This window comes from Mustela nigripes, chromosome 5 (genome assembly GCF_022355385.1).
Source record: "Mustela nigripes isolate SB6536 chromosome 5, MUSNIG.SB6536, whole genome shotgun sequence".
Lineage (NCBI taxonomy): Eukaryota > Metazoa > Chordata > Mammalia > Carnivora > Mustelidae > Mustela > Mustela nigripes.
In genome coordinates this window covers 65,833,789-65,976,103 of record NC_081561.1, presented here as the reverse complement: position 1 = coordinate 65,976,103, position 142,315 = coordinate 65,833,789, and the positions used below count along the sequence as shown (strand labels likewise).

Sequence of the window (142,315 nt, the reverse complement as noted above, 5' to 3'; positions counted from 1 at the left end):
CAGATTTTTTTTAAAAGATTTAATTTATTTATTTGACAGACAGAGATGAGTAGGCAAAGATACAGGCAGAGAGAGAGTGGGAAGCAGGCTCCCTGCTGAGCAGAGAGCCCAATGTGGGGCTCGATCCCTGGACCTTGGGATCATGACCTGAGCCAAAGGCAGAGGCTTTAACTCACTGAGCCACCCAGGCGTCCCTCCACGTTTTAAAAGAAAGGATTTGAGAGAGGAGAATTAAAGTGCAAGCTATATGTAAGCATGAGGGTGCTCAGAAATTTTCATAGAGGTAGAATCTCTTGACATTCAGTGTAGGCAGTTAGTCACAGTGATTGAGCTGTTAGCTCTTGAGTGTGCCAGCTTCCAGAAGACACGGACAGGGTTCAGCCAGCACTGCCTTACAAGCACGTAGTATGTGATTTGTAGAATAAATAGGTTAAAGGGCTTTTTTATTTTCAACGAAAATGATAATCTAGAAATTCCAGTTCTCTCTAATTCTTAAAAGCCCCTCCCAGTGCTGGATAGCCTCTGATTACTTTATCAGCTCTTGAACACTGGTTCTCAGAATCACTTGGGTGGCTTTTTTAAAAAAAATGCACATTCCTGGGCCCCCAGCCAAACCTACAGAATCAGACTCTCTGGAAGGCAGTTTAAATTCTTTAGTTGATTTGGATGGCCATTGAGGTTGGGTTACTCCCAGAGGGATTAATGGATTTGAAGACCTCCCTCCCTACCTGCCCCCTTCCCTGAAGAAGACCAGCAGGTAAGTGGGCTGTCCTGAAGGAACAAAGGCGTTCTTAAAATTGCTAAAAAATTGATACCTTGAACCAAAGCTACTGATGGAGAGAGCAGGCTCATGTGTGGCTAAAAGGAAAGTTGCAGTGTAAGCTCATCTTGATCGTGTATCTGCTGTGTTTCTGCAGCATCGGGCTCTAATGGAAGAACTAAATCGCAGCAAGAAGGACTTTGAAGCAATCATTCAAGCCAAGAACAAAGAATTGGAACAGACCAAGGTACTAGAAAGAAGATGAAGGTTTAGAATTTGGTTAGTACGTGCAACTCAGCATTTTCAACAGTGCAAGGTTGCTCTGGTGAATGAAGAGAGAGATTATGGTGGTTCCTTGCCTCAGGGGAAATAATCCGTAAAATTATTCAGGCCTGTGGAAGGGTCTGCCTGATGTTTTTTTCCTTCCCTCATTTAGAAGCGAAACACTGGGAATGAGACTCATTCTGCAGTCTCGTCCTTTGGCTGTGGTGGTAGATGCTCCTTCAGAATGTTTCGTTGACACAGGCTAAGGGGTGATACAGTCAAGAAACAGTTCGTCCTGATGCCTGTAGGTCATTATTTCCCACATCACATCAGTGGGATTCTTAAATTAGGGGGTTTTGTTTGTTTGTTTGTTTTTATAAGATTTTATTTGTTTATTTGACAGAGATCACAAGTAGGCAGAGAAGCAGGCAGAGAGAAAAGGGGAAGCAGGCTCCCTGCCAAGCAGAGCGCCTGATGTGGAGCTCAATCTCAGGACCCTGGGATCATGACCCGAGCCAAAGGCAGAGGCTTTAACCCACTGAGCCAACCAGGCGCCCCTAAATTAGGGGTTCTAAACTCAGGTGCTCACCAGGGAAGACTGAAAGTAGAAGTGAGTGAAGTGACCTATGTGCAGGCTCCGCAGTAGGGAGTTGTGAGGACAGAGGCACACCAGCAAGGGGCACTCTCCACCCTTCTTGCCCACTTCTGTCCCCAAGAGGCAGCTCTTCTCTGCTGCAGCCAGTTGTTGCCATCCAGAAACGCAGGCCCACTGTTGTCAGAGCTTCTGACTTCACAAAAGATGGAAATCCAAATGTTTATGTGAATTGTTTCAATTTTAAATATTAGCAACAAATTCAAGGCTTTTTTGTTGTATTTTTTAATACCATGAGGGCCAAACTAAACAAATCTGCCCCCTAGATCCAGTCCACAGGCCAGCAGTTTGGAGCCTTTGACCTGAACTTAATGTCTGAGGTTTACTGCATCTCTCAGCCCACCACCCTTCCCCACAGACAGACCTGGAGCAGAGTACGGAAAAGAGGAGACTAAACTTTCATTTGGTTTGAGATCCTTATCCTCTGTTTAAATCACATGGTACCTTCTTTCATAATTTCCAAAAACCACATCTTTTAAACCTAGCAATTTTTAAGTTTTCAGGGAACTTGACTCTAGTTAAAATGAGTCTAGATCCTTCTCTGCCCTAGGCAGTGTAACAGTCTTTGCTTTGATTAGAAGTGACAGTAAAAGATGAAAGACTAATCAGTTACTCAGATATACCCTAAATGGCCTTACCTTTCTCTTCAGGGGCTCTTGACACTTCCAGCTTAGGGGATAAGGAGCTGACTTAAATAAATGTTTGCTTTAAGAGAACATACCTAGGATCCTTCCCAAAAAGTGTGTCCACAGCGGGGTCTGACCTCTTGGTGAAAACAGAAGGAAATTGGACTGCAGACCTTTGTAGGAGGAGGGGTGACAAGCATCATAAAGCTTGGATCCCGAAGATCCAGGAAGAGGCCCTCTTTCAGCCTCTTGCGTCCATGGAGTATAAGTATTATCCTCATTTTGTAGAAGAGGCAGCTGCAAGGAACACAGGGGACCTTATAAACTAATTTAGGCTTCCTGCCTCTATGGACTGTTTTTCATGTCTGTTTTTGTGTCCAATGAATTCTTGGATGCTTGGGATGATTTTATATCACCCCTAAACTGCTGTTAGTTATAGGATACTTAATGCCTCATTCTAATCTTGGGTGGTCAGTGGGGTGAGTATGCTATCTTCTGTTAGTTCTGGGAAAGGAGACAGAACCTACAATGCAAATACACAAAAAGTGGAGAGAGGAAAGAAAGGCAGACAGTGCCCTTTATTAGAGAGCAGTAGTGAGAAACCGTAACTCCCAGGGAAAGGGTTTCATTCTCCTATTGCTGCACCAGGTTGAATATTTTACTTGGATTCCCAAATCCTATTCCAGATAGTTAACACTCCTCCCTGTCCTGTTGTGCATTCTTGTTGGTTCCCCCAAGTGACAGGTGGGGTTGGGGTTGTGTGTCTTTGCAGGAAGAGAAGGAGAAGGTGCAGGCACAGAAGGAAGAAGTGCTTAGCCACGTGAATGACGTGCTAGAGAATGAGCTCCAGTGTATTATTTGCTCCGAATACTTCATTGAGGTAATGACAAGCAGTGGCTCGTGTCTTCTTGTTCCTCTCAACCCTGAACAGAGCGTCAGCTGCACAGGTTCTGCTACAGGGAAACATTCTGAAGAGATTTTTATTCTAGGAATCTATTGTAGTTATTTGACCTGAAAGTGACCTCGAGAGGTGGCCATATCTCGTTTGTTTTTTGTGGTCTTCTTTACCTTTACTGATCTTTTTATTTCGTCCGTTGTTGAGTGTTTATTTGGTACAATCGCTATTTTTAGCTGCAATAAAGCCTTTATTTCTTTGTTGTTGGAAGAAAATGGGGCCACATGGCATTAGATTTTTGCTCAACAAAGCTTCTCTTTACTCTGAATGGGTGCAGAGCTGAGAGTGGGTGGGTAGTGCAGCCTTCAACAGGGTGGTAAATGTCACTGACGTGTGGTCACTTTGGGAATTCAGCAGCCAAGTGGAACATATTTCAGGGATACTCTGAGGCTCCCTATGAAAACAAAAACATCTAGGTTTCCATTTGTTATTATGTCGTATTTTTGCATTGACTTTATTTGTCACAAATTCTATCATTTGTGACCAGTTCATCTTACACCACTCATCTTAAAGTCAAGTTGTTAAAGGACAGTGCTTTCCAGACTTCTTTAGAAAGGAGAGTGTAGGCACACGCTCCTTCCTTCTCTCTGGTAGTCTATAGGGAGGGTGAGCGTATTAGCCTCCTGGGAAGGGCGGGTCTGTTTCTTTTGCTTGGATCCAGTTTGACTTGGGGTCATCGTTTCCACCATAGTTTCTAGTCATTTGATTGCCTACTTTGGAGAGACTCAGTGTGGCTTTGACAGGGCTCTTCTAGAGGAAGGCAAGGGAAGGGGCGTTGGGCTGGGTGATGAGTTACCCCACCCGGGACATCTGCACAGACGTAGAAGAGACAAACAACCTGACCCAGCCCTTGTTTACCATAGACTGCCTGACCTTTTCACAGTCACCTCGTAAAGTCAGTGTTGAAAAGAGGTTTTATGTTAATCAGACAGGTTTTGAAGCCTGTTTGCGAGGATTTATCTCATATAGTTAAAAAAATATCTCCTAGTTGGCTTTCTGTGCTAGATTTGGCATTTGAAAAATGCGTGATTTCTGGTTATTTTCTATCCTAAAAGCAGGAATGAAGACTTTAGAGCCTCAGAAAAACTTGTATTTTAAGAGATGTATATAAACAAGTGTAATGAAGAGGACGGTTTATATTTTCAGAAGTGAAAAGGGCCCTGGCAGAAATCTGACCATTGGAGTGACTTGGAGGAGTTCCTCAGCTTTAGACTCCCTTCTGCTTTTCCTCCTCTCACAGACTTATTTACTTAAGGGTTCATTTTCAGTCACTGTCCGTGAACCCATTACATTTTTTCCATTTTTTTAGTTTCTTTTTCCCCCCAGCCTTTTTAATTGTCTTTATACGTATGTTTTCTTTTTGTTTCTCTCTCTCTCTCTTTTTTTTTAAGATTTTATTTATTTATTTGACAGACAGAGACTACAAGTAGGTAGAGAGGCAGGCAGAGAGAGAGAGGAGGAGGTAGGCTCCCCACCGAGCAGAGAGCCCAATACAGGGCTCCATGTGGGGCTCTATCCCAGGACCCTGGGATCATAACCTGAGCTGAAGGCAGAGGCTTTAACCCACTGAGCCACCTAGGCACCCTGTCTTTTTTGTTTCTTTTGAGTATAGATGATGCTCCTACTGTTCTATATACTGAGTATTCAGAATGTGCTCCCCATTGTCTATTAAAATTGAAGCTCTGATTCACCATCAGCAGGTTATACATCTGTTTTCCATGAGAGAATTAGTGATGTATGTAGACCAAACATTCACACGCGTTCTAGTCCTACTTGTGTCCAGTGACGTTTGTTTTCAAGGTAGCTAAGCCGCGTTAGCAGTGTCATCTGAGTTGGTGGAACAAGACAGACCAATCAGCCTATATCTATGAACTTACCTTTGAGAAAGAAGCTGAACAATCTGACTTAAAATTTCCCATCCTCAAGAACAAGTCTAATACCATCTGTAAGCCCTCTAGATGGAATTAGGGTTAAATTTCCATTTGGCCTTGGAAATGAACGCCTGTGCTAGATTTGTGATCACAACAGCCCTGGAAAAGTAAGCATGATGGTTCTGATGTGTGTGTTTGCATTCCCTTTATAGGCTGTCACCTTGAACTGTGCCCACAGTTTCTGCTCTTACTGTATCAATGAGTGGATGAAGCGGAAGGTAGAATGCCCCATTTGTCGGAAGGACATCAAGTCCAAAACCCACTCCCTGGTTCTGGATAATTGCATTAATAAGATGGTAGATAATCTGAGCTCAGAAGTGAAAGAACGACGAATTGTCCTCATTAGGGAACGAAAAGGTAAGTGGGTATGAATAAGAAGGTGAGTTCCCTCAACAGAAGACTGACAAACTTAAGCAGGTTTTTTTGGTTTGGGAAGAGAGATAAATGATTCTTAAGCTAAAGAAGAGGAGGGAGAAATGGGAAAAAAGAGAGTTAAAGGTAATGAACATTGTAGAAAGAGTTGAGGGAGAATGGACTTGCCTATTTGAGTAGTAAGAAAGGGGGAGACTTAATTGTATGTACCTTGGTTATGGGTGTGGATGGAAAACACAAGGTCAGAAGGCTTATTGTACTGATCACTAGATGGTGCTGTTGTCCAAGACAGTTCAGTTGCTGTCTAAGTGTTGGCAAAAATTTTGGATTGGGTACACAGTTATCAACAGGAGATGAACAAGTCTGATTGGCAAATTGGAGAATGCTTGGTGAGAATACATGTTTTATAGTAAATCATAGCTTAATTACACAAATTGGATATGATGTCAGATTAGATAAATTTAATCTTTGGGAATTCTAATATGTTTACCAGCTCGTTTCCCAGTTGGAGAGAATTTGGATAAAGAGATTGGGGAAATGGGTGGGTGAATTCCCCTAATGAGCCATACTTCCTTGGTGAATATCCACTTATTCAACTAAGTGATCCCATCTCCCTTGGAGCTTGCTGTGTTGTGGGTTGCAGAGCCCCTCCACCTGAGACTTAAATGTTTTTGTGGCAAAAGATGCACCCTGGGGCAAGGCACAAGGAAGCTAATGGAGAGGAAAAAGGATTGGTTATTAGCCAGGGGTGAGAGCTCACAGAAGCAGGGTGGATCCAGTCTCTCTAATAATCCAGCACAGCACTACCTTGTGGGAGAGCATCAGAGCCAAGGTGCTGTGATGTCAGTCGGCTGCACATAAAGGCCAAGCAGAGAAGAAGACCCAGAAGCTCACTGCCCTTACAGGAGCTCCCCACCACCACCCGGCCATTGGTAACCCAGACTCATATGTGTCTCTGAATGTACCTGTCTCTAAGTCCAGAGAAACTTAAGCCCTAAAAGCCATGCTGCTAAGAGCAGGATCTGTCTGCTACTTCCTTCCTGCTAGCCCTTCAGTGGATGTCAGCCACTTTGAGTAAGGCCAGGAATCTGCCACTAAAATACAGGCATTTGTTCTGTGACCCTGGCACTTGGCTGGTCAGCCAAAGCCGAGGCAGCAAGCCTATGCAGAGCCAGGTGAAGTAGCTGCTGAGCGGGAAGTGGCCTTGAGCCTCTTCTACCAAGGAAGGCATTCTGACCTGTGGAAGGCTGGGACAGCCCTCAGGTGGTTCTTTGGAACCCAAGTGTTTTCCATTGACAGCTATGTGCTCATAGATTTTGTCAGTTTGGGCCCTCCCAGATCTTTTACCTCACAGGAGCCATTAGATTCTGGAAGAATCCCGTTGCTTTTCCCCTCACTTCTCACTCTGTCAACAGTTATAGGAACAGTACACACTACACGGGACTAAAAAGATACAGCATTGTTGCAGCTCCCACAGCACTCAGTCCGTGGAGAAGGGAGAAAGGCAGGGAGGCAGTGGGACGAGTTCCAGGCCAGGGTGCTGAGACACTGCAGAGGAGCAGGCGGTCAGTTTGGCCTGGGCAGGTGGAGGTACAGTAGGAAGCTTCATGGAAGTACCATTTGAACAGAGTCTCAAGGTTCCCAAGGCTGGTGCTTCCCAAGCAGAGGCTGCAGTGCAAATGAAGGGTCGAGGCAAGAGAAGCATTGCAGTGTTCCTAGCAGTGCCTCCTTGTGGCCCATAGGTAACAGAATGGCCACGTGGTGCCAGAGCAACGTGAGGACAGCCACCGACTTGGGAAGTGTTCCGCTGAGGTGTGGTAAATGCCTTCTGCGAGGGGCAATGACCCGGGACCCAGATTTAACTGTCAGCCTTCCAGCTGGAGTGTGCTGGAGCAGGGCATGAGGAACATGCACGTACTTTCTTCTCTGAGCCCACTAACTGGGTTTCTTCTCATGTGCACAAGTGCCATAGATAGCTTCATGCAGCACTGGAAAGGGAAGGAAGAGCCCCGTGTCCTAAGTTCACCTCTGGCTCTCCTCACACAGAGTTACAACTGCAGAAGAAATCACATCAGACCCCCCCCCTTCTCCCTCCAGAGGCTACAGAGGGTGCCTCTATGCCTTTTTGGTAACCCTCGGAGCCTATTCATGAGCTGAAGCGGACTCCCCGCCATGCTTCCTAGTGGGAGGGGCGCTGACACTGGTCTCTATTTCTGTGGTTATCGCAGCAATTGCAGTTCTGAGGAGTTCTCCACAGAGACAGAAGGTTCTGAGTCCTGATTTAGGGAAACATGTGCCAGAGCCATCAAGAGCTCCACTGGTCTACAGTATGAGGTTTAGAGGAAATTCCCAGTTCAAATACCGACTTTCCTTGCCAATTGAAAGCTGCTTTAATCCCCAGTGCATGGGAATTTTTAAAAAGGACCTGACTTAGAATCTGGGAACCAGGATTGGCAGGCCTTAATTGTCAGAGTTCGGATACCACCAAAGGGCTGTTTGCCTCCCGGGCAGGGGTTGCTCTTACCACAGATTCGGGGAGGAGAAACCCTTCTGTCTGTGGCAGTGTAGGGTGCTAATTCCACCAGGAGCAGCCCCACTCTAGGCCTTCCTGGCTGGTGGTTGTCTTGTAGTTCCATATCCCCATGGGAGGATTGATGCCACATGACTGATGAGCCACTGACCCTCATAAACTCTGTGAGGCCCGATTATACAGAGGAGAGGAGGAGAAGGCTTGGAGACCAGATCCTGTGTTAGAAAAAGGATGCTCTGGAGGTGGGGCAGATAACAGACATCTAGTAAGTGCTTGTCACATGAATAACTGTGGCTCTCTGGGATTTTGACATGAAATTTTCTGAAGGGAAGACATTTTTTGACATTCCCTGCAGAGGATCTCCCTCCGGAGCTGGTGGGGTGCTGGAGCAGAGTCTTCTGTCAGCTACGCCCCCTCTTCTGTTTGTTCTGTTCTCATTAAATGTTGGTTGGTTGACAGAGTGTTAACATTCTCACTTTTAGCTTTCCCTAGCAGTTTCTTTGGGTTGTACTCAGAAAAGAAGAAAGCAGATTACCTAGAAATAAAATTGTTGGTCCTTTAGAAGAGTGATTTTCAGTCCAGGGGCTTTTTCAAGCTACATTCCCTGGCTCCCTTGATACTACTACATTGAACCAAGGCTGTGGCCTTTAGGTATGCTGAGGTGAGAAGAAAGATTTATGAACCACAGCTTTCCTGAATCTGTGACACAGAGACCCTTGTAGTGGTTGAGGGTCTCTAGGAAGATAGACTCAGGTCAGACCACAGGGCCTGTGTCTCTTGCCAGTTTCCTGTGGGCTCTGAGGAGAGTGATCTAGACATGGGACAGGAGAAACTGGCAGTCATCTAAGAGTATCTGCCTGCCTAGCTGCAAGGTTTTCCTTGATGATGCCCATCACCCTCTGCTGAAAGAGCCTCATAAAGGAGTATGTGGGCATGGCCGCAGTAATGGTATCTGGCAAGCTGAGCTCATCCACAGAGCATACTTATTAGCAAGTACTTTGAATCCACCCAGCCTTGCCCCTAGACAGTCTGAAGGGTCATACGCATCAAGTCAGCATACCTGCCCAGCGCAGGACAGTTCATCTAGGGGAAAATGGCTCTCAGCAAGGTAGCCACGGGCTGGGGTGTCCACAGGCATGCACGCAAATAGTTCGTAACACTTATTTTTGACTTTTTTGACTTTTAAAGATTCTTCCTTTGCAAAATTATCATGGAATAGAAAATTAGTAGACTTGTTCCTAGAAACAGTTTTGTATTTTTCCATCACCACCTCCCATTTTTTCCCCTTATTTTTCCTTTCCTTCTCTTTTTTTGTCTATGGTCCTTCCTTTCCTTCTTCCTTGATGGGCGTCTCCCCCATCACCCTTGTGGCATCTCAGATGCATAGTTGGAAACGACAAGGGCAGCACAGGAACTGTCTCCCCAGTGGGGGAGGGGACCATGATTGGAGTAGAGGTCAGCTGTGGGATTAATTGCCATGTGTGGAGTAGCAGCCCATGATGGCCTAGAACTTCAGATTGCTTGCTGAGACTAGAGTCCTTTAGACTTTTTTTTTTAGATTTTATTTATTTATTTGAGAGAGAATGTACACATGCGCACAAGTGGAGCAAGGGCATTAGGACAGAAACCCAAGCAGACTCCGTGCTGAATGTAGAGCCTGAGGCACAGAGCTTGAGGCAGAGGTCCATCCCACCACCCTGAGATCACAATCTGAGCGGAAATCAAGAGTTGGATGCTGGACCAACTGAGCCTCCCAGGCGCCCCTTTTGTCTTCTTAATGATAAAATAGAGTTATTTTGGTTCTCTAAAAAAATGGATTCTCCCTTCCCGAGCATGTAACTTTATGATTTCCTTTACAGACATACACTTTCAGGAACTTCTTATTATAGAAGACCACCTGTGTAAATACAGAGGAGTGTTATTAACCAAAGCAGATTTTCCTTGAGAGTTTCTTGGTTTCTACACTTAATTCTAGATGAACACAGATCATTTTTAGATCTCCATGAACTAATCTCAGAGAGTGGCTGGGGTCACTGACTATGCTTCTTCCTCCCTCCCCCCATAGAATGTCATAGAATTAGGTGCATCATCGTTGAGGCTTCTCTGCACCAGCTGGATATATATCCTGCCCGACTGCCTGCCACTGTGATTTTTAAGAAATCTGATGAGACCAGACATGCTCCTATTCCTGGCTAAGACATCTGCTTGAATTGCTTTCTGCTTTCCTACTCTGGAGAGTTTGGACCCCTTTTACCCTTGTCCCATGAAACCTGAATCAGAACCAACCACAAAGAGTATCTCTTCCTTGATTCCTATCATCTGGGCCTTTCCTTCTCAGTTCTTACTAAGTGCCAGGTGTTGGGGATAAAAGTAAGCAGGGCATCAGAGGAAAAACTGCCTTTTGGATATAGCAGGAGTGTGGGACATTGATGACTTTATCTGGTACAAGTTTGGGGGGACTGGTGGGGTGAGAAGCTAGTTTGCCATGAATTGGAGAATGAGTGTGAGGTTAGGAAGTAAAGTAAGATAGACAAGTTCCTCAAGAAATTTGGCTACCACTAAGACATAGGGACATCACCAAGAGAAGGCCATAGCTGGAGGAGGAGGTGGGATAAGAGGAAGTTTTTGTTTTGTTTTTTGATTTTGAAGACACCGAGAGATCTGAGTGTGTTTAGTTGCTGAGCCTGTGGAGGAGGAGCTGCTGGGAAGTTGAGATAGTGGGTAGGGCCAGATTCTTTGGAAATCAGGAGAGGGCAGGACAAGGAATGCATAGAACAGATGGGGGGATTAGTGTCTAAAAGTGGGAGGGTACATCCTGTTATCTAGAGAGAAGGGTTTAATGTGGGAGGGTGGGCAAGGCGGTTTGCTTGAGGAGAGTCAAGAGAATTTCTTTCTTGTGGCTTTTTTTATTTTTTGGTGTGCTACTAGGTGAAGCCTTAGCTGCAAGGGAGACTCGCTTAGTTCTCTCAGCTCTCCAAGGCTGCCCATAAGTGGAGAAGGGTAGGATTTTATAATCCTGTCGGTCCTCCTACCAAGTGTTCAGGACCTCAATCTCAGGGAACAGGACAGTCTCTTTGGTAGCTTTATTGTGCTCTTAGGCTGGGATCCCTGCTTCCCCGGATTGAGGAAGCAGAAACAGTACATAGCAGTAAATTATCCCTCCTACTCCTCCCTTTTCTCCTGTCCTTGCCTAGTGCTATGTATATAATTCCTTCGCTATGTATATAATTCCTTCGTCCTTCAACAGTGTGCTTTGAGGGCCAGCTTTGTGCCAAGTGCTGCTATAGTTTCCAGGAATAGAAAGAGAAGCGAAAATCTAGTAAGTTAGATGTGATTAGTGCTACAAGAAAAAGCAAGGGATCAGAGAGCGATCATTGCCATTTTTGGTAGGGTAGTCATGGAAGGTGGCAGAGAGAAGGCAGTACTGGAGTAAGGCCTTGGAGGCAGTGGCCACAGGAAGGGGGAACACTTTTGAGGGGGGGTAGTGGAGGAGCAGCAAGGCAGCCAGTGGAGCACACCATGGTGGCGAGGAGGGTAGCACAGAAGGACCTCAGGGTCCTTCATGGGCCTTGAACTCATAATACTCTGGGAGAGATGAGGAGCAGGCTCTGAACAGCGTGACATGAGGATGGCAGCAGGGAGGCCAGGCCAGGGAAATACAGGCTTCTCCTTTAATTCTCTTTTCTTTCTCTTCCAAGCCAAGAGACTCTCCTGAAGACCACGCTCCAGGGGCGTTCAAGGGATTGCCAGGCAATGGGAGCTTGGGATGGTCTGGAGGATTATCTGTGGCCAGGTCTTGGGCTGCTCTGAGATAGAGCATGGGACGGAGCCACGTGGGACAGAGACTGAGTTAGGAAGTCCTCCTCATGAGCCTCCATGTTGGCCGGCCACACTGCCACCGCTCTCTGAGGCCATGCTGGTACTCCCTGCAAGGGCTGCTTCCGGGTACTTGATAGACTGCTTCACTGTGTGTTGAATGGGTTATGTATTTCTGTTCTGCTTTTTAAATTTATTGTTTTTGTTATCATTTGGGTACCTCAGAAGCACGTCAGTTGACATTTGTTTTGGACAGGTTGGGTGGAACCCCTACGGCTGCCCCTAAAAGCCAAGGCAGCCTCTCTTGGAGAGGATGGCCTACCTCTTTGTAAAAACAAGATGTCATTTCCTGGAAATAAAATGTAAAGCCTATCAGTTGCTCAGCTGGGCTTTGGTGTATTTATCTTCTTCCCTTCCAGCTCCCACATAGTCTCACAAGTAAACACTGACAGCTCATAAATTGCAACCAAGAAAGTGTCGGTATCAGATGATAGACTGAAGTGAATGTCAGCCTAAGAACCAAACTCAAGATCATGGCCATAGCAGAGGGGCTCTGTTACGGCCCTGACTGTTTTTCCTTTTCATTCCAGAGGTAGGTCACTGCTTACTTGGTTTTAAGACCAGGTGGCTTCCCCTTTCTCAGCTGGGATTCAGGAAGTTGTTCCTGAATCTATTTTATTTATTAATTTATTTAGTAAACTCTATACCCAGTGTGGGGCTCAAACTAAAACACTGAGTTCAGAAGTCATACGTTCCACTAATGGAGGCAGCCAAGTGCCCCCAAATCTCTTTTAGCCAGTGTCAGAAATCAAGGGCAATGGTTTTATGATAATGTAATTTTATTTATTTATTTATTCATTCATTTATTTGTTTGTTTATTTGACAGAGACACAGAGAGAGGGAACACATGTAGGGGGAAGGGAGTGGGAGAGGGAGAAGCAGGCTTCCTGCCAAGCAGAGAGCCCAACATGGGGCTTGATCCCAGGATTCTAGGATCATGACATGAGCCAAAGGCAGACGATTAATGACTGAGCCACCAGGCACCCCTGAATATTCTGTTTTTAAAAGACAAACCAAAAACTAGCCCAAACTTTTGCATTATTTTGCTACAGGATGTTCTTTCCCTGGAAAGATATCTGATATTAAACATCATCTGCATTTTGCTTGCCTAGAAAAATACATGGTAACTTTTCTGCCTACAGCACCAAACCACAGTATAGCAGAGCCCCACCACTGTGTAGTCTGACTCTAATTAAAGGCATGTTCTCTACAATGGGGCTCTAAGAAACTGAAGAGCGTTTGTTTCTGATTCTGCTTTATTACATAGATGAATGCAGCCAGCCTGCTTTGTGAAGTGCTTTGCAGTGAGTGGCAGGTGTCCCATATATATCTGATTCTGTTAACCTAGAAGGGGCTTACTCTACCTCTAGGCATGCAATCAGACCGTGCCCAGGCGGGGGACTTTACCCTCTGTGGTTTTGATAGCTGGATACTTGTCATCTGCTTCTCCAATTGGAAGACACTGTTTTTACAGAAAGCCCTAAGACCCCTTGTTATCTATCTCCAGCTCTTCTCTCTCACAACTGTTTTCTCTGAGCGACTATCCAGGTAGTCACCACAGCTGCCAGAGTACCTGGGATGGGCAGTTTTCTCCAGCTTCCTGTTTGCTTTTACATTCTGACTCTGGATAGAAGCTCCCTGCTTCATATCTAAGGGCAACCTAGAAATTAGGGATGCCCTAAATGTTCTCAACAACACATTTTAGGCCTCTGAAGAAGTCTAACAATTAACTATATTTGACACAGAAATTAAGAGAAGGAACATCTAACTTGCACTGTGGTCCTAACCTCAGAACCTACAAAAGTAAAGAGAATCATGTAATCACTTCCCCCCACCAAGAGATGCAGTCTTATTAATGGGTGCAGGACCTCATTTGAGCAGAATGCTGCCACTGGTAACAGTAGGCCAAGGGCTTGTTATTCTGAAGTTAAACTTCCCACTTGGTCGATTCTTTAAGCTTTTTCTATAAATGGGAGCTGAGGCAGTATGAGTAGGGAGCTTCTGGGGAGAAGATGGGCCTTGTATTAGTGATTTCATCAATTTAGAAAAACATACAAATCCCAGGAGAGGGTTGGGTCTGTAGTAGCTGCTCCATATCTACATGCTGTATTTCTCTTGTCTGTACCACCCAGGAGCAGTGTACCCACTAGGGGTTACCAGAGCTCACTACTTTAATCTCCATGCGTATTTCCTGCTTGTGTTTCCTTACCAAATTCTAAAGCAGATCCCCACCTCAGATCCAATTTCCAGACCCACTGTCTCCACTACACATTTCCCTTTGGCTTCTGTGAATGATTTAATCTGGTGTAACTTTTTTGTCAGACAGTGGCCATTTGAATTCTGGATGTTTCCAGTAGATTCAGTAATAGTTATTGAATACCCATTTTTTGACTAGGTCCTGCTCTAGGTGTTTGGGGTATGGCACAAAAAAAGCTGCTGTGAGCCTATAGTCTGTTCTAGGAGGGGTCAAAAGTTTCCCAGAAAGGCTTTACTACATTCCTGTGGGAGGGGTTTAACAGTGCTGCCTATGGAGCTAGCATATGGGATGTGTCTTCACATTCCTCAGATGTCAGACTGGATCCACTCCAAGATATAAAGCTGAAATTTCATACCTTCAGGACCTCGGTCGCCAGAGTGTTTTCCATCTATTTGCCTCCCCTTGAGATGTAACTCTCCCTGCTTTAGCCAGGGGCCGTCAAGGACATCTCTGAGGCAAGTTTGGGCCCTCCCAGCATGGGAGGCAGGCCCAGAAGACCCCCTCAGAACTGTATGAGACCATCATAGCCCTATGTAGGCAGTCACCTAGGTGACCACTGAGGGAGCTTCAAGGTGACAGGACTTCAGCCCAGGTAGGCACACCCAAATGTGTCTGAAGTAAGTATTGACACCACACTGAGCCTGGAGATGGGTGAGACCAGGCAGGTTTCTAGGACATGTGCCTTTGTGAGTTTATGCCTAGCTGTGAGGACTCTCCCGACCTATGACTCTTCTCAGCTCCTTACCTAGGCCTCTCCCAGTGGTGCCCTGACTCACAAGAGCTCAATGTGTGTGTCTCTTCCTAATTCTACCTTCAGTGAGGCCATGTTGGTAGTTTGAAATCAGTCATGGTGAGATTATTTACATCATGGAAATATGGCAAAGTGCCACAAATTGGAGCCCCCTCTGACCCCACAGGGATAGCCAGTTAAACATTTATCAGATGTCAGATATCACTGGCATCTCCCCACACGGTTCCTAAGGCCTTCTCACCCTGGGTCTTCCCAGTTCTCATGAAAAAGCCACTAGTCAGGCCAAGAATGCTCTCTCCTTCCTGGCAGTCTGGAATTGCTCCAGGATGGCAGTGGTGCCCCTGCAGAGGCAGAGCAGCCCTCCCCACAACTCTAGGCCACACTTAGTCACAGTTGGAACCATGGACACTTTCAGAATATCCAGTTTTTCAAGCTTCTTTTGACCATCAGTCCCATAAACACTGGGGCTGGACCTAATCTTGGAAGCCTAGAGAGAAGGCAGATGCCATGCCACACCCTGCATCCCCACTTGATCAGTGACCTGAGTTCTCATAGTCATTAGAAAAAAAAAAAGAAAAAGTAATAGTACTAGGAGTCAAGAGAGCACAGGCACAGACTAAGGGGCATAGAAGTCTTCCTAGAGCATTAGACATCTAAGACCTGAAGGATAACTAGTGGTCACCAGGTTAAGGATGAGGAGAAAGTAGAGTGAGGGAGGGGAGAAGGAAGTATTCTGGGTAGAGATAAGTGGAAAGCCATGAAGGTGAAAGAGAGCATGGCCTCCTTGAAGAAGTGAAAGGCATTCTGTGTGAATGGATTGTAAAGTTTCTAAAAGAAAAGTAATAGTATTAGTTAATGATAGATAAGTAACATTGTTACCAGCACTTTAAAAGAATTAACTCTTGTTAATTCAACCATTATAATTCCATTTTGTTGAGATGAGAAAATGGAGGTCATGAGAGATCAAGTCACTTGCCCAAGGGGACACACATTGGTGGAAGTGAAAATGTAGCTGCCAAAGTGACCAGTCCCTAGTATGGAGTTAGGGCCTTATTCTAAGAACAGCGACCAATCATTGGAGGTTAGAATTGGGGAGTGACATTTTCCTCTGTTTGGGGAAGATCAATCTGGTTGCTGTGTGGTGGGTAGGTTAGATAGAGATGGGAAGACAAAGGATCCAGGGAGGCCACTTAAGCAATTCCAGTAATCCAAGCAAGAGGTTAGATATCCTGAGTTAAGTAAGGCATTAGCAGTGGGGATGGGGAGAAGTGAAGAATTTCACAGATATTTAGCAGGTATGTTGAGCAAGACTTCTGACTGATTGGATATGGGGATGAGGGAGAGGCTAGAGTTAGGGTGGTGACTCAGTTTCTGCCTTGGACAATGATCTCTGTGAGATTATTCACTGAAGTAACTTAGGAAGAGGAAAATGTTTGGGGAAACATTGGTCAAGCATGAATTTCTGTGTGGGGATTGTTGAGTTTGATAATGCCCAAAAGAAAATTGCATGGTGTGAATCCCTATGCGTGCTAATTAGTATGCTCCCCTCCACAGTCCACACACATTTTAGTTTTTCCAGATAGTCTTCTGGACATCATCTTCCATAGCAATGGCTAGAAATAAAGTAGTCCTAGATAGCTGCTTTTAGGAATTCAACTGTTAGCAGGTGGATTTGAGAATTTACCATGATGCCCGAAGGCAATCAGTGTGCCACATGATATCAGACCTACATCCATTCCAACATGCACTAAGTTGGCTGTCAAGATAAATATTCGCAAACTGGGAGAGCATAAGTGCTGGAGCAGAAGAGCTGTTGATTCAAGATCTTTCATGCAAGGGTGGAAAAATCCATGTGTGAAGTGCACTCAAGTAAGCGTTGTGGTTGACACTTGCGATTAAAAGAAGTGCCCTATCAAGCGATTGTATGAAATTGCTATCCACATCAGGCAGGACATGAGACAGCTACTGCTTGGGGATGGAGGAATTGTCTCACAAGGGCTTTGAGACTTCTCCACCTAGAGCTGGGAGCTCAGAGGTGACACCTGGACTGGTGATACAAATGTGTACAGATAGTGCCAGGAATTATAAGGGAGAATAAAATCCCTCAGGGAGAGGAGGCTGAAGGAAAAATGTCCCAAACAGAACACCGAAGACCAGTGATACAGAAGGGGAGCCACCTGCAAAGACCAAGTAAGGGTAGTAGGCAAACAGTAGGAGAAATAAGTGGTGGTATATCTCAGAGGCAAATGTGACAGTTAATTTTATGTGTCAACTTGATTGGGTCATGAGATGCCAGACATTTGGTCAGACACTATTCTGGGTGTCTGTGAGGGTGTTTCCGGATGAATTTAACATTTGAATCTGTCGACTGAGAAAAGCAGATTGCCCTCCCCTATGTGGGAGTCCCCATCAAGTTAGTGAGAGGCCTGAATAGAATAAAAGGCTGACCCTCTGTTAAGTAAGTGGGAGGTTCCTCCTGCTGGACTTCCTTGAGTTGGACGTGGTTTTTTCCCCCCCCATCTTTGGACTCAGACTGAAACATGTACCCTTCCTGGGTCGCTAGCCTGTAGGCCTTCATCTGGAATTACACCATCGGTTCTCCCGAGTCTCCAGTTGCCAACTGCAGATCCTGGAGTTTGTTAGCCTCCATAATCACATGAGCTATTTCCTTATACTAAGTCTTCTTTCTTTCTTCTTTTCTATCTATCTACCTACCTACCTACCTACCTATATCATATTGGTTCTATCACTCTGGAGAACACTGACTCATACAGCAAGGGAACATTTCAGGAATTAGGGAGTGGTTAACAGAGCTGAAGCTTGCTGTTTGATCAAGTAAGACAAGAACTAAAAATATCAATGGGATTAGCATCCGGGATTTCATTGGAAGAGCTGTTTTAGTGACGTGTGGGGGCAAAACAACCATTTGCTCTGTATTAGGAAGGGTGTGAAAAATAAGGACTTGTTATATTTCAGAAGGGGAGAAGAAAAAAATAGAATATAGTTGGAGAGGAAAGTCTGAAAATATGGTAGAGAGAGGTTGAGGGTTTTTCCTACTGATAGTTTGATTTATTCTATGAAGTTGGAAAGGATCTTTTCTGACCCGTGTGAAGGAAGGCAGAGCATTGGGATTGGACAGGGGAAGAAGATCAAGGTTTGAAATAGCTGCTGCAGAGAATAGGAGAGAGACAGAATGATTGCTGGGTTGCATGGGGGCATGGTGACAACGGGGGTCGTGAAAGGTCTTGTGACACCAGTAGGTACTTTTGTGTGGTTCTTCTGGCATGGCTCAGCTCTGTCTGGAGAAAATGGAGCTGCGTGGATCCAGGGTTGGGATTTTGATAAGAGGGTGCAATGGGGATGAAGAGGGGATGACGTAATAACCTTGGATTCAAGGCTGGTTCTAGTGGAAAATGAAGACATCGTGGAGGTGGTAAGTAGGAAGTAGATAAGTTCAGAGCCTGGGGTAGATAATCTGGGGTAGAGTCAACAAATTGGATCTGAAGGAGAGAGCTAGAAGTCAGAGAACTGATGTGTAGATTTAGTATGTAAGGGCAGGAACAGTTCTATAACCAAACATGGTTGTCCTCATTCCAAATAAAATGATGAGCTTTGCCCTATGAGTACTCTCCTTTATGGAAATAATCTTGGATGTTTTTCTTATATATATATTATGTACTTTTATTTATGTAATAAATTAATATTACTATTGTATTTCTATAATAAATTAATAATTTAATTTAACAAATTTATAATTTGTTACATAGAAATTAATAGAAGAGGGGTGCCTGGGTGGCTTAGTCATTAAGCGTCTGCCTTCGGCTCAGGACATGATCACGGGGTCCTGGGATTGAGCCTAGCGTCGGGCTCTGTGGGAAGCCTGCTTCTCCCTCTCCTTCTCCCTGTGCTTGTGTTCCCTCTCTCATTGTGTCTCTCTCTGTGAAACAAATAAATAAAATCTTTAAGAAATTTGTATAAGAACAAATAATTCTAGAATTTGAATGGGACCACAAAAGACCCCAAATAGCCAAAGCAGTCTTGAAGAAGAACAAACCTGGAGGTATCACAATCCCAGATTTCAAGTTATATTATAAAGCTGTAGTAATCAAAGGAGTATGGTACTGGCACAAAAGCAGATGCATAGGTCAAGGAACAGAATAGAGAACCCAAAAATAAACCCCCAATTATATGGTCAGTTAATTTTCGATAAAGGAGGCAAGAATATGCAATGGGAAAAAGTCTCTTCAACAAATGGTTCTGGGAAAACTGGACAGCTACAAGCAAAAGAATGAAATTGGACCACTTTCTTACATCATACACAAAAATAAACTCAAAATGGATTAATGAGCTCAAAATGAGTTAAGGAGCAACAAAATCAAAATGGATCAAATGTGAAACCTGAAACCATAAAAATTCTAGAAAAGAGCACAAGCAGTAATTTCTATGACCTTGGCCACAGCAACATTTTTTTAGGTATGTCTCCTGAGGCAAGAGAAACAAGCAAAAATAAACTAGTGGGAATACATCAAAATAAAAAGTTTCTGCACAACAAAGGAAACAGTCAACAAAACTAAAAGACAACATACTGAATGGGAGAAGTTATTTGCAAATGACATGTCCAATAAAAGGTTAGTACCCAAAATATATTTTTAAAAAGCCTGATACAACTTAACACCAAAAAAACAAGTAATCCAATTAGAACAAAAGCAGAAAACATGAACAGACATTTCTCTAAAGAAGAGATACAGGTGGCCAATAGACACATGAGAAGATTCTCAGTATCCACTCACCATGAGGGAAATGCAGATCAAAACCACAGTGAGATATCATCACACACCTTTTCTTCTTCTGCATGGCTAAAATCAACAACACAAGAAAAAACTAGTGTTGGTGAGGATGTGGGGAGAAGGGAATCCTTGTGCACTATTGGTGGGAATGCAAACTAGTGCAGCCATGGTGGAAAAGAGTATGGAGGTTCCTCAAAAAGATAAAAATAGCATTATCATGTGATCCAATAATTCCACTACTAGGTATTTACCTAGAGAATACGAAAATGCTAATTCAAAAAGATGATATGCATCCTTATGTTTTATAGCAGCATTATTTAGCCAAATTATAGAAGCAGCCCAAGTATCCACTGACAGATGATTAGATAAAGATGTGAGCTAAATATGCAATAGAATATTTCTCAGCCATAAAAAAAGAGTGAAATCTTGCCATTTGCAACAACATGGATGGATCTAGAGGGTTATCATGTTAAGTGAAATAAGTCAGTTAGAGAGAGACAAATACCATTATGATTTCACTCATATTTAGAATTTAAGAAACAAACAAAAGACAAAGAAGAAAAAGGAGACAAACCGAAAAGTGGACTCTTAACTATAGAGAACAAACTGATGGTTACCAGAGAATTGTTGAATCACTTTATTACATACCTGAAACTAACATAACACTGTATGTTAACTGTACTGCAATTACAATGAAAACAAAACAAAGATTAGTAAGTGGGTCTCCTTACTAAATCCTAGGCACTTTCCAACTGGTGTTTAAACTGAGTCCTGAGGTAAGTGAGATTATACAGGCTCCATACACAGGCTTTAAGAGTAAGTTCTTCATTCCCTGTGGTTTTCCTAAATATAATCCCTTTGGTTTTCAAAGCCAGGTATGTTAGGGGCTCATCTCTCCTGTCAGGACCTAGGGCTTAGTGCCTGGTGTAGAGCACAAACCCATTGCTTCTCACAGCAAAGTTTTGTATTTTTGCGATTCCTCCATATTTTGGATTCTCGTGACTGGGGTGGGTTTTTTTCGTTTTGGCAAGAGTGTCTCTGCCTCTCTTACATGTTTTGATGCTGCCCTTTTATCTTTTGTTGTGGAGGCTTGGGTCTTTTTCAGAGGAGATTATTCCACTTGTAGTTGTAATTGTGTTGTGTCCATGGAAGGAGATGGGTTCAGGATCCTCGTAATCTGCCATCTTGAAGCAATCCCCTGACATCATCTTACCATTGCTTTGCAACAAGTTTTGACTTTATTGAATTGGAGGTCCCACTACTTTGGTCTCCTTTTTAAAGACTGACAATTTTAACTCCCTTGAATTTTCCTGTGAATTTAAAATCAATTTTTAAAAAAAATCAAATTTTAAAAATTTGTCAATTTTTAAAAAGGAGCTAGTTAGGGGCACCTGAATGGCTCAGTGAGTTAAAGCCTCTGCCTTCGGCTCAGGTCATGATTCCAGGGTCCTGGGATCAAGGCCCGCCTCGGGCTCTCTGCTGAGAGGAGAGCCTGCTTCCTCCTCTCTCTGCCTGCTTCTCTGCCTACTTGTGGTCTCTGTCTGTCAAATAAATAAATAAAATCTTAAAAAAAAAAAAAAAGGAGCTAGTTAGGTATCCATAGGGATTGTGTTAAGCCTATGAATGAATTTGGAGAACATTGCCATTTAAACAATATTAAGTCTTCTGATCTGTGAACATTTTTCCATTTAGATGTGTTTAAATTTCTTTCAATTATGTTTTGTAGTTTTCAGAGTCCATCTTTTGCACTTCTTTTGTGAAATAGATTATTTTATTCATTTTGGTGCTATTGTAAGTGGAGTTGTTTTCTTAATTTCATTGTTGGATTACTTATTGCAAGTGTATGGAGGGGCAATAAGTGTACTTATTGCTCAGTCATTGAGCATCTGCCTTTGGCTCAGGTCATGATCCCAGGGTCCTGGGATAGAGCCCTGTGTCGGGCTCCCTGCTTGGCGGGAAGCCTGCTTCTCCCTCTCCCTTTTCCACTCCCCCTCCTTGTGTTCCCTCTCTTGCTGTGTCTCTCTCTATCTAAATAAAAAAATAAATAGTTTTTTTTTTAAAGTGTATGGAAATATAACTGATTTTTTTTATATTGGCCTCATATCCTGCGACCTTGCTGAACTTTTTTAATTGTTCTAATAGCTCTTAATTTTCCAGGATTTTCTATGTACAAGACATCTGTGAATAGAAGTAATTTTACTTCTGTTTTTCCCCAATCAGGATGCACTGTATCTCATTTTCTTGCTCTAGAATATCCAGGATAATTTGCTGGAAGATTTTATTTATTTATTTGAAAGAGAGAGAGAAAACACGAGCGCGGGAAGGAATAGAGGGAGAAGCAGACTCCTGGCTGAGCAAGGAGTCTGCCATGGGGCTGGATCCCACCCAGGACCCTGAGATCATGACCTGAGCTGAAGACTTAACCCACTGAGCCACCCAGGGGCCCCTCCAGCACGTTTAATAGAAGTGGTAAGACAGGGGCACTTGGGTGGCTCAATGGGTTAAGCCTCTGCCTTCAGCTCAGGTCATGATCTCGGAGTCCCTGGAATTGAGCCCCGCATTGGGCTCTCTGCTCAGCAGGGAGCCTGCTACCCCTCTCTCTGCCTGCCTCTCGGCCTTCTTGTGATCTCCCTCTGTCAAATAAATAAATAAAATCTTAAAAATAAAAAAAAAAAGAATTGAGAAGAGTAGACATTCTATTTGATCTTAGGAGGAAAAAAACCAGTCTTTCACCATTAAGTAAGATGTTAGCTTAAGGGCTTTCGTAAATGCATTTAATCTGAGGAAATTCCCTTCTGTTAGTAGTTTGTTGAGTTTTTATCATGAGAGGGTGTCTGATTTTATCAAATACTTCTTATCTGTTTATCTGTTGAGAGAAGCAGGTAGCTTTTTCCCCCTATTACATTAATATGGTGTTTTATATTGATTAGCATGGATGTTTAACCAATCTTGCTTTCCTGGAATAAATTTCATTAGGCATGTATGTAACTCTTTATATGTTGCTGGATCCGATTTGCTACTTTTTTAAAAAAGATTTTATTTATTCATTTGACAAAGAGAGACACAGCAAGAGAGGGAACACAAGCAGGAGAAGTGGGAGAGGGAGAAGTAGGTTTCCCGCTGAGCAGGGAGCCCCATGCAGGGCTCCATCCCAAGACCCTGGGATCATGACCTGAATAGAAGGCAGGTGCTTAACGACTGAGCCACCCAGGCACCCCTCTTCCTCCTGTCCCTTCCCTTCCCTTCCCTCTTTCTTTCTTCCTTCTACATTCATAAGAGATATTGGTGTATAGTTTTCTTGTCTTGCAATGTCTTTGTCTGGTTTTGGTATCTGAATAATCCTAGCCTCATAGAGAGGATTCCCTCCTCCATTTGGAAAGGGTTTGTAAAGAATTGTAACTAATTCTTTCAGCGGTTGGTATAATTCACAAATGCAGCATTTTGGAACTGGGCATTTTTGAGGAATAGATTTTGACAATTGAGTCTATCTATCTTCTACCTTGTTATAGGTACATTCACATGGTCTATTTCTTCTTGAGTCAGCATTAGTCTTTGGTGTCTTTCTATGAATTTGTTTTGTCTAAGTAAGTTAACTTTTTGGCATATACTTCTTCATCATGATCTCATATAATTCTCCTTATTTCTTGGTGGTCAGTCATAATATCCCCTCTTTCATTGATGATCCCAGTAATGTGGGACATTTCTCTCACTCTTTTAGTGAGTCAAGTGGGAGATTTGTCAGTTTAGTTGATCTTTCTTTTTTATAATTTTTTAATTGATCTTTCAAATGATCATATTTGATTTGGTCAGTTTTAGATATCATTATTTTATTCTCTTTTCTCTATTTCATTAACTTACACTCTAACCTTTACTTTTTTTCCCTTTCCTTTTGGTTGCTTTTCATTTAGTTTGCTCCCCTTTCTTGACTTAATGTGGAAGTTTAGGTAATCATTTTGAGAAGTTTCTTTTCCATATAGGCATTTACAGCTATATATTTGCCTCTGAGCACTGCTTTAGGAACACCATCTAGGTTTTGGTATGCTCTGTCTTCTACTAATTTCAAAATATTTTCTTATTTCCATTTTGATATCTCTTTGGCCCTTTGCTTATGTAGAAGTGTGTTGTTAAATTCTGCATATTTTTGAGTTTCCCAAATATTCTCGTACTTAAAAATAGAAGAGATTTGGTTTGTGTCACCCTGTTCTGAGGATAGAATCCTAGGTTTGCAGATTTTCAGGGAGGGGATGTTTCTCCTGCTGCTCACATGAAGAAGCTCTGGGCTTTATCTCTTCTCTGTGAAGTTCACAAGCCTGAGAAACCGAACCAAGATTTTTTAGATTTGAAAAATACCCTAAGGATCACAACAACTCTTCTGTCTGGCTTACGGCCCATTTATAAATTTTGGCCTAAATGATTATTCTCTTGATTGTTCTACTGCACTTTTTGGATGATTTGTGTGTTTTTTTCCTATTATTTTTAGTTGTTTTAGGAGAAGAGGCAGCCTTAAACTTAACTTAGTCTACTGTGTTAGTGGAAATGGAATCCTCAGTGAGTATTTTTCATCTCTACTATTTATTAGGCACCAGCGTAGGTGCTAGAGTGTAAGTCACCTAAACCAATGGTGATCTGGGTCTTCCGTGCACCAGCCCGGGTCGGTAAACTGTTACTCAGACCACAGAAAGATACATACAGAAATTGGAAGTGAGCGTGAGCAAGGAAGCTCTCCTTTCTCCTGTCTGAGACTGGTCATTGCCAAGACAAAAATGAGCATGAATATCACATCATTGGATCTGCTAAAACACTGTGATCATTAGCTGTTCATGGACCAGAGATGAAGTGGGACAGTGTCTAAAATAGAGAAGTTTTTTAGACTTTTGTGGAAGCCACTAAAACCTAATAAAATTATGGACACTCTCCTCAGAAATATGTGCACATATAAAGAGATGTAAAATGTCAGCGTGTATATGTGGATCATCTGAAGTGATATAGATCTGGGTTTTTAATCCCAGGAAGAAAAAAGGCTAGGAGAAGATGTGTTGAACAATCACTTTATGACCCAACAGTGCTACTCCACTTACCTGTGAGTAGGAACTGGAGTGCACAAAAGCTGGACCCATAACAACCATCAAGGGAATAAGTTGAAAGGTGCCATTTATGAGTCACTCCTTCATGCAAGAGGACTCGAATGCCTACAGTGTACCCAGTTGAGTTCTAGTCTCAGATCACTCCTCCAAACGTGGAAATTTGTCCTTCTTTTCCACTCCTGCCCTCAATGTCTACTCCCAGAACTTGTACCTCTCTTCCCAAGTAAAGGAATTCCACACTTGAAGAATCTTGATGGGGCAGAGACTACCTCCATCCATAGAGAGGAGAACCCACTTCGCCAGTCCTGCAGTTGGACATGACATGAAGCGTCAATAGTCACATGACCACCGGCCAGACTTTGACTCAGGACACATGACAGACACATAGGGACAGCGTCCATGCACTAGGCACAGGTGGTTTGAGTGATGTCACAGTAGTGTCCTGCAACTGTCAGGGGCAGCAGCGATAGCAGTCCCAGCTTCAGGATCCACTGTCCTCCCTCAGGGGAGTCAGTGGTGTGGACAGTGGCATCAATACCCAGTAACGGGCACTGGCTGTATGTGGGCCCACCTCTAGGGTCCAGTGTGGATTCCGTTCCTGGCTGTGTAGCCTCAAGCCTTTATTGTGGCTTTCCTGGAAATAAAACAAGATCCTGTATACCCTCTCTCTTCCCTAAATCTCTCTGTAACTGTACATATGTATCATAAGGAGTCAGAAACCCATGCAGGGAAGAGTTTCCAAGAGCAAGAATTCAGGCATATTTTTTTCCAGCTTTATAGAGATATGATTGACATACAGCATCGTATAAGTAAGTTTAAGGATAAAAATCTGTTGATTAATATATTTCTATACCACAAAATGATAACAATTACAATCATAGCATTAGCTAATACCTGTATCATGTCATATAGTTACCATTTCCTTTTATGAGGTGTGAACATTTAAGACCTACATTCTTAGTAACCCCAAGATTTTACGTTGAGCTGATAAGCACTTCCTCAATCTGCCTTGCTTTGCCCCAGAGGAGAGAAGATACATTTCTCCCAGCATGTCTTGCATTTTTCTTTCTACAAAAAGAACATTTAAAGATTTTATTTATTTATTTATTTATTTATTTGAGAGAGAGAGAGAGTACATGCCCATATGAGGGAGGGGCAGAGGGAGAGGAAGAGAATTTCAACCAGACTCCATGCTGAGTGGGAAACCTGACTCAGGGCTCAATCTCATGACTCTCAGATCATGACTTGAGCCAAAACCAAGAGTTGGATACCCAACCGGCTGAGCCACCCAAGTATACCCCAAAAAGCATTTAAATGTGTCTATAAGAACTCTTCCCACAATGAGCGCTCTCACCAATGACTTCAGTGCTTCCCTACCTGGAGGAGCCCCAGGATTGCTTGTGGCTTTGTTACAAAATACTCATTCCTTTTCCCAGACCCATCATCTTAGAATGCTTGACAAGGGCCCAGGAATCACTTATGTAATAAGCCCTACAGGAGGGGCTGATGCATGGCCATGTGGGGATCCTGCTCCAATTGCTCGCTACTCCATGTGGGATCTGAAGACCAGCAGCAGCAGCACCAACCTTGTTATCAACCCAGGATCTCACGCTTTACTCCAGCCTGTTTAGATCTTCATAGTCCGGGAAATTCCTGTGCTCACTGAAGGCTGGGTCTCCCTGGTCTACGTGCCTTCTAGACGCACAACCAGCCTGTGCAGTGCACTCTGGGTATGCTCTCTGATCAGCCTGCTTAGCCCTGAGGAGTCCGGGGTTTAGACCTTTTGCTTTCTCTTCTATGGCCCTCGCCCCCCTGGTAACCTCATCTCTGCTGAAGACTCTAAACATCATTTATATGCTATCACCTCCCAAATCTCCCCTGCACTCTATCCGCCCGCCAACCTGGCTTGGATTTCTAATAGACATAGTCAGTTTCACCATTTCTAAAGTGGATGACTGTGATGCTGCTTCCCCAAATGTGCTTCTTTCAGAGTCTTCCCTGTTTCCAAGGAAGGCACTCCACATTTCTACTTGCAGTCTGAACTACTGGATACCCTCCTCGATTCCTTTCTCACCACCCAGAATGACTCCACTAGGAAATGCTGCAAAATCCATCTGTAAATATCTCCAGCAGCCAATCACTTCTTAGTAACTTCCCTCCTCTCAACCATGACATACAGCCCACACCCCCCTCCTGGGACACTGCACTGGTTTCCTACAGTTTCTCTGCTGGTTGCTTACCTTGCCCCTCTCGATTCTGCACAGCAGCAAACAGGTGCTGCTAAAGAAACATCAGTCATGTTGATATGTTCATTCTTGTAACTCCACATTTCACTCAGAGAAAACTCAAAAACCTTCTAATGTCCTCAGACCTCCATGATGAGACTGACCTCTGACCTCATCTCACCTGCTCTCTGCTGCAGCCTCTGGCCTCTTCACCCTTCCTTGAACGCAGGACATGCTCCTGCCCTAGTGTTTGTGCCCCGGAGGCTCCCTACCAGGAAAGAACTCCCCCCAGACCTCTTCTTACACAATTCCTTCATGTCCTTCAAATCTCTCAGAGGTCACCTTCTCAGTGAGACTCCCCTGATCCCTGGAGTAAAGAAGCCATCGTCCCCGTCCCAGCACAGGTGCTCTCTGGGTCACCTTCCTCACAGCTCCTGCCAACTTCCTAATTAAACCCTTCCCTTATGGACTGTGCTTACACAAGACACAGTTCACCTCTCAATGACCCTGGTTTGTACTGGGCACCACCACTTCCATGTGGACTTTTATACGGTAAATACCATCCATGCATTTTTCTTCCTTACTATTTTTTACTATTTTCTCTAGCTTAATTATTAGAAGAATACAGTATATAATATATGTAGCACATAAAATATGTGTTAAGCAACTGTGTATTTTATTATTAAGCCTTCCAGTCAAGAGTAGGCTCTTTGTACTCAAGTTTTTGGGGAGTCAAAATTTTACCTGGATTCCTGACAGTACAAGCAGGCCACTGCCCCAATCCCCACATTGAGAGACAAGTAGGAGAATGCCCCTTACCACTAGAATGTAGTCTTCCCGAGACCAGCACATTTTGCCTCTTCTTCATCTCACTGAGCTGTCCTAGATGTAAACAGAGTGTGTCCTGTATGAGGCACATGACAATTATCAGTGGAATGAATGAGCAGATAGAGGACTCCCTCTTCTAGATGAGTCTCAGGCACAGCTCTTCCAAGGCAGCTCCCGCCCCATGTGCACCCACCTCACCATCCGGGCTGCCTCTCTCTTCTCACAGGGCTGCCCTCCCCTCCCACTCTCTGCTCAGGCCCTCCCCCGCTACACCATCTCTCATGCACAGCACAGCACACAGAGTTCTCTTCAGAAACACCGTACTTAGGCTTTTTGTATTCTTTTCTCCAACCACACAGAAATCTATGTTTGACTCTGCTTTATAAATCTGTGAACTTGGAACTGAGCCAGCACTAGGATCACTAAACTAAGGGTGGGGAGAGAGGCCAGAGTAGCAGGGAAGGCAGAAACTAACTGAAGCTTAATAAGGATGAGAATCTCTCAGATTCTTCTTCTCTCTAGCTCCAGACTCTAAATAGTAATCCAGAAAACAGCCCTAGAGGAAAGAGAAGAGATAGATGAATCTGAAAGTTCATTCCTCCATACCAGAGAGACTCCTGTGTGCAGGGGCTGACCTAGGCCTATGGGAATGACAGCCCAAAGGACACCTGCTGCTATAACTGACAGGGTCACCCAAGGGAGAATGGGACAAGTATACAAGAGCAAGAACAGGCCTGATACTACAGAAACCATGAAACAAACACCCCCAAATGGGAGCTATGTGGTGACCCAGGCCTGAGGTGAGGCTGACCCAGTGACAGCAAGCTCTGGCTGCAGAAGTTCCTGGTGACAGGTGACGTCCAAGTCCCTGTGATCACAGGTCCTGGTGGGACAAGCTTCCACAGAAGGGGCAGGACAGAGAGCAGAGAGATGACTCAGCTGAAGAGTGAGAATGTCATGCCCTTGATGCACTGAGCACAGACTGGGCACAGGCCCCGTCTCTGCTTGACTCCTCACAGCCTACTCCTACCCCCACCTGCCACAGACTCAGCACAAAAAACACATGGATTCTGGAAGGTTCTCAGTGCTTCCATTTATTTGCTGTCTCAACTTTACAAATTTCTTTTATTACCTCATCAGCCACACATACCAAGTGTTAAAAAACATAAACTCTTATCTGGATTCTCATTTTCAATAGGGAAGTCATTTGTACTAGCCCAACACAAAATAAAGACAGAGATGGAGATGGTCCAGCCCAGCCTCTACTGGAATAGGAAAGCACATCAGAGAAGAGAACACAGGTCAGTATGGGAAGGGGCCATGGTGGGCAGGGTTGACCAGCCTCCCCACCTCCTCACATTATACTCATATGAACACAGACACATTCTGACACCTTTTGCATAAAGGGATTGTTGGTGTCACCAAGTGGGAGTGTGAATAAATCTTGCAACGCTCAGTCCCCACAAGGAAGCTGGTCTCATACTGTGATAAACTATCATGTACAAATTTAGGTAAATCACATAAGAGCTGACATTCTCAACAGCCCCCTGCATGCTCAAATTGTTTCTAGTGGCCCAACCTTCCCCACATCAGGCCCTCCGAGGTCTCACCTCCAGTTATCATGAGAGACACACCAGAGCCCTGGCCTCTGTCATCATCTAGGGGAGAACAAAGAGGACATGGTCAGAGTCCATAGGAGATGAGACTAAAGGAGGAGCTATGGAATAGGTGAGCTCCCCATGGGGTCTTGTCTACACTACCCTGGGGTCTCAGGAATCACCCCCTCCATACTTATGTCCAGTATGAGAGTGGTTTCTTCTTTCATCTGTGGGAAGAAAACATCTTGTCAAAAGCCTGGAGAAGGCTGGGCCATGAGATCCTAGTCCAAGCTCCCTAGTCCTGATCCAAAAGGAAGTTTGCAGAATTGTGACTGAAGATCCAGAACAGGATGAGGAAACATGACAAGAAGTGTGGGGTTACTGGACCAAAAGACTTGCTGAAGGTCTATGCTCAGCAGGGACCTTCCTCCCTGCCCTATGACTGCTGGGGATCAGGTCCCAGCACCAAAATTACCAAAATGAAAAATTTGTCCTTCCTTTTCATAAATGTCTTGCTATAGCGTGAATGTTAGTAATCAGCTCCAGACCAGGCAAGTACTTATGTGTGGATGGTACTTGACAGTAACAAGGCAGGACAATCTGCTACCTAAGAAACCCCCAGTGGGAAAGAAAACTCAGATCCCCCCCACTCCATTCCCTACTTGAACACTTCTTCCTCCAGATCACAGCTCCAACCACACAATGACCACAGGGAGTGCCAGACCAGCAATGATCCAGGTGATGGGGATGGTGGGAGGAGGAGGGTCTGGAAAGGGAAAGGAACGTGAGGGGCCAAGACCTGTAGTAGGAGTCCTCACTTTGCCAAAATTCTCCAGAAGGTCTCTGCTTTCCCTGAGAAGAGGCTCTACCCCCAAACCCTCCTTACCCCATCTCAGGGTGATGGGTTCACGCAGCCCCTCATGCTGCATGTGGCACATGTATTTCTGCTCCTCTCCAGAAGGCACCACTATGGCCGCCCACCTCTGGAAGGTCCCATCTCCTGCAGGCCTGGTCTCCACAAGCTCTGTGTTCTGGGTCAGGTCCTCCCCATAACGCTGCCAGGTCGGGGTGATCTCCGCAGGGTAGAAGCCCAAGGCCCAGCACCTCAGGGTGACTTCTTTGTCAAAGATGGGGTGTTGGGTCATCTGTGTGTTGGGTGGTTCTGAGGAAGAAGAATCAGAAAATCCACACTTGGGTTTACCTTTATGGGCCACTGAAATGGCATTCATGTGACCATCCTGAAGTGGACCAGGCAATTAGTTTGGATGGAAGAAGTACAAAGTCCAGTCACCTTTGACTGACCTTTGGGCCAGTCTTTGGGATCTTTTAATCCTGCAAAGTTCTAAAACAGAGGGATGGCCCAGGGTAGGACACTGTAGGTCTAAGTGAGAAAGCACACTATTGGTCCTAACAATGTGTGGCTGGTGATTGAATCAGAAAACCCAGAGTCAGATGTCCAAAGATGTTCTCAGATGGAGAATATCCATCTGAGATATCTGGAATATCTGGAGATATTCTCAGATGGAGGTTGTCATGGTTCCCAAGGTGGCTGCCAGGGTCAAAGGGAACTACTGATGTGTTATTTCAGGAATGGTCTCCACCTGCCTCCCTGGAGAGACTGGATTCCTCAATTGTCCTTTAGAGAAAAGTGATTCTGGGTGAGTCACTCAGTAGGAATATGAACACCAAGGCGGATCTCCCTCACCTCACCCATTGGGTGGTTGGTATTCTGACCTTGAGTCCATTTTCCCTTTCTGTTGGGAAGCCAGCCCCAGTAGTGGGAGATTAGGGAGGCCCCACGGCCCCGGTACCTGTGCGCAGCAGCGTCTCTTTCCCTTTCTCCAGGTACTTGCGGAGCGACTCCACGCACGTGCCTTCCAAGTAGCTTCTGTAGTGCTCTGCAGCACCTGCCGCCTCCCACTTGCGCCGGGTCATTTGCCCCACCGTGTCCGCAGCGGGCCAGGAGCTCAGGTCCTCATTCAGGGCGATGTAATCCACGCCGTCGTAGGCCAACTGCTCATACCCGTGGAGGAGGAGCCCGCCTGGCCCCAGGTCGCAGCCAAACATCCCCTGGAGGGTGTGAGACCCTGGCCCTGCCCCCGCGGTCAGCTCTCAGATTGTCTCCACCCCTGCTGGTGGACGAGCGACTAAGTCCAAACATAAAGTAAAACCTCTTGAAAGTTCGGGGTGCTCTTCTAAGGTCGGGGAACTGGAATTTCCACAGATTTGGCGTGGCGCTCGTACCCGGACACCCGGGGAGACTCCAGCCCGTCCGTGGGGATGGGGGTCGTGACCTGGACCCGGGCCCTGTTGCTCACCGGCCTCGCTCTGGTTGTAGTAGCCCAGGGCGGTATGCAGGTTCACTTGGAAAGTCTGTGCGTGGTGCCTGGCGTTCTGGGTCTGCTGGTCCCAATACTTCGGTCCCTCTTGCTCCATCCATGGCACCAGCGGCTCCATCCTCCCACTGGCAGAGTCGAACCTCACGAACTGCGTGTTGTCCACGTAGCCGACTTCCCAGTACTGGGGCTCCCCGCGTCCGGGCCGAGAAATACCTCAGAGAAGCCTGCGGGAACGGAAGGGCTGAGACCCCGTCCAACGCTCCTCCCGGCGCCTTTCCGGGGGACCAGGTGGAGACTGCCGGGAGGGCAGGGGAAGGGGCACCGAATGGGGCAGAGCAGGGAGGGACAGGGGAGCACAGGCCCGGGCGGGGCCGGGGGCCGCTGGGGGTCTGGGGCGGGGGCTGCGGAGAGGCGCCTTCCCTCCTCCCTCCCCGGGGTCCCTTCGCTCCCGCCTGGCAGAGGCCCTTTCCTCCCGTCCCGCGCTCACCCGGCCAGGTCTCTTCCACGGCCAGTACCCCCTACAGCAGCAGGAGGAGGGCTCGGGGCCCCATGGTCCAGACCTTCAGGATGTGAGGTGGGTGCGTCCCTGTGGGTCTGGTGAGGACTTTAGAACCCAGAACCGCGGTGCCGCTGATTGGCTTCGCCAGATCCCCAACACCCAATGGAACTGCAAACTGCAGTCGCCAGGAGGACCAGACACGTGGTGAGAGGGATAAGTGAAACCCAGGGAGAGGGGAACTCTCCAACACTAGGCTTCCACGCCCTAGACACCAGACTTGAGAGGCAGGCCTTCCCTGGGACCTGCAACTTTGCCCTGACTCCTCTCTTACTGCACAGAGCGCTCTTTATCACCCAGTCTCCCTGAGTCGTGGCTGAGTCAGTGATTCTCAAACATTTTGATCACAGTCTATCTATATTATATGGCCTTACAAATTACTGAGGATCCCAAGGGTAATTTTGCATCTATGGGTTTTATCTATCAATGTTTACCATAGTAGGGATAAAACAGTGTTAAACATTTACTAATTCATTTAGAATCATATTAATGACCCATGACATGAACAAAAATATTGCTTTTATGAAAAATAACTATTTCCCCAAGTAAACAGGGCAGTGAGAAGAATGGATTTCTTTTTCTTTTTTAATTTACTTTTTTTAAATTTTTTATAAACTTATAATATATTTTTATCCCCAGGGGTACAGGTCTGTGAATCGCCAGGTTTATACACTTCACAGCACTCACCATAGCAGATACCCTCCCCAATGTCCATAACCCCACTCCCCTTCTCCCAACCCTCCTCCCCCCAGCAACCCTCAGTTTGTTGGCGTAGAGTTGCTCATAGTAGGTTCTTATAATTGTCTGTATTTCTTTAGTATTAGTTGTGATCTCTCCTCTTTCATTCATGATTTTATTTATTTGGGTCCTTTCTCTTTTCTTTTTGATAAGTCTGGCCAGGGGTTTATCAATCATATTAATTCTTTCAAAGAACCAGCTCCTCGTTTCGTTGATTTGTTCTATTTTTTTTTTTATTTCTATTTCATTGATTTCTGCTCTGATCTTTATGATTTCTCTTCTTCTGCTGGGTTTAGGGTTTCTTTCTTGTTTTTTTTTTTTTTTTTAAGATTTTATTTATTTATTTCACAGAGAGAGATCACAAGTAGGCAGAGAGGCAGACAGAGAGAGAGGGGAGGAAGCAGGCTCCCTGCCCAGCAGAGAGCCTGATGCAGGACTCGATCCCAGGACCCTGAGATCATGACCTGAGCTACAGGCAGAGGCTTATCCCACTGAGCCACCCAGGTGCCCCTCTTTCTTGTTCTTTCTCCAGCTCCTTGAGGTGTAGGGTTAGGTTGTGTACCTGAGACCTTTCTTGTTTCTTGAGAAAGGCTTATACTGCTATGAATTTTCCTCTCAGGACTGCCTTTATTGTGTCCCACAGATTTTGAACCATTGTGTTTTCATTATCATTTGTTTCCTTGAATTTTTTCAATTCTTCTTTAATTTCCTAGTTGACCCATTCATTCGTTAGAAGGATGCTGTTTAGTCTCCATGTATTTGGGTTCTTTCCAAATTTCCTCTTGTGATTGAATTCTAGCTTCAGAGCATTGTGGTCTGAAAATATGCAGGGAATGATCCTAATCTTTTGATACCGGTTGAGACCTGATTTAGGACCAAGAATGTGATCTATTCTGGAGAATGTTCCATGTGCACTAGAGAAGAATGTGTATTCTGTTGCTTTGGGATGAAATGTTCTGAATATATCTGTGATATTCATCTGGTCCAGTGTGTCATTTAAGGCCTTTATTTCCTTGTTGATCTTTTGCTTGTATGATCTGTCCATTTCAGTGAGGGGAGTGTTAAAGTCCCCTACTATTATTGTATTATTGTTGATGTGTTTCTTTGATTTTGTTATTAATATAACAAAATATAGTTGGCTGCTCCCACATTAGGGGCATATTTAAAATTGTTAGATCCTCTTGTTGGACAGAGCCTTTAAGTATGATATAGTGTCCTTCCTCATCTCTTATTATAGTCTTTGGCTTAAAATCTAATTGATCTGATATAAGGATTGCCACTCCTGCTTTCTTCTGATGTCCATTAGCATGGTAAATTGCTATCCACCCCCTCACTTTAAATCTGGAGGTGTCTTTGGGTTTAAAATGAGTTTCTTGTAGGCAACATACAGATGGATTTTGTTTTTTTATCCATTCTGATACCCTGTGTCTTTTGATTGGGGGCATTTAGCCCAAGAATGGATTTCTGTTATATTTTCCAGTTTTGCAAGTCTCTTTCTTGTTCTTGTCTGTCTCATTAGAAGACCCCTGGACATTCAGATTTGCTTCTGTGCTAATTGTGTTGTTTTGGTTGAAGTGTATGAAAATATTTACAGCCTTGCATAAATATGGGAGAATAGTATGTTTCATAATCTTTTCAGATATTTATACATAGTCATGCTTGATACTATAACTACACAAGTTATACTTCCTGTAAGGTTATTTGCAAAGTAGTACCTGAAACAGTATCTCATTAACTATGTCTGTCTCTGTTAGATTAAAATCTATAGGCCCAACTTGTACACCAAATGGATCTTGTACTAATGCTTGATTTGTTTTAAAGTAGTATGTTGTTTCACTAGGTATTATAGGTGTTCCTGTGTTTACTAGGCCGGAATCAAATTATCAAGATGTCACATTTGTTTTAATATTACCACAGATGCCAACAGGAAAGTTTGTCAGTAGTGAGAAGCTATTTTTGGTGGATCAAAAGTTTTCCAAAATTCTGATTTTCTCTCTAGAGTTTACATTTGGTCAAGGCAACAAGAACTGCTGTCATATGTGAGTTGATTTTAATGAAGGGGTAGATTGATGTTCACTTTTAAGAAACTGGTGGCCATGGGGCGCCTGGGTCACTCAGTGGGTTAAGCCGCTGCCTTCGGCTCAGGTCATGATCTCACGGTCCTGGGATCAAGTCCCGCATTGGTCTCTCTGCTCTGCAGGGAGCCTGCTTCCTCCTCTCCCTCTCTCTGCCTGCCTGTCTGCCTGCTTGTGATCTCTGTCTGTCAAATAAATAAATAAAATCTTTAAAAAAAGAAAAAGAAAAAGAAAGAAACTGGTGGCCAAATATTCTAGTCTAAATAATCCAAGGTCTGGAAAGCATGGAGAGCAGTACCGTCCAAGACAACATTCTGTGTGGAAAGAATTGTTCTGTATCTGTGCTGTCCAGTATGGTGGCCACGAGCTTCATGGGGCTCTAGAGATGCAGGTGACACTTGAAATGTGTCTGGTGTGCTGAACAGCTGCATTTTTAATTGTTTCAAATGGAGAGGAATTGAAGTAGCCATATGTGGCTCGTAGCTACCATGCAGACAGTATACATCTAGAACGCTCTTCGTTTTCAGGATTCTGCTCAAAAAAGATATTGTGAGACTCATAGGTATATGTATATTAAATTTATCTTCAAATGGAAATAATGGGTTTGTCTATGTTGGTCTGAGACATATGCTTATAATACAGCATGAAAGTGTAACTAATATGCATTATAACAGCTGAAGTGTACAGACATTAACCAGAACACGATGTATCACATCAAGGTCATCGGGTGTTCAAAAATGCCCATCACTGGAGCTAACTGACATGTCTATTAGTCCAGGTGTCTTGTTGGTGCCTGTGTCCATGTGGAAAATATAGGAGGCACATAAGTCTTCACTGAGCCCAAGTGAGAATATTTATTTAAGATTTTACTTATTTATTTATTTGACAGAGAGATAGAACCAAAGAGCACAAGCAGAGGGAAAGGCAGAGGCAGAGGGAGAAGCAGGCTCTGCACTGAGCAGGGAGCCTGATGCGGAACTCAATCCTTGGACCCTGGGATCATGACCTGAGCTGCAGGCAGATGCTTAACCATCTGAGCCACCCAGGTGCCCCTGAAAACATTTATTGAGCACAACATATATCATATACCTTGGATATTACTTGTTGCAGTGAGGGAGAACTTTGGGATCCATGGGGCATCTTAACGTGAAGGTGTTGGAACCTATAAGGATATGGGCTTTGGATGGGTGTATTTTTGTTTTTGTTTTTGTTTTTTTGACAGTTTATTTTATTTTTTCCATTTTTAAAATTTAAATTCAATTAATTAACCTATAATGTATTATTGGTTTCAGAGGTAGAAGTCAGTGAATCATTAGTCTATTACTTGTTGCAGTGAGGGAGAACTTTGGGATCCATGGGGCATCTTAACTTGAAGGTGTTGGAACCTATAAGGATATGGGCTTTGGATGGGTGTATTTTTGTTTTTGTTTTGTTTTTTTTTTTTGACAGTTTATTTTATTTTTTCCATTTTTTAAATTTAAATTCAATTAATTAGCCTATAATGTATTATTGGTTTCAGAGGTAGAAGTCAGTGAATCATTAGTCTCCTATAATACCCATTGCTTATTACATCACGTGTCCACCTTAATGTCTAACACCCAGTTATCCCATCCCTCCACCCCCCTCCCTTCCAGCAACCCTCAGTTTGTTTCCTATGATTAAGAGTCGCTTATGCTTTGTCTTCCTCTCTGATTTCGTCATTTTATTTTTTACTCTCTTGCCCTATGATCCTCTGTTTTGTTTCTTAAATTCCACATATCGGTGAGATCATATGATAATTGTCTTTCTCCGATTGACTTATTTTGCTTAGCATAATACCCTCTAGTTCCATTTTGGGTGGGTGTTTTTGAAGATCTGTGGAAGCTGGGACTCACTCCTGATTGCATGTTGTCAGGATGTGTGGGCAATTCCATGGTTGAGTTTCTCAAGCGGTCATGGTAAAGAAGCAGCAATTGCTCACATTCGCCAACAGAGGGAGATATTTGGTATTTTGTGTGTTCAGTGCCTTGTTTTGTCTCTAATGACACAAAGCGATGTCATGGTTTCAGAGTGTCCTTGTCTGATGCCGATGTTCTGTGAGATGACTGGCTTATGTTCCACAGGAGAAGAATATGGCCAAGTGGTGGGCATTAGCCAGCTTCTGACCACATTGAGGGCCAGATGTCAGTGTCAGACCAGTTCTTGATGTTCGAGGCTGCTGTTTCTTCTCCTTTAAATTCCATATTTTAAAGATTTTATTCATTTATTTATTTGAAAGAGATAGAGCAGGAGGAAGGGCAGAGGGACAGGGAGAGGTTCTCGAGCAGCTTCCATGCGAGTGAAGAGTCTAACAGAGGGCTCGATCTCTGACCCTAAGATCAGGTCCCAACCTGAAATCAAGAATCAGATGCTTAACCTACTGATCCACCTAGACACGCTTTAAATTCCATATTTTAAAATAGCTACATCTTAGCTATAATTTTTAAAAAATAATTTAAAAATTAGTGTTTTCATTTTCTTTGGGTAAATACCCAAGACTGGAATTATTGGCTTACACGGCGATTCACTATTTTGTACACCTGAAAAAATAGTATTTTTTTTTTGTTATTGCATCTTTGACTTTTAAAAAATTATTTTATTTTATTTCAACTAATTAACATAGAGTGTGATATTACTTTCAGAGATAGACTTAGTGATTCATCAGTTGTATATAACACCAAGTGCTCAGTATATCAAGTGTCCTCCTTAATGCCCATCACCCAGTTACCCCATTCCCCTACCCACCTCCCCTCCAGCAGCCCTCAGTTTGTTTCCTGTAGTTAAGACTCCCTTGTGATTTCCTCTCTCTCTGATTTTGACTTATTTGTCACTCCTTTCCCCATGATCCCGTTTTGTTTCTTAAATTCCACATATGAGTGAAATCATATGATAATTGTCTTTCTCTGATTGACTTATCTTGCTTAGCCCAATATTCTTTAGTTCCATCCACATCATTACAAATGGTAAGATTTCATTTTTTTTGATGGCTGAGTAATATTCCATCATATATATATATATATATATATACCACATCTTCTTTATCCATTCATCTGTTGATGGACATCTGGGCTTTTCCATAGTTTGGCTATTGTGGACACTGCCGCTATGGACATTGGGGTACAGGTTCCTATTTGGGTCCCAATGTTTGTATCCTTTGGGTAAATACTTAGTAGTGCAATTGCTGGGTGGTAAGGTAGCTGATTTTTAACTTTTTGAGGAATCTCCATACTGTTTTCCAGAGTGACTGTATCATCCTCTATTCCCACCAACAGTGTAAGAGGGTTCCCCTTTCTCCATATCCTCAACATCTGTTGTTTCCTGAGTTGTTAATTTTAGCATTATGACTGCAGTGAGAATGTAAGGTTATAAATCACTGTGGTTTTGATTTGTATTTCCATGATGCCTACTGCTGTTTAGCATTTTTTCATGTGTGCATTGGCATTTGTACATCTTCTTTGGAGAAATGTCTGTTCACGTCTTCTGCCCATTTCTTGACTGAATTATTTCGTTTTTTGGGTATCGAGTTTGATAAGTTTTCTATAGGTCTCAGATACTAGCCCTTTATCTGATAAGACATTTGCAAATACCTTCTTGGGATAGTAGCCCTGTATCTGATAAGACATTTGCAAATACCTTTTCCCATTCAGTAAGTTGTCTTGTGGTTTTTCAACTGTTTCCTTTGTTGTGCAGAAGTTTTTATCTTGATTAAGTCTCAATAGTTTATTTTTTAAAAGATTTTATTTATTTGAGAGAGAGGGTGTGCAAGCACCAGCAGAAGGGAGGGGCAGAGGGAAGAGGGAGAAGCAGACTCTTCGCTGAGAAGGGAGCCTGATGCGGGACCTAATGCGGGACCCAATGCGGGACCTGATCCCAGGACCCTGAGATCCACAGCTTGAGCTGAAGGCAGACTCTTAACCAACTGCACCACCTGAGCGCCCAACCAAAAGTTCATTTTCACCTTTGTTTCCTTTGTCTTTGGCAGCGTGTCCAATAAAAAGTTGCTGGGGCCAAGGTCAAAGAGGTTGCTGCCTGTGTCCTCTAGGTTTTTGATGGATTCTTGTCTCACATTTATATATATCATTCACCTATTTTGAGTTTACTTTTGTGTGTGGTATAAGAAAGTGGTCCAGTTTCATTCTTCTGCATGTGGCTGTCTAATTTTCCCAACACCATTTGTTGAAGAGATTGTCTTTTTTCTACTGGATATTCTTTCCTGCTTTGTCAAAGATTAGTTGACCATACAGTTGAGGGTCCATTTCTGGGCTGTCTGTTCTATTCCACTGATCTGTGTGTCTGTTTTGTGCCAGTACCATATTTTCTTGATGACTGCAGTTTTGTAATATCACTTGGAAGTCCGGAATTGTGATGCCACCAGCTTTGGTTTTCCTTTTCAACATTCCTTTGACTATTCAGAGTCTTTTCTGGTTCCATACAAATTTTAGGATTATTTGTTCTAGCTCTGTGAAAAATGTAGATGGTATTTTGGTAGGGACTACATTAAATGTATAGATTGCTCTGGTAGCATAGACATTTTAACAATATTTGTTCTTCCAAGCCATTAGCATGGAGTGTTTTTCCATTTCTTTGTCTTTTCCTCAATTTCTTTTATAAGTGTTCCATAGTTTTCAGAATATAGATGCTTTGCCTATTTGGTTAGGTTTATTCCTAGGTGTTTTATGATTTTTTGGTGCAGTTGTAAATGGATTGATTCCTTGCTTATCTTTCTTCTATCTCATTGTTAATGTATAGTTATGCAACTGATTTCTGTGGATTGATTTTATATCCTGCCACTTTGCTGAATTCCTGTATGAATTCTAACAATTTTTGGATGGAGACTTTTGGGTTATCCTTGAAAAGTATCATGTAATCTGTGAAGAGTGAGAGTTTCACCTCTTCTTTGCCAATGTGGAAGCCATTTATTTCTTTTTTATTTCTTTCTGTGTTGAACATAGAGACTGGACATTCCTGTCATATTCCTGACCTTTTGGAGCATTTATTTATTTTTTAAAAGATTTTATTTATTTATTTGAGAGTGAGAGAGCTAATGAGAGAGCCCAAGCAGGGGGAACTGCAGAGGGAAAGGGAGAAGCAGGCTCTCCACTAAGCAGGGAGCCTGACATAGGCCTCAGTTCCAGCACTCTGGGATTATGATCTGGCTGAAGGCAGATGCATAACCAACAGAGCCATCCAGGTGCCCCTTATTGGAGCATATAGTCCATTTACATTCACAGTAATTATTGAAAGATACAACTTTAGTGCCATTGCATTAACTGTAAAATCACTGTTTCTGTTTATTGTCTCTGCTACTTTCTGGTCTTTGTACTTTGGGACTCTCTCTTTAATCAAAGGATCCTGTTGATATTTCTTGCAGGGCTGATATGGTGATCACAAATTCTTTTAGTTTCTGTTTGTCCTGGAAGCTCTTTATCTCTTCTTCTATTCTGAATGAAAGGCTTGCTGGACAAAGCATTCTTGGCTGCACATTTTTCTCATTTAGGACCCTGAATATATCATGCAAGTCCTTTCTGGCTTGCCACATCTCTGTGGACAGGTCTGTTGCCAGCCTTATGTTTCTACCCTTATAGGCTAAGAACCTTTAGTACCAAGCTGCTTTAAGGATTTTCTCTTTATCCCTGAAGTTTGCAGGCTTCAGCATTATATGTCAAGTTGTTGACCTATTTTTATTGATTTTGAGGGGGGTTCTCTGTGCCTCCTGGACTTGAATCCCTATTTCCTTCCCCAGATTAGGGAAGTTCTCTGCTATAATTTGTTCAAATAAATCTTCTACCCCTCTCTGTCTTTTCTCTTCCCATAGGACCCCAATTATTCTATTATTGTTTTGCTTTATGGTATTGCTGATCTCTCGAATCCTCTCCTTATGATCCGTAGTTAATCTCTCTTTTTCTCAGCTTCCTTATTCTCCATCATTTTGTCTTCTATATCACTGATTCTCTCTTCTGCCTTGTTTATTCTAGTGGTTAGAGCCTTCATTTTTTATTGTATATCAGAAATAGGCTTTCTGATTTTGACCTGATTAGATTTTAGTTATTTTATTTCTCCAGAAAGGGATTTTCTAGTGTCTTCTATGCTTTTTTCAAGTCCAGCTATTATCTTTATAATTGCTGTTTTGAATTCTAGTTCCAACATCTTACTTATATTCATATTGATTAAATCCCTCCAGTGAATACTGCCTCTTGTTCCCTTTTTTGAGATAAGTTCTTCCATCTTTTCACTATATCCAGAAAAGAATTGATGAATGAGAGGGAGGGGTGCCTGGGTGGTTCAGTCAGTTTAGCATCTGCCTTTGGCTCAGGTCATGATCTCAGGATCCTGGGATCAAGCCCTGTGTCAGCCTCCCTGCTCAGTGGGGAACCTGCTTCTCCCTCTCCCTCTGGTGCTCCCTCTGCTTGTGCTTGTGTGCTCTCTCTCTGTCCAATAAATAAATAAATTCTTTAAAAAGAGAGGGGGGGGGCGCCTGGGTGGATCAGTGGGTTAAAGCCTCTGCCTTTGGCTAAGGTCATTATCCCAGGGTCCTGGGATTGAGCCCTGAGTCGGGCTCTCTGCTTAATGGTGAGACTACTTCCCCCTCTCTCTCTCTGCCTGCCTCTCTGCCTATTTGTGATCTCTTTCTGTCAAATAAATAAATAAAATCTTTAAAAGAGAGAGAGAGAGAAATACAAAAATAGGAAAAATGACACCCAAAAAATATACACTACACAAATCAGAAGAGAACAGAAAACAAAAGAAAAGAAAAATGAGAATAACATCAAACAAGAAGTTGAACAGAACAATAAACTAGATTCTGGGTGTATTTTGGTCTGTTTTTTAGAAGAAACTAGATCCCAAAATAGGAAAGAAAGAAAAACTTATATATATATATATATATATATACAAAAATGAAGTTGAATATAATGAAAGGAAGCCAAAATGAAAAATAAAACCATAAGTGTAAAAATGAAAATTAAAAAAGACTTAAAAAAAAAGAACAGATAGAGTAAGAAAATAGCTGAAAAGGAAAATAAAATATAAAATTGAAGAACTAAAGAATAATAAAAAATAAAAAGACCATGAATGCTATATACTTCTTTCTGCAAGATCTGGAGTTTTACAGTTCTCTTTGATCAGGAAACTTGATATTCACTGGAATTTCCAGCTGGTCTTCTGGGAGAGGGGACCGTTGCACTGATTCTCAGGTGTTTTTGCCTGGGTGGAGTTGTGCCACCCCTTGTAGGGGTCAGACTCAGGTTAAACTGCTCCAGAGCCCATGTGAGGCATGAAATCCCGCAGCGCCCAATCTCTAGCCTCAGAACTGAAAGTTCACACCCCAACACCCTTCAGTGTGTCCTCACAGAAAGGCAGTCAATCACTCTTATCTCCTTAGTTTCTGTCTAGACTCTATTTAGCCAGCCCATGATACAGCAGTTTTGTTTTTGTTTGTTTGTTTTTGTTTTTTTAATGATTTTATTTATTTGACAGTGGAGAGACAGTGAGAGAGGGAATACAATCTGGGGTAGTGGGAGAGGCCTCCTGCCCGGCAGGGAGCCCAATGCAGGGCTCAATCCCAGAACCCCGGGATCATGACCTGAGCTGAAGGCAGATGACCAATCAACTGAGCCACCCAGGCATCCCATGATCGAGCGTTTTTATCTCAGGCCTGTAACTCCGAACTTTATGGACTCCTGAGGTGTGCACCTGTGCCACTCCTCCCAGGGGAGGGAAGGGGGTCTCACTGTGCTTCTGCCTCTCGCTGCACCCCTGCTTGGAGACTGGTCACCCAGTGGGTCGCCACTTTGCAATATAATATATTCATAAGAACTCTTCATATTTGAGAATATAATCTTATGTAATCCTTAATCTCCCACTCTCTTTTCTCCCTTAATCTCCAGCTGCAAGAGTGGGAACAAAGTAAGCATTATTTTAAAAGGCTCTTACAAAAATCTTTGGTTCCTGTCTTTTACCTGCAACTGTTCCACCTACATTTGTCCTTCTTTTTGATTGTCCAGCACCTGAACTACTTAATTTTATTTGTTTATTTATCTATGTATTTATCTATCTATCTATCTATCTATCTATCTACCTATCTATCTAGGTAGGCTCCACACCCAGCATGGAGTCCAGCACAGGCCTTGAACTCACAATCCTGAGATGAAGGCCCGAGCTGAGATCAAAAGTTGGACGCTTAACCGACAGAGTCACGCAGATGCCCAAGTTCTTTCTTATTTTTAACTAGTTTCCTTCCTTATGAAGCAAGGCCCACCTCTCCATGAAGAAGCTGAAAATACCAAATACTCACTTTTCCAGAACTCCTTGCTGCTAGAGCTATGTACACAACAGGGATCCACTAATTGAACACACTCAAAGTGTGAATGGGAAATGTGATGCAAAAAACCCAGGCCCAGCAGAAGTGTGGTTCTGGAAGATGGTGGCTCGTGAGTTCAGTTTCTAGAAACAGTTGTGGTAATCGTGCTCAGCACTGTCCACGTTCAAGGGTATTTGCTGTGCAAGCTTTGGTGTGTGTGCCCAGATGCTAGGGGCAGTGGTGAGTTCAACAGACTGGTTCTGTGGCATGAATTTGGGGTATTATTCCTGGTTGCATAACTTCCAAGCCTCTTCTGAAATATCCTTTCAACCCCGTCAACGTATTCCTTCTCTAAGTAGTGTGCCTGAGTCAGAAAGCCGACACTGCCTGCCTGGTTAGCCTCGGCTTAGTTCTGTGAGCTTGCCTATATCCTTCCAAAACATTTTATTTTGATTTGAGTTAACATCAGGTTCCATTATTTGTCTAGGTAGCAAATGTGATGGTGAAAAGAGTATGAGCTGAGACACCTGGTGGCTCAGTTGGTTAAATGTCTGCCTTCGACTCAGGTCATCACCCCAGTGTCCTGGGGTTGAGTCCCCCATCAGGCTCCTTGCTTAGTGGGAAGTCCAATTCCCCCTTTATGCCTCTATTCTGCTCATGATCGTTCTCTCTCTTTCAAATAAATAAAATCTTTAAAAAAGAAAAAAAAATATGAGTTTCCAGTCTTTTTTTTACTTTGTGAGCTTTAGCCTGTTACCCTACCTCTTCTAACAGATAAGAGGGCACTTCCCACTCTGAGTGCTCTGGTTAAAGAATTCAGATGGCCCCTCAAAGGCCTGTACTGAGTAATGAACAACAGGTTGAACTGCTGATTGATGGTACCACTCCTTTCCCTTCCTTTCCCCCCACCCACTGGGGGTTCTCTTTTAAGTTTATAACATTCTAAAGCAAATAAGTTTATCATCTCTTCCCTTCTACCATTTTCTTCCTCACAAACTTTGGGTGAGACTGGGAGAGAAGGCATTCCAGAAGCTAAAGGAGATGAGAGATATGAGGGAATAGAAGGAACTCCCTAAAAGCTCAGGGAGGGGCACCTGGCTGATTCATGAGACTCTTGATCTTGGGGTTGTCAGTTTGAGCCCCACATTGGGCATAGAGATTACTTAAAAAAATAAATAAAGCTCAGGGATCAAAGAAACAGACATGTCCTTAGCCTTACCCTCTTACAGATGTTTTCTTATAAGGAGCTTCCTGAGAACATACATACCACACATCTTAGAAGTTGGGACACGGGACAGAATACACAGGTGCTCAGTTTTCCTCCCCTGTTTTCAAAGTCTTTTGACAGCTTTCTAAGTAAGCTCCTGGTGATGCTATTTCCCTCTCCAATCCATCTTCCACTCCTTATCCCAAGGTGGTTTTCTAAAGTACACATGAGATCTTGTCTTGGCCACCTATGTTTCTGCTTGAGTCATGGGCAAATGACTTAAAATTTCCAGGTCTCAGTTTCCTCCATCTGTAAAGTGGGGATGATAATACCTACCTTGTGGGGGGTGTTATGAAGATTAAGTGAAATGGTAAGTATGTAGCCTGTAGCATAATGCCTGGTGTGAGCCCTTGCTATTATTGTCATTTATTGTTACTGTAAAGGACTTATATTGCCCGTGTTGCAAAACAACCACGTGCTCTGGAGGTTATGAGCCCTTGCTAAGGAGTCAGACACACCTGGGTTTTAATTCCAACTCTAACACCTTTACCACCCAGATGAACTCAGGTAAGTAAATCTATCTTCTGATTTTCTTTCCATAAAATGAGCATAATAAAATATTTCCTCCCAGGGTTTTTGTGAGGGTGAAGTGAGATTACATAAGCCTATCAGAATTAGGTTAGGCTACTCCAGGGCCCTAAATGAGCCATTTGCCCTCGATAGAAAGGGAGCTAAAGGGAAACTCTATTGTTATTAAGGAATCAGGCTCTTTCTTTTTCCTTTACTGTCTTTAGTGGTTGCTTGATAGTCCAGGACAGCAACTACCTGGGAAGTTTTGAGACTTCTCAGAGGTTCCACTCAACAACTTCTACTTACACATCTTTGGTTAGAACCTAGTCATAGTCATACCTAGCTGCCTAGGAAGCTAGCATTATAATTTTTTTTCACTGGACAGATTGCCACCCAGAATGACATAGTGTTCTAGGGGAAGTGAGGCTTTGACCAACAGCTACATGAGTGAGCTTGGACATGGATCTTTCAGCCCAGTCAAGCCTTTATATGGCTGTAATCCTGGCCAGTTGCTCGATTTCAACCTCATGAGAAACTCTAAGCCATACCCACTGAGCTAAACTGCTCCCAGATTCCTAACCCCTAGACACAGTTTGAGGTAATCAGTGTTGTTTTAAGCTACTAAATTTGGGGGGCAATTTGTTATGCAGCAGTAGGGAAACTAATGCAATAGGTAACAAACCTATTAATAATAGCGTAATAGCTTAATAGCGATTATCTAGGACTTTATCACCAATAGAAACCACAACTATTTTCCTTTTTTTGGTTTTTGCTTTCTTTTTGTTTCTTTGTTTAAGTTTTTATTTTAAAAGTAGTTAGTTAACATATAGTGTAATTTTGTTTCACATGTACAGCATAGTGATTCAACAGGTCCACCCATCACCCAGTGCTCCTTAATCCCCATTGTCTGTTTCTCCCATCCCCTCACCCTACTCCCCTCTGGTAGCCATCTGTTTGTCCTCTGTAGTTAAGAATCTGCTACTTAGGGTCGCCTGGGTGGCTCATTCATTGGGCATCTGCCTTCGGCTTGAGTTATAATCCCAGGGTCCTGGGATCGAGCCTCAGATTGGACTCCTTGCTCAGTGGAAGGCCTGCTTCTCCCTCACCCACTCCTTTGGCTTATGTTCTCAATCTCACTGTCTCTCTCTCTGTCAAGTAAATAAACAAAACTCTTAAAAAAAAAAAAAGAATCTGTTCCTTAAAAACAAAGAAGTCTGTTTCTTGAAACCATAACTATTTTCATTTCACATCAAAGTTGCTGTAGACATTTCAAAATATTATTTCTACTTCTCTCAACTTCAGAAGTGCAGTATCATTAGATCTGCCACTAGATAATACATGATTACAGTCTTCCATCTACTTACATTTGTGTGCTGGTGCTGGCCAGCCATTGTGCAACTCTGCCTCTAGAATACAGTCTAGAAATGTGGATGAGCCACTTGAACACATGTCTAATAGTTTAGCTAACAGTTACAGAATATTCTTTGAGATTATTATTGTGAACACATGATACAGGTGTATACAGTAACAAATTCTGAGGTAGCAGAGGTTTTTTTCTTTTCCTTTTCCCTTTAAACTCCCTTTTTGTATATTGTTTATGTTTTGAAATAAAGGCATGAACACACAGTATGTTGTACAGGTGGTATTTGTATACTGTTTCTCCTTAGAAGATACTGAACATTTAAAATAAGAAAACTGGAGGGTACCTGTGTGGCTCAGTCAGTTAAGCTCCTGCCTTTGGTTATGCATCTGCTTTCTGCTCAGGTCATGATCTCAGGATCCTGGGATTGAGTGCCATGTTGGGTTCCCTGCTGTGGGGATTCTGCTTCTCCCTCTCCCTCAGTCCCTCCACCAGCTTGTGCTCTCTCTCTCTCTCTCTCTCTCAAGGAAAAAAATAAAATCTTTTTTAAAAATGACCTAATCTGAAGATTGGAAAAAAATTGAAGAAAAAAAATAAATAGTGCTCTGAGACCTGTGGGGCAACATCAAGATTGCCAACATATACCTGATGTTTGTATCCAAAGAAGGAAAGGAGGGGAGAGAGCTAAAAGGGAAGGCTTTTTATTTATTTTTAAATTTTATTTATTTTTAAGATTTTTATTTATTTATTTGACAGAGAGAGAGACATAGTGAGAGAGGGAACACAAGCAGGGGGAGCTGCAGAGAGAGGGAAAAGCAGACTTCTCACCGAGCAGGGAGCCCTACGGGGCCCGATCCCAGGACCCTGGGATCATAACCCAAGCTAAAGGCAGACACTTAATGACTGAGCCACCCAGGTCCCCCAAGGGAAGACTTTTTAAAAGAAATACTTGTCAAAAACTTTTCAAATCTGATGAAAACATGAATCTATATATGCAAGAATGTAGCAAACCTCAAGTAAGATTAATGCAAAGAGATCCATTCTGAGACACATCATAGTCTAACTGTTGAAATACAAAGGAAAAAATCTGAAAGCAGAAAGGGAAAAATTATCACATACAGAGAGCATCAATACCACTGTTGGCTGACTTCTCTTCCAAAACAATGGGGGCCAGAAGACTGCGGGATGACATATTCAATGGGCTGAATGAAAAATTCTCTACCCGGCAAAACTCCCCTTCAAAAAGGAAAGTCACCTAAAGACATTTCTAGATAAAGACAGAAAATTTATTGCTAGCAAAGCTGCCTTTAAGTTACACTAAGGGAATTTGTTCAGACCGAAAAGAAATGACACCAAAAATGACTCGAATCCACAAGAAGAAATTAGGAGCACCAGAAATGGTTAGTATGTGGGTTAATATAAAAGATGAGAAACAGATTTTCCTCATTTCCTATCATAAAAAACAGATGATAAAAAACAATTATTAAAACACTGTATTACTGTTGATGTGACATATATGATAATAAAAATCTTGTAAAAAGCTGAATGATATAAAAAACAAGAACCATTATTTCTAGGAAGTCACAGAGAGCTATTCAACACCATGTGGAACAAAAACCAGATTCTTGGGAGGATAGAATTCTTGACCTTTGTTGCTATAATCCATATGCCTCTCTAAGCATTAGAAGTCCATAAAGGTGATAAAACCAGATCAAGTAGAAAATGTGCCTTGTTTTATAACTTATACATATCTCTTGAACATCATTTTACCTAACATACAAGTTACTTATTTCTCCCTAGTTCATGAAAGACAATTTACTTAAAAATCATACAAAAACTGAGTTTCAAAAATGTCACTTGGAGCCTTAAAATAAATAATAGTAGTGCATAATAACTGAATTCAATTATAACCACATGCATACATACATACATACATACATACAGAAGGAAAACTTCTTACAATAGAATACCAGCCATTAAAGTCAGAAGGAAAGACGTAGTTAGAAAGTCACCATTTAGGGGTGCCTGGGTGGCTTAGTCTGTTAAGCACCTGCCTTCGGCTCAGGTCTTGATCTCAGGGTCCTGGAATTGAGCCCTGCATCTGGCTCCTTGCTTAGTAGGGAGTCTGCTTCTCCCTCTCCCTTCACCCCTCTTTCTGCTCATGCTCTCTCTCTCTCTCTCTCTGTCTCAAATAAATAAATAAAATTGTAAAAAAAAAAAAAGGAAAGTTACCATTTAGTAGCTATCACAGTAAAAGTTGATTTAACCGAGTCATCATCAGATGCTAGAACTAGTTAGTAAAAGTTTGATGAGGAATAGAACACGGATATAGTTTCCAAATACTTGTTAATTGTAAAGGGAAAAATAGTAACTTTACAGTGGGAGAAACTTGACAGACACCCTCTTAAACAGGCTATCAAAGTTACCATCACTAGTAATGATACAAATTGACGTCATGTTCCCCACCATTCCATACCATTCCATACCATTTCTACGGTATTCTTGTCGGAAGTATATAACTCCAATTCTGTCATAAGGAAACATTAGACAAATTCCAACTGAGAAGTATTCCACAAAATAACTTTTTAAAAATGTCAAGATTATGAATGACAAAGATTTAGGAACTGTTCCAGATTAAAGAGGACTAATGTGACTTCATATAATTTGACAAATGATCCTGGATAGGACAAGAAAGGTTTTTTTCCCCAACTTTCCTGAGGTATGATTGACAAATAAAATCATAAGATATTTAAAGTATATGATGTGATGATTTGATATAAATATACATTGTGAATGGATTCCCCCATAATTAACATATCCATGACCTCACATATTTACCTTTTATTTTGTGAGAACATTTAAGTTCTATTCCTTTAGTAATTCCAATTATACAATACAATATTATCCAGTATAGTCACCATGCTGTACATTAGATCATCAGAACTTATCCATCTTATAACTGACAATTTCTATCATTTTAGCAACCTCTCCCTCTTGCTCCCACCTCCCAGGCCCTGACAATCACTTTTCTACTCCCCGTTTTTATGAGCTTTTTTTTTTTCCCTTTCTTTTAGAGTTCCCACATAAGTGATAACTGTAGTATTTGTCTTTCTCTGCCTGGCTTCTTTCTTTCTTTCTTTTTTTCCCTAAGATTTTATTCATTTATTTGAGAGAGGGAGGAAAAAAGAGAGAGAGCATGAGAAGGGTGACTCAATCCCGGGACTCCAGGATCATGTCGGAGTGGGAGGTAGTTGCTTAAACAACTGAGCCACCCAGGCACCCCCCTGGCTTATTTCATTTAGCATAATGCCCTCTAAGTTCATCCATGTTGTTGCAAATGACAGGATTTCCTCATTCCATCGTGTGTGTGTGTGTGTGTGTGTGTGTGTATGTAGAGTGCATTTTTTTATTCACCCCCCAAAATTATTATTTACTATAAAGGATTATGGGACAATTGGTGAAATATAAATAAGGTCTGTAGATTAAAATAGCATATCAATGGTAACTTACTGATTTTGATCATTATACTCCAGTTAAGTAAAAGATTACCCGCCCGTATTCTTTTTTTTTTAAGATTTTATTTATTTATTTGACAGACAGAGATCACAAGCAGGCAGAGAGGCAGGCAGAGAGAGAGAGAGGAGGAAGCAGGCTCCCTGCGGAGCAGAGAGCCCGATGTGGGGTTCAATCCCAGGACCCCAGGATCATGACCTGAGCTGAAGGCAGAGGCTTTAACCCACTGAGCCACCCAGGTGCCCCCAGATTACCCGTATTCTTATGAAATAAATACTTCAATATTTAGGGATAAAGAGGTATGGTGTCTGCAACTTACTTTCAAATGGTTCAAAAAAAATACATATTTCCATAGATATAAATGTGTATGTATTTTTGTATGAAATGATGAAAGAGAAAACTACGTATGTATAAAGAGAAGTATAGATGTCAAATATATAGAGAGAGAATGATAAACTAAACATGGTAAAATGTGAACAATTGGGGGATATAGTCCAAGGTCTATGGCAATTCTTTGTATCATTCTTGAAAGTTTCCTATAAGTCTTAAATTATTTCAAAATTTAAAAAGAGGAAGCAAAGTAGATCAAATTTTTTATTTTAGCTTTATTTTTGTTATTTTTGACAAACCCAATTTAAAATGAAATGTCAAAGAAAAGGACAGATGATGAAGACCATGTATTATATTTCTTACTTGTATTTTGAATGTGTTGGAACACAAAGGCCAGAGTGGGGCATGTATATGCATACAAGTTAATGTGAATTGAGGTAGAATGTCAGCAAAATTCAAAGAGCATCTCACATGCGTCCAGCCTGGAAGGGCATATAAATGAGTTGGTGTCTCTCCACAGATATTTCTCAGTACAGCCAGCTCCCTCTCTGTTTACTGTACACATGTGGGTACCATCAAGGAAGAATTCTTATTTTGTGAGTCCTTCTGGAAGCTCTGAAGGCTTTGGACATTTTGAGAATGGTAAAAATATTTTTTGCCAAATAAAACTTGGGAAAGAAAACCTTCACTTTCTGCACAGATGGAGGCCCTGAGATGCTTGGTAATGCATCTAATTTTGCTACTCTCAGGAGAAAGGAAACTTTTCACATCTCTCATTGTCTTTTTTATGCAGACATACACTGACAACAAGATTTTTCTCACAACCCTGAAAAAGAAGGTTTATCCATAGCCCTAAATGTCACCAACTTGGTCAGAGGCAGATCTTTGAGTCAAATGCATTTTAAAATTTGCTATAAAGATGAGAGCGAAAGATGAATTCTTTCTCTAACAGAGAGAAATTCACTGGCCTTCATGAGACTATGCCGCTCAAGTGCTTTGTTGAACTAAGAGCAGAAGTTTTTTGTTTTTGGTTTAAATTTTGATTTAAATTTTAGTTAGTTAACATACAGTGCAATATTGGTTTCAGTAGAATTTGGTGATTCGTCATTTACATATAATACCCAGAGCCCATCACAAGTGCCCTCTTTAATACCCATCCCCCATCTAGCCCATCCCCCACCCACCTTCCTCCATCAACCCTGTTTGTTCTGGATCCTTAAGAGTCTCTTATGGTTTCTTTCCCTCTCTCCTTTTTCTTTCCCCCCTTCTAAGGGCAGAAGTTTTAATTTAACTGAAATTTTAAAAAGAGAGGGAAAAAAAATCTACCCTTGGAACTCGAGAAAAGGAATTTTATCTATGTATTGGCTTACCTGGCATCTACTTTCAACCGCGTGAATGAAACCGTTCAATTCAATGCTATGAAGTCAACAATACAGATGCTTCCTAAAAAATTTAAAACACACCTGGTTAAGTAATTGCTAAAGAAGAAACTAGAGGACGTGCTTGTCTAAGATGGAGTTGTGATACAAAATTCTGGCAATTTCTTTGGAAAGAGAAATCTGCAAATTTCTGGAACACTTCAGAAGTCCTTCAGAAGTTATTTCTACCTTGATGGCTCCTAAATTGAACCATAGATATGCAATCCATTTCTTTCTTATATAAGCTGAATCAAAGATGTTAAGATGTTGACCTAACTGAAGATGAATTCATTGATCTTAGACCAAAAAAATAATTGAAATTTAACTCAAACACACTTGAAGAACTCTAGTATTCCTTGAGATAGGATTATTCTTGCCTTGATTTTAAAAAACACTCTAGAAGCTTTAATTCCATTTGTAGCAATACATCTTTATGAATCTGCAAGTGGGGATTTTCAACACTTCTGACTATCAAAAACAAAAATTAAAAATTGATTGAATGTTCAACAAAACATGAGTGTAAAGACTGGCTCGCAATTCAGTTTTCTTATTTAAGCTGGATAACAGCTTTCTCACTGACTTACATATATATGTTGTGTATGATATATATGGTAATTTTTTATGGAGATAAATTTTATATCCAGTTAAATCACAGCACTAAGTGTGAACAGTTTACGAATTTTGACAATGTATGTCCCTGTGTGACCACCAGTTCAATCAAAATGTAAAATATTTCTAGCACCTTAGAAAGTTCCTTCACACCCCTTTTCAGTCAGTTCTGTTCCAGAGCCAATCACTGTTCTGATATCACCATTGATTAGTTTCAACTGCTCTTGAACTTCAACTGCTTGGCTTCTTTTGCATAGTATTTTATGTTTGAGGTGATTACCAATACAGCTGCTATGCACATTCATATAAAAGTCTTTTCATGTGCATATCTTTTTATTTCTCTTGTAATACCTAGAGGTGAAATGGTTGGGTCATAGAATAAGTTATGTCTAACTTCATGAGAAATTGCCACAGTGATTTCCAAGCAATGTACAAGAGTCCTGATTTTATTTATTTGTCAGAGAGAGAGAGAGTGAGCACAAACAGGGGGAGTGGCAGGCAGAGGGAGAAGTAGCAACCACGGCGAGCAAGGAACCCAAAGGGGGACTCAGTCTCAGGATCCTGGGATCATGACCTGAACCAAAGACTGACATTTAACCAACCAAGCCACCCAGACATCTCATTTTTTGTTTTGTTTTTGCTTTTTTAGAGAGGGAGAGGCAGAAGGCGAGGGAGAGAGAGAATCTTTTTTTTTTTTTAAGATTGTATGTATTTGAGAGAGTTCACGAGTGGGGGAGGGGCAGAGGGTGAGAGAGAGGGGAAGCAGACTCCCTGCTGAGTGTGGAGCCCATCAGGAGCTCTATCTGACGATCCTGAAATCATGACCTCGCCAAAACCAAAAGTCAGATACCCAACTGACTGATCCACCCAGGCACCCCTCATTATGGTTTGAATTTGTGTGTTCTTGATAACTAACAACATATAGTCAAATTGGGTCTTTGGTGTATGGTCCTCTTAAGTTTTAACCCATGTAGATCTGCATAACCACCACCACAATCAGCATATAAAATAGTTTCATCATCCTAAATAGTCCCTCATGGATCCCATTTTGTTTTATGATCAAACCTTGCTCCCCATCCCCTTCCATTCCTAACTCCTAACAATCACCTATCTATTCTTTATCCCTATAGTTTTGTCTTTTCCAGAAGTTTATGTAGATGGAATCATACAGTATGTAATCACTGGAGTCTGGGTTCTTTTACTCAGCATTTAAAATTCTTTCATGTTGTTCCCTATGCAATAGTTCTTTTTTATTGCTTGCATGGCATTCTATTATATTGGTATATCATAGATTGTTTACCCATCCTCCTTGAAGAACACCTCATTTCTTTCCAGATTTTAACAATCATGAATAGAGCTACTCACTATATAAACATTGGTATTTGGTTTTTGTGTGAACATAAGATTCCTTTATACAGGGGTGCCTTGCTGGCTCAGTCGGAAGAGTATGTGACTCTTGATCCTGGGGTTGTGAGCTCAGGTCCCATGTAGGATGTAGAGGTTACTTAAACATAAAGTCTTACAAAGGAAGATTCATTTAAATAGGGTAAATAGATCTAAGTGTGACTGCTGGGTAATAAGGTGTGTATATATATTAAATTTATAAGATTCTGCCAAACTGCCAAATGAAACTTATTGAGATTGCTTGTGCCATTTTATACACCCACCAGCAACATATAAGAGTTTCAGCTGCTTTGTATCTTCACCACACTTAGTATTATGAGATTTAAAAAAAAAAAAAAATTGTAGGCATTCTAATAGGTGTGGATCTAACTGTGGTTTTAATCTGCATTTCCCTAATGGCTAATGATGTTGAGTATCTTTTCAGGTGTTTATTTGTGATCCATTTTTTTTTATTAACATATAATGTATTATTAGGCCCAGAGGTGCAGGTCTGTGAATCAACAGGCTTACACACTTCACAGCACTCACCATAGGACATACCCTCCCCAATGCCCATAACCCAACCACCCTCTCCCTCCCCCCCTCCCCCCAGCAAACCTCAGTTTGTTTTGTGAGATTGAGTCCTTTATGGTTTGTCTCCCTCCTGATCCCATCTTGTTTCATTTTTTCCTTCACTACCCCCCAAGCCCCCCACTTTGCCTTTCAAATTCCTCATATCAGGGAAATCATATGATAATTGTCTTTCTCTGATTGACTTATTTCGCTCAGCATAATACCCTCTAGTTCCATCCACGTTGTTACAAATGACAAGATTTCACTTCTTTTGATGGCTGCATAGTATTCCAGTGTGTGTGTGTGTGTGTGTGTGTGTGTGTGTGTATCATATCTTCTTTATCCATTCATCTGGTGATGGACATCCAGGTTCTTTCCATCGTTTGACTATTGTGGACACTGCTGCTATAAACATTCAGATGCATGTGCCCCTTCTATGGATCATCATGATTTGGTGCCATTAACTATGAACTCATTGCCTAAACTAACATTATGAAGATTTCCTCCTATTTTTTTTCTAAACGTTTTATAGCATTAGAGTTTATGTTTATATCAGTGATCTGTTTGAGTTTAATTTTTTTTTTTTAAAGATTTTATTCAGGGGCGCCTGGGTGGCTCGGTGGGTTAAAGCCTTTGCCTTCGGCTCAGTTCATGATCTCGGGGTCCTGGGATTGAGCCCCGCATTGGGCTCTCTGCTCAGCAGGGAGCCTGCTTCCCCACCCCCTCTTTCTCTGCCTGCCTCTCTACCTACTTGTGATCTCTGTCAAATAGATAAATAAAATCTTAAAAAAAAGATTTTATTCATTCGTTTGATAGACAGAGATCTCTGTCAAATAAATAAATAAAATCTTAAAAAAAAGATTTTATTCATTCCTTTGATAGAGATCTCTGTCTATTTATTTATTTATTTGATTTTAAATAAATAAAATCTTTTTTAAAAAAAAGATTTTATTCATTCGTTTGATAGACAGAGATCACAAGTAGGCAGAGAGGCAGGCAGAGAAAGAGGGGGTGGGGAAGCAGGCTCCCTGCTGAGCAGAGAGCCCAATGCGGGGCTTGATCCCAGGACCCCGAGATCATGACCTGAGCAGAAGGCAAAGGCTTTAACCCACCGAGCCACCCAGGTGCCCCGAGTTTAATTTTTGTATTAAGTTGAAGTTTAGTTCAAGATGATGATAATGATGATTCTACATATGGTATTTAATTGGTGTTCTAACACCATCTCTTGAAAAGACAACCTTCTCTCCATTGAGCTGCCTTTGTCAAAAATCAATTGGCTATGTTTGTATGAGTTCATTTATTATCTTTATATTCTGTTCCATTGATTATGTGTCTATTTCTATAACATTGTCACCCTGCCTTGATCACTAAAGCTTTTTAGTAAGTCTTAAAATCATGGAGTATGAACTCTCCACCTTCTTCTTTTTGAGATTGTTTTTGTCTACCCAATTTCTTTGCTTTTACACATAAATTTAAAAATCAATGTGTCTATATCTATAAATTTTTCTGCTGGAATTTTTATCAGAATTGTTCTATATTGATAGATCATTTAAGGATAATTGATATCTTAATTACACAGAATCATCCAGCTCATGAATGTGGCATTTCTCTCTACATAAATTCTTTGATTTATTGCATCAGTACCTAATATTTGTTTGTTTTTGTTTTTGTTTTAGTAGACATACCTTGAACAAGGTTTGTTAGAATATTTCATTTTCTTGAAACTTTTGTAGATGGTGTTTTTAAAAATCTGATGTCCAGTTGTTAATTGCTGGTACCTAGGAATGCCAAATTATATCTGTTGACACTGAATTCTGCAAACTTACAAAACTCATTTATTAATTTAGGAAGTGTATTGTAGATCCCTTGGAATTATCTGTGTAGATATTGTGTTGTGTGTGATTAAGATCCTCTCATTCCTTCCTTTCCAATTCTGTCTTTTTTCTCTTGCCTTATTATACTGGCTAGGACTTCGAGTATGATTTGAATATGTGTGTTTTCCTTGTCTTGTTTTTGACCTTAGGTAAAAAGCATTCAGACTTTTAAATTGTTAATTAGGATACTTAATATACATAATAAGTAATATGTAATAATATATCACATTATATTATGATAATTGATATATGGTATATATTTACATATATATGTATATCATTTTAAAATTAGATTTTAGTAATAAATGAGTGCTGAATTTTGTTAAATACTTTTTGCACCAATTATTATCATGTGGTTTGATTTTTAAGTCTGTTAATATGATGGATTACATTGACTTTTTTTTTTTTTAAGATTTTATTTGTTTAATTGACAGACAGAGATCACAAGTAGATAGAGAGGCAGACAGAGAGAGAGAGAGAGGGAAGCAGGCTTCCTGCTGAGCAGAGAGCCTGATGCAGGACTTGATCCCAGGACCCTGAGATCATGACCTGAGCCGAAGGCAGCAGCTTAACCCACTGAGCCACCCAGGCGCCCTACCTTGACCTTTTTAATATTTAATTATTGTTGCATTCTTGGAATAAACCCTACTTGCCATGGTGTAGGATTTTTTTTTAATACATTGGTAGGGGTACAATAAAATGCAATAAAATTTACCTAGATGCATGGTTTAACTGCATCTTGGAAATTATTTTATGTTGCATTTTTATTTTGTTATTTTGTTCAAAATATTCTAATTCCACTTGAGATTTATTTTTGATCCATAGGTCACTTGGAATAATTAAAATAACTACCAAGTATTTGGAGATTTTTAAGTTACCTTTCTGTTACTGATTTCTACTTTAATATTACATAGAGAACTTACTTTGTATGATTTCAATTATTTTAAATTTATTAAGGTTTGTTTAATGATCCAGAATATGGTCTATCTTGGTGCACATGTGTACTTGAAATGTATTCTGCTGTCGTTGGATGAAGTGTTCTCTAAGCGTTTGTTAGATCCAGTTGGTTGATGAGGCTGTTCAGTTTTTCTATATCTTTGCTGATTTCTGTCTCCTGTCCCACTGATTACTGAGAAATGAAGTCACCAACCATAATTGTGGAGCTGTCCATTTTCCCTTTCATTTCCATCTGTCTTCACTTTTATTTTGAAGCTCTGGTACATACATACATGTTTAAGATTGTTATGTTTTCTTGATGAATTTACCCCTTTATCATTATACAAAGTCTTTATTTATTTATTTAGATAGTGTGTGTGTGTGTGTGTGTGTGTGTGTGTGAGCATGGGGAGGGGCAGAGGGAGAGACAGAGAATCTCAAGCACTCCATGCTCAGCACAGGGCATGATGTGGGTCTCAGTCTCAGGACCCTGAAGTCATGACCTGAGCAGAAACCAAGAGTCAGATCCTTAACCAACTGAGCTATCCAGGTCCCCCATCCAATGTCTTTCCTTATTCCTGATAATTTTCCTCACTCGGAAGTCTACTTTGACAGATATTATTCTAGATCTTTCAGCTTTCTTTTGGTCAGTGTTTGCTTGGTATATTATTTCTTGATTCTTTTAATTTTAACTGACTCTTATATTTAGTGAATTTTTATAGATAGTGTCTAGGTTGGTTCTTGATTATTTTATCCTCTATAATTGATGTATTTAGACCATTGAGACTAAATACAATTATGATATGTTTAGCTATAGGTCTGCCATTTTGTTATTTATATTCTGTTTGTTCTATTTTCCATCCCTCTGTCTCCCCTCTCCTGACTTTTTGGATGAGATTATTTGAAATTTTGAAAGATTCCATTTTGTGAGAATAATAAGTCAATCAGAGAAAGACAATAATCATATGGTTTCACTTATATGTGGAATTTAAGAAATAAAACGGATGATCATAGAGGAAGGGAAGGAAAAATAAAATAACACAAAATCAGAGAAGGAGACAAATAATAAGAGACTTTTAACTCTAGGAAACAAGCAGGATTGTTGGAGGGGAGGTGGGTGGGGAATGGTGTATTGGGTGATAGGCATTATGGAAGGCACTGGGTGTTATGTAATGGATAAATAACTGAACTCTTCATCTGAAACTAATGATACACCATGTTAATAAATTGAATTTAAATTAAAAATTTGAATTTATTTTAATTAAATTTGAATTAAATTATAAAATTGAATTTAAATTATAAAAATTTTAAAAGTTTCCATTGTAATTGATACAGTGACTTTTTAAACTTTATCTCTGTGTATACTTTAAAAATTCATATAATATTTTTTTTAGTAAGAAATAAAAGTACATCCTCTCAAGTTACTTCTGACTTTGTTTTCTGATTAAATGACAGTTATAAATACAGTAGGAAATATAAGACAGAGAACTCTGAATGTAATTTATTTACTGTTTTTCATTTGTCTACTCCCAAAATGGATTTGAGGTAAACTTTACTGGTGTTATACATTTCTTTGCATGCATTCAACTTACTATTTAGTGTCCTTTCTTTCAGCTTAAAGAATTCATTTCAGTATTTCTTGTAAGGCAGGTCTGATAATAATAAAGTCTGCTTTTGTTTATCTGGGAATGTCTACATTTCTTCTTTATGACCCCCAACCCCCCAGTTTGTTTTTTTTTGCTTTTTTTTTTTTTTAAGTTTTGCTGGGTATAGAATTCTTGGTTGACCGTCTTTTTCTTTAAGCATTTTGAATATGTCATCCTACTGCCTTCTGGCCTCCATGATTTCTGATGCAAAGTCAGCTGTTAATCTTATTGAGGCTCCCTTATGATCCCAGTTAACCTTAGTTACCTCCTAAAAGCCCTATTTCCAGATGCAGTCACATTGGGGGTTAGAGCTTCAACATATAAATTTTATAGGAGACACAATTCAGTCCATATTATTATGGCAACAGTGAAATTGTCATGTCAGTTATTGTACTTTTCAACGCTGGAATTTCTACTTTATTCTTTATTGATGTTCTCTATTTGGTGAGACACTTCCCTCATAGTTTCATTTAATTCTTTGGACATAATTTCCTTTAATTCTTTGAACATATTAGAATAGATGATTTAAAGTCATTGTCTACTGGGTTCACTTCTCGGGCACTCACTGGTATAGTTTCTACTAGCTGCTTCTCCTCCCCCTTGAATGAGTCATATTTTACCATTTCTTTGTGTGTTGAAAACTGAATTTTGAAAATAATGTGACATCCCACCCAACTAGTTTGGTTTTGTTGCTATTTTTTGGCGGTTTCCCTGGATTAATTCTGTAAAGTTTGCACTCTTTGTCATGGCCACTAAAGTCTCTGCATGGTTAGTTTAATTGTCAGCTAATGATTGGACAGATTTCTTTAAATGCCTTGAACCAATAAATCTCCTAGCCTTTGTTGAGATCTGTGTGTGCATGGCTTCAGTGCTCTAACAGGCAGTTTACAACTAACTTTCCCTTTATCTTCACTTCCTGCTGTGAAGAACCTCAACAGTAGGTCAGAGGTGAGAGACTAGGGCTTTCTCAGGTCTTTCCTAGGCAAGTGAACAGGCCTGCATATCCCTGTTAGCCTTCTAGATACCTAGGAATATTCTAGGGCTTTTTATTTATCTTATATATTTTTATTTTTATTTTTATTTTTTAAATATTTTACCTCATTATTTGACAGAGAGCTAGAGAGCACAAGTAGGCAGAGCAGCAGACAGAGGGAGAGGGAGAAGCAGGCTCTCTGCTGAGCAGGGAGCCCAATGTGGGGCCAGATCCCAGGACCCTGGGATCATGACCTGAGCTGAAGGCAGCCTCTCAACCAACTGAGCCACTCAGGTGCCCCATTTTAGGGCTTTTTAGAGATCCCTTTGGGTAACTCATTCCCAGATATTTTATTTTTAGATTTTGTTAGCTCCAACTGGTAATGCTGCCTCAGGTAATGGTTGTTGCTTATTATTTTTGATAATGCTTTGCAAATAGAATTGTTTGCACAGAGTAACCTCTGGATCAGATAAAATAAATACATGCTCTGAGAAAGGAATTTTTCGGCAAACTGTCAGACAGTTAAAATAGAGATAATTTTCTGGGGGGTGGGGCTTTGAAGGAGTTCCAAACCTGTTTTGTACTGCTACTTGCTGTTAGATTTGTGGTTTTCATAGCTACCATAGTTGTGATGTTGTTGGTTTTCAAGTCTACCATGGAGTTGGTGATAGGGGAGTAGGAATGGGGCAAGTTAAAATGTCACAAATCTCATTGTTCTTACTGAAACCTTTTTTTCCTGAGGAAAGCCTCCTTCCATTGTTCTAAGACTTTGGTTAATTTCCAGAGTTCTGAAAAAATTGATTTTGACAAATCTGCCTGTGTTTTCTTTGCATTTATGAAGACTGTATTTTTAGAAGTCCTTATTATGCCATTCCAGAAATTGGAATTCCTAAATCTTTTTGAAGGGGTTGTTCTAGGGATTACAATATGTGTACTTAACTTTTCATAGTCTATTTATAATTAATATATTACAACTTTCAGTGAAATACAGAAACCTTATAGGTAACATTGCCCTCCCCCATTTATGTTATAATTGTGATACATAGAGTACACCTACATCCCTTGAAAACTCCACCAGACAATGTCATATATTTTGCTTTCAACTCTCATGTGAATTTTTTTTTAAAGATTTTATTTATTTATCAGAGAGAGAGAGAGGGGGAGAGAGCGAGCACAGACAGACAGAATGGCAGGCAGAGGCAGAGGGAGAAGCAGGCTCCCTGCTGAGCAAGGAGCCCGATGTGGGACTCGATCCCAGGACGCCGGGATCATGACCTGAGCCGAAGGCAGCTGCTTAACCAACTCAGCCACCCAGGCGTCCCTCTCATGTGAATTTTAAAGGACTTAAAAGAAAAAGAGAGTTTCTATTATTTATCTAAATATTTGCCATTTTTATCATTCTTCCTTCATTCCTGACATTTCTGATGTGAAATTCAGTTACTCTAATTGTCCTTTTTCTATGTGTGATACTCAGTTTTTCTCTGACTGTTTTCAATGCCTTTGGTTTTCAGCAGTTTGATTATGATGCGTTTGGGAATAGATTTCTTTGGGTTTTTCTTGTTTGGAGGGTGAGCTTCTGGAATCTGTAAGTTTATGGGTTTTCCCCCATCTCTTGGAAGTTTTCAGCCATTATTTCTTCAAATATCTTTTCAGCACCAAATATTTTTTTGAAGATTTTATTTAATTGTTTGAGAGAGAGTGTGCGTGAGCGTGTGAGCATGTACGAGTGATGCAGAGGTAGAAGGAGAAGACGACTCCCCACTGAGCAGGGAGCCTGTGGTGGGGTTTGGTCATAGAGCCCCAGGATCATGACTTCATCTGGAGGCAGATGCTTACCTGACTAAGCCACCCAGGTGCCCCTGTTTTTCTTTTATTATTGAGTATTATATATTTTTTGAGTGTAAGTCATTTGTCAGATGTACATATTGTGAATGTTTTTCTCTCAGTCTGTGGCTTGCCTATTCAATTTCTTAATGGTGTCTCCTGATGAGTAAAGCCTTTTATTTTGGTGAAGCCTATTTTAACAATTTTCCCTTCTGATTAATGCTCTTTGGGTCTTTTGTGAAAAAATCTTTGTCTACTCCAAGTCTGCAAGGATATTCTCCTATGTTTTCTTTTTTAAACTTCCTTTTCCCCCTGTTAGTGGAGATATAATTGACATACAGTATCAGTTTAAAGTGTATAACATAATGAACTTAATATATGTATATACTGTGAAATGATTACCATAAATATGTTAATATCTATCACCTCACACCTCTATAATTTTTTCTTGTGATGAGAACTTTTAAGATTTACCTGTAACTCTCAAATATACAATATATTATTGTTCACTATAGTTGCCTAATTTTTTATTATAAGCTTTATCATTTTTGCTCTTATGTTTAGGTTTAATCTATTTGATTTAATTTTGCATATGATGTAAGGTAGAAATCAAGGGTCACCTTTTCTCTATAAATTTATCTAGTTGTTCCAGCACTATTCATTGATTTTACTCTTATGTATTAAAAACTAGTTTTATTTTTAATTTTTCTATTTTTAAATGCATTATTTAATGCTTTACATTAAAATTACCAAAAAAATCACAAAATTTGCTAAATAATTCTTTTTCAATATAATTGATTTCCTTTGTAATTCTATATGTTGTATTTTATGCCCTTCAAATTATTACTTTGAGAATGGGGCCATAAGCTTTAAGATTACCAAAGTTTTCCAAAAGATACATATTTTAAGAGCCCCTAGTGAGGTAGAAAAACGTTTAGCTTTAGAATCAAAGAGACCTAGGTTTAAATGCTCATTTGCTGCTTCCTAGTTCTGTGACCTTGGGCACATCATTTAGCCTTAATTCACTTTCCATACTTCCACAGATTCCATAAAGATTCCATAAATGTCTATTGAATACCTACTACTAGCCACTGTATTAAATCTTGTGAATCTTATGGATTTAGTACAGACAGATAGAGATAACCTTTCTTGTATAAAGTTTACAACTGATGGGGCACCTGGGTGGTTTAGTGGTTTAAGCCTCTGCCTTCGGCTGGGGTCATGATCCCATGGTCCTGGGATGGAGCCCTGCACTGGGCTCTCTGCTCAGCGAGGGGCTGCTCCCCCCCCCCCCACTTGTGATCTCTCTGTCACATAAATAAATAAAATCTTTAAAAAAATAAAGTTTACAACTGAGTGGGGGAAACAAATGAGTCAAGGGGTCATTACACAACACTGAGATAAGTACTTTGATAGCAGAAGGACAAAACTATGGGAACTCAGGCATGGGATTCCCAACTCAGACTTACAGAGTCAGGAAAGATTTCCAGATAAGGTTGCTAAACACATTTCACAGTTAAGTGGGGATTAGCTAAGCAAAAGGGAAGAAGAGCTATCCAGGTTGGGGGTGGGAGAGGGTGAACCCTTAAGAGACATGGGGATGGGGAGAAAGTACCAGTAACACAAGGCAAGGACTGCAGACCTTGTCCCCATCTTAAAGACAACCTAAGAGAAATGGGAAGTCATTGATGGGTTTTAATCATTGACAGGTTGTGAAAGAATCAGAATAAATTTTTAAAAATTTTACACTACAGGCATCACCACTGGAGACAGGAACAATGATTTGGAGATTATTGGGGAAATCCTGTCGAGAGAAGGCGAGTGCATGGGTTGTGGCAATGGGGATGGAAAAGAATGTATACATTTGACAGACAATTAGGCGGTAAACTCAATGAAGTGTATATTGGAGGCTCTAGGAAATGAGGGAGATGGGGCCATCTCAGATTTCCGGTTGGACCAACGGATTAACGGTGGTGCCATTCACTGCAAAAAGAGCAGGCTTACAGGAAAACATAAAATCAGATTTTAATTTATCGGTGTGAGTGACTAAGTGAGGATGTTCAGCAGACTTTTGGCCATATTGGCCAGAAAATCGGGAGAGGGGTTTGGGATGGGAAGCCATCTGTTTCCATATGGTAAGATGGCATAGGCAGCATTCCTTCTCTCCTCCCGACCTTCGTTCAACATCTGTTGAGGATGTATTATACGCAGGATGTTGGGGATACAGCAGTGAACAAGGGGACTGGGTTTCTGACCTTAACCAGTTCACCAGTTACCTCTCTCAACTTGCTCTTAATCTGTAAAATGAAAATAATAATGAGATCAGGTGAAATGTGCCGACACCCGCTTTTTAAATTTTTTTATATTTGTTTCTCGTGCCTAGCGCGGGAAAGAAGATAACTCGGTTACTTTTGCTTTTGTACCCTTCCCCCTAGGCTCTTGCGCGCAGGCGCCCTGGACGGCCCTGGCTGGGGGTGGGGCGGGCCCGAACCCGTGTCTTCTTCCCCGGGGCCGGGACCCGGCCGCGCAGAGGGTGCGGGCTGCCCGTGACGTCATCAAGCTGCGCAGGCCGCAGGGCGGGACCCGAGCGCGACAGCGCGGCCGGCGGACCGGGCTAGCGGTGGGGAAACGAAACTGAGGGAGTAGGCGGCGGCTCTGGCAGCGGCAGGGCCAGGCCTGGTGGCGGCGGCGGCAACGGCAGGCTGAGCCCCCCCCCTCTCCGCTCCCAGGCAGCTCACCCTCTCCCCTCAGCGTGAGTGCCGGCGCGCGGCCTGGGGGGAGCGAGTGGGAGGGCGGGCGCGCGGGCGAAGCATCCTCTCCCCTCCACCGCCGCCTCGGCCGCGCACTGGCGGTGGTGACCCTCGCCGCCCCTACTCTCTCCCCGACTTCCTTCAACCCTCCTCCGCCCCCGACCTGCTCCTCCAGCTCCTAGCAGCTCGAGTTGCCGCTGACAAACGTCTCTGCGCACACATTCACACACTCACGTTGTTTTCAAATGAAAAGACTGGCGGGGAGAGAGAGGTGCTCATCTCCCTCAGTGAATAAGGGTGGCGAAACCGACACCTTGGGAGAGAAGACTGGAAGAGGGGATTTGAACCCTTTCCTTGGGGAGCAGCAGGTACAACCAGGCCTTTTGCCTTACATGTAGAAGTTCCCTGCCTGGGCGCATTCTTCTGGCCTGTGTTGCTCACTTGAGCGGGGCACTGGTTAAGGTGTGCGGCCTTCCCTCTCGGGCGTCGGTTCTATCCAGTGGAAAATGAGAGTGTTGGAGTAGATGATTCGGAAGGCCTGAATCTAAGGTGGTTTGGGGAGGAGCATCAGTATCTCCTGCCTTTCACACAACTATTCACTCTCCTTCTTTTGCATCCACCCCAATGCAGTCCACATTGAGTTTCCCGTGCTTGCAGTCTCCCAGAGTCGCTAAGAATCAGAAGGCCCTTTTTGCTTCTGTTATGGGCATTTTGGGGGGGCATTTAAGAAGGTGGTTTAAAGTGAAACGTGGTTTTGCTTTCTCTTTGTTCAAGGTTCTCCGTTCTAACTTCCCCAGGATAGCCCCCGCCTGTGGCTAGTAAGAGGCTGGCTGCCTCCTTAGGATAAGATAATGCATTGGGTTGACAGGCTCAACCTTGAGCTGCAGAGAAGTGAAACATGTGATTCAGGGTTTTGTGAGGTTGAGGGGATCAGTGGTATCGGTGCATTCATTGCTCTTGCAGCTGTGATCCAGTTAAAAGTGTCTTGTACCTCTGCACCTCCCCTTCCTCAGGGAATTGCAGCTCAGCTGGCCACCCACCTGTTTGCTTCTATGTTTTGAGTTCTCTTTTCTGAGTCTTCTTATAGCCCATCAGTTGTTTGTAAACCACACTGTATTCACTACTACTCTCTCTTGTTCTTTAACTGGATCATTTCTTAAGGTTTCAGGATGGCATAATCACTTCATTCCATCTCATTTCCCGCTGGCCCCAATCATGCTTACCTCTCCTATACCTACCAGTGGGCATGGATGATGATGACATGGTGCCTAATCATCTCCATTCTTTTTTCATGGAGATGTATTGGTGTTGTTAAAATTATTTTTACACCAGAGTTCATGATGTGGCTATCTCCAGTTTGAATAATTTTCCCAATCTTCTATTTCCTTAGTCCTGAGTCAACCACTGCTTCCATTCCTTATTCTCATTAAAAATTTTCCCAGTTCTTTCATGGTTTCAAACATCCTGAAATAAACCAAAACCAGCATTTGTATCACATTATGTAATTTCCGAATTGGTAAAATAATGATGGTGATGGAGCTATCATTCTGGGCTGGCCCCCTCACCTTGCAAATATTGGTTGATATTCACTAGATTTCATAATGTCCAGTGTACATTGTTGTCACACAGGGCCAGTGTTGCATGAAAATTATAGAATAATAAGTACCTAAGGCTTTTTCTCCCCTGTGGCTTGTAGAGTTGATCCATGATGTTTTGGTATGTGAAATCAAGGCCCTGAGGTCTCTGGGTCTGTGAGCACCACACATTTTCCAGTAAAACTAACAGCTATTATTGAAGACTAGAGGCTGGCTAGCATCCTTCCTGGACCTCAATTTGAGAAAAAGGCTATTCAAGTGCTGGCATTTGAAGCTGTTTGTAATTGCCAAATCCCATCCCATTGATGATTTATATTTTGGAATCCCTGCTCTGATCCGAGTGGCTCTAACAGGGGCAGCTGACTATCTGGATTTATGGTTGCAGTAACAATGAAGAGGAGAAATGATCCAGAATGCACTGCCCCTATCAAGAAACAGAAGAAAAGAGTTGCAGAGCTTGCCCTGAGCCTCAGTTCTACATCTGATGATGAACCTCCCTCTTCCGTCAATCATGCAGCAAAAGGTATGCTTGCCCACATGATGTGAGGCCGCTGGCCATCTGGTTGTTTGACTCCCTAGTGCCTGAATTGGGCAGAACACAGGCATCTGCCCGCTAAGGGAAGTTAGGCAAGTTCTACAGAGAGATGTTGGCTATAGCCTCTTTTTCCTTCAGCCCATTCTACTAGAATGGGCAACTTATTTTAAATAATTGGAATTTTTACAGTAGTACCTTAATTCTTTGGCTGGTCTTTCAGTAGGTGGCACTCTTTTGCTGCCTTAAACCAGTTAGAAGTAGTGGTGAGTGCTGAGTGCCCTGTGCTCGTAATTGCTGTTAATGATCCTGGGGCTCTTTCACAGGGGATAGGCTCTTTGCTGCAGTGATCTGGCCTAATTCCCCTCAGGTTTTTGCATTCTGATTTCTCAATTCCCTCAACTGTTGTGATCAGAAACAGCCATATGAATTGGAGCATCTCTGTGTTCACTGTTGACATTAAGCTCAAAAGAGTTCACTGATCTGGTTGAAACTAACGTTTTGCTTTCCCTGTTTTTTAGGGTTATGGACATATGCAGTGTCCATAGATGGCTTTCTGTGAAAGAAATTGTAGAGTGCCTAGAAGCTTGCCTCAAATATCAAGCAGCTTTATTTGCATTTACCTTGACTTCCAGCTGTATTCAATTCCTAGGGGTGCTGCAACAAAGTACCACAAACTGGGTGGCTTAAAACAACAGAAGTCTGTTTTCCATAGTTCTGGAGGCTACATATCTGAAATCCAGCTGTCAGCAGGGCCATGCTTCCTTTGAAGGCTCTTGGAAAGAATCCTTCCTTGCTTCTTCTAGCTTCTGGTGGTTGCTGGCAATCCTTGGTGTTCTTGGTTTATAACAGCCTAACTCCAGTCTTTGCCTCTGTCTTTTCTGTGTGTGTGTCTATTGCAAATATTCCTTTTCTTAAAAGGTCATGAGTCATTGAATCAGGGCCCACTCTAATCTAATATGACATTTTTAAAATTTGATTACATCTGCGAAGACCATATTTCCAAACATCATATTCCCTGGTGCAGAATGGACATAGCTTTTTAGAGGGACACTATTCAACCTGGTATGCCAGCAGTCTTGCATTTTGGAGCCTTTGCTTGATCATTGATCAATTAGAATGAAGTTTGGTAATAGACTGGTGACTGAAAGGGTGTAAAGCATCCTTTGAGAGTGGTAGGAAATAAAATTTACAAGTGGTAGGCAGTTGTAATTGAAGGGCAGTTACTCATCAGTTGTACTGAGAAGCTGGTTCAGAAAGGAGAAGGCAGTACAGCTGAAGGGTTTGGTGCAGCTGTGGTCTGGTTCAATAAGAGACTCTCTTATAGCCTTGTGTGTGGAGATATGAGTCCCTTTAAAGTTGTCACAGTGGATTCCAGAATAGCTGGGAAAGGCTATCTGTAATTGAGGTAGGAAGTAGGAAGGCAAAAACATAGTGGGTGTACTGGTTCTAGGGACTATTGAAGAAAGGGAGTTTTGCTTTTCACCTGGGATTTGAGCAGCTTGGTGAAGGTAGAGTCTCCTTAGGTAGAGCTCTGGATTATTGGGAGAGATGGCCTATAAGGAAAAAAAAGGGAGAGCATGTCTGGGAGAATAAATGTACTCCAGGGGCTGGAGGTATCTAGTTCTAAGTGGATCTCAGGGGGCATATTCTTGTGGTAAAGAGAGGGCAACTGACAGGTAGAGGGAGGCATATGGTTAAGGGTCTTTTAAGGGAACCAGTCTGATTTAAATTTCAAGCTTTTAAAATTGACTGAATTGAGATTGTCCACCGCCCCCTGCATTTCCCTTAATTGTACCAAATAGCTTTAACCTTTTCTGGAAGTAGCACCATGTGATTCAGTTAGGATTGACTTGCTATTGTGTGTACAGAATGGAAATCTAAATGGCCAGTACTTTATATGCGTTTGGCAATAGGCCATGTGGTACTTTGTTTTTTGTTTTTTTAGAATGTAAAAGAGAGAAAGGGAGAGGGGCAGAGGGAAAGAAACTCTTAAGCAGGCTCCACGCGGAGCCTGACATGGGGCTCAATCTCATGACCCTGGGATCATGACTCGAGCTGAAATCAGGAGTTGGACACTAAACCTGCTGAGCCACCCAGGTGCCCCTCGTCCTTTTTATTTTTCCGAAAATGAGGCAAGAGGCAGAGGCAAATAAACAATGCTAGATTTCCCTGTTTTAGCTTACTTTAGCTTTTTGTTGTCATAAAAACTGAGGGTTGGAGTGTGATGTCTTTATCAGCAAGATTGCTCTCTGTGCCACTCCCCCTCACCCCATACCTGGCATGGAATAAATACTTCATAGAAGGCAACAGTAGTATCTTTTCCAAGAAGCTTAAAATGCTTTACCTCTTTGATTTTGCCTATCCCTCCTCCATTCTATAGAAGATCATTTCATTAAGTAATTAGTATTTATATCATCTCTGTTCTGAATTGGCTTTTCGTTCTCTCTTTTTTTAAAATTTTATTTATTTGAGAGCGAAAGAACACGAGCTGGGGTTGAGGGGAAGGGCAGAGGGGCGGAGGGAGAGGGAGAAGCAGACTTCCCGCTGAGCAGGGAGCCAGACAAGGGGCCTGATTCCGGGATCCTGGAATCATGACCTGAGCCAAGGGTGCCCCTGGAATTGGCTTTTCTTAGGTGTCCCCTGGACAGTGTGCCCTGGTAATTTACTGTCTCACCAGAAGATATATATCCGCTGAGATTTATATACAGCTTTCCTAGTCAAGTCATTGCAGCAAAGCAATGAAGCCCTTTTGCTTCAACCACTTCTACCTGGACGTACTGTTGAATAAGTGATTGAAAAACGCTCTTTAGGGAGTGCAAATAGAAAAACAAAAAATAGTAGTTACTATTTCTGTCTTTCTGAGCCTTATTTGTGCTTTCTCTGCTAGATCAGTGTGATGCCTCATTAATAGATCTATTTAGTTTAATCAGTTTGTTTGTTTTGCTTTATCGACAAGGTAAGTGCGGTGCCAGGTCGGAGATTGACATCTGACCAGAGTAACGAAAAAAAAGGATGTTGTTGTGATGGCCACTGTGGGATCATGTGTTCTTTTGAGTATTTTAAGAGGAGTTTGAAGGCATTTTTAAGCCTAAATAAACTCTTAGAAATTTGCTATTAAGTAACAACCTTTGAAGTAAAAAGAGGCAGATAGGGGTCATTTTTTTCTTTTTGGTTGTTTCTCTCAGGAAAACTGTGGTCTAGTTTCCAAGACAATTTTCTTTTCTCCTTTTCTCTTTTCTTTCTTTCTTTTCTTTTCTCCAGTGTGGGCTCCTGGCCCTCCCATAGCGTGTTGCTTTGGAAGTTGCCAGGCCCTTTTGCAGGTACCACACTAGTAGTGCCTTTCCCTCTACCAGGTTTAATTCTTTGCTAAATAGGCTATTCTTCCTGAAACACCATTGCTTTACTGTCAGCCCAGATTCATGACCTTAATCAAAAACTTCCTTTATCGGTATCTGTTTAAATTGCTCTAACGAGTTACCATTTGTCTGGCATGAAGGAGAAATTGAGTCTTTAAACAGGAATGAGTATATTCCACAGCAGTTGTTAGGCAGGTTGTGATATTTATTAAAACCCATAATGTATTCCTCCGTATCTGTGTGCTGCTTACCTTGGCTATTAGTGGTTGGAGCTGCCTCTCCGTATGTGTTGTCACTGTCATTTTTAATGTTGGCATGTTTGCTCTACTGTTCTGTTGCCATGTAAAAAATTTTTGCCCTGCTGTTCTGTTCCTATGTGAAAAATTTTGAACTTTTCTTCTTTAAAATGACTTAAGAGTAATGATTTCTATCAGGTAGAGAAGAAGTCTTCAATGAAAACTCTAAATAATGTTTTGGGCTATCTTAGGTTTTAGAAGGGAAGCTCCTGGGGAGGTAAATGGGAATACCACCCAGCTTTGGCAAGTTCTTAATGAAACTAATCATTTTAATAGACTGACCTTATTACTCCTGTTAATTTATATTTTCAATACAAAATTGTCTGCTCAGTGTTTGCTGAATTATTACCAGTCTTTGGAGATGAAATCTCCCCTTTAGTTATTGCTGCAGCCACAACAGTTGTCTTCTTTCCACCTGAAAAGCATGGCCCCAAAGGCCCAGGCGTGAAAATGGGCAGTGGCTGTGGCTGTGTGTGGACATCAGGACTAGTCTAGGCAACTTTGTCTTAATCATCAGACTAAAATCTTGCTTCAAATACCACATGAAATAAAAGACAAATAAGGCTTATCCAGCACACTTCTTGATCTCACAAAGAAATGCTTAGTAGGATGCATTTTAGCTTTCATTCACCTCACTCAGAACCTGTACAGACATTTGTATGCTGGGTAACTCCTGGTGAAGGGTATGGAGTGGAAACGTCTCTGTCCCGGAGTGTGGTGCTGGTATTTTGCATTTAGGCACCACTGATTTGCCTAATGAGCCCTCCATCCAAATTTGGTTCTCCTTGTCATTTTGCTCCAAGAATGGTATGAAGACAAAGAAAACAAAAGATATCTCTTTGATATCTGAGTGTGGTTTGTACCCTGCATGCGGAGGAATGATGTTCATACCATTGATGAGTGCCCACTATTGTGTCCTTAGGCAAACCTGACAACCTGGCAATTCCACCTAGAGCTGGACCAAGGGCACACTCTCCTTTGATAAGGATACCAGGTTTTCCTAATCTTTTCGGAGGTTCACCTGTGAATCCCCAGAAAGCCGGTGAAAGGGATAGTAACTGATCTAACGTTGTAGCTTCTGGTGAATCAGGACCCCAGGTCCCTGGGCTGCACAGAAAGAAACTTTGGGACTGTGTTCAGGGAACCATCCACATTCTTGGCACCCCCCCTTTTCTGTACCAGCAATATGGAAGTGACTGAATGAAGAGAGGCTTCATCTTTGGAAGTACGGTTCTTTAGCATGTGGGCCCTCTGTTTTAGAACGTGCCTCTTTCTCTTGCATGGGAGATCAGAGAGGAGAGACCCGGGGATAGTCTCGAGCCACTTAAGAGGTCTTTTCCCTTAGATCTGCTGTCCTCTCAAGCTTGGTCTGGAAGGGAACCAAATTCTTCTCAAGGAATGATACTTTATTTCTTTATAGCTGTATTTTTTTTTACTCTAATTTTCAAATGAATATATTCTTCTCACACAGAAAATGAAGAAAAGTGCAAAACAAAATAAATATAACCTCACCTCACAGTTTCCATGGTTACTCATTATTAATGTTCTGGGTCTTTCCTTCTGAGTGGCACTCTCTGGCACTCTGTGACATGTGCTGCGTTGGTCTGTGTAAGCAAGTCATCTCCTTAGGGAACTGGATAGCTTTCTAAGAGGAAAGGGGTAGGGGTGCCTGGGTGGCTCAGTCAGTTAAGCATCTGCTTTCTGCTCATGTCATGATCCCTGCATCAAGCCCCACGTTGGGCTCCCTGCTCAGTGGAGAGTCTGCTTGTCTGGCCCTCCCTGCTTCTCATGCACACGTGCTCTCTCTCTCTCAAATAAGTAAATAAATAGGGGCACCTGGGTGGCTCAGTGGGTTAAGCCTCTGCCTTTGGCTCAGGTCATGATCCCAGGGTCCTGGGATCGAGCCCCACATCGGGCTTTCTGCTCTGCAGGGAGCCTGCTTCCTCCTCTCTCTCTGCATGCCTCTCTGCCTACTTGTGATCTCTGTCAGATAAATAAAGAAAAAATCTTTAAAAAAAAATAAATAAATACCATCTTTATTAAAAGAAAAGAGGAAGGGGTAGATTTGGTGCCTTTCATAAGAGGTTATTCTCAACCAAAATTTCTCCTTGCTAACTGCTTGGGAGCCAAAATGTTGGTTTTAAGTTTATTCTAGTTTTTTCAAATATGTTTATAAGCCTTTTCTTTCTTCTGCAAAATGTTATATCACTAAAAGGAAAAAAAAATGTTTATTTTAGCTATCTGATTTTTGTGTTTTTAAAAAATTTTTATTATTTTAATACTTTCTTCATGGACCAATCTAAGTTATTTATTTAAGCCATCTCCTGCCATAAACAAAAGGATGGAAGATCAGTATTCTGGTCATCATTTGACACAAGTAAGGAAGGTGAGCTTGAGGTCCCATATACTTTTCTGGTCCTCATGCAGAGTCATGGTCCAAACCAGTGCTGTGGTCCCCGCTGGGTAGTGGTCCAGGTTCTCCTTACTCATTTTCATAGGTGGTTGGAAGTGGATTCATGTGAGAATTATGGAATAGAGTGTGACTATCATCTCGCCTGGGAAAGGGCTTTGACCTGGTGCAGGAATGAGGTAGGCGATGAACTTGGGGCTCTCCATGCTCTCTGTGATGTGACTTCAGGAAGACGTTTAGCATACTCCCCACATCGGGGAGCGCTATGAAGTATGAGAGGGCCTTCCACATCTGAGCAGAGCCCTCCTCACCGCCATGGGTGCCACTGAACATGGATTGCCCCACATGTGTCCCTGACTGACTTAGCAGCTCAGAAACCCAGGACCCACCTGCCATCACCATTTTCAACCTGGACCTTAGTTACCTGGTTTTTAAACTCTCTGAGAATAGGATTATTTCTGTAGGAGAGAGGCCCATTGTATATACGATGGACCTTTTATAGAACATGGCCTGTCCTGGGGTGCCTGGGTGGCTCAGTGGGTTAAGCCTCTGCCTTCGGCTCAGGTCATGATCCCAGGGTTTTAGGATCGAGCCCCGCATTGGGGGGGTCACTGCTCGGCAGGGAGCCTGTTTCCTTCTCTCTCTCTCTGCCTGCCTCTCTGACCACTTGTGATCTCTGTCTGTCAAATAAATTAAAAAAAAAAAAAAGAAGAAGAAGAAGAGAGAAGAAAGAACATGTCCTGGGCAAAAGTTGTCTGATCAATTAAATAATACCAGTGTTTTATTCCCTTTACACGTCTGACAGATATCGTATTTCAACCTACTGGCTGGAGGCGTGGGGGAATGGGAGTTCTTAAATAATAGTCCAAGGAAGGCCCGATTCTCTAAGATACAGGCATTTCATACTCATGCTTAAACTCTTTGTTATTGTTTAACCTTTTTAACAAAAGTTTAAAGACTTAAAATTTCTTTTTAATGGCACCAGGTTATAAAGCTGCTTTATTTAAAACAGTCTTTGTCAAAGTTTTAACACTGGAACAGAGTTAAATGTACCTAAATGAGACTTGAAGCTATTTTTGGTAGTAGTACAAATTCTGTCCTATGGGTATTACTATTTTCAAGTTTTTTCTTGTATATGAAACTGTTGAAAGGAAAATTTATGTTTAAATTCCTAGATTACTTTGTACATGCCTCCCTCTATAAACAAATGTATTAGTGATTAATATATTAAGGCCGTCAATCAAGACTTAAAATTTTTAAAAAATTCATTGTAATGAGTACTTAATTTTTTGTCGAATAGGAAGACTCAATCCAGGTGTTGGAGATGGAAAGTTGAGTGTGACACAGTTCTTGCTCTCCCAAGAGTGACCCTGGCCAGTGGGATGGCATTTGTGCTGGATGCTGTGCTGGTGGTGCTGCTGCCCCTGGAGCACAGTGTGAAGGAGAATTGGGCCTGGGGGGCTGGGGAGAGCATTTTGCTCTTCTCAAATGCTAACCCTGAACAAGTTTATGTTCTCATGGGGAAGTGGATGAATCAGTGCAGATAGGCTTTAGAATTATGATGCCATTGCAAGTTATGAATACCTGAATAGTGACCTTCATGGATCTTTGAAGAGTTGTTTTACACTGCTGCCTTTCCTCAACACCTCCCACAAGCAGCCAGGCTTTGACTCATCAACACGGAGAGTTTAGTGTGTAGGCAAGGGGGGTGATGAAAAGAGAACAGTTACTTCTATAAAATGTCACAGCTCATCTGTGAGCCAGCTCTTCTCTGGGGCAGACATACCCTCTTACCTGTGACTTTGAAGGACCGTGAAAACAAAGGAATCTAGGAGATTAAACAATGAGACTGTTAGTCCCATGATAAAATTCTGAAAATGGTACTAAGTATCCATGTTTGGAAGGTGATGTTCAAATAATAAGCAGCAGAAATAACAATCATATCTTTAATAAACACATTTTGTATTTGACAGTGTACTTTCAGACACATTATTTCATTTATCTTCATATAAGTCCATGTGGTAGGTAGTGTCATCTCAGTTTTGTAGGGGAAAAATTGAAAGAATGGGAAAGGACACCTGATATTTTGAGCTCCCATCATCTGTCAGGTACCATTAGGAACTTTCAGTGACTTGCCCAAGATAACACAGTAAGAAGTAGAGAATACATTTGACCCTGGCTCATTTAAAGAACATGATGTGTATATTGCATATACTGAACACTAGTTGAATAAATGAAACTTGGACTTTTAGAGGCTACTTGGTGCCATAAATTCACCTGAGCGTTTTCTTTTTTTCTTTTCCAGCATCTACCACGAGCCTAAGTGGGTCTGACAGTGAGACCGAGGGGAAGCAACACAGCTCTGACTCTTTTGACGATGCATTTAAAGCAGACTCCCTTGTGGAGGGAACTTCTTCTCGCTATTCCATGTATAATAGTGTCTCCCAGAAGCTTATGGTATGTCAGTGTTTGGGGTGGGTTTCTAAAGCTCTACCAGTGGAGTAAGAGAAGGGAAATTGTATTGATGTGAAAAGAAGAAAAGCTAGGGCATGAGTTTTTCCTTTGCTTTCTAGTAGAGATTTAGTAGAGAGTGTGGCCCCTTTTTTAACAGAAGTATCTGTCACATTTGAATCACCCATGGGAAGTGGCTGTGCAGGCCGCTTGTCCTGTCCTATCCAAAGCTGGATCACCCTTTGGTCTCCTTAGTAATGAAAGCTTATCGTGAGTACATGTGAAGGTACTTCCCTACACATGGACATGTGTGGTTGGGTAAAGAGGCTTCATCATGTGAGTTTTTGCTCTAGTGAGTGATCTCAAGAGAATGACTAAAATGCTGCTCACTCCATGTGCCCAAAAATAAATGAGAGTAGTACAGTCTTTAATATGACTTTGAAAAGAAGGTCCAGTTTTCCTTCCTAGCTTCTTTACCCCATTGATATACCAGAAGAAGAAAAATGACTAGGAAGACCTGCTGGCTTCCCTGATAAAACTTCAGTGTAAGTGCACAAAGATTAGGGAATTCCAAGTTTGCTTTCTGGCTAGCTTTAATATTATAGGTATTAACTCCTCCGTTTTCATTTGGATTCATTAAGGAATGGGAACTGCCACTTCTCAGGTCATAGTCAGGATTCTAGTTGGGGGGCTGTAGATTTGGGGAAGTGGACAATGGGGAGGTTTGTGACTGAGTCAGCCTTTTTGTTTTGTTTTGTTTTGTTTTTAAAGATTTATTTATTTATTTATTTGAGAGAGAGTTTGGGAAGGGAGAGGGACAGGGGGAGAGGAAGAGAGAGTACCCCTCAGTCAGCCTTTTTGACCTGGGGAGAGATTTGTGGCTACTGTAGGAATTCTCTCCAGCTCTTGAGTTCGTAATACCCCTTCCAAAGGGAATATAGACCTTCAGGAGGGGATTACATTTTCTTAGGGTTGGGGTTATTTTATTAGACAAGGGTCCTTGGGCTTTGGGATTTAGGTCTCTGATTTTGGGGGTATATATCTGGGCCTAGTGACTCTAGAGTTTATGTGAGCTTATGGACAGTTGTGACACTTAAAAAAATATTCCCAGGGCACCTGGGTGGCTCAGTCAGTTGAGTGTTTCAGGGCAGGTCATGATCTCAGGGTTGTGAGATTGAGCCCCTCATTGGGCCCTGCACTGGGCATGGAGCCTGCTTGGGATTCTCTCTCTCCCCGCTCTCTCTTTAAGGGGGGGAAAAAAAAGGCCCTGTCTGGTGTCTTATGGTACTTATGGGTCCATACCTCAGTTTTACATGAAGTAAGTTCAAGTGGGTTCCTGCAAGCCCTCACTGTCTTTACATAATAAGGCTATTTGAATGGCTGTGGCTAAGGTCGAGTTGCTGCTTGAAGCAGTTCCATTGTAAATTATGTTCTCCTTACCAACTCAACTCTAGATCTACTTTTCACTTAATCAGAGAAATTAGCTGGAAGGGTAGTTGTGCAGATGTCCAGTGAAATTCATTAAGTGCTTTTGGTGCTTTTAATTACAGCTATGAGGTGCCTTCTCATTTATCCAAGTTCTGGTTGCCCTAGACTTTCACCTCCAGAGTAAATAGCCACTGCATGCACAGATAAACTGTAGTTACTTACTTATGCTTATTTTCTTCATTAGGCTAGAAGGAAAACTTTCAGCCTTACTTATCTGTGTTTCTCAGAGTTTAGCATAATGTCTGACACATGGTAGGGGCTGAGTAAATGTCTGTTGGTTTATGCAAGTGCTCTGTTATTATCTCTTTATTTATATTAATGCTCTATTTTGTCTCTTTTTCAGGCCAAGATGGGCTTCAGGGAAGGTGAAGGATTGGGTAAATACAGCCAGGGTCGGAAGGACATCGTTGAGGCCTCTAATCAGAAAGGCCGAAGAGGCTTGGGTCTGACACTGCAGGGCTTTGATCAAGAGCTGAATGTGGACTGGCGAGATGAGCCAGAGGTAACTGGTGAGGGGAGGAGGAGACTGGAAGGCCAGCTTGTGTTTTCATGTGCATGGCTCTAAGTAGCCATGTTAACAAACTAGAAGTCTCCAGAGGCAGTGGGAATTGGAACTGAGATTTTACATGGAGGGTACTGGGGGTGTCCAGAATGGAAACAGAAGAGATATACTGAGCGAGATATGCTAGGCTGTGGATTTATTTTCTGTTAACGACTGTGAGTAGAAGATGCTGGAAGGCAGAGTTTGGTTCCACAAAGAACTTAAACAGATATGCCTTCCCACTAGTGGCTAAGGTACCTCGTAAGGCAATGAGTTCCCTCTGCTAAAAGGATTCAAAGCGGTTGAGTGAGGACCTGGTCCTCCATTGGAGGAGTGACTGGATTAGGTACCCTTGAAGGTCCTATATACCTCTACGGCTTTATGACACCTGAGCTCTGTGTAGGTGTTTATTTATATTGTGTAGCTTTCCTGGTGTGGCTTTAGTCTGCTTATTTGCTTGGGTACCAGTTTGTTTGGACCTAACTACCAAAAGAGACTCCTGTCCTTTTTCATGGCACAGATGATGTTGAGATTTTACTTTTAATCATTGGTATATGTCCTGTCTTATTTCACAGAGAATTCCAAGTAGGTATAGTGAAACAACTAAAATAATTATGAAATATTGCCATTATAGAGTTGAAGCTAGAGAAAATAGAACACAAATGTCTAGTCTTCTATGTAGCTGGTGTAGTTGAGCTTCACATGTGGCTGTGAACTCTGGAGAATTGATATTTTATTTGTCTGTCTGATGTTCCAGTTCAGGAAAGAATTCCCGTGAATTGCACATGATAAAAGCCTAATAAGGTTTCAGAGTAAGATGCTGACAAGCCAGGAGCTAATGGCTTCTGGGGGTGGTCCGGCTGTGTTGCCTTGTAGTTTTAAGGAGATGAGACCAGCAGAATAGCAGATGAGACAGTGAAGAATAGGGTAAATATTTGTAATTGGGTCTTAGATGTAGGTTTTTACCTCAGAAATTCTTGGTGCTTTTTGGGTCCTCATTTGTATGAAAACCAGTAAAGAGTCCCCATCCTCATAGTGGGGCAGAATTAGAACTTAGCTAAACTCAAAGTCTCAAATTTGCCCATAAAAATCTCTATTTTTCATGGAGACAGGCTATTGAAATTCCTTTTTGAGGCAAGGCTGTCCTAATTATCATTTATCGGGTATTAATTTTTCTCCAACAAAAGATGCTCTATTTCTTGGTTAAGAGTTTGTCTTAACTATTAGTTGGTATCCACTTCTTTGAGGGAGAGGAATCTGTGTTGCCTCAGGTGACTGTCCAGTCACTGCAGAGGAAGTGCCTGGTGGCTTCTACAGCGCAGATTTATAGAGGGTAAGGTTTGACCCTTCACAGACAGCACTTTGCAGTCCATTTTTCCTCCTAATGTTCATGCTTCTGTGGAGAAATTGAGTCTGTTTACTCTCTCCAAAGGGACATCCCAAGTTTCCATGAGCTCTTTTTCCCATAGAGTATATAACTTATAACCATTTATAAATGGTTAAAGGTGATAGATTTGACTGGGGGAGGGGGAGCCGTGATTCACTGCCAGATTCATTGACAAAAGGGTTTCTATAAATTTTCTTTTAAACTTTTTCTGTGTTGTTGATGGTTGGCTTGCCCTCAAGACCTTGCATTGTGTTACCATTTTATGCCTTTCAGAGCATGTAATATTACCTTTAATCACATTGCTTCAGTTTGCAACAGTGAATCTCTTCTCCATACTTGCTTGGGAGGCAGTGGGTAGAGCTGCCATGCAGGTTAGCCACCTGTTTAGGTTTTATAATCTGTGTCTCTAGCTCAGTGTACATAGTCCTGGCTGCACATTAGAATCATCTGGGGTCTTCTAAAAAAAATGTGATTATACCACGTTTCTGCCTTCGACTGACAGAATCATATACTCTGAGGGTGAGGCCTTGTTATCAGTATTTTTTAAAGGACTGCGGAGGGGTATTTGGCTTGCTAAGTTGGTGGTGCGTGCAATTCTTGATCTTGGGGTTGTAAGTTCGAGTCCCTATTGGGTGTAGAGATTACTTAAAAATAAATAAAATCTTAAAAAAAAAAAGACTGCAGGTATTTCTTATGTATAATGTAATTCAAAAATTAAGAGAAAGCACCATTGAGATGCCAGTTTCTGCTTTGGGATTGAATAGGCAAGGAATCCTATTTGGGAATAACACTTTAAAGGGCATTGGAGATGAGACTCATTGCCATTGGGTCTTCCTGGTATAATTACCTTTTCATAGACTTATATCCTGTGTGTACTTCTCTGTGTCCCTAGTCGTCTGATTGTAGGTCCTTTCAGTCAAGGATCATATCATTTTAACTGCATTCTGAGTACTTAGCCCATAGTACATGTTTATGAAATAATACTGGAACAAATGAAAAAAACTTTGAAGGTTTGGGAAGTTTCTTAAGATTCAAACTGGAATTGTAGCTAGCCTTCCAAAGTTAACCCTCAGTCTCCTGGCTCAGTTCTCAAGTCTGACCAGCACATTTGGCCTCAGCTTCCCAGACCCTTCCATCTGTCTGAATCCCTTTTGTTTATTTTTGGGGAGGCCCTTGCAAGTTGGAGCATAACTCTGATGGGCCATCTTCCTCGACTTACTTTCCTCTTTTCTGTTTGTAGCCCAGTGCCTGTGAGCAGGTGTCATGGTTTCCAGAATGTACCACTGAAATTCCTGACACTCAGGAAATGAGTGATTGGATGGTTGTGGGAAAGGTAGGACTTCAAGAAAATGTACCCTGAATTCTTGGCGTTTACCTCCTGACTTTTCTCCTTGAGTCCAGTGTGTATGTATGTATACTCATAGTGTAAGAAAAATGTGAATCTGACATTACTGGCAAGAATAAAGTTTTGTCAAGGTGGTGTGTCAAGGGGTTTACAGGTATGCCCCTGAGAGATGTGACAGCATTTTTTTCTCCTAGTCATTTAACTTGCAAGGCAGCACAAAATGCATAACTTCTGTCTTTCTCATGGATGCTTTTTAGAGTAGCTTATTATACATTTGTGTATATTCTGATCACTGCTGGGCACTGTTCCAGGTAGATGAAAAGACACTGTCCCTGTCCACAGAAAAATAATGAGGGAGTTGTTACAGAGGGAATTTGTTTAATCTCCTTCTGGAAAACTACGAATAAAGTACATAGCTACCAAATCAGTATGGTCTAGAGAGCAATTCTCCAAGTGTAGGGCCCCCTGGGGATCTCCCAAGACCCTTTCAGGGGCTCTACAGGGTCAAAGTTATTTTCATAATGATACTGGAAATTTACGTGCTTCTTTTCACTCATTCTCTCACAAGTTCCAGTGGAGTCTTCTAGAGGCTGTATCACAACCAGTTGAACGCAAATGCAGAGAGGAGAGTCTGGCCATCTTACATTAAGCCAAATAGTAAGAGATTTGTAAAAATGAAAAACAGTGCTGCTCTTCTCATTAAAAGTTTTTTTGGAAATACAGTTATTTTTCATAAAAATATTTATGTTAACATAGTGTGTTCTTTTACACTGAATAAATTGTCTTAGTTCTAATAATAAATGTTGCTGTGTATATTATCCCCCACATAAACAAAAGCTCTTTGGGGTCCTTAGTGGTTTTGAAATGTGTAAAACCTGAGAACACCCAAGTTTGAGCATCGTTGGTTTAGAGATAGCCTCACTGAGCCATGAGGTTTGATTTGACACCCCTGTGAGGGTCTCTTGAGCCCTCGTTATCTCTGATGCTACCAGGTCAGTGCAGTTGTACCCCTTACGGATCAAGAGGCTTCCTGGTTGAAGGACAGGTTTATGTCATTTAAGGGCAGTCCCCATTCTTCTGCCTCCATGCTCTGGGGGCAGACAGCTTGAATGTATCCTTCCTGTGTGCTTTCTCAGCCTCAGCATTCATGAGTCTTGTATCTATATGGTGCTCTAGTCAGAGTGCCCAGGGGGCTGCTTCATCTCCCAGCCATCTGGAGTACAGCCAGAGGGGTTTAGGATTTTCTCTTTCCTGCCCCTCAAGGATTGATGTTCTTGGCAGAGACTCAAGCCCCTTCTTGCTCTACTCACTTAGAACCCTCATTTCTCCATTCATTCCCCCAACTGCAGTCATACGTAGTCATTATCGATTATTTTCTTCTTTCTGTAGAGAAAGATGATTATTGAAGACGAGACAGAGTTTTGTGGGGAAGAGCTGCTTCACAGTGTGTTGCAGTGTAAGGTAAGGCCTGTGGGGCTGGAGTATCTTGTGTGAGGGCATGTGCTGGGCTCTTACAGTTCTTTTGAATTGGTTGGGGGTGGGGGACTGAAGTTTAGCTAAGATTTTTCTTGGAGATGAGATGTGTGGCTTGCCACATTTCTCCAGTGTATCCTTTTCCTGGGGCCTTGTAGTATTGTGCTCTTCCTGTGGTCAGTAGCTAGGAAAGGTTCCACTTAACTTCATTGGGTCAGTCCATCATAGTCCTGAGGGGGTGTGGTGTAGTGAAAAGTTTGGAATGATTCTTTAGTGTCAGTAGACCTGAATTCACATCCTTGTGAATTTAGGCCCTTTGCAGCTTTCTTGCTGTGTAACCTTGGGTCAGTTGCTTTAGCTGCTCTGACGTTTCCTCATCTCTAAAATGGGGAGAAAATACTTCCCGGGATTGTTTTGAGAGTTAAATTGGATAGTCAGCATGAAGCTCCTAACATGCTGGGCGGGCAAATGTTAGTCTTTCCTTGATAGCTTTCGGTGTGAGTTTGTGTCAGGAAGTACATGGCCCAGGGCAGGATGAGCCAGGGAAGCTCTGAGGAAGAAATGGGTTAGAGAAGAAGCCTCAGACCAGCCTCACAAAATTTTTTTTGTAGGCAGAGGGTTGGGAATATCCTTAAGGAACTCTGGTGAAGTGAGGCTTTTTTTTCTCAGGGAGAAAATAGAAGAAGGGAGAAGGAATCCCTACTGTGTGGGTAGGTGCCATCACAAAACACTGGTTTTGGTTTGCTTTGCCCTCTGAGTGAGCCTTACTATCAGTACTCTGGTCCCTTGGAAAGTTGCTGCTGGACTGGAGAAACAGATTTGTTCTGAGGATTTGTGATGCCAACAGGTGGCCTTGTGCCTACCCACAGGTGCCATTTATTAACCATTTTGCAGGGATATATAAATAAATGATAAATACATTTTATTTATCATTTGTTTTTTACCACTTCACAGGTGAGGTAGTTGAGGGTCTGAGAGATTGAGCAGTTTGTCTGGGATCACACAACTGGTCATTTCAGAGCTGGGATGTGGCAGTATTGTAGCTCTTCCAAGGGCTGAGATGGGCTCCTTAAGCTCTTAAGTCCCCTGTCCCTTCCTGGAGGGTGATGCTCACCTTAAGGTTCTGACTCTCCCTGGGCAGAGTGTGTTCGATGTCCTAGATGGGGAGGAGATGCGGCGAGCTCGGACCCGGGCCAATCCCTACGAGATGATCCGAGGAGTCTTCTTCCTAAACAGGTTTGCTGACATTGCCCACCTCTCCCTTCCCCTGACATCCACTGTTCCACCTTTTCATAGCTTTCCATACATCTGGTGTATTGAGTTTTGCTTTTCTGTCTTTATTACAGGGCAGCCATGAAGATGGCTAACATGGATTTTGTGTTTGATCGCATGTTTACAAATCCACGGGACTCTTGTGGGGTGAGAACAAAATTCTTTGTCTGAATTCATAGTGCTAAATGGGCTTATGCTTCAGTGGCCTAGAAATTGCCATTTGTGCAATGTCAGGAGACTATTCCTGCTATGTGAGAGAGATTTTGCTTTGATTTTCTCAAATTAGGTCCCATGGTGCATCCTATGGTCCCAGGGAAGCTCCAGTAAGCAGTTGTCTCTAGGGCTTCAGGCTCAGAATTGTAGCCCCCAACTCTGCAGATCCTGCTGCTCACCCCAGGCGGAGGAGGGTAGGGCTTACAGCAGTGGCAAAGGGACATTACTGGGCAAAATCAGGAGTTGTGACATCTGTAGGCCTACGGAGCAGGGAGGAGGAGGGTAAGAGATAGAGCGTGGGCCCTCCTTCTGCCTCCATCAAACATGTATCCAGCTCCTACCATGTGCCGGGCACCAGGAATATAATTTTGAATGAGATAGATGAGATCTTTTCCCCTGTGGCATTTAGGTTCTGGAAGTTCTGGTGGATTTGAGAACTGGCAAGGGTGTGGGGTGGGGATGTTTGTAAAGCCTTTCTGTGGAGGCCAGTTGCTGCCAGGATGAGTATGTAGTCTTTACAGTGAGCTTGTTTTCCAAATTCAAATCTGTGACATCGTCTGATTTGTGTGCTGTGGCTAGAATGAGAAGGGAGTGCTTGGGGAAATGTGACATGAGTATTGAATGAAATGTAAGCATCTGGGTCCTTTCACCGGTCCGTTTAAAATCAGTATCCTGTCTGAAAATCTAGGCTGTGTTGTTCAGTGATGGGTTGTGGGGCAGGAAGTATAGCACTTACATTATAGGGGTGTCACTTAAGTTCTCCCTTTTTTGGGCTTCAGCTGCCTCATCCCTGAAATTAGCCCTACTATCATGTCAGAGTGTTTAGGTAGCACCAGAGGCCTTTAGGATCTGTTCCAGTTCTAAGATCTGTGATTTCAGATGTGACCACTTTCCCTTTCTGCCGTTCTGAACCAGCTTTGTATTGGATCATAATTATTAGATTTTGACCCTTCTCAAGAAGTGGTAGAGCAAAATGATTTTCTACTGATGATTTTCTCATTTCTCTGAACACAGACATACCATAATGATAGAGAAAAAGGAAATTTCATTCTAGCATTCCCTTCAGGGTTTCAAAGCATTTTCACTCAGTCCTAAAAGTTAGTTCTCTTTGACAGTGACGGGCTAGGAGCCAGCTGTTCCCAAACCTGTTTCTGCTTCACTCTACTTACACTAGGCTCATGATTATCCACCCGCTAAAGGAACTTATTTTCCAAGTTCTTTAATGTTTCAGTTTCACCTCCCTTACTGCTTCCCTCCATGCTGGCAAAACTGGCATGTGGACCCCTCTAGCCCATAGTTATTTCTCTCCCCCAGGTCTCCCTCCCTGTTTTTCAGGACCAGCAGGCAGCATAAAAGGCCTCTTGGAGTTAGCATCTTGAGAAAATTAGGTTGATATAATGTTGGTTTAATTTTCTGAGCTCCAAATGATTTCCTTTAAACCCCTGCCTGGCAAAGGAGCTCTGTCAGGCTGCTGGGAAGCCACATCATTTTGGGCTTTTGATTGTAAACGCCTCCAGCAGCTGGGATCTGGTTATTGTCTTTTGCTGTCAGGAAAGCAAAGGAGGCACCAGGGTTGTACCATTCAGGTCAAGGGTGGAGATGTTAGTTACATAGGAAAAGGCAGCTGTGTTTGTAATGCTTCAGGCACCTTCTGGACCTGAACTGATTGTTACTGGCCATGGAGAATTGCCCTTTCAGAGATGTTTCTCTGCACTCTACTATAGGAAGTGATTTCTCTCCAGCCCCTACTCTTTTCTTCTCTCTTTTCATCTCTGTTTTCCCCTGAGGACCAGAGTGTGTTTTTCAGGTGAGCATTGTGCTCTAGCACAGTCACCTGCAGAGACGGGAGTAGCTGAAGTGTTTGCTGGGGTCTCAGTAGTTCTTGGATCAGGCAAGTTTTAGAAGAACATGGAGAACTTGAAGCCTGGGCAGTGTGGGGAGGTGGGAGGTGGGGGACTATGAAGTTTTTCACTGGCATTCTGGTTCTGTGGGTTGTGGTAAAAGGAGAGAAGAGACTATGTAGGGAAACGAGTTATAAACAAGAATTGGAAGAGACAAGGGAAAGAAGGGAATTTAGATTCTTTGGGGGTATGATAGCCTATAATAAACCATAACATTATGTGTGGGCTTTGTGTGCTTGGGAATGTTGCTGAGGTAAGTAGATGTTGTCCGTGAAGCCTTACAGGAGACAAAAACTGAATGTGGATCTTAGAATTGCAGTGGTATCTTAGAAGGAATTAGCACTTACAAAGTACCCACTGAACATGAGTACTGCATGAGGTGATGAAAAGGGACAAGAATTTTGACTCCAAGGAATTTGATATAGTTGAATATTATATCATCTTATGTTTGTTTAGTATTTAATTTTTATAACCATCTTTGACATATGGTACTTTAATCCCTCAATAGCCTTGAGAACCTACATTAGTCCCAGTTTATAGTTGAGGGAGCTCAAGCTTAAAGGCGTAAATTGTATGCTGCCTTTAACTGCACAGGCCGTAAGTGGCAGAGGTGAGAACTTTAGCTGTCCTTTCTATGAAAAGACCTTCTGGCCATGACCTGTGAGGGCCACATGTCTTGAAATCAAAGAATGAAATCATACTTATGCCCTCTTTTTGGAGGTAATATTCTTTCATTGATTCATTTTCCTTCCTTTGCCCAGCCTTCCTGAACCAGCAGCTCGCTGGGAAAGCCTACAGCCTGGGCTAGGTATGGCCAGTGATGAGGAACGTTGTTTTTCCTCTTCCCAGTGTGTGCAGGCCTTAAACTTGTGACTCTTGCCTCCTTGGCACTGTGCTGCCTAGAAAATGCTATGTAATGTTCTCAGTAAATGCCGTTAGATCTTTTTTTTGTGTGCAAATGAATATAATACAAAAATATGAATAATTGGTGGCTCGGGAACAAAGAATACTGGGCTAGATTGGTGGGAAAGAAGAGCAAGAACTGATATATCTCCGCATGCCTGGGTGGGCTTGTCATAGGATGATGAAGTTTATTTTTAGCTAAAGTCAGTTTCTCCAGAGACTTCTTCACTGTTTTGATGAAGCTGGATAGCTATCATCAGAGGCAGGGCCCTTTTCACCCAGAAAGTGATGAGATTGTGAACATTAGTATTTTCCATTTCTTTCTTTCTTTTTTTCTTTCTTTCTTTCTTTTTTTTTTAAGGATTCTGTTTATTTGTTTGACAGACAGAGATCACAAGTAGGCAGAGAGGCAAGCAGAGAGAGAGGGAGATGCAGGCTCCCTGACGAGCAGAGAGCCAGATGCGGGGCTCGATCCCAGGACCCCGAGACCATGACCCGAGACGAAGGCAGAGGCTCAACCCACTGAGCCACCCAGGCACCCCTTCCATTTCTTTCTTAAAACCTTCCCCTAAAGCTTTCTTATCTTTATCTAGCAGTTACAGAACTCTGGACAAGTACTCAGCCATGACAAACCTATGGAGAGGGAGGGCTGAGCTGCCTAAGCTCCTTCTCGCTGGATGTTCCTCAGGGTCCTTTTTAGTCATTTGCTCTAGAGCTCAGCCTCTTCTTGTCACCAGTGCAGATGGCATATCCTCTGTGCCTTGGAGCCAGGTCGGGACAAGTAGAATTCACCCTCTACGACCAGGTGTATAGAAAGGAAACAGTATGGGCCAGTGCTGGGTTCAACTTAAATTTCAGATTAAGAGTTAAAAGGTACTGGAGTGACCAAACCTGTAATCCAGTAAAAATTTTAAATGATGATTGTAATGTAGTTATTTCTGAGGTGGGCGGGCCCTCTGGGGGCTGCACACCAGTGTCTCCTTCACCCTCTGCCTTGTCGGCCTCCAGCTCTGCACCGCTGCCCCATGCACATGGCCTGCAGAGGTGCAAAGGCAGGAGAAGGGACTGCAAAAAGGAGGAGGCTCAGTGCACTGTGGTATCTTGGATTGGATTTTGGGACAAAACAAAGACTAATAAAGCCCGAATCAAGTCGAATTTAGTTAATAGTGTACCAATGTTGGTTTCTTAGTTTTGACAAATGGCCAGGTAAGATGTCAACAGAATTGGAATCTGGATGAAGAGTATATGAGAACTCTGTCTTTGCAGCTTTTCTGTAACTCTAAAATTATTCCAAAATAAAAAGTTAATTGGAGAAAAGTAGGGAGAGTCGAGAAGGAAGAGAAGGGAAGCAAAGGCTGTGGTTTGGAAAGGTAGGCCCTGTGATTGGGAGGGGGAGATGTTAGAGCCTCTCAGGCTTTGGATGGGAAGACCTGAGTCTAGCAGTCAGGCTGACTGGATTCTGAATAAGCTTTCTTGCATGCAGGCTATGAACAGGTTGCTTTGTGTCTTGGTGTCTTTTTTTTCTCTGTAAGTGGGGGATACAGCATCTAGTCTACTCAGTGGGACTCTTGTAGGCAGGATATGATAAGGAAAAGACTCTGAGAAATAAAAATGCATGCTCAGATTCCTATTCAGATGCTATTATTAGGAGTCTGAGCTGGGCCCTATGGTTGAGGGCACCAGGGGTATTTTGAAGTAGTGATGGGCAACTCCAGAGGGTACATCTCCTGGGTGTTGCGGCCCTGGCGGGAGCTCTACACTGTGCTTGTTGAAAGGCTCATTTTACTCCCCCTGCATTCTCCTTCCTGTTCCCCATTGAGCCAGACTTTTTCCCTTCCTCCCTTGTCCTCCACTTGCCTTTGCAGAAACCACTGGTAAAGGACCGGGAAGCTGAGCTTCTATACTTTGCTGACGTCTGTGCAGGCCCAGGCGGTTTCTCAGAGTATGTACTATGGAGGAAGAAGTGGCATGCAAAGGGCTTTGGAATGACTCTGAAGGGCCCTAATGACTTCAAATTGGAGGACTTCTACTCAGCCTCCAGTGAGCTCTTCGAACCCTACTATGGTAAGGACACGGAGGAGGAGGTCCTAGGGGCAATGGGAGACTGTCCTCTGTGGGGACTCTAGGTCAGAAGCAGTTATTATCCACTGGACATGTTTCCTTTACTGGGTCCCTCAGCCTGGGGTTTCTAGTCCATGTCTTGAAGATCTTGGTTCCCTCTAGATGGTCTCTTTTTACCCCAGGCCTGTAGGATGCAGGTTAAACACTCCACAAGGCAAACTCTCATCAAAACCATATTAAATCCTCTTTTCTTCTCTTGTGGTGACAGGAGATAATGAAACTGCCTGATCTCCGGCTGAGAATTGGCAGAGTTATTAACAAATACAAACCCCATGCCTGTCTCCGGCACTGTGCACCGGGTGTGGAACGCACTGGGTAACAGACAGCTCAGCAGCCCCACGCAGTCCCCTCCACTCTTTCTTGATTGCTGTGATTTGGCAGCAAATCCCAAGTTCTTTCGTAACGGTTCTTATTTAAAAATTGATACTTGTTTCTAAATGTTGGTGCTTTATTATTTTATTTATTTATTAATTAAAAGATTTTATTTATTTGACAGACAGAGATCACAAGTAGACAGAGAGGCAGGCAGAGAGAGAGGAGGAAGCAGGCTCCCTTCTGAGCAGAAAGTCGGATGCCCGGCTCAATCCCAGGACCCTGGGATCATGACCCGAGCTGAAGGCAGAGGCTTTAACCCACTGAGCCACCCAGGTGCCCCCATGTTGGTGCTTTAAACACAACTTCAGTCTTGGAGAGGAAGTTCCTCTGTTTCAGTTGGTGACTCTTCACTGGACAACTCTTTTTGAATTCTGTTCTGTTATAGCAGAGCCCTGTTTTTGCCTCTTGGTCCGTCACTACAAGGCAGCTTGGCAGGACAGATCCTGCAGTGAGTTGCTCCCCACAGGGCCTTTTCTCCTGGTCCTCAAGGAGAACCTGTGTTCCCAGCCCCAGAGCGCTTATGTCCCAGCTCCTGGGATGCAGGGGGTGGATGAGCTGAATGTGAATCTTGTGCCCTGCCAGGTGAAGGTGGGATCGATGGAGATGGAGATATCACCCGCCCGGAGAATATCACTGCTTTTCGGAATTTTGTCCTGGATAACACAGATCGCAAGGGTGTCCACTTTCTGATGGCCGATGGGGTAGGTGGTCTTTTTTCCATAGAGTGATGCTTTAGGGATTTATCATGTTAGAGGCTTGTTTTGTTTTATTTGGTCCTTTGCTGCCCCAGAGGGTGGTGGTTCACTCTTCAGATAGTAGGGATGTGGGATGTATGTTTTTATTCTTTTTGCACACATTTTCAGTGTTTTTTTTGTTAACATTGTAATGTAACATTGTAATGTTGTGGACATCTTTGCTTGGAGCAAGTGGATTCTTAGCTCACTTCCTCAGAGGGCCTTGGTTGGCTGTAAGAGATGGTAGGTGAAAACTGTGACCACAATGGACTAGGCAAAAATGATTGGGAAGAACATTTCCATCATTTGTCACCTGGGTGTGTTTCCTGGTAGAGGCTGTCCTTACACCCCTAAGCCTCTGGATGGCTGACAGATGACCAGAAAACCAAAGGCAGCAGCTCGGGGGAACCCACAGGAGGCTCTGGTTGGAGGTCAGTGGTTGGGCTCAAGTGAATATTCAGGGAGCCTTGTTCTTTGGGCAGCTGCTTGAGGTACAGAGGGCATCCCATTATGATGCTGCTGGAAATCTTTTCCAGAGGGCCACTACTTTCTCTAAGAGGAAGGACAGAGAATGTGGCAACTGCTCCAGTGTCACATGGCTAGAATTGAGAACCTCAGAGGTCCTTGGGTGGCCTCTCAAGCAGTAACAATGTCGAAAGGTGAAGGAACGGGCAGGATACCAGCACAGGATCTGAAGATGCCCTGTCTTACCAAAGCATTGTGCATAGCAGGAAACAGCAGAGAGACAGGCTTGGGGGATAAAGGGAAGGGGGACTGCTGCCGCTGAGCAGATGTGGGGGTCTAATGGTGCTTTTGAGGCCATTAGTGCCATGTGGCTGGCAGCCAGCGTGCAAACTCGAGGGTTGTCTTTCTGCTTAGGCAATATAGACTGGTGACATGGGCTTTTTTTTTTTTTTTTTGACCCTACAAATAGACATGCATTTTGAGAAAAATTTATAAATCTGGAGGACATGGCTAAACAATTTTGGACTCTGGGTCAGTTAGCTATTACCGTTGTAGGACTGAGTGAGGGAGACCTGGTCTGGCTGGAGCTAGCTTAACAGAGGTCAGCCTCCTTTACTTTTTAAAAAAAAATTGTGATAAAAAACATACACAGTGTTCCATCTCAGCCATTTTTAAGTATACAGTTTAGTAGTGTTAAGTATGTCCCCCATTTTTTGAAACAGATTACCCTGCTTTTTTTCTTTTTGTGAAATTGAAACTCTGTGGCCAGTAAACAGCAGCTCTCCTCTCCCCAGCTCCTCCAGCCACTGGCCTCCTTTACTTCTGTGTGAGCTTGACTCTCTGCTCCTGTTGGCATCTCACAGGCAGGGAGACCACTCGAGGAACAGGAAGGCACATTGTTTGAACAAACACCCTGGCCAGAGGCCCTGCCAGCTGGAGGGAGAGGCTCCATGGTCTTGAGACAGGAAGGGGGTTTTGGTCAGCAGAGAAAGAGAGATTACTGTGACAAGAGTTGAGCTAACTTTTCTTCTGTCACCATACTGGGGCCTGGTCGGTGATCAGCACAGTGGCTGAGTAAGCCCGGGCAGAGCCATCACACCACTCCATGGCTCTTGGGACGAATAGGGTATTCTGTTTCCTAGCTTGTAGTTGGCCTATGACCAGCCAGTATTTTGCCTCCGTCCTCCCTTACTCTTCCCCTGGATTCCCACACGGGTTTTACACTTTTTTGGACCGTCTCCTTGAAAAAGTAGACTTGGTTCTATCCCCTGGGAGCGATGAAGCAGAAGGAAGGCCCTGTTCTAGTAGTCAGGCCTGGGTCCTAGTGCTGACTTCACCCATGAGGTGCCATACAACTGTGCCAAAATAAATTAAACGCTGAGCTGTGTCTGTATCAGTCAGATGGTGGAAGTCAATGAAAACACTTGAAGACGTCTCAGAGAGGATGGGGTAGGGATGAATGAAGTCCTCATTGTATCTCTTTCCTACTCCGCTTCTTACCCTCCTCTCATTTCAGGGTTTCTCCGTGGAGGGGCAGGAGAACCTGCAAGAGATCCTCAGCAAGCAGCTGCTGCTCTGTCAGTTCCTCATGGCGCTGTCTGTTGTCCGAACAGGTGACACTTCTCAGCTGTCTCCCCGGCCTAAGATCCATTAGAGGCCCCGTGGGACAAGAGCATGTACAGGGCTTGGGAGTAAAACAAACAAAAAAACCCAGCTTAGCTCAGGTGACTAAATGAGGCTAAATGAGGAATTTAGGGCAGTATATGCTATAGAAGCCCCAGAAGCCCCTCGAAAGCTGAGTCTTCCCCTTAAATTGCCTCCTTTAATGGGCCCAGGCATTGGGTCCTTGGCTTTGTCATATTTATTCCCTGAGGTTGCCTAGAACCCACTGACTGCTGTTGGTGTTTTTGCTCGACTTTAGGAGGCCACTTCATCTGTAAAACCTTTGACCTATTCACACCCTTCAGTGTGGGGCTCATCTACTTGCTCTACTGCTGCTTCGAACGAGTGTGTCTCTTTAAGCCGATTACCAGCCGTCCTGCCAACTCAGAGAGGTGAGGCTTTCCTCTCTGTTCTAATCAGACTAGTTGACTGCGGGTTAGCACAGCACATCCTGCTGCATCTCTGGCATAACTACTCAAGCTTCACTAAAACCTTGATTTTTTAAGGATGTAGTTAGAACCAGTAGGAGTCCAGATTCTGACCCTCATGGTTCTGTGGTGTGCCACTTCAGCCTCTGCCTCCTTCCCCATAAGCCTGATTCCGCACACTTAGGTGGGTGATCCTGGGCTTGGTCCAGGAAGGAGAAGGTGACCAGAAGAAAGGGCACCTGGAGGGACATGGGCTGGGCAAGGTAAAGCAGGCTGCCAACCAGAGGCACTGCTGTTATCTCAGTGGGGATACAGTACATAGTGCTCCTGCATGATGTGAGAGAAGTTGTGGCCAGTCTGAACTGCTGGGTGGCTTGTTAAAAACACAGGTTTCTGGGCTCCATTCCTGGAGAGTCTTTTAAGTAAGTCTGTAATTTAACAGACTCCCTGGTGATGGTGATGCAGCTGGCCTGGCATAGGGCAGGAACCGCTGCTGCAGAGGGTAGAGATACAGCCCAACATAAAAAGGAAAGAATTGAACTGAACTTTTGCAGCAGAGTCTCTGCTGTTCTTTGTGCATAGACTTAAGTCTCTTTAGCTTTATGACTCAGCAGGGAGTTTGGGGAGGAGGAATGTTGGGGAGAAGCCCTTGCTCAGTGGACTGACAGGGTCTCTTCCCCCAGATATGTGGTGTGCAAGGGCCTGAAGGTGGGCATAGATGACGTGCGGGATTACCTCTTCTCAGTCAATATTAAACTCAACCAGTTGCAGAACACTGATTCTGACGTCAACCTTGTGGTCCCCTTGGAGGTGATCAAGGGAGACCATGAATTTACTGACTACATGATACGATCCAATGAGAGGTAAGCAAGACCGGGTGTTTTTTGCTGACACCACTGGGGTATCAAGAAAGACCAAGAACGAAGGACTGAATGACTGGCTCTTAGTATCACTTGGTCAGTCCTAAAAAATTGGTAACTAGGATGAGTCTGCTTATTCCAGAGCTCCTTGGACTTTGAGGAGTTGGGGGACCCTCATCCTACTCCCATGCCCTGTTCCAGTGTGGCCAGTGGGAACCTAGTTGGTACAGCCCTGCCCATGGGAGCCTGAGGATGACAGTGAAACCTGACAGAGCAGCCTTGTCCTGTGTCCCTGGAGGCAGGAGCGACTGCTCTTGAATTGCTTCTGTTTGTGAAAGGCTGTCATGGTTGTTGGCCTTGTGAAGCTCCCTGTTTGGAGACAGGAGGTGGCTAGGAAGCAAGGATGCAGCATGCTTTGGAAGTTTCTGGTATTAAAGCTTTTTTGCCAGTTCATGAATTCCCCAGTTGGGTGATCTGAATGTTGTTCTGCTTTGTTTTTTTTAAACCTTCTTTGATTCCCACCCTCGGTCCCTGCTTCTTGTTACTGGTAGTAATTTAAAGTAGTGACAGTTGGCTCAGTCTTCTAAGTGGGCAAGCTTGAGAGAAAAATTTTTGGAGGTATGTTGGAGAGTTGTATAGTAGCAGTGAATCGGTACAGGTGCTTTCTTACAGAGCAGACAGGTGTTGGAAAGGTCATTTCTAAGGGTACAGTCCCTTCTCCCAGAGAAGTCTAAAGGTATGGGTGGCCTTGGAGAATCACAGAAGAGGAAGTCTTTACCCATTTATCCATCATCCTGCAGTATTTTAACTCTCCACAGTACTGCCACCAAAGTGCTCTCATCTTGATGGTAATGGGAGGTACCAAGGTGGAGCAGATGCTGAGCTTCAGCATGTTATACATGAGGAAGCAGGCTGAACTGGTCTAGAGTCAGCAAAACCACGGCTTTGTAACATTTCTGGACTTCTTTTTGCTGAACTGTGTTGTCTGCTATGAGCACATGTGGACGCACGGCAGAGTTGGACTTCTCAGGGGAGCCTGGGAGGCTCCTGTCTGCCTTCGGCTCAGGTCCTGGGATCAAGCCCCACATCCCGCTCCCTGCTTAGTGCAAGTCTGCTTCTCTCTCCCTGCCCCCTCCACTCCACTCATGTTCTCTCTCTTACCCACTCTCTCTTGAATAGATAATCTTAAAAAAAAAAAAAAAAAAAGAAACTGGACTTCTCAATGCTCCCAAAGGTTCAGTGTTAAGCAATTCAATATCAAATCTGTTCTCTTTTCTTTCTTTCTTTCTTTCTTTTTTATTTTATTTATTTAGTTGACAGAGAGAGACAGTGAGAGAGGGAACACAAGCAGGGGGAGTAGGACAGGGAGAAGCAGGCTTCCTGTTGAGTGGAGGAGAGCCTGAAGCAGGGCTTGATTGCAAGACCCTGGGATCATGACCTGAGCCAAAGGCAGCTACTTAACAACTGAGCCATCCAGGTGCCCCAGTTCTCTTTCTTTTCTTAAAAAGATTGATGTATACTTCCATAACTGAAATATAGATCTTTATGTGGACACTTCAGTCATTTTTGACAAATGCATATATTAATGTAGCCTACATTTCTATTAAGATTAAAAAAAAAAAACCAACATTACTGTAACCTCAGGAAATTCCTTTGTGTTCCTGTCCATCAATCCTGAAGTAACCACTCTTATTTTTATCATCATAGGTTAGTTTTGGCGTTCTAGAACTTTGTATAAATGGAATCATACATAGACACTTTTGTGTCCATATTTTTTTTTTTAAGATTTTATTTATTTATTTGACAGAGAGAGATCACAAGTAGGCAGAGAGGCAGGCAGAGAGAGAGAGAGGAGGAAGCAGGCTCCCTGCTGACCAGAGAGCCCGATGCGGGATTCGATCCCAGGACTCTGAGATCATGACCTGAGCCGAAGGCAGCGGCTTAACCCACTGAGCCACCCATGTGTCCATATTTTTTTCTCCCTACCATTGTGTTTCTGAGATTCTTTCTTGTAGTGTTTGTTCCTTTTCATTGCTGAGTAGTATTCAATTGTATGGACTTACCAAATTTATTCTTTCTTTCTTTCTTTTTTTTTTTTTTTTAAAGATTTTATTTATTTATTTATTTGTCAGAGACAGAGGGAGAGAGAGCAAGCGAGCACAGGCAGACAAAGAGGCAGGTAGAGGCAGAGGGAGAAGCAGGCTCCCTGCCGAGCAAGGAGCCCGATGTAGGACTCAATCCCAGGACCCTGGGATCATGACCTGAGCCGAAGGCAGCTGCTTAACCAACTGAGCTACCCAGGTGTCCCAAATTTATTCTTTCTTGATGGACACATATTATATTTCTAGTTTGGGGCTGTTATGAATAAAGCTGCTAAAACACTTGTGAAGGGCTTTTGATGGACAAATGTTTTCATTTCTCTTAGATAAATATCCAAGAACAGAAATTCTAGATCATAAGTTAGATGTGTATTTAACTTTTTAATAATACCATGCAGTTTTCTAAAGTACTTATACCAGTTTGTACACCCTCCAGCAGAGTGTGAAATTCTGATTGCTCTACGTCTTTGCCAACATTTGGTATTGTTAGTCTTTTTCATTTTTGCCATTCTGGTAGAGGTGTAGTGTTTGACTGTTGCAGTTTTTTTTTTTTTAAATATATTTTTAAAATTGAATAGTGTATTAGTTTCAGGTGTACAACATAGTGATTCAGTGTTTGTATACATATATGAAATGGCCACTACAGTAAGTCTAGTTACCATATGTCACCATACAAAGTTGTCACAGTATTATTAACTGTATTCCTTATGCTGTACTTTATATTCCTATGTGTTATTTATTTAACTGGAAGATTGTACCTCTTAATCCCCTTCACCTATTTTGTTCATCCCCCCCCCAATTCCTTCCCCACTTTCAACCATCAGAGTGTTGTCTATATCTGTAAGTCCGTTTCTGTTTTGCTTTTATTTGTTCATGTTTTGTTTTTTCGATTCCACATATAAGTAGTCATATGGTTTTTGTCTTTCTGTGTCTGACTATTCACTTATTTTACTTATTATAGCATGATAGCCTCTAGGTCCATCCATATGGTTGTAGATGGTAAGATTTTGTTCTTTTTTTCATGATCAAGTAACATTCTGTTATATATATTCATCTTCTTTATCCATTCATCTATTGATGGACATTCAGCTTGCTTCCATATTTTGGCTATTGTAAGTAATAGTGTGATGAACATAGGAGCACCTATGGGCTTTTCAAATTAGTGTTTTTGTTTTCTTTGGTTAAATACCTAGAAGTAGAATTGCTAGACTATGGTAGTAGTGTTCTGTATTTTTAATTTTTTGAGAAAATTCTATACTGTTTTCCTTTTTTTTTTTTTTAAAGATTTTATTTATTTATTTGACAGACAGAGATCACAAGTAGGCAGAGAGGCAGGCAGAGAGGGGGGGGGGGGGGGAAGCAGGCTCCCTGTGGAGCAGAGAGCCGGATGGGGGGCTCGATCCCAGGACCCTGAGATCATGGGCAGCAGCCCAACCCAATGAGCCACCCAGGCGCCCCTATACTGTTTTCCATAGTGTGCACCAATTTACATTCCTACCAACACTGCACAAGGATTCCCTTTTCTCCACATCCTCCCTAGCATGTGTTATTTTTCTTTTTCATAATAATCATTATGTGATATCATTATGTGGTATCTCTTGTGGTTTTGATTTGCATTTCTGTGATGACTAATGATGTTGAGGCTCTTTTCATTTGTTTATTGGCTGTTTGTATATTTCTTTTATGATGTATCTCTTTAAGTCTTTAGACCATTTAAAAATTGATTTGTCTTTTTCTTAAATTGTAGGAACTCTTTCTATGTTTTGAATACAAGTCTGGTTTCAAATATGTGTGTTGTGAATATTTTGTCCTAATGTGTGACTTAACTTATTTATTTCCTTAATGATATCTTTTGATAAGCAGAAGTTTAAAAAATTTTATCTTTTTAAAATTGTGGTTACATATACTTAAAGTTTACCATTTTGATCCTTTTAAAAATGTATAATTCAGTGGCATTAAATATAGTCATTCACATTGTTGTGGAACCATCAACACTGTATATTTCCAGAACGTTAATCATCCAAAACAGAAAATATGTATCTGTTAAACAATAACTCCCCATTTCCCCCACCCCAAGCCTCTGGTAATCTCTATTATACTTTCTAGCTTTATGAATATACCTAGTCTAGGTACCTCATATAAGGGGAAATCATACAATATTTGTTTTTCTGTGTCTGGCTTATTTCACTTAGCATGTTTTCATGATTCATCATGTTGTAGCACGTGTCAGAATTTCAGTCTTTCGGGGCTAAATAATATATTCCATATGTATATACCACATTTTGTTTATCCATTCATCTGTTGTTGGACGTTTGGATCATTCCCACATTTTAGCTATTGTGAATAATACTGCTCTGAATATTGGTGTGCAAGTAACTGAACCCCCCCTTTTAGTTCTTTTCTGTATATACCAAAAAGTGGAATTGTTGGATCATGTAGTGAATTCTGCTTAAATGGCACAGCTACTGAAGAACTGCCATACTATTTTTTACAGCATCTGCCCCATTTCACATTCCCACCAGATTTCTCCACATCTTGATCAGCATCTGTTATTGTCTGTCTCTCTTTTTTTGTTGTTGTTTTTTGGATAATAGCCATCCTAATGGGTTTGAAATTGTATCTTACTGTAGTTTTGACTTGCATTTCCTAATCACTAATGATATGTACATATTTTTATATTGGGCTATTTCTGTATCTTCTTTGGAGGAATGTCTGTTCTAGTCCTTTGTCTATTTTTAAATTGCTTTGTTTTCATTGTTGAGTTGTAGAAGTTCTTTATATATTCTGGATATTAATCCCTCATCAGATGTATGACTTGAAAATATTTTCTTTCCTTCTTTGCCTTTTCCCCTGGGTATTGATTTTGTCCTTCAGTGTATAGTTTTTAATTTGATGTAGTCAATTTACTTTTTTTTTAATTGCTTATGCTTTTGATATAATATTCAGGAAGTCATAACTGAATCCAACATCTTAAGCATTTTGCTCTGTTTTCTTCTAAGAGTTTTATAGTTTTAGCTTTTTTATTTAGGTCTTTGATCCATTTTGAGTTAATTTTTGTAGATGTAAGATAAGGGACCAACTTCATTCTTTTGCATGTAGATATCCAGTTTCCCCAACCCACTTGTTGAAATGACTGTTCTTTCCTCATTGAATGGTCTTGGTACCCTTGTTGAAAATCATTTGATCATATATGCAAGGATTTATTTCTGGGTTCTTTGCTCTGTTCTTTTGGTCTATGTTTCTGTCTTTAAGCCAGTACCACAGCTTTTTTGTTTTTTTTGTTTGTTTGTTTGTTTGTTTTAAAAGATTTTATTTACTTATTTGACAGACAGAGATCACAAGTAGGCAGAGAGGCAGGCAGAGAGAGAGAAGAAGGGAGGCAGGCTCCCCACTGAGCAGGGAGCCTGATGTGGGGCTCAATCCCAGGACCCTGAGATCATGACGAGAGCCGAAGGCAGAGGCTTAACACACTGAGCCACCCAGGCGCCCCAGTACCACAGTTTTGATTACTCTAGCTTTGTAGTAAGTTTTGAAAGGAGGAGGAGGTGTGAGTCCTTCAATTTGTTTTTCTTTTTCAAGATTATTTTGGCTTTGGGGTCCCTTGAAATGCCATATGAATTTTAGGATGGGTTTTCCTGTTTTTGCAAAAATTGCTGTTGGGATTTTGATAGGGATTGCATTGCATCTATAGATTGCTTTGGATAGTATTATCATGTTAACAATATTGAGTCTTCCAATCTATGATCACAGGATGTTTTCCCATTCATTTATGCCTTTTTCCATTTTTGTCAGCAGTGTTTTGTAACTCTCAGTGTACAAGTCTTACAGTTCTTTAGTTTATTCCTATTTTATTTTTTTTTGACACTGTTGTAAATGGACTTGTTTTCGTAATCCTTTTCAGATTGTTCATTATTAGTGTATAGAAATGACTGGTTTTTGTGTGTTGATTTTTGTATCCTGTAGGTTGGCCAAATTTGCTTATTAGTTATAATTCTTTTTGGTGGAATCTTTAGGGTATTTTGCATAAAAGGTCATGTTATCTGTGAACTGAGGTAATTTCACCTATTTTTCTTTCCGTTTAGATGCCTAGAATTTTTAAATTTTGATGATAAAATCTAATTTATCATTTTTTTCTTTTTGTTAGTGATTTGAGTTTTTTCCTTACACAGTCTTGGCCTACACTAAAGTCATGAAAATATTGTCCTGTTTTCATCTAGAAGTTTCATTTAGGTCTGTAGTCCACCTGAAATTAATTTTTGCATGTGGTGTGATGGTAGGAGTTAAAGTTCTTTTTTTCCCCCTATAGATACCCGTTCTAGCACATTTGTTAAAAATACATTCCCCTTTCCATTTAATTGCTTTGGCACTCTTTTTGAAAAAAATTTTCTTTTTGAAAATTATATGTGTGATTGATTATATTTAGAGCATTCTGTTCTATTCTATGAATCTGTTTGTCTGTCCTTTGTCATATTCTCTTGATGACTCTACCTTGAAACAAATTACCTTGAAGTCAGGTAGTGTATGTTCTCCAGCATTGATCTTTTTCAAGACTGTTAGCTAGTCTTTGTTTTGTTTTGTTTGTTTGTTTTGCAGTTCTGTGTAATTTTAGAATCACTTTGTCAGTTCCTACAAAAAGCCTCCTAGAGTTTTGATGGAGATTACACTGAATTTATGAATTAATTTGGTAAGAATGGACATCTTAATAAAATTGAATCTTCCCATCCATAAATTAAAAAATGGCCATTTATTTAGTTTCTTTAACGTCTCTTAGCAGAGTTTTAGTTTTCAGTATAGAGGTCTTACATATCTTTTGCTAAATTTCCTTAAGAATTTTGTGCATTTGGATGTATTGTAAGTAGTATGTTTAAAATTTTATTTTCTAGTTCATTGCTAGTATGAGGAAATACAATTGATTTCTGTATACTGACTGTATCCTATGAGAATGTTTCATTTACTTACTGGTTCTATGAATTTGACTATTTCAAATACCTTATATAATTGGAATCATGTAGCATTGATCTTTCTATGACTAGTTTATTCTACGTAGCATGATGTCCCCAAGATTCATTCATGTTGTCTCATGTTGCTTAATTTTCTTTGTTTTTAAAATTGGAATAATACTTCAGTATATATATAAAGGAGTGCCTTGTTGGCTCAGTCAGTAGAGTATGTGACTCTTGATCTTGGAGTTGTGAGTTTGAACCCTACATGTGGTGTGGAGTTTACTTGAAATAAAAAATTTTTAAAAATACTCCATCATGGGCCGCCTGGGTGGCTCAGAGGGTTAAGCCTCTGACTTCGGCTCAGGCCATGATCCTAGGATCCTGGGATCGAGCCCCACGACCGGCTCTCTGCTCTGCGGGGAGCATGCTTCCCCCTTTCTCTCTGCCCACTTGTGATCTCTCTCTCTCTCTGTGAAATAAATAAAATAAAATAAAATACTCCATTATAGGTATATTACCACATTTTATTTATTCATCTGTCAGTGGACATTTAAGTTGTTTCTACATCTTAGCTATTGTGCATAGTGCTACAATGAACATGGGGGTACTGAATCTTTTCAAGATCCTGATTTCAGTTTTTATTGATAAATACTCAAAAGTGGAATTACTAGATCATATGGTAGCTCTGTTTTTTTTTTTCTTGTCTTATTGCACTGACTATTCCTCCAATTTGATGTTGAATTGAAGTGATAAAAGCACATAGCCTTGCCTTATTCTTGATTTTAAGGATAAAGTGTTTAATCATTCATTATGTATGATGTTTCTGTTTTTTTTAGAGTCCTTTATCAGGTTGAAGAGTTTTATTCTATTTTGAGTTTGTTTAGAGTTTTTTATCATGAATGGATGTTTAATTCTGCCAAATAATTTTTCTGTGTCTATAGAAATTATGTTATTTTTCTTTATTCCCTCAATACAGTTACATTGAGTGATTTTCAAATGGTAAACAAATCTTGCATTTTTTTTTTAAAGATTTTATTTATTTATCAGAGAGAGAGGGAGAGAGAGCAAGCACAGGCAGACAGAATGGCAGACAGAGGCAGAGGGAGAAGCAGGCTCCCTGCTGAGCAAGGAGCCCAATGTGGGACTCGATCCCAGGACGCTGGGATCATGACCTGAGCCGAAGGCAGCTGCTTAACCAACTGAGCCACCCAGGCGTCCCCAAATCTTGCATTTTTGAATGCAGTTTGGTTATGAGTATCACTCATATATTGCTATATTTGATTATGAATATTTTATTGAATCTATATTCATGAGGTACATTAGTCTCTAAATCTGTATTCTCTGTTATTCTTAATGAATTAACCCTTTGTTATTATGAAATATCCTTCTTTATCTCTAGTAATACTCTTTGTCTTGAAGTTTATCTTGTTTGGTATTAATACAGCCACATCAGCTTTCTTTTGCTTAGTATTTATTTGGTTTGTCTTCTTATGTTCTTTTATTTTCAACCTGTCTTTGTCTTTGTAAATAACCTATGCTTGGATTTTACCTTCTTATCCCGTGTGACAGTCTCTGCCTTTAAAAAAATTTTTTTTTATTATTTTTATTAACATATAATGTATCAGTCTCTGCCTTTTAATTAGAGTGTTTAGTACAGTTACATGGAATGTAATTATTGATATGTTTGGGTTTAAATCCTCTATTTTGGTGGTTTGATTTCTGTTTATCCTGTCTTCTTTTTTTTTTTTTTTTTTTGTTCCTTCTTTCCTTTTTAGGGGTAGAGGGTGAAAGTTTGGTGTTTTCCAATAGTCCTTTATATCTCCTTGGGTTTTTCCTTTTATATACCTTTTGTGTTATGTTTTAGCTGTTTCAGAGATTACAGTATGCATCTGTAACTTACCATGGTTTACCTTCAAAAATTATTCTATCTCATGAACAATGTAAGAACCTTACCATAGTAAATATACATTTACTTGCATGTGCATCTTCTTATTTCCATATAAACCCTACTTTACTTTGCTGTTATTTTCATTTTAAATTATAAAGTCCATATCATCTTTTTAAAGAGATTTAAAGGTACACATGCCTGTACAGGCATATTTCGGAGATAATGTGGGTTTGGTTCTAGACTACCTCAATAAGGTGAATATTGCAATACAGCAAGACAAATGAATTTTTTTGTTTCTCAGTGCATATAAAGTTTTGTTTACACTATACTGTAGTCTGTTAAGTGTACAGTAGCACTGTGTTCAAAAAACAATGTACAAATATTAATTTAAAAACACTTTATTGCTAAAAAATGCTAAGCATTTGTCTGTGAGTTGTAATCTTTTTGCTGGTGAACAGTCTTGCCTTGGTGCTGATAGCTGCTGACTGAGCAGGGTGGTGGTTACTGAAGGTAGGGGTGGTTGTGGCAATTTCTAAAAATAAGACATTTGCCACACTGAATGACTCTTCCTTTCATGAACAGTTTCTCTGTGCATGGAGTGTTGTTTGATAACATTTTACCAACAGAACTTCTTTCAAAATTGGAGTCGTTCCTCTCAGACCCTACCACTGCTTTATCAACTAAGTTTAAGTAATTTTCTAAATCCTTTGTTGTCATCTCAGTAGTCTTCATAACATTGTCACTGGCAGTAGATTCCATCTCAAGAAACTACTTTCTTTGCCTATCCATAAGAAACAGTTCCTCATCTGTTAAGGTTTTATAGCATTTCAGATTCATCTTTAGGCTCCAAAGTTTGCTGATCACAGATCACCATGACAAATATAAAATGATGGTGATAATAATAATAATAATGAGTTTGAAATATTGTGAGAATTATCAAAATGTGACACGGAGACATGAAGTGAGCAAATGCTGCTGGGAAAATGGCATCAATAGGTCTGCTTGACACAGGGCTGCCAAAAACCTGCAATTCGTTAAAAAATGCATTATCTGTGAAGTGTGCACATCTGAAGCACAATAAAACAAGGTATGCCTGTATTTGTACAATTGTTTTTTTAAAGGTCCTTCATATTGACTGACCTAATTACCTGTTTTGGTGTTCTTCATTTCTTTCTGCAGACCCAGGTTTCTATTTGGAATCATTTCCCTCTGGCCCAAAGAATTTCTTTTAGCCTATTTTTGTTGGGCAAGTGTGCTGGAGTGATTCCTTCAGCTTTTTTCTTTTGATAATGTATATATTTCCCTTTCATCTTTGAAGGATATTTTCACTGGATATAGAATTTGAGGTTGGCTATGTTTCTATTTCAGCACTTGAAAAATAATGTTCCATTGTTCTCTGCCATCCTTGTTTCTGATGAGATTTAGTCATTATTCTTAACTGTTTTTGTGCATGTCCTGTGTCCTTTTTCTTCTGACTGCTTTCAAGATTTTCCCTTTATCTTTGTTTTTAGCATGTTGACTATGAGGTGTTTATGTATGGTTTTCTTTTTTTTTTTTTAAAGATTTTATTTATTTGACAGAGATCACAAGTAGGCAGAGAGGCAGGCAGAGAGAGAGAGGAGGAAGCAGGCTCCCTGCTGAGGAAGAGCCCGATGTGGGACTCGATCCTAGGACCCTGAGATCATGACCTGAGCCAAAGGCAGCGGCCCAACCCACTGAGCCACCCAGGCGCCCTATGTATGGTTTTCTTTATATTGATTCTGCTTGGGGTTCTCTGACATTGGATCTGTGGATTGATTTCATTTATCAGTTTTGGAAAGTTCTTGGCTATTAGCAGTATTTTTGTCCTATTCTTTTTTCTGCTTCTGAGACTCTCCTTATTTATGTTGAACTATTTGCTGCTGTCCTATAGAGCTTCAGTGCTGGTGGGTTTTTTCACTTTTTTCTCTCTTTATTTTTCAGTCCCCAGGTTTACTGATCCTTTCCTCTATTTTCAGTCTGCTGTTAAGCCCATCAAAATCATTCTTCATCTATAATATTATATATTTTATCTTTAGAATCTTTGTTTTTTAGAAGTGTGGTTTCTGCATCTCTGCTGAAATTCTCTGTTTTACATGCACATTTTACATCTTTTCTGCTAGATCCTTTAACATGTTTTTCAGTTATTTTAGGGGCCCTGTCTGATAATTCCAACATTCAGACCCTTTTCTGGATCTTGTGCTGTCAGATTATTTCTCTTCTTGCTAGTTGGTCATATTTTCTTGCTTTATCACATGTCACATACTTTTTTATTTAATGCCAGACATTGTGTGTAAAAGAACACTGGGGATTAAAGTAGAAAGGGCAGTTGTTAGTATAGGGTTTAGTCTGTAGTTGAACTGGGTCTGGATTTTGTTGTTGCTTTATTTAGAATTAGTTCACTACTGCTATCAAATTTTTAAGGATGGGATCAGAACTTGCCGTTTAGCAGGACTTGGTAGCTGAGTGTCTGCAGGGTTTGACTCAATTCTGCTTTATTATAAGCAGGCCCCACGTAACTCTACCTTGGGGTTTGGTCAAGGGAGTTCTCTTTCAGATCTCCAGCTTCTGCCCCAAAAATAGATAGCACTGCTCTGGCTGAACTTCTCTTTTTTGGTAAACCTTCTGAAATTAAATCTTTTTTTTTTTTTTTTTTTTTCTCCCTGTCTCTCTCTCTAGCCACTGTAGTCTGCAGATCAAAGCTCTGGCCAAAATCCATGCCTTTGTTCAAGACACGTAAGTGTTGCCACTCCCCAGAATTCACCTATTTCAAGGGAAGATCTTTTCATTTTGTTCTATGCTCTTTGTTTATTTCATTTCAACAAATGTTTTAAAACATCTACTCTTTTATCTTATACTCTGCTGTGGTCTGTGAAGCATGCTAGAGAAGTATATAGCATGAACCTTGCCCTCAAAGACTTGGTGTTTGTGTTTGGGTAGAGAAGAGTAACCCAGGAAAAGGATACAGCACGAATTATTAATAGTGTGTCAGAGGAGGTAGAGTGGTACAGTATGAATAGCATATATGATGTTCAGGGGACATGGAGTAAAGAGTGCTCCAGAGAGGGGAGACAGGACTTGGGTTAAGAAAAACTAGCCCTCTGGTAGGGGGTGAGCAGAAGCTGATCCAGCATTCTGGGACATAGTGACGTCCACTGGGATGGACTTAATGTGACCTCTCTCAGCAGAGGAGGAGCCAGAACATGCTGATGGGTCATTGAGAGAAGGCTGCATGGGGAATTCTGGCATCCAGGGTGATCAGGGAGATAGTCCCCCTTCCCTTTGTGGTGGAAAGGGGAGGTCATTCCATTTTGTGTACCTCTGAGTGCCCATCTTTAACGGGCAGAGCTGTGTAAGTGTTGTTAGTACCCTGAGCTGATGGCATTGTGGCCTCTGTGTCCACACACGTTTACTCATGTGGGCTCCCTATCTCTGGGGTCCTGAGGGGTACACCTCTTGGAGGTTTTAATCACTTATTGGCTTCATTTTCCCAGGACCCTGAGTGAGCCTCGGCAGGCAGAGATCCGGAAAGAGTGCCTTCGACTTTGGGGGGTGAGCATCTCCCCAGCCCACTGTTGCTCCAGGGCAGGGAAGCTGTAGACAAGAATGAATTGACCATCTTAGGACAATGAATTGTCACCTTAGGATATTAGAAAACGTCCGCCTACCCTCATGGCATTTTAGAGCTGGCTGTCTCAGCACTGACAGGAGTTACCTTCTTCAGCCTTTCACTGTCAGGGTGGTCCTACAATTGGGTCAGAAAGGACAAGAATGGTGGGTGACCAGGCCTCATTTTGCTTCTGGGGCCCTGTACAGCAGCACTGGCCACAGTGAGCCCCAGAGAGAGGGAAGTGGCCTTTGTGGTGTACAACCACAAGGCCTGAAATCGGGCAGTGGCTGGATTACCTATCTCCACCTCCTGCTTTCTAGCTCCCTTTGTTAGGTGGCATTGTCTTTTCCCCTCTGGACCTGTCTCCTCGCCTGCATAAGCTCACACACAGCCTTTGTCCAAAGTGCATTTGAAAATCAAAGCTGGTTGCTGTCTCCTTTCAGATCCCAGACCAGGCTCGAGTTGCTCCTTCTTCCTCAGACCCCAAATCTAAGTTCTTTGAGCTAATCCAGGTAAGCTTGGTATCTGGGGAAAATAAAGTTGGAGAGGCCTAACTTTAGATGTGGAAGTATCACTGAAATGCTCCAGGCGTGGCCTCCAGATGGTTTGTGCAAGTACCTTCCAGGCTCTGAGGGGCTAGGCTGAGGCCACCATAGGTGGTATCTTCGGTGTCGGGTGATGCCTGAAGATGCTTGTCCTGAAATGTGATGTGCTTAGCATTCCCATTTGCCCGAAGGGTGGGGCTGGCTATCACTCCTTGGCAAGTTCAGGGTCACATGAGATTTGCCTGCTGGGGAGACAGTGAAGTGTGGGATGATCTCAGGCCGGGGAGCTAGGTAGAGGGCCGGGGGAGGCTGTCAGGGGAGCTCCACAGTGGGGCTAGCCTAACCCTGGACTCCCTGTTCTGTTTCTGGTGAGCTGGTCCTAGAATTCTTCTGCCCTGTTTTTTTTTCTATCACCTGACTTCCAGCTTTTCTCTGGGCTTCATTTAAATCTGGCCCAGATCATGGGCCATTGTGCTGGTTTTATGGGATCAAGGACTGGGGAATGTGGTTCAAGATGACCTCGAAAGAGTAGCATGTGTACATTTTTCTAAATGGGGTGGAGAGGTCACTTAACTGCTCTCAGACTAACTACTGATGAGCCCTCGCCTTCAGTTTTATTGAAGGGTTGGCTTTTATATTCTGGTGACATTTCCTTATGGCTTTGGTAAATTGATCTGTACTCAGGGACTCGGTGTTCTTTCCCTTCCCAGCCTGTCCTAATAGGTCCTAAAGGAACACTTCAAGCAGATGGAATTAGATCCCAGTTAGTGCCTGGTTAGGTAGAGCAGGGGTGCAGGCGGGTATGTTTTAGAGAGCCAGTGCTTCCTGTCCCTCACCCTTCCCAGCCTGCCCCTGCCACCATACAGTCACCCCTACTGAGCGCCTGTCTGTTCCCCCAACCCAGCCGTGTTTTCTCTGACCCGGGGCTGCAGGGCACAGAGATTGACATCTTCAGCTATAAGCCCACGCTGCTCACCTCCAAAACCCTGGAGAAGATCCGCCCAGTGCTCGACTACCGCTGCATGGTGTCTGGCAGCGAGCAGAAGTTCCTCATTGGCCTGGGGGTAAGTCTGCCGCTGGCTTCCCATCTAGTAGTTGGGGTGTGGAACCTTGGTGTAGGTCTGTGGGTCTAGACAGCTGCTTGCCATGCTTGATGTATGTTCTCTTGGCACCAAGGAGCTGGGGCTTTGACCCCAGGGAAGGTATTTCTTAGAGCTTCATTTTCTTCCTCTGAGTTAGCCAGGTGTCATTCAGCCATATTCAGTTTTTCATCCTTTCAGTTCACACATTTGCTTACTCATCACTGTTCATTGCTAAAGGGAACACTGCTTCTTTTTCTTGTGAGATTAAGCTTCCTAGCCTAGCAGAATAGTCAGCAGGCTAATATGGTTTGCATTTCTTTGCAACACCATCCCTTGTCATTCTGTTTTGCTCCGGAGCCCTTGGAGTCTAAGATAAGGGAAAGCCTTGGCAATTATTATTATTATTATTATTTTTTATTTATTTATTTATTTATTTATTTATTTTTGAGAGAGCATGTGTATGAGTGAAGGGGAGTGGGGGAGAGGGAGAGAGACAGTCTTAAGCAGGCTCCATGCCCAGGACTGAGGCCAAGGATCTCAAGGCCCTGAGATTATGACCTGAGTCAGAACAGAGTTGGATCCTTAACTGACTGAGCCTGCAGGGGCCCCAAGCCTTGGCAATTCTGTATCTTAATTGGGTAAAGTCATCATTGCTTTCTTTCCACTCTGCCTTGTATCTTTGTGTAACTTTATCTCTGCTCCCTCACATACTTTGTGTTCTCTCACACTTGATCTTTTTCTCTTTTTACTTTCTGTACCCCCACCCCCTGCCCCCCGTTTACTGGATCTTTCTGCAAGCCCACCTTAGAGATACATACACTAAGCTTGATCTTTTTTGACGGTCACTCATTGTGGACCTAAGCCTTTTGAATGGTGCCCTGAGCCTATTCTGTCCCACCAGAACCACCAGATCCCTATCGCTGAAGTATAATGGCTAATCTCTCCTAGACATTTTCTTCTGACATTTCCTAGCCCCATCAGCTTATAGCTGCAAACTGAAAGCCATTTTGAGAACTGAGTCTCTCACGCCTTGATCTCCATGCCTGCTTGAATGGGCCCTTTCTCTCTGCCCATAGAAGTCCCAGATTTACACATGGGATGGCCGCCAGTCAGACCGCTGGGTCAAGCTGGACCTGAAGACAGAGCTACCCCGGGATACTCTGCTGTCTGTGGAGATCGTCCATGAGCTGAAAGGGGAGGTCAGAGGTGGTTCTGCTCACGTGTTCTGGTCCTGCCAGCAAAGCTGTATAGCTAAGCTCCCTGAGTTAACTGGGTTATGTTGTATGTGGTGCTTGATGGGGCCCAGGGCTGGAGGAAGGTTTTGTCATGATTCTTCTTCCTCAAGTAGTTGCTGTAAACCATGCTATGTTCAGGTAGGAAGGACCACAGTCCCCATGTTTATAAGAGGGGATCTAGATCATTTTTAGGCAGTGAGGGCCCTAGTGGGCTTGCTGCTATTTTTTAAGCTGCTCATTTTGTTTTTACCAGGGATCCCTTAAGCTTTGGCCATTACAGCAGTACAGATGACTTTCAGAACTGTCAATGAAAATGAAAGGATGGGAAGCTAGGTCCTGGCTGGAGGGCCATGGTGGTCTCCTCTCCCTGGGTCCTAGGATGCTCATCAGCCAAAGCCTCAGATCTGTGCCTGCTCAGAAGTCTGGGCCAGTGTGGTGCTGAGAATGAGCTAGGAAGCGGGAGGGGGGTGGGCAAGAGTGGGCTCTAGGTAGAATGGAGGCCAGAGTGCTGGGTGGGCCGAGTGGGCCCCAGGCCAGTTCCTGGCAAGGTGGGCAGTGTACTTGTCCTTCTAGGGTAAGGCCCAGCGGAAGATTAGTGCCATCCACATCCTTGATGTCCTCGTGCTGAATGGCAGCGACGTGCGGGAGCAGCACTTCAACCAGCGGTTTGACTTGGGCCCTGGGGAGAGAGGGCTGGGTAGGCCAGGGCAACCCTGTGGCAGCAGCCTCAGGCTTGGCCCCTCCCCTGGGCCTTCCTTGCTGAAAGATAGCCTTAGTTTCTCTTCCCACTGGCCGGTTCCAGGGGCAGGGAGAGGAATTACTGTGGGCACTGCATAGGTTGCTAGGGCATGGGCCTTGATGGCCATAGATACCAGCACACCCCGTTTTGCCATAGCTGTTCAGATCAGAAGTGATGTTTGTGTTAAGGCTGAGCAAGATGATGTTAATCTTACAGAGAGAGGAAGGGTCTCTACAGAACATGTCTTAAGCATGGGTGGTCCCATTTCAGTCTGTTCATCTGGATTACTTTTGTTTGTGGATGGGTGCCTGATCAGTTGTAGGCAGGGGACAAAAAGTAGGGACAGCTGACACTGCTGTGTTGCTGACGTCACTCCTAAGGTGGTTCTTCCGTGTGGTATGCTGTGGTATCAGTGGCTTGGGGTGAGTGGACACATACAAGAAAGATGATACTTGAAGGTATAGTGGGGGGGGGACCAAATGCACCTCAAGGCACACTGCAGGAAAGCCTCCCAGGGTGGAGCTGAACTGGGTGTGGGAATCCAGAGAGAGGGCAGGCCTGCGTAAGGATGGCAGTGCAGGGTGGGGTGGGCTCCCTGGGGGTGGGAGGGCTGCATCTCAGAGCAGTTGTGCTGCACACTTGGAAGTGTTCCTTCATGGCTGCCATGGAAATACTCTGGGGGCTGGGTGCTAGCGGAGGTGCCTTTGCTTGCCTCTGACAGCCTCTGTTTTAACTGTAGAATTCAGCTTGCTGAGAAATTTGTGAAAGCGGTTTCCAAGCCCAGTCGGCCTGACATGAATCCCATCAGGTGAGCATGTGGTCTCTCCCTCCCAAACCCGTTCCCCATTGCTGCTTTGTGGCCAGTGCTGGCTTCCCCATCCTGTGGGTGATGGGAGAGCTCAGTAGAGGGGACCAGGCAAGGCTGGCTTTAGATAAGACTACCCTTGGTAAGTGTGAATTGTTTAGGGGGGGGAGGTTTGCTAGGATAGGTAGGTGTCTCCTTCGCCCCCAAGTCTCTCCCCATCCTGCCTGTCCCTGTGGGCCAACCTCCAGAGGAGAGCTTCATTCCTATGGGGTAAGGTGTCTGCATTTAAGATGCACATGCTCCTGAGGGTGCTCACAAACCCTGTGAATCGCACGTTCACGTGCAAATGTCATTAGCATATCACCTGGCCTTTTCAATTTTTTTTTCAGGTAAGAAAAGGGTGCTAAGGAAATGGGAGTTTTTGAACATGAAAAAGAGAAAGTTTGTTGCCACATTAGGTAGTGTGAAAGTTCCAGGCCCCTGAGGGAGGAGAGGAGGATGAGGACAGTCAGGGATTCAATGGATGGAGAACAGACTTTCAGGCTGTGTCCAGGTCAGAGGTTATTACCTTCGGGGCTTACGTGACTAGAGACTGAGGTGTCTGTTTACACTTTATTTAGAATCTCCTGTTTGCCAGGTCCTGAGGGCCACCTTCCAGGGACCCTCCCTGTGTTGCTGGTGGTCTGGTTGCTGGGCTCCCTGGGGACCTTACCTAGTAGCAGTTCCAAAGATACATTCAAGGGCCCCCAGAGGTGGAGGAGCCCTGTGCCTTGGGTAGGGACCCCCTACCCCGTATGGTAAAAGGCCTGTTAGAACTGTTTGGAAGTAACTCTGCTACAAGAAGCCCTAAAATCCATGGTGACAGATCTGGGGATGAGCGTTGACCTTGGTGCTTCTGCCCATGGCAACAGGGAAGATGACCTGGGGTGGGAATGCTGGCAGGGACAGCTTTGTCTGCCTTACCTGGCCCTCTCGCCCTTCTTCCATAACTGTAGTTGTGCTTCCCAGTGGCCTGGGGCAGGCCAAAGGTGGTGTTTGGTAGCTCTGAGCTAGTGGCATGGCTGAGGGACAGCACCGAGCCAGACTTGGGTCCTCATTCTGGTGGGTCGGGAGTACAGGGGCCTGAAGCAGAGGACGAGGACAGGCACCACCTCCTGCCTCCTGCCAGACAAGAATGTCTGCCCCCTAGCCCCTAGGACCTTTGTCCTCTGTCCCTCTACACACAGGGTGAAGGAGGTGTACAGGCTGGAGGAGATGGAGAAGATTTTTGTCAGGTGAGTGACTCCCTTCACTCAGGATTTGAGAGGAGTTGGGGCGGGGGATGCAGTGTTCTTTTTTTGCAGAGATGGGTTGCGGGGGAGGCAGTGAGTTGGGCCTGGCAGGCTGCCTCTGACCCTGCGGCTGCAGTCAAGAGCCCCCCAGCTGAGAGCTGATTCAGCACCCTGTCAGGAGGGGAGCAGGGCGGGGGTGTGTCAGGCAGAAATACGGGCTCACTGATGCTGTAATAGTTACGATTGTCCCTGTGAGGGGCAAAGCAGCAAGCTGCTCGAAATGCTATAAATCCCCGTTCCTGGTGCTGACAGAGATTGAGCCTGGGGTGGGGGGTACAGAACTGCTTCCTTGGATCCTTAGTGGTGTGTGGGCTGCTGCAGTCTGTGGCTCTCATCCTGGGCCTGTGCCCACCGTGGCCATGGGAGCTGGGCCAGGCATCCGTGGTATTGTGTTAACTCTTTAGTGGCCACCGCAGTGCCGTAGGTGGTGGACTGAAGGCCCAGTGGCACCTCTGATCCTCAGACTCTACCCTACTGGTATCACCCTGAAACTTCCAACAGCAGCAACAGAGCGGGGCCATCTGTCACTTTCCTGCCTCCACTGCTTAATCGAGAGTTCAGAGCTTGAGTCCTCCATCCAGCTCTGCACAAACTTCCTTGCTGTTTGGCCTGGAACCACTCCTGTCTCTGCCTCAGTTTCTTATGTTGAGCTGAGATAAAATGCCATGGATGGTGAGATTTTGGTATTGGCTAGAGGCTAATGTGAGGGCGCCCTCACTCTCTCCTACTCTCCCTCCACTATGGACTCATACTTCCTGTTTACTTACCTTGGGGAAATCAGGTTAGAAATGAAGATCATCAAGGGCTCCAGTGGCACTCCGAAGCTCAGCTACACAGGGCGGGATGACCGGCACTTTGTGCCCACCGGCCTCTACATCGTCAGGACAGTGAATGGTAGGTGATGAGGGATAGTTCCCTGTCTGCTTCCTGCAGCCGGGATGACTGGCCCAGATGCTGACTGAGCCAGAGCTGAAAGCTGCCTGCTGAGGTGCACAGCAGCCAGGCTGGCATTTCCTGGAGGTGATTTTAGGAGAGGAGAGGGGTAGGGACTGCTTTTCCTCCCTGGGGATTGGGTTGGGGCTAGGGAGAGAGAAGCCCATTTGGTCTGTGCACAGATGGGTGTCCTCATGGCAGGAAAAGGGCCTTCTCAGGGGGCAGCAGCAGATCCAGAAAGTCAAGTTTGGCCATTTGCATCTTTGGTACAGTCCGTTTTTCCTCAGTGCACTCTGGCTAACAGAGCCCTCTCTTTGCCAGGGTCCTAGAGTTGTTGCCCTGGTGGCAGGTTGGTAGGACTGGGGTGGGGTTGCTGAGATGTAATTATCTAGTTGTTCTTGAGCCTCTTTGGACTGGTGATCAAGGCTGCATCCTCACAAGCTATTCTCTGCCTACGTTTTGGGAGGGGAATGGAAGAACAGGAGTGCAAGATACACCCTTATGTTGGTCTACCCGTCCCCCATGAATAATGGATGTTCTTTATAACCTTTCCTTCTTCCTTCTGCCAGAGCCATGGACTATGGGATTCAGCAAAAGCTTCAAGAGGAAATTCTTCTACAACAAGAAAACCAAGATCTCTACCTTTGACCTCCCTGCAGACTCCATTGCCCCCTTTCAGTAAGTGGCCCTCCTCTGTGCCTTCCCCTTTTGCAGCTTCAGGTGCTCCTGCCAGGATGCCAGCCTTCTTGGGGTACACCCCAAGTCCTGAGAAAGATGGCTGCCCAAGCAGGGGCTCCCCTGTGCTTGGGCCAGGCTCCTCCCAAGGGTAGGGATGTGGCCCCCTTTTGCGTAGAGAGGCTCAGTGCGAGGCGAGGGATGCTAGGAACTGCTGTAATGGTTGGGGGTCCTCGGTGGGTGGGGCCTCACCCAGGCAGGGCATCTGCTCTTTGGAGCATCAGCCACTGTTTACATTACTTTCCAGTACTGGCCTGCTGGTGGGAACATACTGAGGGCCTGCAGCCCAGCCTCTTGGGACTCAGGGTCCTAGTCGTCCATCACAAGGACCCAGTGTCCAGTTGCCAGATTGTTTGCTGACAGTAGCCAGCAGCCCTAATGTGCCTATAATTAGCAATTGACAGTAGTTTCTGTGGCCACACTGTTTTAATAAAGCAGCACAGACAGATAAACCAGGAATATCAGTAATTGTAGGAATCCAGTTGGACACAATTAGCAGCCTCTTTTTGTTGGGAAAAGCGGATTCTGAAAGTCAGGGAGGAGGAGTTGGGGCCTGCCGGGTACCTTCTGGCCACCAAAGGGAAGACCCTAACCTGGAGTTAAATGACCCCCCCCACACACCAGACCCGACTCTTAAGAACCAACCTTCTAAATCACGGTCGCCAGGGCTGGGGTGGTCTCTTGGTCCTGCACCACCTCAGTACAGCCCTCTGACTTCCTTTCTCTTCCTTCTTCCCAGCATCTGCTACTATGGCAGGCTCTTCTGGGAGTGGGGGGATGGCATCCGTGTGCATGACTCCCAGAAGCCCCAGGACCCAGACAAGCTGTCCAAGGAAGATGTCCTGTCGTTCATCCAGACACACAGCGCTTGAGGGCGTGGGGATGCCCACCCCTGCCGATTGACCTGTTGTTCTCTGAGTCAGGGCGCTCTTCAAGGAGAGGGACTGAGGAGCGCAGTCACTGCAGCCTGCCCATAAGGGCTGGGTGGTCTCCTCTCCATTCTCCCTGAAGAACTCAGTCAGGGGCCTTCAGAAGACTCTGTCCCAGAGGCATTCCTTCTGGGACACCTTTTGAACTTCCCTCCCTGGAGACCTGCCTGCCAGGGCTCAGCCTGAGGATGCTGCTCTGACGGCGGGTTGGAGGTCAGGGCCCAGGGAACGTGCAGCCGGTGGAGGACCTGTCAGAGAACAGCAGGGTGTTGGCTCTGCCATTCTCTCCTGTATCCTGTAGACTCACTTTTCTGAGTTTCTTGCACTGCCCTGAGGGCGGCCATGCTTCTGCTCTGCCCAGCTTTTTATTGGGCTGACCCCAAGTGGGTGTAGGCCAGGGGCAGCTGCTGTACAAATCAATGTTTTGTTTCTTTGAACTTGCTCTGTTTTGATGCCAAGTTGGAGAAGATTTGGTCTCCTCCCCTGACCCCTGTCCTGGTCTTCCCTGGAGTTCTCAGCCGGACCTCTGATAGTCCCGCGGGCCGGGAAGGAAGGCTTATGGGCCACACATTCCTGACACTGCATCACGACACAGGTAGTGTCTTGGCAGTGGGTGTGACTGCTTTCCTGGCCCCCGCCCCCCTTTCAATCTAAACCTTGGGCAGCTCTAGAGGAAGCAGCCTTGAAGACCTGCCATTTTCAATGCCCCAGAGCACTGGCCCCCTGGCAAAACGGGGTACCTCTGGGGTTGGGTTACACCTGGCCCTTTGGCAATCATGGCACCGCCATTTGCCACAGCCACCTTGCTAACCCCTCCCTTCGTTTTTCTTGCCCAGTAGGAAGTACAGTCACTTTTGTTTGTCCTTTTGTGGTCACTCCATTTCCTCTGTTTTGGCAGAGGGGGAAGAGGGGAAGCTGGGTAGTAGCTCTGGGTGGGGGAGGGCACCTCTGGTTGTTTTTAATGGGAAATACCTCTCAGAGATGCTCCTATGGACTTCCTAGAGCAGCATCCCAGTGCTGGGCTGTTTCCATGGAGATAAGGCACTGAGACTTCCCCGGAGGTTGGAACTATACCTGGGGAAGGGGGGGTCTCCAGCTAGCATCCAGCCTTTCTCTCCCAGGTTGGTGGCAGCACTGCTGAGAAAGCTGTATTTCCACCCAGTTCTGGGTATATCGGTGTGTCTTGAAGAATCTTGGATCATTAAAGATAAACATATTTTTAATTCCTGTGTGGCTCTATGCTGGGGCTGTTGCTGTTTGTCCTTGGTGCTGTGTGGTGTGGGATTGGCTTGGATGAAACTGCTTGGGCTGGAGAAGGGGGGAAGCTCTTTGCTTAAGAAGAAGGGGGAAAAGCAGGTTGGTTTACTCAGAGCCTATGCAAGTTCCTGGGCCCTGCAGGCCTTGCTGCTTGCTTCTGGAGAGGGCCCCAGAAGAGTCCAGAAATTACGCAGCTCCTGTTGGAAGCAGCGACTGGAGAACTGAATGAACCTATAGCCCAGCGGGGCAGGGAGGCACCTTACCCCCCTCCACATAAATCACACGGCTCACTCCATGGTGGCACTGTGACAATCCAGGATCAGTCTGTGTGACTAAAATAACAGAGGCGTCAGACCAATTAGTGTCACTAGACCGGAGGAAAAGGGAAGGAGAGAGGATTTCGCTGACCCCTAGCCAGCCTCCCCTCCATTCTGAGTCTGCACTGGAGAGTGCGAGGGGCTGCGCTTGGGGTTAGGCACGCAGATGCTGATGGCACCTCCCTCTCAGCTCAGTGCTAGAGCTTCTCTGCCAGCTCCACAGCTCTGGTGCTGGCCTCCCATAGCTTGCCTCTGCTTGGCTCCTTCCTTCACTCTGGCCCTGAGGGTCCTTCCTTGACATCTCACAGCCTTAGCTCCCAGGGCAGCTCCTTTCCTCGTTTTCACTTTCTTAATTGGTATAGTCTCCATGCCCAGCCCTACTGTGCTCTGCCTTGCCCCAGCCTCACACTCCTGACCCTCTTGGTCCTGGTGTGCTGGGGGTAGAGTTAGGAACGGGCAGCAGGGTATGTGTTTGCGGTTCCTGGCCCCTGCTCCGATCAGCCCTGCCATGACTGCTTCTCCCAGTGAGCCCTGCCTGATTTACTGGCCACTGTCACCATAAGTCTGTCCGGTCATTATCATGGCTCTTGCTGCCCATTCCCTCTGCCAGGCCTACCAGCCCTGCTTGCCTCTTGAAGATGGATTAACTCTATACCCCTGTGGGACCTCCATCTGACCACTTCAAGTCCCCAGTCACCCCCTGTGCACAGGCTGCTTTTTTTCTGCCATAATTAGAGGCAGTGGCCGACTGGAGGGCAAGAGAGCATGTTTGGTGGGTGCGGTGGACCGGTGGTGCCATCCCTAAGCCTTGGAAATGGCTTCCAGAATAGTTTTGGCTTTACAAATGCTTTCCATGGTCTTATTCCCCACTTTAAGCTGGGGACTCACCTTTGCAATGCCCCTTTCCCCCACTCCTGAGTTCTAAGCTAAGCACTTTCCCTTGAACATCTTTTCTTCTTGATTCCTGAGTGCCACCCCCACTGCCCTCCAGCTGCAGTCAGACTGTGACATTTACTCAGCAGACGGGAGAAGCCTGGCTGTTCTTTATTGCCTTTCCCTTGGGCTGAGGGAGGAACCAGCACACAATCCTTCTGGAGACCCAGGCCCCACAGCAGGACCAGGGGGTGAGGGGCTGGACGGACAGGAAGCCCTGCTCCAGAGTCTGGGTTGGAGAGAAATTCTGTGCCTTGATTGTCTTGAGGCTTGAAGGGCCAGGCTAGTAGTGACCAGGGGGCCAAGGTGAAGCTTGTGCTGATTGGTGAAATCTCTGGCTCACAGGGTCCAGTAGGTGTAGATGAGTGTCAGGAGGAGGAAGATGGCCACAGAGAGCAGCATGTTTTTCCGGTTCTCCTGTCGAAGCAACTTTAGCTCTTTCTCTGGGAGAAAACAGGGTGGTGAACAGATAGTCTGGGCCCATCTGCTACTCGCCTCTGCCTCTGCTCTCTGGCAAATGCGTGTACACACTATTGAGAGCAGAGGTGTTCCCACCCAGCTTCTCCACTTCTTTATCCACAAAAATGACTATCCTCCTTGGTCTGCCCAGATTCTCAACCACCTTTGGCTGCAGATCCTGGCCCAAAGGCATCCCAGCACCCAGGGCTGCTCAACCATTCTTCAAATGCAGTGGAAGTGGAGGATGGAGTGTATAAGGTCATCAAAAAGGCCACATCTGATAGCCAAGCTAGGTGCTGACCTGGCATTACCAGGTGAGTGCTCCGGCCTGCCACTGCTGGCAGGGCATGGGCGTGGGGTGCTTTGTGGTGTTCCTCCTTGCAGGGGGTCTCATCTGGCCAACTAGAAGCTCAGGGTGGCTGGGACTTTTGGGGCCTGACACTGGAGTAGATACAGGGTGAGGGCCACACCATCAGTGCTTCCAGTCCTGCCCCTGCTGCATGCCCAGCTAAGCAGGAACCAGGGATGCTAGAAGAAGGCAGAGTGTGCCCACAAGGTGGTTGGGCTCGCCTCTAGAAGAAGCCAGTCCTATTCTAGAGGAAAGGGCATCCATTCATCCCCTTGTGTGACATGCAGGTGGGTGGTACCGTGCTACCTCTCAGGTAAATTGAGGGCTGAGGCTGCAATTATAAAAATCGCTAGGCTGGAGGCAGAATGGGTATCCCTCCCCTACTTGTGTGAAAGAGTGGGTAGGTACCTGGAAATCAACTCTGGGCAGGCCAGACTGAGACTGGGGCCTAGGCAGGGGGTGTGTGTGCACACACGTGTGCTATGCTTACAATGTTGATTCAAACTGGTCCCTCTGGGAGAGTCCCTGTCATCTGGACTATTCTGGGGCTGATTCTTGGCAAGTCTGGTCTCTCAAGGGGAGAACCAATCCAAGAGATCTGAGGAACCTCTGCAGACCATCTTCCTCTCAGGCTGGATGAGGTAGGGTTGGGGCCAGGAGGGGGTTGGGGGGGGGCAGTAGTCGTGCTCCTGCCCTGCCCCCTCCTGGCTCTACCTGACTCTGCCCCCAACCCCCAGAAGGTGGCAGCATTGCTCCACCCACAGTAAGCCCTTCCTTCACCTCTAGGGTTTTCCTGGGAGGAGGTGGGGGGCGAGAGGGGGGCGGGAGGGGGGAGCGGTACTGCTCTCACTCAGTCTGGGTGGATGTGAGAGTCTCTTCTGGACCTACTACCATTCCCCTTCATCACACAGAGGAAGAACAGACCCATAAGCTTATCTATCTCCCCTGGAATAAAGGAACAAACCTGCTTTCCTTCCAGGCTGCCAGGCTTACGGAGGATTCCTAGAGCCTTGGCAGAGGGGTGGGGAGCTGGGGGGTGGGGGGTGGAGAGGAAGGGTGGGGGTGGTCCACGGGGTGGTGTGGGAGAGGGTGCGCTCCCTCCCAAAGAACCCTCTTGATCCCCATGACCTGATGGGCTCCCTGGGCTATCTGTCCCCTCATGACCCTGGGACTGAAGGATGAAGCTGGTAAAGGAAGGGAACTTTCTTACCGTAGTTGGAGGCTTTGTTCATCAGGCTGTTTTTCTCCTTCTCCAGAGACTTCCTGTGAGGAAAGGAGTTTTTTGGTTCAAGCCCTTTTCTTCCCATCTGAGGGGCAGCTGACACACGGGGGCAGGATGGACCAGGTGAACAGGGGCCCAGATCCCTAGTGGCAAGGGGCAGGGTGAAGGAAGCTCAGGGCCAGAACCTCAGGATAAATATGAGGGTGTGGGGGAAGGTGGGAGTCCAAGGCAGATGTGTTACCTGGCCTCTGGGCTCAGCTCTGCCCCACAGAGCCTGGAGTTCACAGCCTCCAGATCTCTCTGACACTGTGACAGCTTCTCCTCCAGTCCATCGATCTGAAACACACAGCACACCCAATAACTAGAGATGGGTGCTAGAGCCTTAAAACTTTCAAAAACAGGATCTTGGAATGGGGAGGAAGGAGCCTCTGGGAGTCTTCTTGGACAGTGCCCTGCGTCCCCTGATCCTGGCCCCCCAGCCTGTTCTGTTGTCTCCTGCTTCCACACAGTGGGGCCCCACCAGAAGCAGCTCTGGGTGGGGTGCAGTTTTCACAGCGGCCCTGCCCCTCTGGACCAAGCCTGGGTTGGGGGCAGCAGCTCTGTCTCCCCAGCACACAGCCCGGCTGTGCAGACCACAGGGCTGGGGAATCCATCAGGCACCTGGGACACAGGCCTAGCCTAGAATGCAGTGAGGTGCTGCCTTCCCCCAGCGTTCCACACTCGTGAGGGATGGGGGGATTAGACATCTAAGGGACAAAAAACAGAGTGTTTTTTGCACTGACACACTTAAGGTGGCCTTAAGTTGTTAATAATATGTATTTTCCCATGAGAATCAATAAAATAAATCCACTGAGTGTAAAAACAACAACCACACAGCTCAAAAACTTGTTTCTTTCTGACTTGGTTCTTGTGCAAAATCATTATCAAGGCAGCTGTAGCTTGTAGGGCAAAACAGCTAAGCTTCTCAAAGGCTGGCTGCCAAAGGTATAAGTTTTCCCATTTGTTTTGATTATAGTTTCAAAGCCGTGTTCTTGGGCAAATAATGTGAGTTGTGGGAAAATATTTTGTAAAATACTGGACTGGATCATCCAAGCCTAGTTCCTGGTATGATACATGTAGCTTTGGAAGTTCATCTGTGTCTGTCTGTCTCCAGGTGTCTTCATGTCTTTCTGGCCACCTCTCTTGGCCCAGGTCTGTTCCACTACCTCTGCCCTGCTGGCGGGAGCCCAGGTTTCAGTGGGTGGGAAGGTTCAGAAGGCCCTGTGTCCCTTAAGGCAGCTGACAGAATAGTGCCTTGGGTGCCAAGGATGCTCAATTTTCCATCTGACTTCACTCACTCTCGCCACATCCCTGGGAGGGATAGCAAATATGATCTCTATTTCACAAATGGGAGACTGGGATCCCAAAGAGAATGACTTTTCTGAGACAGACGGGAGTCCCCCCTCTCCTTACTGGCCTCAGCCAGTTCTTTAGCCAGTCCCTTCCAAAAAGGCCCCTGTGGAGACAGTAATCAATGATTATACGTATGGATCCCAGTGTTTCAAGTGGGTGTTTTGGGGCCCGTGTCAGAAGAGATGCACTTGAAACCTTCTGCCCCTCTCCCTGGCCAGCACCTACCCAGTCACTTCTGGGTCAGCCACTTTGCCTTATCCTAAGGCCTGCCCCAAATGACATACCATCTAGTCCCTTCCCTACAGCCTCAGCTGGCTACCAACTCCAGCTCCAGAAGCTGGGCCCTGTGGGAGGGAGCAACTGAAGAGCCCTGAGTTGACTGCCTGGTTAACTGTATCATTTTTCTGCTAATTGGCACCAAACGTAGGACTGTCCTGGGGAACAGCCTTAGCAAGGAGCTGCGGCCTGGACCTGGGGAGGCTAAAGGCCATCCAGGAACCTCTACCGCAGGGAAATAAGCACCAGGCAGCCAGGCTCAGGGAACAGTAACAGCCTAATGTGATGGTCACTGGGGCTGGATGAGAAAAGCAGGTGCTTCAGGCCACCACGTGACCCACTTGCCGTAGCAGGACCCTCAATCCAGCCCCTGGGGACCCTACCATCCCATGGTATAGAAACCACAGTCAGGGCACCAAATTCCACACTAGATCCCAAAGCTTTATTCTTGAAGCACTACCTACTCCACAAGGCCTTCTCTGCTGCCCTTGGCTGGAGAGGTACCATATCCTTCCCTTGGCAAATGAATTAGGCCTTTTTTCGTAAGGCTGACAGCACATTAGGTCATTCCAGCTATGAGCATCCAACCTCACCTTACCAGACTCTGGTAACCCCTAGGGCCTATGGTGTAAACTTGTGGCTCAGGGATCAAGTATTGCCCAGTGCAGCCCATTCCACTTGTGTATATGACTGCCTGGCTCCTAAGGATGCCTGATTTTGTAGCTCCTATCCTAGAATGGTGGCCACCAGTCTCTCCTTTGTGGTCTCCAAAAAGGCCTGGCCTACTTCAGTCTTTGTGTTTGTAGCCTTGGAGGAATGACTCGGGTTGGACATGGATGAGCCAAGGAGCTAGGGACAGATCTAGACCTCATGTAGCAACTCGAGCCTGAAACCCTTCCCTAGTGCCCACAGAAGCCTGAAGAAGCTAGGAGAAGCAACTATACTCACACACAGATTATGTACTTTGTGGATAACCCAGTGCAAATCTTTAGCCTAGGTTAGATTTCTTCCTGCTGCCCCTTGGGCCAAGTCCTAGTTCACATGTCATTCTGGGGAGAAAGAAGCAGCTTGGGGGATTTCCATCCCTAGACACCTTTGGAAGGCTACCAGGTGCCCAAACAAGTGGTAATTGGCCCAGAACAAGGCTGGGAACTCATGCTAAGCAAAATCTTTAAATTGAGGTTGGCAAACCACAAGTGACCAAGCCAATCTGCCGTCGTGCTCTGGGCAGGGCCTGTGGAGCTGGCAGTTGGAGGCCTTTATCTGAACAAGCCCAATTTATCTGCAGTTCCACTGAATATCCCCACTTTCATTTACCACTTTTTAATGAGGCTTAAACGGACGAACACAAATCAAGGTTTTAGGGACTCAAGTTCTAACCTCCCTCTATGAATATTTATGTCCTGCTGACAGCTCTCTCTGATTCCCTTCTAAATAGCAAGTCCCCCCCCCCTTTTTTTTAATAACCCAGCTGCATGATGTGAGCTGAGTGAGGGGAGGCTGAGACTGTCAGGAAGCTCTTCAGCAGGCCACAAACCCGTCCTCAGAAGGTGACCCCGCTGGCAGTCAAATACCCTGCAGCATTTGCTGAAGCAGAAGCTGGCTCTCAAGCAGCTATAATAATGGATGCAAAGACTTAAGAGTGACCCAGCTACAAGAAGGTAGGGAGAGAAGGTCAGGATGCACCTTTTAGTTGTGCCTGGGGTCAGGAGTGGTGCCTACAGAGTGGGGCTGACTCAAATGGACCAGAAATGGGAGAGAGGACCCAGGAAGTGGGCCTTAAAGGAAGCCGCTCCTTGGGTTTTCAGTCAATTCTTGATGGCATTTATGTAAATTATGCATTTCGCAGATTCCCCAGTGCAAATCTAGAGTCCTTGGGTAGCTTTCTCTCTGCTGCCAGGCTAAAGGCAACAGAGGACAATATAGCCAGTACAGGAGAGAGGCCACAGGGTTAGGGCCAGAATAAGAAGACAAATGTCAGGAACATTTTAAAAACACAGGGTCAAAGCTGGACAAGCAGCTGGGAGCCCAAGTGTGCAGAAGCCTGAAACTGCAGGTCCTGAGAAGTATTGTAGTGAGGAGGGTGGGCTGTAATTGGGTGCCTCAGCTTGCTGCTCACTTGCCCTCGAAAGGACTTCCTTAATTCTGTGCCTCATTTTATTCATGTGTAAAACGAAGTTAATGGTTCATATTTCAAAAAGGTTTTGTGAGGATGCTATGAGCCAACACATGTAAGGTGCTTAAAACAGTAAGAGTTAAATAAGTATATGCTGTCATTATTAGCTGAGAATGGTTTTCACTGGATCTTTGTGGAACAGAAAGAAAAAAAGAAAGAAAAAAAGTGAGTTAACGTGACAAAGTAAGAGGAGACAGTGTGGGTGTGTGATAGAAAGGAATCTCCATTCATCACTGGCTGGCACCAGTGGCAAAAGGAGGCCATCTAGCTGGGATATGGCTCTCCTCTGAGTCTACAGAGGGGTTTAGCAATGGGGTGAGGGGAGAGGGGGCCTGCAGGGTAGCCCATCCGAACAGAACCACCTCTAAAGGCTAGCCCATCCAGCTGGCTTGGAACACAGCATGCTGGAACCTCATGTCCCTGCCTGGGGCTAAAACCAGGCTGGGCTCTTCAGCCAGCACCAACTTGCTGAGGATGGGCCTGGTAGCACCTGACGATGAGGCCTAGAGCAGCGTCCAAGGGCAGACAGACTCAGGTGTGGTCTGGGCATGAATGGGCATCTGAGGAGACATGGAATGGCAGGCAGAGCCTGGCAGACGGAGACCATGTTTACCCACACCATGGCTCTACAGGGAGCAGAAATGTGAAGCCCCAGGACTACAGCAGAAAGAGGCCCCATCAAAGAGATTGGACCAACTCTAGCAGGAAGAAGTTACACTCGAGGCCACAGAGGCTCCCAGGACTCCTGCCCAGCAGGATGGATACAGGGTCAACTGGCAGAAAGAGTGTGGCTGGCCCAAAAGTGCCTCAGGTACTGAGACTTTCCTGGAGCTAAGGGGGCAGCAAGGCTGGCTGTAACTGACTGTCATAGGCAAAGTGATAACGGCTGAGGTGGGGACTGGGATGAGGCACAGTGTGGGAGTGAGAATGGATACCCTCAATGTAAAATTATATTATATATAATTATTAAATTAGTAATAAAACTACATTACACACACACACATAGTATTCAGAAGATCAAGTGTCCCATTTTTATACAGGGACAAAGAACACTGTGTCTCTCTGAGATGATGATGAGCAGGTGAAGCACAGCTACAAAGGGACACAAGAAGTCTGAAAGGTGGTGGGGGGAGCTTAGCAAACTCTGCCTATATGGCAGGGAGTGGGAGGAAGCTGAAGGTCCCAGAGGAGGCCCTGGAACGGGGATCCAGGAAGTCTGCACTCAATCAGGAAAGGCCCACGAGTGATTCTACTGCAGGCAGACTGAGAGCCACTGCCTTTCTGACCCAAACACAGACTGGGGAATCAGAGTCTGGAGGCTGGGTGGTGTTGGGGGGGTGCGTTTCCAACATAAGAATGTGAAGATCTGAGGTCAGCGGGGCAGGCAGTCAAGGTCAGCAGAGGCCCCACCCCAGCCAAATGGGACCGCTGATCCTGCTGGCAGGTGCCAAGAGAAGTGAGGGCTTTTTCAATTCCAATCACCAGGGGCAGAGACTTCCCACAGCCTTCCCCACTGTGCCCTTCGGATGTGGCTCTGAGTGCCGTGTGCTCCATGTGCTGTACCTGCCAGTCATGAGCCCTGAGCCAGCTAAGCAAAATCCCCTCTGCCACCTGAGTTGGGGAATAACACCTTATTCTCAGAGCTTTAGGGAAGTCTCCCTGGGGCCCTATAACGCCATAAAACCACTGTGTTAAGAGAAACTGTAAAATTCATCTGAAATCCCCGTGAGGCATCTTTTCAGGAGTGTGGAGCCTCCTGGAATTGAAACCCCGAATGAGGCCTCTTTGGAGACAGAGAACCCTAGTGCCAGCTCAAGCACGGATAACTGCCCAGCACACTGGTCAAATCAGGTCCCCTTGGGATATAGGGGGGCCACCCCAGGTCCGGCAGCTGCCGGGCCCTCGTGCACAGCTCATATCCTGCTGACAGGCGTAAGCCACAGGCTGCCACTACCCTGTTGCAGGTGCTCCTAGTGAGGGTACCTGAACAGTGCTCCCAAGAGCCTCTCCCCAGCCTGGGAGGCGACTCCCCCACCCACCCCAAGCCACTGTCTAGGGCGAGGCTTTCTTCAGAAAAAGGCAGAAAGCACCCTCAGGACTTAGAGCTCTGGGTTACGCAGGCCACTCTGCTTTCTGGTTTAGGAAGTTATTTCCGGTTTTCCCAGACTTGCTCTCAGCTTCTGGCAACTGACTGCCAGAAGTTTCTGGAACAGGTTAACCTCAGGAGTCAGGCAGTGGTCATGGGGTTATATCCTACAGCTCCCTGGCCAGGTACTTGCTAATAAAGAGTCAAAACAACTTACAGAAGCCGAAATCCACCCAACATTAAATCACACTACCAGCAGTAGTCAACACTTCCATGGCATGTGCTATATGCCAGGCACAGTTCTCAGCACCTCATGCACAGAATGCTCACAATAACCTTATGAGGGGGTAGTAGTAGCATCAGTCAGTGGTCCCCCCCATCTGCTGGGAACAAAACCCCAATGGATGCCTGAAACCACATATAGTACTGAAATAAATAAATAAATATAGTATATGGTATACATGGCACATATATGGTCTGTATGGTATACATATATGGTATATATATGATATATATATGGTGTGTGTGTGTGTGTATATATGTTTTTTCCTATACGTACATACCTATGTTAAAGTTTTATTTATGTATTAGGTACAATAAGAGGTTAACAACAATAGCTAATAATAAAACAATTATGGTGGTGCCTGGGTGGCTCAGTTGTTGGGCATCTGGCTTCAGGTCAGGTCATGATCTCAGGGTCCTGGGATCAGGCCCTGCATTGGGCTCCCTGCTCAGCAGGAAGCCTACTTCTCCCTCTCCCACTCCCCCTGCTTGTGTCTGCTATCTGTCTCTCTCTCTCTGAAATAAATAAGGAAAATTTTTTTAAAATTAAAAATTAAACAATTATGACAAAAGGGGATATATTAAAGTTATGTGAATATAGTCTCTCTCTCAAAATATCTTACTGTACTATATTCACTCTTCCTGTGCTGATGGGAGATGAAAAAATGCCTACATGATAAGGTGATATGAGGTGAATGATGTAGGCATTGTGGCAATATGTCAGAAGGGGGATCATCTGCTTTCAGGCTGAGTTGACTGTGGGTACCTGAAACCTCAGAAGGTAAAACCATGGGTAAGGGGGAACTCCTGTATTCACGTTTTGCAGATGAGCAAGCTTGGGCTATGGAGATGGAAGTCCTTTGTCCAGGGTCACAGGGCACACATGGTGGGCACTGGGCAGTCCAACTCTGTGCTGTTAGCTGCCACCCAACATACCTACCTACCTAAGCCTCTTAGCTCCTGGGAATAACCCCCAGTCATTGTACTCCAGGCAAGGCAGTTTGTGCAGCTCGTGTAGGCTACCAATGTCTGCAGCAACTCTGCAAGGAAGGGGCTGTTTCTGTTTTAGAGAGGAGTAAACTCCCAGTGTAGAGATTTTAATCAAGGTCATGTAATTGGGAAGTGGCAGAACTGAGGGTCTGAATCTGAGGTTTTTCTGCTTCAGAGCTTATATTCTTTCCAACACTTCAAGCTCTTTCTCCAAAATCCCTCATGAAAACATTCATGACAAAGAAGGGTTCTGTGGAACAAAGTCATTCCACATCCCAGTCGAAGCCAATCTAAGCTTGTTGATCTGCTTTCAATAGATTCTCTACTCTGAATAATCTTGTACAAGGGCTTTGCCTTGTCTCTGTCCACATAACAGATACTCTCTGTGAGGCAAGAACCTGACTGAAATCTGCTTGGAGACAGCGAGATGGGAGCAGGGTGCATATCCTCATGTTGAAGGCAACTACCCACCCTCCAACTTCCGGCTTCTCGAAGATCCCTGCCCCCCTACCCCCGCCCCAGATTGCCTAAACTGCCACAGCACCCTCCAAAATTCACACAAAACAGACCCAGTTTTGAGAAGGAGAAAGGTGAGCTAGGGTAGGCTTGATAAGCCCTTCTTTCCCTAGTGGGTAGCAAGGCCTTTCTTTTCACATGCCAATTCACAGCCCTGAGAATGGTGCCAGCTGTTTTATCTCCAGCCCCAGCAGCCTAAGAACTGGATTTCTGGAAATCCACTCATTTTCACATGTCAGGGAGGCCCCAGGACATTTATTATAATGGGTAAAGAGGCCAGAACACCTGCCCAGGTATCTGTGGCAAGAGTGCTGGGGCTTTCCATCTGAGGCCATCAGGCCACACTGCCAAATCACATGAGGGTCATGGGCCTCGATTTCCCAGGTGACCAGCCTCAAACCCCAAAGGGCTTTTTGCCCTGACACTGCTGAAGGGATGTTTTTCTGTGGAGGAGGCTCAGGGCTCTGTGGGGACAGAAGACAAAACCTCTATCCATGTCTCCCCAAATCATCAGAAGTTTCTCTCCCAGAGTGAGCAGATGAAGACCGTAAACCTTCCCGGTTTTTAATCAACGAGTTATTTTCAGGAAAAGCAGAGAGCCAAAGGGCTTGTCATTTCTCTGAAGACTCAATGCCCCCTACTCCACCGCCCCAGGTCAGGCACACAAGGGGCCCTGCTGAAACGCTTGCAGCTCTGAGACCTTGTGAGACCTTCTGGCGTGCTGAGCAGCTTTACAAGGAGAGCCACGGCAGTTCTTGCCTGAAGCCTTCAGCTGTCCCTGGGCCAGAATGTTTGGGGTTTGTTTTCTCCTCTTTCCCCCAATATATATTTTTTGATAAATTAGCAAAAGCTTCTTCATCGCTGAAAGGCTCAAAGCACTATTCAAGAACTGGCATCCACCCCATGCCTTATGAATTCATTAATTAAGATGCTGGCAAACAGCCACTCCACACATGCTGACATCCAGCCGTGTTAGGTAATGAGGTTTTAGTCTCCTGACCCCTGTCAAGTGGAATGGAGCCAGACACAGGCTGTTGAGAGAAATCACCTGCCCAATGGCAACCTGTCGCTTGCGCCTGACAGCAGGTGAGGCTCATTTAATGGTCAGTGGCCCTTCTCTCGGCCCCTGGCCGGGTGGCTCCCCCGCAAGGTGGTGTCCTACTGCCTGCCCCATGCTAGCCTCCTAACCCTGACCAGCGAACCACTCAAGAGGGCCCAGACGGCAAGGGCGAGGGTTCAAGCGCTTCCTCCAGCTACTCAAGCCAATTCAGTAAATATTTATTGATGGTCCACTAAGCTGCTTCTGCCCCTTGTCTCAGAAAATTGGTAGATGCCCCCCAACCTTGTGCACAGCCTGTGACTCTCTTCATCTTGGTGCTGGAGGAGGTAACAAAGTGGATGTGACCACTGGTTGACCTGAGCACGGGACCAGGGCAATTGGAGGCTCCTCATCCCTCCACTGACCTTGGAATGTACGTTCTGCCCACTGTTCCCACAGTGGGAGCTATTCCAAGGACATAGTCTTGAGAGACCATGTGTTGTGGAGACCATCTGAAAAGTATACGTGACTGAACCCAGTTAAGGCCTCTGGACAAACTTTGAAGATTTGGCAGGCGGGTGCAGAGATCTAGTCCTCTTATTCACTACCCAAGACAAGCCTCACCAGTAAGTTCCCTTGCTTATTAAACCTGCCACCTATCAACCTGGCGTGGACTGCCTCTTTCTTGGGTCTCTCTGACCTCCATGGAAGGGGGCCAGTTTGCAAACCAACAACTTGGTGCTTCTGCCTCTCTATGCCCACAGAGAGCTTACAGCAGTGGCTTATACTGAGCAAATAATTACATGTCAAGGTTCTTTCCTCCTGTGCTCATCCTGCCTATGTAACTTTCTACCCTCAATTTATTACCTCTTTTTCTGGTAAGGATTCTTGTGAATTTAAATGACTCCCATTCACTTTTATCTATTAGTTGGCAAATACTATTAGTTGGCCAACACAACATTGATTCCCAATCCCTCTTCCTTTGCCCACTACAGAGGTTAGAAAAGCTAAAGAGATGCTTTGCCACACTCACTGCAGCCAGGGATGGTCATGATCCAGTTCTGGCCAATGAAATGTTCCAGAAATCAGCTCGAAGACTCCTGGGACATCTTATGCTTTGCTGATAAAAGGGACATTGGGTGCCTGGATGGCCCCTTGGTTAAATGTCTGCCTTCGGCTCAAGTCATGATCTCAGGATTCTGGGATCGAGTCACACATTGGGCTCAGCAACCAGTCTGCTTCTCCCTCTGCCTCTGTGATCTCTCTCTCTCTCTCTCAAGTAAATAAAATCTTGAAAAAAAAAAAAAAAGAACAGTGTTGTAGTTCCTTTATCCTTCTTCCTAACTTAAAGTTGGATATGATGACTAGAGCTGTGGTAGCTATCTTGAGAATATGAGGAAACAGCTTAGAGAATGTAGAAGTACCAGCCTTGACCTAGCTTTTGAACCAATGCCAGTAGCCATTTACCTCCAAATTTGTTATGGGGAAGAAAGTATATTCCTATTTACTTAGGTCAGTTCTGTGCCTCATAGCCAAACATTTCAAACTGATAGATTTTTGTACTAGGGACCAGATCTAACCTAGTTATCCCCTTAAGATGTCAGCTAAGACAACACACATCTGTGAGTACACATTGGCTGTTGAAACATCTAAAGACACGTAGCTGAATGGTCTGTGAAAGAAAATACAATGACCAAGTAACAGCTCATTACTATCAGAGTCACAAAAACAGAAACAGGAATTTACATCAGTCAAAATCTATCAGTTTAGACTGAAATGCAACTTTCCCTCCTTCCACACATTAAAATCAGTAGCAAAGCTGGTGACTTTTCATCTGAATGCTCTCATTATTCAGAATTAACTCTCAGAAGCTAAACTCATAGCCAGTCTTTTCCAACTTTGAGATCTTACAGGGTGGCAAATGAGTTGGATAAACACACCTTGAGAGGAGATGTAGGAATGGAGGCTGCTAGGGGGTGCCTTGGTTGACCTGGGAGGTGACTGCCCAGTTCAGCTGGCCCAAGCCAGCCCTCAGGGTAAGTGCTGCCTGCTTGGTAAGTGCTTCATTACAACAAGTGGAGACTGTTTGCAGGTGCTGAGATTACTCACTTGTGGGGGTTTTATTGCACTCGTCAGATTAACAAACATTTTGATTAAATCACCACTTCATTGGCTCTGGGCACATGACTTTTAATAAGAGGACAATATCCACTGCTACTGAGCATCAGTGCACATTCAATACTTAGATCTGCTGGGGGGCAATGGAGGAACAGGTGGGGAGACAGCCAGATGCCAAGCTTTTCCTAAGGTGCACAGTTATAGATATTGAATCTTAAAATATCAAAGCAAAAAGTAACCTTAGAGGGTTTTTTTTTTTGGTTTTTTTTTTTTTTTTTTTAAACAAACTCTAGATAGTTACAAATGTAAATATCTACATTGGTACTGACAGGACTTAAGAAAAAAGGTTGAATGTGAACATACTAGGAGCGCACAGGCCCACCAAATTTAAAACATTTTAGAAACCTGTGTCAGCCAAACAAGACTTCTGTGACCTGTATTTGGATCATAGTCAATGAGCTTATAACCCCTGATGAAACTGAAGGTCATCGTATATCAGAAAAAGAAACTAAGTCTGAACAAAGGGGCTGGACTTAACCATGATGGAATACTGCAAAAGAACTATAAAGACTACTAATAAGGGCACTGTTTGTTGATTATCTCCATCTTGAGCCTTACGTGTGCTACATATTTCACACATATGGTCCTCTCAAAACCATACTTGAGTCTGGGAAAGTATCTCTTGAGCTTTTCTAACTTCTGCAGTGGAGGTGGGCAAAGGAAGAGAAGTTGGAGACCCACTGGCTGGTATTTCAGACATATTGTCTCCCCAAAACCACACTTGAGGTTACAAATCAAAACCACAATGAGATATCACCTCACACCAGTCAGAATGGCTAAAATCAACAACTCAGGAAACAACAGGTGCTGGCAAGGATGCAGAGAAAGGGGAACCCTCTTATATTGTTGGTGGGATTACAAGCTGGTAGACACTCTGGACAACAGTATGGAGGTTCCTCAAAGGTTAAAAATAGAATTATCCTACAACTCAGCAAATGCACTACCCAAAGGGTACAAATATTGTGATCTGAATGGGAACCTGCACCCCAATATTTACAGCAGCAATGTCCACAATAGCCAAAATATTGAAAAAGCCCACGTCTATCAACGGATGAATGGATAAAGATGTGGTGTGCATGTATGTATGTATGTGTGTACACACACACACACACATATACACACAGAGGAATATTATTCAGTCATCAAAAAGAATGAAATCTTGCCATCTGCAATGACGTGGATGGAACTGGAGTGTAAGTGAAATAAATCAGGGAAAGAAAAATACCCTATGATTTTACTCATGTGGAATTTAAGAAACAGATGAACATAAGGGAAAGGAAGGACAAATAAAATGAGATAAATATAGAGAGGCAAACCATAAGAGATGCTGAACTATAGGAAACAAACTAAGGGTTGCTGGAGGGGAGCTGGGTAGGGGGATGGGGTAACTGGGTGATGGGCATTAAGGAGGGCACATGATATGATGACACTGGGTGTTACATGCAACTGAAGAATCACTAAATTCTACCCCCGAAACTAATAATACAGTATATGTTAACGAAATTGAATTTAAATAAAGAATTAAAAAAAAAAACACTTGAGGTAAATTGCAATCTGCAGTAGAGACTACAGGCTGTCCACTAAACATGCTAGGCCCTTCTTCCATAGCCATCAAGCTGTAGCTGGGCATGTGGCCCCCTAGCCAATGAATGCATTTGGCATTCTTGCAGTTGGCTCCTTGCAGTTGGGTGAGGTCTCGAGTCTTAGCTCACATCTTTGCCAATGGAAAGTGGGCACTCTGGGCCCATTGTTATTATTAAGATTTGTTTATTTGAAGAGAGAGAGTGCACATGCAAGGGAGCATCTGAGTGGGGGGAGGGGCAGAGGGTGAGAGAGAATCTCAAGGAGATTCTCCACTAAGGGAGGAGCCCAAGGCGGGGCTCGATCCCACAACCCATGAGATCATAACTTGAGCCGAAATCACGAGTAGGATACTTAACCAACTGAGCCACCCAGGTGCCCCTGCGCCCATGACTCTTAAGACAATGATGCTTATGCTTCTTCCACTCTTTCCTTGCCAGTGGACACATCAATGGGATGTGACTTAATTTCATTCATGAGGTGACATTAAGAAACTGAGGGATGGCAGATCACAAGATGAGGGGACTATAGCAGAACCACTCTAGACCACGGATTGGCAAACTACGGCCCGGGGGCCAAATACAGTCCCCTGTAAAGTTTTATTGGAACACAGCTACACCCATTAATTCACAGATTGTCTATGGCTGCCATTGTGCTAAGATAGCCTATCTAAGCATAGTTGATGCTGCTTATTTATGGTAGCTATGTTCTATAAAGTTGCTGCCAACAAGGAATTACCAAATACTGAACCAGGTTAGATTCCTATGAGCCTCTGGTCACAACAGTTTTATCAAGTGATCAATACAAAACCTGTGTTTTGTGTGTTTTTCTGTTCGGAAACTTTATTTAATATATATTACTGATTCATTAACAGTGAACTCACAGCCAAAATCACTGTAACTCAACTCTGAACAAAACTGATCTAACATATATTTTCTCTGTAAGGCAAATATAGCCTTCTTGCACATTAGGAAAACTAGACAGCACTTTCGCACTACACTTGAGGGCCATTTTAAACAACAAAATCACCAACAAAAAGCACACAAACACAAAAAACATTGCACTAAATAGACCACCAAAAGGACACCTGTTTATAGTATAAGCCGAAATAAGACGGCAGAGTGTTACTTTGTTCGACCTTAGCTGTGCCTCAGGTGACTCAAATTTTTCACTGGTTTGTTTGTGAATTACTGCAAAAGCACTGCAAGTACTGATCTGGGGGTTACAAATACATTTTTAGCAGGAAGGCAAATTCACAGATACAGAATCCGTGAATAATTAGGATCAACTGTAGTTACAACAGAGACCATATGGCCCACATAGCCTAGAAATGTACTATCTGGCCATTTATAGGCAACATCTGTCAATCCCTGCTCTATCCTACTAGAAAAAATAAACTTTCTGAAGCCACTGAATTTTAAGGTTTCTCTACTTCAGCAATTATTGTGTCCTAATCTAATAAAGTCTATGCTTTTTCCACCACACAGTGCACCTCATTTTACCACTCATATTCTCTTTTAGAGGGAGGTTCATATTTCCACCAATCTTTTTTTTGTACCAAGTAGGACAATATTTCTTAAGGCGTGGTATTAAAACCTCCCGCATCAACATGGGTACATGTAGCTGGTTAAAAATGCAGATTCCTGGGAGTGCTCGGCTTGTTCAGTCCGTCGAGCACGGGACTCTCCATCTCAGGTTTCTAAGTTCAAGCCCCATGCTGGCCATGGAGCCTACTTAAAAAATGCAGATTCCTTGTTGAAAATGTATATCCAAGTCTTACTGAATTACTTGGGGTGGGAGACAGTTCAAGTCTCCATTTTCAACAAGCTCTGCAAATTATCCTTAATGCATTCTAAAATTTGAGAACTACTGAACTGGCAGTAAACTCCCAAAGAATATTACCCTGTATCTATCTCTCTGGTAACTCTTGGGTCAGTATCTGAGGGAACTGTATGTAACACTGAAGAAATAAGATGCCCTAGAGGGCAAATCACCTGGCCTGCGTCTCAGCTCCTCCACTGCTTTGGCCTGAGCTCTGCCTGAAACCTCAGCTTCCCCATTGGTTTAAAACTCTCACAGACTTGGGGTGGCTGGGCGGCTCAGTCCGCTAAACCGCTGTCTTCGGCTGGGGTCATGATCCCAAGGTCCTGGGATCTGAGCCCCACATCGGGCACCCCGCTGGGGCGGGGGGGGTTGGTCTGCTTCTCCCTCTCTCAAATAAATAAATAAAATTTAAAAAACAAAAACAAAATAAAACTCTCACAGGCTTTTAGTGAGTACTGACTAGTGAGAATGCAAATGAAGTAGGGCACAGCGGCTGCTCAATATGCCTCATTTGCTTTCCCTTCCATATGCAGTACATTATTTTTAAGCTCTTTGGGAACTTCATCATTCCAGAATTCTCCATAAATTCCCATAATTCCCATGGTAATTTTCAGGCCACGAGCTTCAGTACCCCAGGGGAAAAATTTCCCATCTCAGGGGATGTTTAAGTCATTTAGTAATACACTAAACAGTATGGGTTCTCTCACTTTTGGGGGGCCCTCATCCACAGGTATCTATCCTTTTGGAGCGCCCGGTTCCCCAAGGGCCCGTCCTCTTCAGTCACATGTCTCCCCTCAGGGCCTCCTTATTTCCGGGGCCAATCCTCTTCGGGGCCTCCCCTTCACCTCCAGGTCTCCTCCCTGTAAAGGTCCCTTCACCTCCGGTGCCCCCTCAGGCTCTCCAAACTCCATTTCACCCATCCCGCCCCTCATCTTCGGGTCCCTCATCCGATGCTCTCACGCCCCTCGCGTCCTTCTCTCAAATCCGCGTCGCTCTCACTTCCTCCCCTCAGCCACTCCTCCAACCTGCAGCCGGGCCGTCCCACTGTACCCCGCTGCAGGGAGAAGGCAGCTAACGATGCGGCCCACCCCTGCTTGTCCCCTCACCTCCAGAGCGACGCCCAGATTCTCCCGCTTCTTTTTGGTCATGTTACTCTCCTCGATCCCCCAGTCATTATTGGACGCACCCTCTGGTGGCACCACGCATGCACCAACACCCGTACTTCCCTCTCATTGGCCGCAGAGACGTTGGGAGGCGGGGCTACTGGTGGTCGCGACCCTGCTGAGGGGGCGTGGCCATCTTGGCGCGGCCATGTTTATGAGGGGCAACCTGTAGTTTAAAATCTCATATAAGGGACGCCTGGGTGGCTCAGTTGGTTAAGCAGCTGCCTTCAGCTCAGGTCATGATCCCAGCGCCCTGGGATCGAGTCCCGCATCAGGCTCCTTGCTCAGCAGGGAGCCTGCTTCTCCCTCTGCCTCTGCCTGCCTCTCTGTCTGCCTGTGCTCGCTCTCTCCCCCTATCTCTCTGATAAATAAATAAAATCTTTAAAAAACAAAAATAAAATCTCACATAAGGGCCGGGAGGGGATGGCTAGATTGGCTCCGGAGGAGTAGTCTCCCATCCTCCAGAGATGGAGGCGCTCCTTTCCTTCCTAGATAAAACCGTTCTACATCACGGAGGCATTTTTTCCACCCCATTTTATCCTCTGTATCCTTCGTCCTTTTAGTGAACACCCTACTTATTTAGAGGCCATCCCCCGTGCCTCGTTCAAATTGTCCCATGTTCAAGGCTCTTTCTGAAGCTCTGCTGCTCCATGAAGCCCCACCTTGAGCCCTTTGGTCCCCTGGGCTCTCATAATGACAAATTGGTATTCCTTTGTTTTGGTTTGGGTTTTGGTCATGTGTTTCTACTCATTTTTATTGTTTTATTGTTAAGAACCACCTACAGGGGCTCCTAGCTGGCTCAGGAGGTGGAGCATGTGACTCTTGATCTTGGGGTTGTGAGTTCAAGTCCCACCTGGTGTGTAGAGGTTGCTTAAAAGTTAAATTAAAAAACAAAAACAAGGGGCGCCTGGGTGGCTCAGTGGGTTAAAGCCTCTGCCTTCTGCTGGGGTCATGATCCTGGTGTCCTGGGATCGAGCCCCAGGTCAGGCTCTCTGCTCCACGGAGAGCCTGCTTTCTCCTTTCTCTCTCCCTGCCTGCCTCTCTGACTACTTGTGATCTCTGTCTGTCAAATAAATAAATAAAATCTTACAAAAACAAAAAACAAACCTGCCTACAAACATCACAGAAAACTTGTAAATGAAAAACAACACCCTTTATCCTATCATTCTTTTAAAAAAAAAAAAAAGATTTTATTTATTTATTTGACAGAGAGAGATCACAAGTAGGCAGAGAAGTAGGCAGAGAGAGAGGGGGAAGCAGGCTCCCTTCTGAGCAGAGAGCCCAATGCGGTGCTCCATCCTAGGACACTGAGATCATGACCTGAGCTGAAGGCAGATGCTTAACCCACTGAACCACCTAGGCACCCCTATTCTACCACTCTTAATACAGTTCTTACCTTTGTTCCTGTGTATTCCCTTCTAGGCTTTGTCTCAGATAGAGTGTTTTACACTCTTGTAATCCTATTGTACAGTACACTGCAGACTTATGTCCTTGGAGATTTGGGTTTTGTTGTTGTTGTTGTTGTTTTGTTTTTAATTGACAGGGGAGAGAGAGAGACCACAAGCTGGGGAGTGAAATAGGGAGAAGCAAGCTCCCTGCTGATCCGGGAGCTGGATGTGGGGCTCAATCCCAGGAACCCTGAGATCATGATCTGAGCCAAAGACAGATGCTAAGTGACTGAGACACCCAGACACCCCCTTCAGAGATGTTTTAATTGTGACCATATGATACAAAAATACTATGGGTATTTTGGCCCAGTTATCCACATACCCTAAACTGGTTTCCTGATGAACACCTTTACCACCTGTGATGTACTCTGTATTTTCTATTCCAGTCTATTTCATTTTAAAAAAGAGTTGGTGGCAGGAGACCTATTAAGTTTATTTCATGATCCATTAATGGATACTGAACTGCAATTTGAAAGCCAGTCATAGGGGCACCTGGGTGACTCAGTTGGTTAAGCATCTGCCTTTGGCTCAGATGATGATCCTAAGGTCTTGGGATAGAGCCCTGCATCAGGCTCCCTGCTCAGTGGGGAGCTTGCTTCTCTCACTCCCTCTGCTGCTGCCCCTGCTTGTGTGCATGCTCTTTATCTGTCAAATAAATAAATAAATAAAATCTTTAAAAAAAAAAAAAAAGCAGTCATAGACATTCTCTCATGTCTTTCAAATAATCTTTTGTGATAGCTGTATATACTGCCAGTTGAGTCACACCATTCTGGTATTGGACATTATTCTATGGGACATTACTTCCAAATAATGCCAAAGCAAACATCTTTGTGTATATAGTTCTTTAAGATAAATTCACAAATAAGTGGAATTATTAGGCCAAAGGATATGATACCAGAATGAAATGCCTTATTTTCTGATCAGCTACCTTTCTACTGGAGCTTGTGTTTCTGTGTGTGAATGATTAACCCTGACTCAATGTTTGGGGGGTGGAGGAGGACTGTTTTCAGATCTGTGTTCTCTTCTTGATAGAGTCATTGAGTAATGGAGCTGGAGGGGACCTGAGATAGCATCTCGCCTGGACACCTGACCGAGGCCCATAGAGGGAAAGTGTAGTAAATTCTGTCTGAACAGGAAGCAGGCTGTTGAGTAGTTGTTTAGAGCAGTTCTCAGCTTAACACACCTGGCACAGGAAACACTTGCTCAAAAACATTGTCCATCAACTGTCAATCAACAGCATTTATTGTCAGAACACTCTTCACAGCATTGGTTCCAATCCCAGAAAAACCAGACTTTGTACTTCCCAATTATCACAGGCACAGGCCCAGGGGAGGTGAGAAGAGAGGGGAAAACACTGTGTTCTTTTAGAAAGTGGCTTCTCATGCGTTTGTTTGGCACCAAGAAAAAGCCACGGAGATCTAAGTGGGCTTCAATCCCTTTTCTCCCCCTGCTCCAATTCCCTTGTGAAATATTGGGCAAGCTGTTATCTTTTTCTGGAAGAGCCTCGGATTTTCCACCCAAACCTTGTCCCATGGTTCTGATAAGAGGACAAATAACTTGAAATGGGGCTGGTAGAAATGCACATGTGGGTTGTAGCGTAAGGGGAGTGAGGGAGACCGACCCGGACTCCCATCCCCAGCTCTGCCACTTAGCAGTGGTGTGATGTGGGACATGACACTTACATTTCCTGAACCATAATTTCCCAGGCCTGAAAAACGAAACAAGCTCATGAGACCAGGCTTGTAGGGTCATCATGAGCATTACGAAGCCACTGGTGCCGTGCTTTGTGAATGACCAGCAGGGACTCGGAAGGACTGATGCTTCTGCTGCCAGCTTTCTGGTATAAGGTTTGCTTAGCAACTGTTGCCACTTGTATTTTTTTTTTGTTGTTATTATTTTGATATTGGTTTTGATCAGCTTTGACACTGTTGTAAAATACCTGTTGTTAGGAGTTTGGGGCAAATACTTGGGTGGTTTCTTGCTATCAAGTGGGTTCACTGCAAAAGGCAGCCCCCAACCTACACAAGTGTCTCTCTGTGATGTCTCTCCACCTATCTTCTTGTCCTTCCTGCTGAGACCATCAATCATGGTTTTATGTGACCAGACATTACAGATGGCGTGATCCTGTGGTGCTGGGGAGGCTGAAAAGCCCCAGATGACCCACTGAGGTCCTTTCGTCCCCCTGCTACATACAAGACCAGCTTTGATTACCATGGGGGCCGTCTGACGAGCCTACTGAAGCTTGGCCTGGCTTTGTGCTATAAACTCTGGCCACATGCAGATTGATTACTGTGGGCTGTCTGTCTGTCTGTCTTTGTTCTCCAGTGGGCTGTGATTATGAACTGTCTATGAGTTTTAGAGCTAAGCGTTTAAGGGATATAGGACACTGCCTTGGCAGACAGGAGAACAGGTTCATTCCTGGCTAGGCCAGGTTCTCACTGCATGACCTTGGGCAGATAAAGCCTCCTCTTCAGTTTTTAATTTCCTCATCTGTGAAATGGGCATGGGGACGGGGAGGGGGAATTAGACTGCTTAGACACCCTAAGATTCTGTTTTAATGACCTTGTTATATGTAAAGCATCTAGACATAAGGCGCTCTCCTTGGCTGTAAGGTAAACATATCAAATAAAAACCAATCATTACCCTCAAGATAGATTCGATCTAGTTAGAGAGACAGACTGACAACATGAAATAGTGAACACCAGACATCATATAATTAAATGCCAGCTGTCTGGTACGTACTGTTGATGCATTAGAAACTCAGAAAAAAAGAGAATTCTGTGGGCTTTGTGGAGATTATGGGTCTGGGAGGGAAGATGAGATTAGATTAGGTGAAGATGGGGAAGAGGGCACCCCAGGTGGGACCCCAAGGGACTTCCTATGCCTACAGGGTAACCCTTTCAACTTTACACAAAATCACTGTGTAGGCTAGCCACAACCCTGGCTTATTTGTTACAGAGACCCTTAGTCGATTTTTCCACCCCTTTGTGCATACTGGACTTGCCTGACCCGAGGGGTCCAGACCTGGACCCCAGCCTTCCCCTTCCCACTACTGCCTCGAGGGCACCTTCTCAGAGCAGAAGTCGGGGAGAATGGAATCATTCACTGTCAGAAGCATTTCAGGCAGGAAATGAAGAATTTCGTAGGTGGTTAAAAATACAGTGGAGGCTGATTTATGTTTGAATTTTCTTCCAGGACAGCAGATTATAGCCCAAGTTCTGAGGCAAAGGCAGCAGTGTCTTTATGGCCTGCTTGGATCAGTTTTATGTCTTGGTGATTTTTATATGTTTCAGCGAAACCAAAATGCTCGAACTTTTTTGTCCTGTACTTCACTGGGGAACTCATGTACCATTCCGTGCATCTGATCTCATTTTCCCAGAAAAAGAAAGCCAGAAGAGATGAAAGGGATGTTTTTGCTTGCTATTTTATTGGTATCTGGTTTTTAGCTAAATGAAATCAAATCATAAATGATGGCTCCACATGAGACTCTGAAGTAGATGTCAAGTGACAACATGAAAATGGAAGGACAGAGATCTAAATATTGTTGAATATGCATATTCATAATATATTGATATCCACAATATCATCTTGATCAGATATGAGTGTTAAGATAAGCTATGAAAACTTTCCTGGTATGCTGTTATGTTTTTACTTTAATGGCTGCTATACATTTTGATCGTGCTTCCCATGTTTTTGTTCATGAGGAAGCTCAGATCTGAATTTGTTCAGGGATTCGGAGCATGGATTTCCATGTACCAGCATCTTCCCTGACTTTATTTTATTCTTCTACCCTTGTTTTCCCTTTGCTCTATCATTTTATCTATTTTTATCCTGCCGTATTGTGTGCATTTTAGTAAACTATCTCAAATCCTTTTTTGGAACACAAAGGAGCATAAATAAATCAATAAATACATCCTGTGTTTGTAAATATGGCACTTTGTTCCTTCTAAAGCAATTTTCACATCCATTAGCTCTGTGGGTCCCCACACATCCCTGTAAGGAAGTTGGGCGGATGCTGGATCATCCCTATTTTGCAGGCAAGGAAGCTAAGGTACATTTGTGAATGAAGTGGCTTGCAGAAAAGGACAGATCCACTCCCCCAACTCTCTAGAAGACCACCTGAACACCTCTGAAGAAAAAGACAAGAAAATGAAACTAACAGCCTACTAGGTGACTTTTATTAGTACATGTGGATTAGGAAGTTTGGAGCCACCAGCTGAAGAGTACACAAACTGGGGTGACCACTGGTTTCAGAGCTCTGCCCTGCCCCACCCAGAGTCCATATCTTTGTTGCCATCTCCACTGTCCCTCACTACCACATAGGTGTGGCACATGACCCAAGCTGGGCAGCCAATCATAGAACCACATGCTCCTGGCTGTCCTGATTGGCTCAAAGGAGAGGACACATGACTGAACTGGGCCAATGGAGTGCTTCAGTGAGATTCTTAATCTCTAGCTGGGAAATGAAATCCCATCTCAGCTCTAGTTATAGAGCTATTGAGATGTGATCCTGGAAGTGCTATTGGCTGATCACTCTTCCAGGAGAAGCAGCTCATGTGAAGTATGAGAGAACGCAGGCTGTGAGCACAAAGAAACACCTATGAGAGTCAGAGAGAGAAAGTGCCCTGAGCTGGGAGGTTCCTCACCCTCACCCCCTCCCAAGAGGGAGGCTGATAAATCTCCTTTTTTGAGGAAGCTAGTTTGAGCTGAGTTTCTTTCATTCATAGCCTAGAGATGTCTTAATTCATATATTTTCTAGACTTTTTTCCCTTTTTACTGAGGGAAGATACCCTGAAGTTGTGTTTCTCTGGAGTCCAAGTTTTGGTTTCGAAGGTCCCATGTCAGGAAACTCAAAGTTAATTTTGACCAAGGGGGCTTTGGCTCTGGTAATAATAATTACTACCACATTGTCATGCATTCGTCTATAGCTGGGCCACTGACAAAGGCCATGGAGCTTTGTGGTTCAGAACGGCTCTGAACCTGGCTCTGTTGCTCATCAACTGTGTGAACTTGGGCAAGTTACATAACCTCTGAGCCTCAGTTTCCTCATTTATAAAGAATGGGGATAATCTTAGTAGGTACCTCCTAAAATTCTTGTGAGGATTATGTGAAATCCTCCATTTTAGCATATAATGCTATGCCTAGCATCGAGTCAGCACTTCGTAAATGTAGTTCAATCATTTTGGATAATTTTACATGCAATATCCCTCAAACACTCCTGTGAGTGAGGCAGAACAAATATTCTCATATCTGTGTGGCTGATGAAGACTTTGATGTACCAAGTGGTTAAGTGACCCACCCAAGTCACATAGTAACTGGAACAGTCTGGGTTCTAGACCTTGGAATCACATCCAGGGTTGAAAAGAAAAAGAAAAAAAAAAAAAAACCAGGGTCATCTCTTTAAGACCATGTTTACCAAAGGACACTGTGCTGGCTATTGTCAGGAAGCCAATTTAACTTATAAAGGGCACTAACTCTCCAGGGACAAAGTCCATTAGAGAAGCCAAATTCTGTCCAGAAGGCTGCTTGGTGAGGACAGAGGATTGACACTGGAAAGATTCCCAGAGAAAGGACTGCTTAAATTGGACACCTCCAGTCAGTGTCTGTCCACCCTCCTCTCCCTCTTCTTCCTCACTGTTAGCTCTCATAACCCCCACAGCTTACATATAAGCATTCTAGAAGACACACTATCAGAGTCAGAAGGTAATACAGAGATGACTTGATCCCACTCAATCATTGTTAAATATCTATTATGTGCAAGACATAGCAAATATAATGGTAAACAAGATACAAATAAGAAAACTGAGTCCCAGGGCGGGGGGTGAGGGGAGATGGCTTCTCTAAGGTCTATTTTTATTAGATACCTTCCAGAGATATCCACCCACCTCACAATGATCCCCCTTGCCTGGGGTTTAAGTGATCTTACTTCCTCCCCACGATTGATTGGACCTGAGGGAAAACACCTGACTGAAGCTAAACCAATCAGATTTCACCACCCAAAAATGTGACCCTGGAATGAGATGCTGGTCTTAAGCTCAGAGAGAAAGGCACAGAAAGTGTCCTATCAATGCGTCCCTTCTTAGATCAACACTTGGACCTCCCACCAGCACAATCCATCCCTTATAATACAGCCTTTTTCTTCATCTTGGGAATTTTGGAGTTATTTTTTTTCTTCATGTAACAAAAATAACCTAAACTAAGACTGTGGCCAAGAGTGGATTAAAACCCAAGTCTCCCTGCTCCCAGATCTGTGTTCTTTCCATCGCTCTGACTGGCAGCAGAGATGCATTTTCAAGGATCGCTCAGAACTCTGACCTTTGAATATAATCTTAGATATATCAAACACAACCATGCCATCCAAATGGGTTCTCAGCATTTCAGGGATGAGATCTCTGGGAAGTGCCAACTTCCATGATCTCTAAAGCAATTGCCTTGGGGGTATGTGTGGTTTCCAGAACAGCAGCAGAGAATGGTGATTAAAAGCTCAGGCTCTGAAGCCGGACTGCCTGAGTTCAAACCAGTCAAGGTCCTTCACTCATCAGCTGTGTACCTTGGGCGAGTTGCTCTTCTTGGTTTCCTCCTCTGATATTACCCCCATAGGGTTGTTGTAAGCCTCCATATATGTATAAAATGTTTAGAATATCGTGCAACAATAGTAAATTCTAACTATTTGCCATTATCTGCTTTTTTTTAGATCACATTTTCCCACAAAATGTTGGGTTTAGCTTTCACTCACTTCTGTAGCTGCTGCTTGTCTCCTGAGATCCACATTGGTCTGATCACATTTTCAGCTAAAAATCAGCAGCATTCAAAGCCCAAATCAGATACCCACATGAAAAGCAATTGGTCTCTGACATTTGTACACACCTTGTACCTGTGATGAATCAGTTGCCTCAACTCGTACATTCAGGAGCTGACCAGCTTCATTAAAGTTTCTCATCAAATATTCATTCAACAATTATTTACTGAGTGCCTACTAAGTGCTGATCTCTATACTGGGACTGGGATACAGGGCCTCTGTCTGGTGATAGACTAAAAGAGAAACACAATTCCATATTACTAGAAGTGTGAGAGGCAAGCATAAGGAGCCAGGAATGTGTTGAGAATGCAGACCTAGTTCCGACTAAGGAGTTAGGGAAGGAGGCTCAGAGGAAGGGACGAATGAGTAAGAGTTAGACAGACAATGCAATTTCACACCCATCAGATCAGCAGACATCTGACAAAACCAAGTGTTGACAAGAACGTGGAGCCATGGAAACTCTGATACATTGCTGGTGGGGTGTAAATTAGTACAAAATTTTGGAAAACAAGTCAGCACTAACTAGAAAAGTTGAAGATACACGGGTGCACGAGGTGACCTGTTACAAGCAGGTGACTTGTTGTACTAGCCAAGAACTGGAAACAAACTGAATGCCCATTATATTGGTCAGCTACTGTTGCAATAATGTTGTGTAACAAATAATCTTTAAAAATCTCAGTGACTACAGGAACAGGTATGCCCTTCTTGCTCATAGGATTTTAGGATAGCTGGGTGATTCTGCTCAGATTCATATCTGCTCCATGTCTCTCTCATTTGGGGACTCAGGCTGAAGGGATAACAGCTTGCCGGGAACCTGTTCTTCTCACAGCAAATGGCA

At 43.7% G+C, this 142,315-nt stretch overlaps 5 protein-coding genes across 13 annotated transcripts in view; 2 read left to right on the top strand and 3 right to left on the bottom strand.

Moving 5' to 3' along the window:
* The window catches only part of RNF8 (ring finger protein 8), a 31,914-nt gene extending 19,636 nt beyond the window's left edge, over nt 1–12,278 (top strand). For 3 of the 5 annotated variants that reach the window (XM_059400564.1, XM_059400562.1, XM_059400561.1), the window contains 4 exons: nt 918–1,007; nt 3,075–3,182; nt 5,341–5,545; nt 11,789–11,903. In XM_059400564.1, the coding sequence (XP_059256547.1) occupies nt 918–1,007; nt 3,075–3,182; nt 5,341–5,545; nt 11,789–11,805 (420 nt within the window). In that variant the 3' untranslated portion in view covers nt 11,806–11,903. Of the gene's footprint in view, nt 1–917; nt 1,008–3,074; nt 3,183–5,340; nt 5,546–11,788 lie in introns of all 5 variants that reach the window. The other 2 variants (XM_059400565.1, XM_059400563.1) reach the window with 2 other exon arrangements.
* A 17,901-nt stretch (nt 12,279–30,179) lies between these two features.
* On the bottom strand, nt 30,180–31,982 carry LOC132018094 (popy Class I histocompatibility antigen, A-1 alpha chain-like). Its single transcript, XM_059400558.1, has 4 exons — nt 31,815–31,982; nt 31,308–31,583; nt 30,383–30,658; nt 30,180–30,262 (listed from the first exon to the last, which is right to left on the bottom strand). Exons 1-4 carry the CDS (start codon nt 31,951–31,953, stop codon nt 30,180–30,182), a joined length of 774 nt encoding a protein of 257 aa, XP_059256541.1. The 5' UTR covers nt 31,954–31,982.
* Nucleotides 31,983–64,286: 32,304 nt separating this feature from the next.
* Nucleotides 64,287–127,703, top strand: CMTR1 (cap methyltransferase 1). Of its 5 annotated transcripts, none has more exons than XR_009404447.1 (25): nt 64,287–64,489; nt 66,468–66,605; nt 74,985–75,136; nt 76,962–77,120; nt 79,787–79,879; nt 81,281–81,352; nt 82,506–82,600; nt 82,711–82,783; nt 87,519–87,717; nt 88,732–88,850; nt 90,865–90,961; nt 91,270–91,402; nt 92,122–92,301; nt 103,926–103,982; nt 104,741–104,798; nt 105,300–105,368; nt 106,334–106,465; nt 107,560–107,682; nt 108,292–108,383; nt 109,197–109,265; nt 110,489–110,536; nt 111,375–111,487; nt 112,096–112,204; nt 116,308–116,470; nt 127,480–127,703. XR_009404447.1 is itself a non-coding variant. In XM_059400554.1 (24 exons), the coding sequence occupies exons 2-24, from the start codon at nt 66,473–66,475 to the stop codon at nt 116,411–116,413; spliced, it is 2,481 nt and encodes an 826-aa protein (XP_059256537.1). In that variant the 5' UTR covers nt 64,287–64,489; nt 66,468–66,472; the 3' UTR covers nt 116,414–117,257. The 5 variants fall into 5 exon arrangements, 3 of the variants coding, with proteins under 3 accessions (XP_059256537.1, XP_059256536.1, XP_059256539.1); XR_009404446.1 differs by lacking the exon at nt 127,480–127,703 and adding an exon at nt 125,306–125,462; XM_059400554.1 differs by lacking the exon at nt 127,480–127,703 and having other exon boundaries at nt 116,308–117,257.
* LOC132017314 (cytochrome c oxidase subunit 6A1, mitochondrial-like) lies at nt 72,752–73,095 on the bottom strand. Its single transcript, XM_059399105.1, has one exon. It carries the CDS (start codon nt 73,079–73,081, stop codon nt 72,752–72,754), a length of 330 nt encoding a protein of 109 aa, XP_059255088.1. The 5' UTR covers nt 73,082–73,095.
* CCDC167 (coiled-coil domain containing 167) lies at nt 115,770–133,280 on the bottom strand. The gene is made up of 4 exons (XM_059400557.1): nt 133,174–133,280; nt 117,969–118,063; nt 117,716–117,768; nt 115,770–116,140 (listed from the first exon to the last, which is right to left on the bottom strand). The coding sequence occupies exons 1-4, from the start codon at nt 133,213–133,215 to the stop codon at nt 116,037–116,039; spliced, it is 294 nt and encodes a 97-aa protein (XP_059256540.1). The 5' UTR covers nt 133,216–133,280; the 3' UTR covers nt 115,770–116,036.
* Between the last annotated feature and the right edge of the window lie 9,035 nt (nt 133,281–142,315).

Bases quoted from the DNA above. Each gene is read 5' to 3' on its own strand.
- LOC132018094 (XM_059400558.1), bottom strand. From the start codon at position 31,953: ATGGAGCCGCTGGTGCCATGGATGGAGCAAGAGGGACCGAAGTATTGG. The intron at 31,584-31,814 runs GTGAGCAACAGG...GGGCAGGGCCAG, and splicing joins CTACAACCAGAGCGAGGCCG to GGTCTCACACCCTCCAGGGG. The intron at 30,263-30,382 runs GTAAGGAGGGTT...TTCCCTTTCCAG, and splicing joins ACCCATCACCCTGAGATGGG to ACCCTCCTCCTCCCACCATC.
- CMTR1 (XM_059400553.1), top strand. From the start codon at position 66,473: ATGAAGAGGAGAAATGATCCAGAATGCACTGCCCCTATCAAGAAACAG. The intron at 75,137-76,961 runs GTATGTCAGTGT...TCTCTTTTTCAG, and splicing joins GTGTCTCCCAGAAGCTTATG to GCCAAGATGGGCTTCAGGGA. The intron at 82,601-82,710 runs GTTTGCTGACAT...TCTTTATTACAG, and splicing joins GGAGTCTTCTTCCTAAACAG to GGCAGCCATGAAGATGGCTA.
- LOC132017314 (XM_059399105.1), bottom strand. From the start codon at position 73,081: ATGGTGATGGCAGGTGGGTCCTGGGTTTCTGAGCTGCTAAGTCAGTCA.
- CCDC167 (XM_059400557.1), bottom strand. From the start codon at position 133,215: ATGACCAAAAAGAAGCGGGAGAATCTGGGCGTCGCTCTGGAG. The intron at 118,064-133,173 runs GTGAGGGGACAA...TGTGTGTTTCAG, and splicing joins ATCTGGGCGTCGCTCTGGAG to ATCGATGGACTGGAGGAGAA. The intron at 116,141-117,715 runs GTAAGAAAGTTC...GTTTTCTCCCAG, and splicing joins GAACAAAGCCTCCAACTACG to AGAAAGAGCTAAAGTTGCTT.